Source organism: Pseudonaja textilis, chromosome 1, assembly GCF_049901715.1.
Source record: "Pseudonaja textilis isolate UNSWEBS1 chromosome 1, rPseTex1.2, whole genome shotgun sequence".
Taxonomy (NCBI): Eukaryota; Metazoa; Chordata; class Lepidosauria; order Squamata; family Elapidae; genus Pseudonaja; species Pseudonaja textilis.
Window position 1 is genome coordinate 299,674,398 of NC_141990.1, and position 144,179 is coordinate 299,818,576.

At 37.9% G+C, this 144,179-nt stretch overlaps 1 protein-coding gene across 4 annotated transcripts; it reads left to right on the forward strand.

Moving 5' to 3' along the window:
* Window positions 1-686: 686 nt before the first annotated feature.
* On the forward strand, window positions 687-62,305 carry LBHD2 (LBH domain containing 2). 4 transcript variants are annotated; one of them, XM_087922224.1, is made up of 5 exons: window positions 687-903; window positions 48,163-48,268; window positions 50,941-51,028; window positions 56,538-56,733; window positions 57,233-62,305. In XM_087922224.1, the coding sequence occupies exons 3-5, from the start codon at window positions 50,942-50,944 to the stop codon at window positions 57,298-57,300; spliced, it is 351 nt and encodes a 116-aa protein (XP_087778350.1). In that variant the 5' UTR covers window positions 687-903; window positions 48,163-48,268; window position 50,941; the 3' UTR covers window positions 57,301-62,305. The 4 variants fall into 4 exon arrangements, with proteins under 4 accessions (XP_087778350.1, XP_087778349.1, XP_026554333.1 ...); XM_087922223.1 differs by lacking the exon at window positions 687-903 and adding an exon at window positions 14,689-15,117; XM_026698548.2 differs by lacking the exon at window positions 687-903 and adding an exon at window positions 14,689-15,113.
* Window positions 62,306-144,179: the final 81,874 nt, after the last annotated feature.

The window sequence follows — 144,179 nt, forward strand, 5'->3', positions numbered from 1 at the left end:
TTGCTTCCAGCTACCCTTTAGGTGGATCAAAAATGTTAATGAAGTTGATTTGTTGATGTCACCCAAATCTGTTAATTATATTTACACAGGACTAATAAACAGATGCATTTATAAAGCAGCTTGATTTGTGATTAGGATTAACACTGATAAGGTTACTTTGCTTGGGTAATGAAAGGTCTGCAAGAAAACAACCAAGCTCACAGAGTAGCACCAGGGACCCTTCATTTTAACCCTGAACTACAAATATTCTCCTTTATTGGTGACTTATGATTAAACCTAGTGTGTTGGCTGAAAATAAAAGAAAGCAGGGAGCCTTGTGACACTTAGGGGCTGATGGGCATATTGTGAAGTGGGCTTTCAACAACCTCCTTCATCATATGCAAGGCCAGATTCATGACAGCCTCTGGTTGTTGAAATGAAATGTATGAACCTTGTCCCTGGATCATACTTGTGGCATTTTTATTCTTTCTGTATAAATGTTCCAGGCAGACCCGCTTGGATTGCCTCCTTCCGAGCTAACCACAGATAAGCAAATTATGGGAACCCAGTCAATTTTTCTTTGAGTTCCGTTAAAGAAAATAAAGAGAAAAAAAATCCCAGCAAGCTTGAGATTCAGTGAATCATACCTCTCCTAAGGCTTTATTTTGCTTAAGACTGCAGGGAAAAAAATTACATTTCAGCCTTGATAAAACACATCGACAGCACTTGTTGCTGATGTAAAACACATTATTAACTTAAATGAAGTATCTTTCACCCTTTAGGTCTACATAATGTATATATTCATGACTTTTGTATTCTGACACGGTTATTTTTTTTGTCTTGGAATTCAGGTGTGGATCTGAGACAAAAAAATGGCTCAAGCAAACACTTGTCTAAAGAAGCCCATCAACTGCCTTCTGACAGGTTAATACCCCCACTTATTTCAGAATGCTCATTAATAAGTAACTCGGTATCTTTGGTTTCCTTCAACCATATGATTTGAGCTTCCCAGAAATGGATGCATTTTAATGGTAGGGCGGTTTTGCTAGAATGTTTTCCTGCCACAGGAAGCTAAGCAACAGCAGGAAGTTGACCCATTAAAGTCACTCCAGTCAGTCAGTTAAAAATACCAGAGCATTCGGTCCTCATTCACCATCAATATGTATAACTGTAAGATTGAGAAAGAATCCTTTTTTTTTTTAACCACAGCTTGTTGCCCTATATTGACTGAATATTGTGGCAGCTTAAATACAGTAAATCTATTTGCAAGTTTACTGGGAAGCAAATTATCCCGATTGTTCTCTTGGACCTGCCTAGTATGCCTAAAGCAATTTAAAGTCTCCAATGGTAGCCCTTCTTGATGTGGTTAAAGGCTTGCAGCACAGTTAGTACATAAAGGACATGGGATTAAGAGAGATCAACAGAAGGCACATTGCAAGATATACAGCAGCGTTTATTACTTGATCCCGCTGATATTGGTAGAGATCTGTAAGATCAGATAATGTCATAAAATATGTGGTACTTCCAGGTTCTACTTTGCTATCTAGAAATAGAAAGGGCTCTCGAAGTATATAATGTATAATTTACATTCAAATCACCCAACTGAAGGTACTCTACAACCCTGTGATGATCAGAAATCTAAAACTAAACCACAGTGGTTAGAATCACACATGTTAAGCCATAATTCAGATAAACCATGTTATGGTTTACTGTAGGCTCACTGGATCCAGCCAGCATCTTCTATATCACCTAGGCTATATTCACCCAATAGTCACATTTTAGGCTAGTATATTATGCAAATCCACTTTGTATGGTGAGTTTATGATTCAATCTCTTATATAAATGAATGCTGAGTAAACCAAGGTTACTCTAACAATAATATTTATTATTTATTAATTTGTTACATTTATCTTAATATGGTTAAATAATATGGTTAAGCTAACATGGTTGCCATGTCAGGCAGACATAGTCCAGACTCTTAACTCTGGCTGTAAAATAGAAATAGGAGTGTGAACTTTGTGTGTGTGTATGAGAGAGAGTATATCATGACAGTATTGGCAGGGGCCATCTCTTTTTGTATTACTCCTCTTTTTCTTCCTTTCATAATTTTATTTTCTCTCTTTCTGCTTTCCTGCAGTGGAGTACTAGGAGAGGGGCAAATAATTCTTTCCAGAAATCTGAAATGGTAGTCTGTAAAAATTTTGGAATTAGGTTTCGAATGGGTTTACTCATTATGCTAAGCCTTAGTTGGGTTTCTACATAAACTATTCCACCCATGGGACTGAGGCCAATCCAAGATTGGTGTTTCTCCTCCCTTCCCTCTTTCATGATAATTTGTAGCTCCCATGGGATTGAGAAACCAACCCAATCCACTAACACGCCAGCTCTGCTCCAAAGGAAATACTGCAAAGATGGTTTTAAAGTGTGTTTCTGGAGCAGAAGGCAATTTCTGATTAGCTGGAATACCCATCTTGTTTAACCTTTTAACCTTGAGATTGCTTCCTGCACTTTTGCTAGTATCCCACCAAATTTTGCTGCTTCATTAGAATACCAACTGATTGCTGCTTTAAAACAGTTATTTTTATTCACCATGAAAAAAGCTGGAAGCAACCCTGGCTTGGCTCAAGGAGGGAAAAGTAATAATAACTGCCAGGTGCAGCATCATAGCGTGAAAATATTGCTTTTAGTTGCAAGGGAGTGGGGAATAAAGCCAGCAGCTCTGTGGATGGGGTTTTTGCATTATATGAAAACTGACATGTGATTCATTCAACAAACCATGCTTAAACATACCATGGCTAACCAAAATGTATGATCCCAAATGAATACTTAAAAGAGTTTTCTTTTTTCAGGATGTATTTGGACAGGCATCTCTGAAGTTGCCTTTTTTGCAAAGAGACATGGCTCCGAAGAAGATTTTTTGTTAACATAATTAAGGTAATAATTAAGATTTTTTCCCAACATAAATTATGGTAAAGGTCCAACTCTAGGGCAGGGTGCTCATCTCAATTTCTTAGCTGAGGAAGCCAGTGTTATCCAAAGACATTTCTATGGTCATGTAGCCAAAGCTCATGGAACATTGTTAATTTCCCACTGAAGTAGTATTTATTCATCTACTCAATTTGCATGCATTCAAACTGCTAGGTAGATGGGACCTAGAGCAAGTAATAGGAGCTCAACCAGTCATGCAGCGCGCGGGCCTCAAACCCAGATTGTCAGTTTTCCAGCTGAGATGTTCAGCATCTTTTCTCACCTCTTTTTTTCCAACCTATTTTGCTAATAATTATTTATTGAACTCACTAAAGCTTTCAGCTGGTAATTCTTGCAAGTTTTAATGTCGCCTTGTACTTTGTGAAAGTGACTTCTTCCATGCTTGCATCTAGATAGAAGGTGTGGGATATTGCTTCACAATAATAGGATTGTTTTGCTGCCTTTGAAATATACAAATGTTATAATTCTCTGAAAGAAAGTGGGTAGACAGAAAAGATCTTTTGCATGCAAATCTTCTATAGATGTTAATTAAGGTGGTAGTGAAGTGTCAGCCAATAACATTTGGATAAAATGTCATGGTTGTCTAACAAAATCAATTAGATCCTTCTGAGTCTCTTAAAAACCCTCCAAGTGTCTTAATACCTAACATCTCTTGGATGTTTCTTTTTCAAAGATATATTGTATTATTCTAACACTTTATTTCTAAAGTTCTATATAAACATGTAGAAATCTGACCACAGATTGTACAATCACATTGGCCACTTGTTCTCAATTTGATGAGAGCTATTTTAACTCTGCATCCATACTTATCTATATGTATTATTAAGTATGAATATTTTATGAAACTGAGAATTGGATATGTCAGGAGGAACATAAAAATGGTATACTGTGGGAGTGGATTATATAAGAAGTGTGTGTGTGTGATAAACTGAGAAGGATCAAGATTCTGGCAAAAGATCATTTGTTACTGTATCTGTTTGCACAATTACTTGTCCAAACAGAAGATAACCATAAAACTGTATATTCTTTCTTATATTGGTTCCCTTAGCCAGCTGTCATGCTGATGAATGGTAAAATTTTTATACGGCTTAATTTCTCCTGAATTTTCTTTTTCCAAATTAAATAGTGAGGAAAGTTGAAGTATATACTGCAATATATACTATACCATAGAATTTATTGGCAATTTAATATTTTTTTAAAGATTATACTAGATTTTTTTTTTTAGTTTAATACAAAATGCCAAGGGTCTTGTTTTGTCTAATTCTGTTTTAAAAAATTCCTGGGTGTCTTCCTCTGGAAACTTTGTGAATCTTGAAATGGGGGATGGGAGAGATTATGGTAACCTACAAGGGAAAGAAATCAGAACATCAACAGAGACATTATATTGTTTATTTTCAGTATCAGAATACTAGGGTTAGAACAAAACTTTATTTATAATGCAATCATCAGCATGTTTCCTGGGAAGGAAATCCCAGTGTGTTCACAATAAATATTTTTTGAGTAGAGTTGAAGAGATATAGACTGGACTGTTTGTGTGTGTGAGAGATTTCTGTCCAAGTTACTTTGGTGTAAGAGAGACCATAGGATTGGTTCCCTTATCATGAGCAGCCCTGGACTCAGGGGGTTTGCAGAGGTTTGGGAGATCCCCTAGCTAAGATTCTGCACAGTTTGGAGAACCCCTAAATCCCACTCCTGGCTGACCCTACCCCACCCACCCCGCTCCTCCCAGGAGTCCCCACATGGCCCATTTTGGATGTAGGTAAGTGCAGGGTGCATGTGGAGGCTCAAGGAGGGCGAAAAATGGGCCTCCTGGAAGTTCAGGAAGGCCGGAAACAGGCATGTTTTCGGCTTCCAGAGAGCTTGAGGAAAGCCTCCAGAGCCCAGGGAGGTGGGCGTGGCCTGCTGTGGTGCAGGAGGCTGACTAGGCCACACCCACCATGGCCACATCCACCAGCAACTAGGCAGAGAACCTCTTGCTAAAATTTTTGAAGTCCACCCCTGCCTGGACTAGAGAAGGCTAGTCTATTTGCTCAGATTCACCTCAAGGGATCTTTTGTACAGCATGATTCTCATTGGGAGGAAAAGGAGTGATTTTTATGTGTTCCCTTCTGTTCAGAAATCAGAAGGAGAGCTAAACTTCACAGACGATATTTCTGACTAAACATGCTAGGAATCATCCAGAATTCAAAAAGAATTCTGTTACTTTAAGTCTGACTCTAATCTAACAGAATAAATAGAAGTATTAGTAATAGTTACCTATAACTATTGCTATAGGTAACTATTACTAATACTTCTATTTATTCTGTTTACAAAATACTTTTTGATTAATATATTTCTTAAAACAACAATTCTATGTCTATCCTTGATATAGACTTTAAAATACGCTTCTACATTGAAGCCATAGTAGATTTCACTGTAAGGAGTCCAAGGCTAGGGAATGATTTCAGTGCTGAGATTCAACGTTGCTCTCCTTTTCTGACTTTCCTTCAGATCGTGCACAACTGAACAGCTCCCATAAATGTTAAATATTTTGCAGATTTGGGAAGGAAGAAGAAAATAGTTAATCTTTAGTTGTTGCTGTAAGCAAACTTTATTTACTTTCTAGAAAATGGAAGGTAAATTAAAAAAACAAACAAACAGAAAGCGGCCTGATGGGATTTGAACCAGGTATCTTACTTATTGAAAGAATGCTGTAAAATGAAATAGACAAAGTACTACTGTGTGTCCAATATACTAAATCATTTATTGAGCTGACTGCTCTAAGAAATGTTATTTTTTTTCCCTTCCTAATATTTTCTCACAAGTGCATGCTTTGGGGGGAGGGGCATCAACCCATTGTTGATCCAGTAGTTGCAACAGAAATTGACTAACTGAGTTTTTAAATGACTTAAATTGCAGTTTAACACTGCTTTTTGCATTTTAAGTCTGCCCATATTAACAATTTCTTCCTTCCTTAGGAAAGTCATGGTACCAATTCCCACCCAACTTGGTTTTTTAGATGTGCGGTGAAACATGTAAATTGCTGTGGTTTTTCTCCTGCTGCCTGATTATATTTTATCTGTGATAAAATGTTCTGCTTTTATTGGTTAGTTGATTTTCTGTGATTGGCAGCCATTTTCGACCAGATCTCCTTTCGCATAGCATCTGTAGCCATAACAGTCTGAGCAAAGCAGAATGATTAGGAGAAAAAATATGTTGCTGTTGTCTTTTTTTTTTTTTTTTTAAATAGAAATGAATTCTTAATCCAATGTTTTACAAATATTGAATACAGAAGAATTTAGGGGAGATGGGAGGAGCTTGCGCCGTGGCGATACGGTCTGCAATCGAGCTCCTCGATTGCAGCCGATATCTCCGCCACTGGCCGGTCCAACGGACCTACGCTGTCCCGTAGGGACAGCCATCGTGAAGAGCATATCCTGAGGATTCCGGGGATACCGCAAAATCCCTGGAGAGCCCGGGTGAAGCTCTTCTTGCCAGCGGCGGAGAGGCAGCCCCATGCTGCTGAGGCCGGGCGACTCCAGACGGAAAGAGTTTGAGAAAGAGTTTGTCGGTTGGGTGAGAACTTCTTTTTTTATTTAATTTTTGAATTTGGAAAGTTTACTCTAATTATCTGAAGAAACCTGTGTGATTTTTGTTTTGTTTTTGACAAAATTGATTTAGCGGCGTTTTTTAGGGAAACGTCAAAGAGAGAATCCATTTTTTTCTTTTCTTTGCTTTCGGACTCTATTGTTACTTATTGGATAACTGGACTGTTTTCTTTTTCTATATATTCATATGTTTTATTCTTTTTCTGGACTTTTTATTTTTATTTTTTCTGGGCTAGAGGCTTCTCTTGATTTTGTTTGATTTTTCGGTGTTTGTTTTGTGTATTGCAAGACGGCTTTCCCTTAAGAGAGGAGGGGGAAAGTGAGAACTATGATACTTTGTAACACTGCCACCTAGAGGCTCGGAAATATTTAAAAAAAGAAAATAGACTCTTCTTCTCAAGGACATCCCCTGATAAGATAGAGGAAAGCACTTTGTGGAATATTATTACAGGTGTCTTTCTGGATATACATGGCTCAGCTTTGAAGCTTGTGGGAAAGAGAAGGGAGTTATAATTAGAGCCTTGGATAATTAAATAGAGTGCAGTGTTGTTGTTTTTTTTTTTGAGTTCTGCCAACCCCTTCACTAACATCAAGGTCTTGACTTTTAAGCTTGATTTATTTGCAAAGGAAGCCTCTGAATTTCTTTTTCTACTTATATTTTATTTTGATTTAACTGATTTTATTTTTCTTTTGTCTATTTGGATCCTGTTTTCTCTTTTTTCCTTTTTTTTTTTTTAATGTACATTAGCGGACTATTTCTTTTTCCTTTTTTTAATTGAGGTTTTTTCTTTTTTCTTTTTTTTTCTGGCTGGACTAAGGTGTGGAATCTGAAGAAACTTATTTTTCTTGGTTTTTGTTTTGTTTTTTGTTTTTTCTCTTTTTCTTTTTCCCTTCTTCCTTTTTGGCTTTGTCTTGTTTATTATTATTATTGGGTTTTTATTTTTACTGTTACTTTTTTTCTTTTTTTTTTATGGTTTTTTTTTTTTTCTCATTCTTTTTTTATTGAACTAAGGTCAGGAAGAATTTGAAGAATTTTCTTTTTCTTTTTTTCTTTTTCTCTCTCACTTTTGGCTTTTTTATTGTTGGCCTTCTTACCTTGGATTAAAATTTCATATTTCTTTCTCTTTTTTTTTGTGGACTAAAATTTGAAAAAACTTGAAGAGTTGGAACCACTTAAAATGAGTAAGAAATTTATATCTTCGGGTGCCTCTATGTCTGCTTCTGCCTCCCACCATCTGGACAGCGTTCAATTCAGACACTGTTAAAGCAAGATAAGGAGAAAGAAAAGAACAAGAAAGAGTATCCTTCCAGATGATTATGCAAGGAATTCAAGATCTTAAGGTAAAAATGGATACTATTGAACAAAGAACAGGTAGGATGGAACAGATGATGGAAAAATATGAAGAGAGACTCCAAAATGTTGAAGAGGGAGGCAAACAAAGAGAGGAGAAAATTGGAAATATCGACAATAGATTAATAGCGATTGAACAAGAAAAAGTGAGATGTTGAAGTGGGAGTTGGATAGATCAGAATTTTATCTTAGATTCCAAAATATAGAAGAAGAAAAAGGACAAGATTTGGTTGCGATAATGGTAGGAATCTTGGCGGAGGCACTCGAGATAACAGAAGAGAAGATGATGGATGGAATTGATGAGATATATCGAGTTTTTACAAGATATGCGATGAGAAATAACCTACCCAGAGAAGTTCATATTAGATTTATTAAAAATCTTTGAAGACACAAATATTGCAAGTAGCAAGAGAGAAGCCACTGAAATACAAAAGTAAAGAAATTTTGGTTTTAAAACAAATACCTAGAAGAGTGAGAGAGATGAGAAGAGAATACCGATTCCTGACTAAAAGGTTATTGGAAAAAGAGGTGTCTTACAGGTGGTTGATTCCAGAAGGATTGATGTTTACGTGGCAGGAACAGAGACATAGAATTGATTCAATTGAGAAAGCAGAACTGTTTTGCGCAGAGGTTTTTGGAGGCAGAGAAGGAGGAGCAGGAAAGGAGGTCCCATCAATTGAATCTCAAGAGGAACAAATGGAGGTTGGAAAAGAAGAAGGTGCAGTAGGTGGACAAGTTGATATTAAAGATCAACGTGAGGCAAGACCCACGAGAGTGGTTAAATCTAAATATAAAACATAATTATGGAAGAAAAAAAATTGATTACAATGAATATAAATGGACTGAACTTAGCTGCTAAGAGAAGGAAGATTTTCCATAAATTAATGAAATTAAGGTTCGACATAATTTGTTTACAAGAAGTTCATATTAAAAAGCAACATGAACAATTGTTATTACAACCAAAATTAGGGAAATTGTATACCTCTTTGACACAATCCAAGAAAAGAGGGGTGGTTTTATATATTAAAGAGGCCATTCCAGCAAAAATGATTTATACAGATGATGATGGGAGAATATTAATGGTAGAAATAATGGACAATAATAGAAAGATACTTTTGATTGCAATTTATGCACCGAATGATAAACAGGAAGAATTCTATAGAAAATTACATACTAAGACTGCCGAACTTGACTATGCTAATGTAATTATGATGGGAGACTTTAATGGAATTGTGGATAATAGACTTGACTATATTGCAACAACAGTAAAGCATAACAGGAAAACTCTTCCTAAATCCTTTTTAAAATGATAGATGAATTAACTTTAAAGGACATATGGAGAGAAAGAAATGATAAATCTAAGCAATTTACGTTCTATTCAAATAGGCATTTATCATGGTCCAGACTGGATATGATTTGGATCTCAACAGATTTAATGTCTAGTATTCAAGAAGTAAATATTGAAACAAGTACTTGGGCTGACCATAACCCATTGACAATTGAATGGAAGGGACAAAGGAAAAGATCGAGATGGACATTAAATAATTCTATTTTAAAGGATAAGGAATTTATACAATGGATGGAGAAAGAATTGGCCTTCTTCTTTAAAGAGAACAGAAAAGAAGACACCTCAATACAGAATGTTTGGGACACAATGAAGGCCTATGTTAGAGGCTTGATAATAGACTATACAAGAAAAAGAACAACAGGAAAAAGGCGAACTCTTAAAGCCTTGGATGATGAATATAAGGGACTTGAAAAAGAATTACAGAAAATGCCACACAGAAAAGATGTTAAAATGAAACTGGATATAACTAAACATAAAATGGATTTAATAGAGAAAGAAGAACTGGCACAGAAAATTAGGAATGCTAAACAGAATTATTTTGAGGATGCAAATAAGCCAGGTAGATGGCTAGCATACAAATTGAGAAAGGAGAAAGAGTCGAGGAAAATACCGCAGTTAATAGGCGACCAAGGTAAAATTTGTTATGGCAGCAAAGAAAAAAAAGAGATTATTTATGATTTTTATAAGCATTTGTATAAGAAAGAAGACATTGACGAGGAGAAAGTTAAACAATACCTACAGAATGCAAATCTACCTAAGATACCCAAAGAGATTGAAGAAATGCTAGAAAGTAATATAACAATGATGGAGTTAAGTCAAGCACTTAAGAAACAAAATAATGGAAAGGCACCAGGTCCAGACGGGTTTCCTGTAGAATTTTATAAAATCTTTCAAGAATCACTGTGTATTCCACTGTTAGAAGTTATGAATGAAGTTATGTTAAAAAAGATGATACCTAAAACATGGTCAGAGGCTTACATTACACTTATTCCAAAAGAGGAGGCGGACCTACTGCAAATCAAGAATTATAGACCGATTTCTTTACTAAATGCAGATTATAAAATTTTTGCTTCAATATTAGCAGAAAGACTTAAAAAGTACTTGAATAACTTTATCCACTCAGACCAAAATGGGTTTTTGCCAAAGCGACAAATCAGAGACAATATGAGAGTAATTCTGGACACCCTGGAATACTATGAGGCACATCCTGAAAAGCAAATGGCCTTGATATTTTTAGATGCTCAAAAGGCATTTGATAACGTGAATTGGAGATTTATGTTACTTTTAATGGAACAGATGGGCTTTGCTAGAAGATTTATTCAGGCAATAGAAGCAATTTATAATGAACAAACAGCTAAGGTAATGATGGAGGAGAACTTACAGATCCTATTAATATAAGAAAAGGCACAAGACAAGGTTGTCCTCTTTCTCCCTTGATATTTGTATTGACTTTGGAAGTGTTGAATAGAAATATCAGAGAAGATAAAACTATAAAAGGAATGAAAATTAAAAAGGAAGAATTTAAACTACAAGCCTTTGCAGATGACCTAGTCTTTATCTTGGAAGACCCTATAGAAACAGCCTTGAAACTGTTGGAAAAGATAGAGGTCTATGGGGAGGTGGCTGGTTTGAAAATAAATAGAGATAAAACAAAAGATTTTGTCAAAGAATATGTTGCTGAAACAAAGGGAAGAGTTGTCAGAACTGTTAAAAATTCAAGTTATAAACAAGGTTAAGTATCTGGGGATATATTTGACATCAAGATGTAGTACATTGAAGGAGAATAATTATATTAAACTTAAACAACAGATAGCTCAAGACTTGAAAAAATGGGAGAACTTACAATTGTCATTAATAGGAAGGATTTCAACAATTAAGATGAACATTTTACCCAGAGTCTTATTTTTGTTTCAAACAATACCAATTAGGCTTGGAAAAGAATATTTTGAGGATTTAAATAAAATTGTTTTGAAGTATATATGGCAAGGTAAGAAAGCAAGAATAAAGTTAAAGCTTTTTACAGGATGCTAGATTTAGAGGAGGGTTTGGACTGCCTAATTGGGAGTTGTACTACCAAGCTGCAAACTTGACGTGGATTAAAGAATGGATAACATTAAGGAAAACCAGATTGTTGACATTAGAAGGTCATGATTTGTTGTTGGGCTGGCATGCTTTTTATGGTACAAGGGAACTAAAACACAGGGGTATTTTAGAAGGCATTATATACGGGAGTCTCTGTGGTTGAATTGGGAGAAGATAAAAAAACAGTGTTATTTGAAAATTCCAGTTTGGTTATCGGCGATAGAAGCGTTTTCTTATCCTATAATCTATAAAAAGGAACAAACAGTTAACTATGGGGAATTATTAGATGAAAAGGGTGAACTTAAATCGATGCAAAAATTGGAAGAACAAGGTATACGGATGAATTGGTTTTCATATTTGCAAATATATTCAAAGTACCATGAGGATTCCAAAGCAGAGGGATTTTATGATAAGCAAACTGACTTGGATAAGATTTTGATGGGTACTGATGAAAAGGTGATTAAAAAATTGTATGGTTATTTATTGCAAATTAAGCTTGAGGAAGAACAAGTTAAAGAAACTATGATTGCGTGGGGAGGAATTTTGGATATGGGATTGATTTAGAGAAATGGCAGAAATTATGGTCGCAAATTATAAAATGACAATGTCTACAGCCTATAAAGAAAACTTGTATAAGATGTTTTACAGGTGGCATTTTCCCCCGACAAGGATAGCAAGAATGTTTAAGAACAAATCGAAAAATGCTGGAAATGTCATCAGAAACCTGGTTCATACTATCACATGTGGTGGACTTGTGAGGATGCTAGAAAATATTGGACTAAAATCCACATGTGGCTGGAAAAAATGACAAAGAAGCATATAGACTTGAAACCGGAGTTTTTCTATTGGGAATACTACCAGATACTTATAGTAAAGAGTTGAAATATTTGATTGTAAATGTATTGACTGCTGCTAGGATTGTATTTGCAAAAATTGGAAAAATGAGAAAATTCCATTGCAAGAAGAAGTTGTAAAGAAAATTTTGGAATGTGCTGAGATGAGTAGATTGACTTTTGAAATTAGAGAGCAAGAAGATAAACAATTTTATTTAGTTTGGGATCTTTTCTATCAATGGTTGAATGATGAAATATTAAAATATAAAGTTAGATAATAAGGAATAATAATGACTTTATTTTCCCTTTCCTTTTATTGGTTTTTGATACTATATTTATATAATAGCTTTCTTTGTTTCTTTCTTTTTCATATTTGGGATAGAATTGGTATGATTATAAGATTTGTTTTAGAATAAAATATTTAAAATATAGTTATCTCATAAAGGCATGACCGAATAAAAGTTTAGTCAAATTTTTTCTTTTTTTTCTTTAATAGAGATACTAGGATTTATAAATTTGTATTGATAAGAGTATTATATAAAGTAACTGTAATTGTGACTATGAGGTGAATGCACAAAACCGATGGACCAACCGACTTACGGTGTGTACAAAAATATGGGGGAGCTGATACTTTTATGCTTTGTTGTTGTGTTTTTTATGTTAAAAAAATAATAAAAATTTATATATAAAAAAAAGAAATTGACTAACTGGCTTGCCGCCTGCACCTAACTTTGTATCATGGTGCACAAGTTACAAAGCTGCCTGGTACAAAGTTATCCAATCAGCTTTCATGTGTAAGGCAGGACTAGAACTCACCGTCTCTTGGTTTCTATCATATACTTCCAAGAAAAGGTATCGCTTTTTTTTAAAGAAGTGTAGAGAAGTATAGCTTTGCAAGTAACCATTGTTCATCCAGAGATTAGAATGGCCCTCTCTCTAATACTCTTCTGGAAGGCACTGAAGACCTGGTTCCGCCAGAGGGCATGGCGACCCCAGAGTGGGATTGGAGCCCATGTGATCTTTTGCCATCGAGGTGTGGGGTGGGAGTTGGGGGTGATGTTTTATTTATTTTTTTCCAGATTTTGTTCTATTGTACTTTATTAATTTATTTGATTCTTTTTATTAGTTTTTATTGTTTGTTTTTAAATATGGTTTTACATTCTGTAAGCCGCCTCAAGTTGCCACGGGTGAATAGGTGGCAATATAAATTCAATAAGTAAATTAAATTAATTAATTAACATGAAAGTCTGTGTCTACTCCAAGCATCTTTTCAGCTTTGAGTCTGAAGCACTATAACAACTATACCATAGAAGTGATTCGCCACTGTAGAATATTTCTTTGGATTTCCAATCTAACATATAAGCCTGCAATTTCCAGGCAATTTCATTTTCAGATACAGGTACTCTTTAGCTTACAACCACAATTAAGCTCAAAATTTCTGTTGCTAAGTGAAACAGTTGTTAAACGAATTTGGCCAAACTTTATGACTTTTCTTGCCACTGTTGTTAAGTGAATCACTGCAGATGTTAAATAATTCACATGGTTGTTAAGTAAATCTGGCTTCTCCCATTGGCTCTGCTTGTCAGAAGCTTGCAAAAGAGGATCACATGATCCCAGGATGCTGCAACCATCATAAATATGAGTCGGTTGCCAAGCGTGTGAAACACTTGGTTTACGGGTTTCAGAGTTAAACAGAATAGCCTTCAGGTCACATCAGCAGCAAGTGGTAGCATTTAGATGACTAGGGCTGATCTTAGTGGGTCTTGTGCAGAAGCCACCAGGTTAGCATAAAGACTTCTACAATGCGGGTAGCCCTCGACTTACAACCACAACGGAGCCCAACATTTATGTTGCTAAGTGAGAAATGTGTTAAAGTGTGTTTTGCCCCATTCTACTACTTCTCTTGCCACGTTTGTTAAGTGAAACACTGCAAGTTGATAAATTACTTGTTAAGTGAATCTGGCTTCCCCATTGCGTGTTTGCTTGTCAGAAGGTTTTTCAAGGGGGGAATCCCATGATCTCAGTATAATGCAACCGTCATAAATATGAACCCGTTGTCAAGCATCTGAATTCTGATCGTGTGACCAGCATGGGGATGCTGCAACAGTCATCAATGTGAAAAATGGTCATAAGTCACTTTCTTCAGTGTCGTTATAACTCTGGTCACTAAACGAAGTGTTGTAAGTCGAGGACCACCTGCATATTAAGAAGTCAAAAAAGAAAAGCCGTTGCAAACCACTTCCATATATAATTGTTTAGATTAGAAAATCTACCCAGGAATGCTTTACTTACTCCAAGCCAGAGAGGCTCACTCCACATTCTGGGAGACATCTAGCTGAAGAAAGTGTTTTGTGGGCGTGTCTATGGAGTTTCCAAACTTGGCAAGCCCCACCCAGCTCCCAAAGCGCGGGGCAAAATTTAAAGCACCCCCCACATCGGGGGTGGGGTGGGGGTGGGGACAAAGCCAGGGGCAAGCCAAGGGAATCAAAGGGTGCCTGCGACCTGAACTCCTTCAAGGAGGCGCATCCCAAGCATCCGAGGCAGGGCAGCGCTCCCTGCTGAAGACGGGGTGGGACTTGCCATTTCGTCGCCTCTTCCCCCTCCCCGCCGCCGCCTCCTCCTCCTCCTCCTCCTCCTTTCCTCCTCCTCTCCTTTTGCCTGAAAGTCGCCGAGCTGCTTTGCATGTCAACGAAGGACCGAGGCGGCAAAAGCAGGAACGGCGATGTCAGTAGCAACCCCTGCTTGACGCGCGGTGCCGCCGCCGCCGCCGCCGCTGCCGCTGCTGCTGCTGCTGCTCAGGCTCCCTTTGGCGAGCGGCTCGGCTCGGTGCATGGGCACGCGAGCGCTCGGTGCCTGCCCGGATCGCTCTCCGAGCCCTTAAGCCAGCCCGCGCTTCGACTCGGCGGGCAGAGAAGAAGCGCCGCCGCGGCTCCTGGCGCCGGCAGGTCAGTAAGTGCCGAGGCGCCGCCCGCCCGCCTTTTCCAGGGGAATTTTGCAGGGCGCCGGTCCGCAGTAGGCGAGCCGGTCGGATATACTAAGGGACCCATCGAGGGGACGTCCGAAGGAAGGGGAGCCGGGAATGCCACTAGCAGCCAGCCAGTGCAGGAGGAGGAGGAGGAAAGACGTTCGTCGCATTTAGGTGCTGGGAAGTGAAGAAAGGGAGGAAGTCCGGAGAATGGCCGAGCAAGCGTCGGGCGGGATGGGAGAGCCAAAGGATGGGCTCGGAGGCAGAAAGAGAGGAGCATAGAGGGGACGCGGGGCAGCCGGGCGCTTCTTAGGCTGGCGTCGGGGAGAAAGACTCGAGAGGGAACGAGTTGAGAGACGGGGGAGAAACGCTGCAGGGACCAAAGAAGGTGGGAAGAGTCGAGTAATGTTTCGCTTGGGGGTTCAAGAGGAGTCCCCCCCCACTCCAAGAGTACCTCTAGGGCCCTCAGAGGTCACAGGGCGTGGTGGGAGAGGGAGAGGGAAAAGGGAGAGGGGCGGGAGAGAGAGAGAGAGGGAAGGAGGGAGGGAGAGAGAGGGAAAGGGAGGGAGCGAGGAGAGGGAGGGAGAGGGAGGGAGAGTGGGGGGAGAGAGAGAGAGGCAGAGAGAGAGGGAGAGGGAGGGAGCGAGGGAGAGAGTGGGAGAGGGAGGGAGGGAGAGAGTGGGAGAGGGAGGGAGGGAGAAAGAGAGGGAGTGAGCCAGGGGAGACAGGGAGAGAGAGAGAGGGAGGGAGCAAGGGAGGGAGTGGGAGAGGGAGGGAGCGAGGGAGAAAGAGAGGGAGGGAGCGAGGGAGAGAGAGGGAGAGAGGCAGAGAGAGAGGGAGAGGGAGGGAGGGGGGAGAGAGAGGAAGGGAGGGAGAGAGAGAGAGAGACAGAACAGATAGACAGACAGACAGTCTTCTTATACAACTCTTCCAGCTCAGTGGCTAGCGGGAGACCAAATCCTCTCCGACCAGGCGCTTTTACCGTCCAGTTCTCTCGCTCTCTCTTTCCCCTCAACGGGAGAAGGAGAGAAAACACCAAGCACGGGACCCCGCTTGATTCAGAATTTAGGGACGGGAAGGAAAAGGCAGCTGTGGAAGGACAATCTTGCCTGCGCTAAAACATTTCAGTCCAAGGAGCCACACTGGGCGTGCACAGACTGGTGGCAGAAAGGAGGGTGGGACAGAGGAGAAGCCTGGAAAGAGCGCAGAGAGGAGACCGGTTGTTAATTCTTCGTCTTGCTCTTGTCCGTTTGTGAGCTGAGCCTCCTTTATAGCCAGCTCTTCCCAATCAAAAGGACAGACGTCCTTTCTGGAGTAAAAAAATAACTTGTAGGATCCGCTTATTTCACTTTTCCCGTTAGCTTATTCCCCCCCAAAGAAAAATAAAATGAAAGCAGCAGGTGGCTGGTTAAGCAAAGTGTTTTCTAGCTGGTAATAATTTATCTTATGAAATGGGGTGGAACGGAAGGTTTAGCAAAGTTAAAGTGGGTGCTAATGATGAAGATGAAAATTGCAATAGCACTTAGGCTTATATACCCCTTCACAGTGCTTTACGCCCGGCTCTAAGCAGTTTACAGAGTCAGCATATTGCCCCCCAACAATCTGGGTCCTCGTTTTACTGACTTCGGAGGGATGGAAGGCTAAGTCAACCAATCAAGATGATAATTGGTGATGATGATGATGATGATGATGATGATGATGATGATATAAATCTACTAGCATATTACCTTTTCAGACAGAAACCAGAACTGCCATCCTGCAATGCATACAGGGCAATAAAATGAACTTAGCGTGTCAATCTTCTAATATGCATTAGATTGCCCTGGGAGACAAGGCAGTTGAAACAAACAGGATAGAAGCCATTATGCGGGGGAGAAAGAGGAAGAAAGCAGGATACAGGTTTTCTTACACAAAGCATATAGTATTGTATTGATAAGGAGCTGTTCATATGAATATCTTTAAAATAAATGCATGTCTGTACATTGCCATTGTTTATATTTCATCTACTGTATAGATGAATTACTGTCACTAGCTTTTATTTCATATGCCCTAGCTCTAGAGCCCAGTCAGAAAGTGACTGTCCCCATTTTATAGAAGAGGATCAGAGGTCAAAGAAAACAATTTTCACACACTGCATAGTTGCAAACCTAAATCTAGTAATAATTGTGCACCCCAAAACAATTGTCAGGTAGTTCTGATTAAAAAAAAATATGAATGGGTTTTGTTTGGGGTTGGGGAATTGCATATAGTATGTTTTAATGGCCACATTCAGATGAACAAAATCTAATTTAGGAATTCAAAAAAATGTCCCAGCTCCTCATTTTCTTTCGCTTTGTACAAGCACAGAAAACCACAGAAGCCACAGCTAATGTAGCTTTACTTTACATTTGTATTGAGTAACTATGTTTATGAATTTCCAGAGAAAATAAAAAAGGATATGAGCCCATGAGGAGCTGCTAAGATAAAAAGCCACAAGTTAAGTCTTATATTTGGTCTCAGACCCTAAACTGTTGCTTCTTTTACAAGTCAGACTCCGTAACAAATGATACATTATTATTCCTAGAGAAGAGAGACAAGCTAGAATGTTCAGCTTCCATTTTTATCAGCAAATTTGCTTGTCAACCTAGAACTTTGCTGTGGCATTCTATGCAAATGGGATATGTATGCATATTTAAAAACATGAGATCTGATTTGGCTGATCTTCATTTCATATCTTCAGGGTTTAGAACTGCATACTACTTACTGGAAGAGTTAGAATGGAAGTCAGGAAACTGAAGGAGTTGTGGACATTCATCTGCTTGGAGGCACTGCTTTGCACTGATATTGTAAATAGTGTATCTGCCTGTCCTTTAGCCTTGCAAAGACAAGAAGAGTGGGTGTGCATATCTCTGTGTAATGATTGCTTGTAAAGTGTGCTTTTCTTTTAGATTTTATATTCGTAATATATGAAAGAAGAAAGATGCAAATTATACTTGCCATATTCTTTAAGCTACAGAGCCAATAATAAGTAGAGGGAATGCCACAAAGGCCAATATATATTGAGCAAAGAGATTGGCATTAATAATCCTTGGTGAGAAACAAATAATTCAGAATTCATATGATCTCAGGTGCCACAGCAGGATTTAAAAGAGGACTTCTGAATGCTTTTAAAAGCTAGAGATTTGCAAAACCCATTTCTTTATTTTTCTTTTGTCTGCTTTGTCTTTTTTGGCTCTTGTTTAGCTGCCTCAGAAAGTCTATGTCTTTAATGTCCTTGCTTTTCTGACCAAGTCTCTTGTCTCTCCCAGAACGTGGGGGAACTGTTGGCCATTATTGAGGGTCAATGGATTTATGTTGACTAGTTTATGCAGTGTTGTTTCATCCTCTTGAAAGTACGTGACATGGAAAAACAACTGTACACACAGTAATTATGCACATGTATTTTACTCTCTGCAGTCTTCCTTCACTTCCGCATACTATGCATGCATATCAGTTGACGCATCTTTTTCCCACTCTCAAATAAGAGTTACATTGGAGATAACTTGGCATATCCAATGGTTTGAGCTAATGTTCTATCGTAGAACATTAAGAGAATCTATTACCCATAGCATACATATGGGGGATTCATTCCCCCCCACCCATTCTTCAGAGTTGCCACTTCAGCACAGCAATATTTTCTTTGCAGTTAACTTGTTAGTGTGAAAAGGACAGCTTCTTTTTTTTTTTTACATTTTCCAATCAGGTTGACAATGTCACACCTACATTTACATTTATAGAAATAACTAATCCTCTGTGCCCTGGAAAACTGACAATGTACATATTGAATTTAAGGTGTAAATACTTTCCTGTGAAACCTTGGAGATTGATAGTCAGCAAAGGCACCATAATAATGTTCACAATGAGTATATTTTTGTATCTTCCTGTCAGGGAAAAAAGTCAGCATTTCCCTTTGTGGTCACAAACTTAGGGTTGTGGGTTTAAAAAGTAAGGGTTTCTTTTTCTCCTCTGCTGACAGCCAGAATCTCTTTTTCTTGTTTCTTAGACTGGTAGCAGATGATTTCGTTTTTCATGTAGCTGTAGGTGGTATCAGTGAGCCATGCTGGCTAAGTTATTTCTTTTTGTCCCACTGTTTTTAGACATTTGAAACAGCATATGAACATTTGAAAAGATAGCTAAGCTTGAAATTATAAAGGTGTGATTTAAATAATAATGCCATGATTTACAAGAAAATATCATTCTCAGACCACAGGTCTAGCTTTAGTGGCTTTCCTGAACTTCAAAGAAACCTTCCAAATGCAAACCCCCATCACTGAAACAGGTTTGCGTACAACAAATGCATTATTTTCACTGTCGTCTATCTTATCATTTATTGATTATTATACTCAGAGTTTCGAAGTCCTTACTGCAGGCACAGATGGATTCTTCTTAATTTGCCAGCAATAAAGGCCACTTATTGATAACTGATTTTCCCCATCCTTGAAAAAAAAGGAGGCATAGGAATGATTAAAATTAATATTATAATTTAGAAAATTTAATTGGATTATTGGGTGGGAAGGAATTTTAAAAGTCTTCTGGTACAATCCCCTGGTCCTCCGACAAGAATCCTCCAAGCATCCCAGAAATGGCCTTAAGTAGGTTAAGCTGCCCAATTGGATTTGGTTCTCCCATCTTCCTTCTTATATATACAGTGAGAAAATTAAAGCTACATCCAACAGTTTATTTTTTACATAAACTTTGAAAGTTTTATCTATATGCGTTAGCCATATTTTATATGATTATAGACTTCTGCCTTGTTTAATCCTGCAGTAACTATTTTGACACTCAGTATCACACCAAAGTCTTTTGCTTGAGATACGCAGGGAATTATGCTATGAATATGATAGTACTTATATTTATGAAATGAATTAAAAATATGTCCTTATTTAACTGAGAATGATATATATTTGATGATATGATTTATGAAATTTACATCCTGCCTTCTTCCAGGAGCTCAACTTATATAACACATTGTACCCCCACATACCCCTACAAAATAACCTTCTAGGACAGTTTGGGTTGAGAGAGAGTGATTGGGCTATGATCACAATATGAGTTTCAATGGTTGGGGAAGGACTTGAACTGAAGACTCCCTGGTTCTAAATCTAACATCCTAACCATTATAACAAGGGTATCAAACTCATGACCCGCAGGCTGGATGCATCACACGCTGGCCATGTCCACCCCCATTCTAGCAAAAGGGGGGGGGACTTGTGATACATTATGTGATGACAATGTGACACGTTTGACACCCCTGCATTATACCATACTATTGCTAATCAGATTGATCCATAATTTCAATGTAAGAAGGATGAGCCAAGAAAATATTTTTAAATTTGTTTGCACTTAGTAGGGCTAAAATCACATGAGTACAGCACCTCTAATTAAAGCAGGTTCTTTTTTCCCTCAACTTCCACATGTAAAAAGGTATAGCTGCCTTAAGAATTACATTATGGAGAGAGGCGAATAATTGAAATCATTTCAGAAGCCTGCACTCAGAATTAATCTCCCTCCATCCCTTGAAGAACAGTAATTACCTTGGCTTCTGATACTTTGCATGATTTATTTTACCTTTTTACTGGTTTGTATATTTCACAGCAAGGAGCTGTTCAGCACTGAAAACTCATCTCTGATTATTAGAAAACTTTTTTAACAACCGTTTGGCTTACCTGGGCATTGTCCCTAACCTGAATTACAAGAAGTCAGCTTTGACCACAAATTCTTTCTATCCGGAGAACTACGAGCCAATCTTTTGCCACAACCTTCTAGGGCAAGGCTGAGTCATGAACTGGGGAAAGTGACAGTTGACGAAGGGTGTGGACAAAAACAATTGGACTCAGTCTCCAGGCAGAAAGGCATGCGTCAACCCATCCATGGATTCTCCAATTGTCATGCTGGAGAAACAGGTAGTTCTCAACCCTCAACAATTCATGTAGTGACTGTTCGAAATGACAACATCCCTGAAAATACATCCCTGTCTTATGATCCTTTTTCACACTTACGATCATTTCAGCATCCCCTTGGTCACTTGGCAAAATTCCAATGCTTTGTGTTTATAACAGTTGCAATGTCCTGGGGTCATGTGATCGCCCTTTGTGACCTTCTGACAAGCAAAGTCAACAGGGAAGCCAGATTCACTTAACAACCGTGTTATTGACTTAACTGTGGCAAGAAAAGATCGTAAAGTGGGGCAAAATTCACATAACGAATGTTTCACTTAGCAACCAAAATTTTGGGCTCAATTGCATTCGTAAGGCAAAGACTACCCTGTATACAATATGTGCACAATGAAAACTGGATTTTTGTCTCCTTCCCTACCATAAAAGAAGACCTGACCTGGGGTGCTCACATTGCAGCACTGGTCAAAAGGGCCCAGCAGAGATTATACTACCTGAGACTTCTCAGAAAATAACAACTGAATGAAAAACTGCTGGTGACCTTCTACCACTGCACTATAGAGAGTATCTTAACTTACTGCACCTCTGCAATGTTTGCCAATTGCACAATGGCAGATAGGAAAGCACTCCAGAGGGTCAACGTCATTGCCCAGAAGATCATTGGTTGCCCTCTCTCCTCTTTGGAAGAGCTTTATACAAAACATTCTCAAAGATCCATCTCATCCTGGGCACCTTTTTTTTTGAACTATTACCATCTGGCAGATGGTACAGAATAATAAAAACAAGCACAAATAGGCTGAAAAACAGCTTCTATCCCAGGACAGATAGTGTATAGTGCAGTGTTGGTATGGTGTTGGGAGTTTTCGGCTCAATGTGTGAAGGGTGAAGTATGTGTGTCTGTTTATTTTCACGGTCATGATGGGCACTCTAAATGGTGTTTGATTTCGTTGTACGAGGTGCAATGACAATAAAGTAAATTAAACTAAACTTTTTGTCAGTGGAGATTCTCAGTGATCCAGGTAGAATTGTTTGGAAGTTGAGTTAAGAAACTACTTGGATAAGCAGCAAAACATTTCAAAGCAAGAAGAAAAAGCAGTCCAGTTGCCATGAATCAACTTCCAGACTTCTCTGTTTTTTGTTTTGCCATCACAAAATTATAACTTTATGTTTGTAAACTGCTTAGACCAGGGCTGTCAAACTTGCAACCAGAAGCGTCACGTGCTGGCCACGCCCACGTCCGGTTTAGCAAAGGGGCGGGAAGTCGCAATACGTCATATAACACTGCCGTAATGACATGAATTTGACACCGCTGACTTAGAGTCACTTAGACAGTGAGATAGGTGGTGTATGAATGTGATAAATACATTACACCTGCATAGCAGGGTGGGATGCTACTGGTTCTGCCTGGCTCTATAGAACTGGTAGCTCTGAAGAGCAGCAGACACTGAACCGGTTCTGTGTCTGCTGCTGCTTGGCCCACCCGCCATCCCGGGCTCTTACCTGTCCTTTATTTCCTGCTTTTTCAACCTCAGCTGCTATGCGTGGCAAAGCTGATGTTGAAAAAGCAGGAAAAAACAGGTTTTTCAAATGCTGCGCACCTGCGCACAGCGCTTTTCAGCTGTCCGGGCAGCGCAGCTTAAGTTTTTTTTATGCAAAGCATGCATGCGCACGCAAAACATAGTCACTGAACCGATAGTAACACCGGTTGAATCCCACCACTGCTGCATGGCTTTATTTACTGCAACTCTTGACATCTGAATGTCACAATTCAAAATTTACAAAATTTACAATTCAAAAAGAACATGGAAGATTCAACGCATATTATTGTTTAGTCCCATGGCTAGGTGGTCATCAGAGGTCATTTGAATACAGTAGCTCCTATGGTTATAGTTAATAGTATAGTTATAGTTAATGAACTTGATTTTGTCATATCGCTTTATGGTATTTTTTTTTATTAAACTATTATAAATGAAGTAAACCATTGGGTTCACAAGCAAACAAACATCATTCTCCTTTCCTTGTACTAAGAAAAAAGGATGAGAAATAGTAGCCTCTTGGGGTCTTTGAACCAGGCTAACGTATAGAGCTTTTTGGAATCCTTTAGAACAGGGGTCTCCAACCTTGGCAACTCTAAGCGTGGCAGACTTCAACTCCCAGAATTCCCCAGCCAGGCTTAAAGTTGCCAAGGTTGGGGACCCCTGCTTTAGAATGATCAGGCTCATTGGATAACCTTAAATCAATTTTCAGTTCAAGCATTTTTAAAAAAATTTATTTATTACACATTTCCCAACATTTACACCTCATTTCCAATGTTTACAGCGCTTCAGTATTGGTATCATTCATAATTACATACTTGTATTTTCATTTTTCTTCCTTTCCTCTCATATAATATTCTTATAATAATATCTTACATATATATTTTGCCCTTTCACAAATATCTATATACATATATTTCCTGTCGCTCTTAAGTAAGCTTTATATATAGTCTTTACACCTGTTCTCTAACCACTCATACCATGTATCCCAAATCGTGTAATATTCCATTTCTCTCTTATTTTTTAATTCCATCGTTAGTCTGTCCACCTCCACAGATTCAAGCACCTTTTTTATCACCATACCTTCTGTGAGAGTATTGTCCTGTTTCCAATTTTGTGCAAAGATGATTCTAGCCGCTGTTGTTATGTGGAGTATCATATACTGTGTTTTTTTAAACTTAAATTGCCTTTTATTATATCTAAAAAAAATAGTTCTTGTCTCAACTCGATTTTTTGTTTTGTAATTTCTTCAAGCCATTTCTTTATTTTAATCCAATATTTCCTGGTTTCTGTGCATGTCCAGCAAATGTGAAAAAATGTTCCTTGTTTATGCTTATATCTCCAGCATTCCGCCGATCTACTTGGGTACATTTTTGCTAGTCTTGCTAGAGGTTAAAACATTTTATATAAGTTTTCTTTGTATGTTGCTGACAATGTTTCAGTTCAAGCATTTTATCAACTTAGGGAGAGTACTATTTTAGGCTCAGCATGAAAGAAATCTTTATTATTTTTGTTAAAGATGGAAAAAGTAGCATGAGATGTATTTTGCAATTGAAAAAAAAAACATATTTTGATCTAGCCACAGTGACCCAAACCTCTTGTATAAGATCTGAGTCACATTATTGGAATATTCTATATAGTGCTGTGCCTGAAGCCTCCTGAGAAGCTGCAGTTGATCCAAAATCCAATTACTAGGGCCCTGACTAGCATTACCATTCTTACTCCAGAAAGATATTAATTTGATTTCTGTACAATTCAAAGTACAGATTATGATTTAAAACCTAAGATCAGAATACCTAATGTACCACCTACTCAAATATGAATCTGCCAGACTGATAATAAGAGCTTCTGACTGCCCCCACCCCACCCCTCAGGAGCCACAGGGAAGTGAGCTTTGTTCTTAACCATTGTTTTACTGACTGAAATCCCCCTGTTTCTAAACTTATTATTTTTAAGTGTAAAAATAAAAACTGTCCTTTATAATTTTCATTTGTTGGAATCTAATGGATTTGGGGTATTTTCATTTATTGCAGTTAGCCACTTTATTTCTTCTGACAGAAAGGTAGTGTGCAGAGGTGGTATTCAGCAGATTCTGACCAATTCTGGAGAACCGGTAGTGGACATTTTGAGTAATTCAGAGAGCTGGCAAATACCACCTCTGACTGGCCCCATCCCCATCTATTCTCTGCCTCCCGAGTCCCAGCTGATTGGTCAGGTTTTCTTTTGTTGCCCTGCACAGGAGAACGTAGATGGAAAGCAGGTTAGAGGGAATGGAGATTTTACAGTATCCTTCCCCTGCCACGCCCACCAAGCCATGCCACGCCCACCAAGCCTTGCCCACAGAACTGGTAGTAAAAAATGTTGAATCCCACCACTGGTAGTGTGTATGTGAGAAGAGGAGATAATTTGAGTACATCACACATACAGTGATGCAGCCCATGTGAATGAGTGTAATTCTGCATTTTTTCCCCTATAGTAGCCAACTTGCTGTCTATGAGATGTTAATGGTAAGATCATGAATACAAATTCAGTCTACTACACTAGTAGTTTCTTGGCTACTGATATTCTGAGGTATGTTGCCTTTGACACTGAAGAATCTCTGCAAATGAAAACACACAGTAAGACTGCCATAACTGTCCCTACTTCAGCATTTATTTATTCTGTAACCTATATATGAAATCTCTTCCCATGATCTGCCCAGTGTTTGCTTATGTTCTTCCTGCAGGTTCACTTTTAGGTTAATTTCCCTTAGGAAATTGGCACGATGAGATCTAGAATGAGAGAAACAGAATTTAACCAATAAAACCATTTTGTATAAGTATAGCTTATAGCTTTCTCACCTTTTGCTTCTTCCTGTTGAAAGCCCAGCTCATAGTTTACTGTTCTAAAGTTAGCTTTGGATTGAGGATGCTGGGTCAAATCCTGTACTGGACAATTACAGATTTGCCTGAGGTCATGCAGGTGATTTCTCTGCAGAAATCACTCCCAGAATTCCCCAGCCAGCTTTGCTGCTCTAAAGGCTATGTGTTTATTTATTTATTTATAAAATTTATTTGCTGCTCATCTCGTATAGAAATAACTCTGGGCACCTTACAGCATTAAAATATTGAAACCCTATAACACATAAGCAAATTATTACCTTGTTTCCAAAAGACACTTGTCATGGAAACCTAAGAGGATAAATGGGACTTAGGTTTAAATAAAAGCCTATAGGATTGCAATCTTAACAGACCCAATTTGTGTTGCCTCCTCCTGACTTTTAAAGCTCAACACAATGCAAACCTTAGGATCTGTGATGGCACCGTGGTTAGAATGCAGCATTGCAGGCTAATTCTGCTAACTGCCAATTGCCAGCAGTTTGGCAGTTGGATCCTGACCTGCTCAGGATTGACTCACCCTTTCATCCTTCAGAGGTTTGTAAATTGAAGTTCCAGATTGTTTGGGGCAATATGCTGACTCTGTAAACCGCTTAGAGAGGGCTATGAAGCGGTTTATAAGTCTAAGTGCTATTGCTATTAGGATGCACTTACCTCCAGGAGGCTTAACTGCAAAATCAATTTATTGGGTTTTAAAATCTCATGCTCACAGATATTGCCTTTTCCAGCTATCTGTGCCTCCATCAGGGATAAAGTGGCCTTTGAGAAGAGAAGCTGAGATATTTTCAGTTTTTAAACACTGGCATATTGATTTTTCCCTATACAGATTTGACCTTGTTTCGGAACTTTGACTTTTTAGCAATTTCAATTGTTGTTTTTCTTACCTAGGCAATTTGATTGAAACCTACCTTAGGATATGAAATAAGGGTCACATTTGATTTTTATCATTTATTGGGTTGTTATTGTGTTTTCCCTGTATTGTTTTATGCTTTTACTTTTACCATGAATTCTGATGCTGACAAAATGTAAATAGGAGGAATATATTTGTATGTATGTATGTATGTATGTGTGTGTATATATATATATATTTTCTTAAGTTTTCGCGGGTACTTACATGTATGGCATTCAGCTTTGTTTGGGTATTTTCCCACGTCATTGTAGTTGTGCTTTTAAAGTTGTAGCAATGCTTCTGTATAGCCTGATGATGGCAGATGAGATTCTGCCGAAACGTTGCTACAACTTTAAAAGCACAACTATAATGACGTGGGAAAATACCCGAACAAAGCTGAATACCATACATGTAAGTACCCATGAAAACTTAAGAAGCTACAACTTTAAAAGCACAAACTATAGTCATTATAGTTGTGGTTTTAAAGTTGTAGCAACGTTTCGGCAGAATCTCATCTGCTGTCATCAGGCTTCTATATTGTGTTTGTCTGTATATGTGTGTGTGTGTGTGTGTGTGTGTGTGTGTGTGTGGTTTCTTCTTAGATTTCTTGTTTTTCTTTTTCAATGGTATTGTGTTGGACTGGGCTTTTTTGATATTTTTCAGAGTTTCTCATGCTCCTTGAGTTGTTTTCCCCTGTAGGATTTTATCCATGAAATTTTGCTTAGGCCCTCTCTGAGTTTGTTAAAATCAGCTCTTTTAAAGGTTAAACACTGGTTGGATTATATTCTATTGCTTGTGTTTGCATTATGTTGAATTCCAGTATGACGTGGTCACTCTCGCCCAAGGTTCTGGCAACTTCAACTCCCTCTATCACTTCTTCTCTATTAGTAAGAATTAGGTCAAGTACAGCTTTTCCTCTGGCCTGGGCAATTACACATGGTATAATTGCAAAAAAAGAAGAAGCAACAATGGACAATCAACAGAACTTAAAAATTATTCCGATCATTATCTATAATGAGATGATACATAAATGAAGACTTCATTATTTCCACTGATTAGCATTATAATATGATTATTTTTAACAGGTGTGGGAGATGGCTGTAAACAGGAAACAATTAAGCATCCTGTGTTATCTGTGGCCCTAACGGACATCAGCTGTTCTGTATTTCTTCTAAAGTAAAAATAAAAGACCATCCTTACAGTTATCAGTGTTTCTTGCCCTATTCCAGGATTTTTCCAGTATTTCCCATGCCAAATGAAAAGCAGGATATGTTTCTGTCTTATCATTAATACTGTACATCAAGCTGTAAACGTTTAATGACAGTTTCTCTTTCTTAGTGACAGTGCTCTCTTTCTTAGTTTCTTAAAATAAAAATGTGTTTGCATATTTTCTTCCTGTAACAATTTCCTTCCCTTTCCCAGCTCTAAATGTGTTGCATTGCATTTCCTATGGTTTCAGGTTCTTGCAACTCTTAATTGCCCTAGAAATTCAGCTTTCATTCCTCCTTGGTAGGATTTTATATTTCTTCCTTTAAGACACGAGCTGTAACAGGTCCTCTCCCTATACACTGTTCATGGTACTAATTCTACAATCTGAAATACACATACTTTGAAGTAAGCTATACAAATCAGAGAATGAATATTAAAATTGTACCTATGGGTTATATCCAGTAGGTCCCTTTGTTGATGAAAAGTGCTTTGATCCGGCAAGAAATTTCCACCTGTTGAACTAGACGGAAAGTGTATTTTGCTGTTTCCTACTCCTCTTCACATCTGGAATATACTTATAGGAAGATAAGGCAGGCTACTATAAGAGAGAAGCAAAATGAATAAAAAATAATGTCCCTTCTATTGTGCTGGCAAAAAATCTCCTGGAACACAGCCTTTGGGGAATTTAAAGAGACCATCAGCTCTAATTTTGTGAACACAATTCACAACAAATTGTACTGTTTAAGAAATGTGCCATTCATTGCAGTGGATTGTTCTGTAATCCATCTGTCTCCCTCACTACATTTTAATCCTGAATTAATAGTGCTCTTCCTATTCACTTTTCTTTTTGTCAGTGTTAAAAGCATCATTTCACTTTGGGCATTATTTGTCAAGTTACTCAAAATGTTTTTTTTTTTCATATTGAATTGCATTTCAAGCTACACATGTATCAATAGCGTCACCATGATGTGAAGTAAAAAAAAAATTAAAAAGTGACAGCTCCTTGGGTCAGTGTGGCATGATATATAAATACAGACTTGACTCAAATGCAGAATGACTTTTAGTAAGGAGGGCAGCCTAGTCAACGAACTGTCTTTTCAGGTGTTTTTTTTTTCAGCCCTCAAAATTGACGTAGCTAGTTTACTTAGGTTATGAGCTTGAGAATATTGGCAGAATCCTATTGGATCAGGGCCATCATTCACAACATTTTTCTACCAATGATGCAAATGATGACATAAATGTAGTGACTTCTTGCCTGCATTTCTCAACAATAGATAAAAAGAGGGCAGCTACTTGTGATATTGGAAGTAATCAGTAGTCAGTGGTATTATAGAAACTGAAAGGAAAGTGCAAACTCTTATATTTCCCGGAACATGTCAGTTCAGACATTCTGAAATATGGTATGGTATGAACAGCAGCAGACAGTATATAGAATACCCCCAAACAACTTTCTGAAGTCTAATATCTGGAAAGAGACAAAACACCCTCACATCTCAAGTGGTAGAAGACAGAGTTTTGAATACAAACATTCAAACTATTTATAAGATGTGTCACATCCTTTTAAAGGAATTCAGGTTAGTGGTCCAACTACAACTGGTGGTAGCCAATTCAATACTACTTTTTTTTCCATCTAGATTGTTCCCATTCAAATTCATTAATTGACTCTAGGTTTTTAATATTGTGAGAGGACTAGAAAAACTATTCCTTACCTACTTTCTCCATATGCAGCAGATTTTATATACTCTGTTATATATTCCATTATTTGTTTAAAGGTAAAATTCCCCAAAGCTGTCTAACATTTTCTGACAAGGGAGTTGTTATAATCCTTTGATTATTGCAGCTATCATTTGCTGTACCGTTCCAGTTCTATCTATGGAACCCTCTAATGCAGTCAATAGGATAGGACACAGTCTTCCGAGTGTGATTGTTGCTTCCTTGACTTATTTAAGGATTTAATGCTGTTAACTTTATTTTTTATTCATTTGATAATGATAATTTAGCTTTTGCCTTTTTTCAGTAACCGCATAATAGCTTGCCATTTTTGTTGAACCTTTCACTTCACTCATTCATTCATCCATTCATCCAATTTGTATTATCACCAAAATTAACCACCACTCATAGTGGTTAAAACATATACAGTAAAAATAACCAGATACTGATAAAGAACCACTATGACCAGCTCTGTGTTTTTGGTCTGTGTTTGTTTTGTTTTTGCCTTCAGGTCAGCCTTGACTCCTGGCAGTTATGAAGAAAATTCTTGCAAGTTTCTTGGCAAGTTTTTCAAAAGCGGTTTGCCATTTCCTTCTTCCTAGAGTTGAGAGAGAGTGACTGACTGAAAGTCATCCTGCTGACTTCTATGCTTGAAGGAGTGCTGGAACCAGAGGTGGTATTCAGAAGGTTCTGACCAGTTCTGGAGAACTGGTGGCAGAAATTTTGAGTAGTTCGGAGAACCAGCAAATACCACCTCTGACTGGCCCTACCCCCATCTATTTTCTGCCTTCCGAGTCCCACCTGATTGGATGGGCCTTCTTTGGTTGCCCTGCACAGGGGAACGGAGCTGGAAAGCAGGTTAGTGGGGTGGGGAGAGAATGGGGATTTTGCAGTATCCTTCCTCTGCCACGCCCACGAAGCCACACCACACCTACCAAGCCACGCCCATAGACCTGGTAGTAAAAAAAAATTGTATCCCACCACTGGCTGGAACCCAGGTTTTCCCAGCCCTAATTAACAACTATATAACAATTATATTAGACCCTATTAGTTTATCTGTGATGGTAGGGCTATCCTCTCCTACTTCTCTCCCAAGTAGGCTTCAGTTCAACCCTAGCAAAATGGGTGGCTTGGGGGTTTGGGGCCTTCAGGTTCTTTGAGTTTACCATCTTTGGTGCTAGATGTGGTGGCTCTGCTACCAACAGACCCTATGCACAACCGGGGGGTCCTGTTGGGTGCATGACTTCTGCTTGAGGCACAGATAGGAGGTCCTTTGCACAAGTTCAGATTGTGTGCCAGTCGCACCCATTCCTCTTTTGAAAGGCTCTACTCTCAGCATTTCATGCTTTGATGATCTCTTACCTAGATTACTTTAATGGGCTGTACATGGGGCTAACTTTGAAGAGCATGTGGAAATTGCACCTGGCAAAAAATATAACAACACAGGCAGTTATATGCACTTCTGGATAAGTGCACTTTTGCTTCCAAGTTCAATTCAAAGTGCTGGATGATGATATATAGGGCTCTACATGGCATGAGACACAGTTATTTGAGGGACCGCCTCTTCCTACCCATTCCATCATGTCAGGCAGAAGAGGCTTATTATGAGTCCTATTACTTAGTAAACACAACCAGGGCTACCAGACCTGCTATCACCAAATGATGTGATTTATCTAACAATCAGTTTGCTTAGCGATGAAAATTCCAGCCATAATTAAGGCAATTAAGTGAGAACTAGCTGTATAGTTTTAAACAGGTTTTAATTGGATTTTAACCATTTTGTTTTTGGTTGTTTATCTGTATTTGTATACTGGGGTGTTTTTTTTTTTTGGTTATTTTAATTGTGTGGACCACCCAGAGTTAACAAGTAGCTATATAAGTTATTTAGATAAATAAATATTTTGATACTTCTCTTGTATCACTCTCTCATAAAGAGATATATGTCTCTTGTATCACTCTCTCATAAAGAGACATATGTCTCTTTAATGCCTATTTTCCCAGTTTAGTGATCAAACTTAGAAACTTTGTTGTTCTTTTTTGTTATAACAGCCTTAATAATTCAGTATGTAAGAACATTAGGCTGTCATTGTGCTCACTGGTCACTAGGCTCCTATGGGACAGCAAACAATATAAATCTAACAACAGTAAAAGTAAACTTCCTCATCCCCTCCATTGTTACTTTGGGTCAAAGATATACAAGTTAAAGAGCACGCTGAAGAATAGATAGTAGAAATTTAAAGATGGGTAGTAGAGAATCAGGTCGATATAATGGTTAAGGCACAAGACTAGAAGCCAGGAGTCAATGGGTTCTAGTTCCACCTTACGTACAATGCCAGTAGAGTGTTCTTCAATGGAAAACCACTTTTGAGATTGTGCTAGGAAAACTACAGGAACTTGTCCACACAGTCACCAGGAATCAATACTGTCTCAAAGGCATACATAAAAAGGAGGGAGGGGAGAATAATATTTTGTGTCTTCCATATCGCATATTTGAAATTAAATCCAAAGCATTATACCATTATACTATTTATTCATCATACTCTCTGTTTCTTAGTTTTTATTACCAAAATGAAAAATACCTTTTCTATTATCCCACAAATGTTCTGTATTCCTAAGCATTTTAAAAAAGTGACAGTGTAAATGGGCTTTGAAAGTCTCTGTAAAATTATTTCTAAAGGAGGGTGCATGTGCTTTTTTTTAACAATACATGGATTAATGAGGCAGGACTTCATTTGCAAAAGGCAACTTAATTATCCATCAGAAAAAAATGAGAACATTTAGAAACATATATCACCAGTTTATCTGGAACAAAGATAAAACTAACTTACTTTTAATTTGCTAAACCTGTTTTAAGAAATTGCCATTGGCAGCAAGTATGGATTGTTAAGTCAACTCATCATTTTTGCCTAGTTTAAAAAAACATCACTGCAAATCAAATACATCAGAGGCTTCCTTGCGTTTCTTTGGAGATCCCTTGCTGTAAGACTTTGGTTTGTAGTCCCATATTCCATTATCTGAAATAAAGCTGCAGTAGAAACAACAAAGTTTACTTCAGAACAGATACATAAGATTGCCTTAGCAATCTATAACAGCAATAGCACTTTGACTTATATACTGCTTCACACTGTGCTTTACAGCCCCCTCTAAGTGGTATACAAAGTCAGTATATTGCCCCCAACAGTCTCAGTCCTCATTTTACAACTTTGAAATGATGGAAGGCTAAGTCAACCTTGATCTGGTCAGGACTGAATTGCTGGCAATCCATAGAATGAGCTGCAATTCTGCATTCTAACCAAAGCACCACCAAGGCTCTTGTGTATACTTTCTTAGGAGTAATACATTCAGGGGTGGAATTCTACCGGTTCAGCCCGGTTCTATAGAATCAGTTATTATGGTTCCCAGTAGTTCGGAGTACCGGTAAAATGGGCCCCTGGTTGGCCCGGCCCCTCTCCTTGCCTGCTAGGAGTGGGGAGGGAGAGACCAGGGAGCACAATGCTATACTGCCCGGGCCTGCATCACCCAGGTGACATAGGGAAGGTAAGCCAGGGCTGAGAGCTGCTGGGCTCCCCACCAGCCCGCACCTCCACTCTGGCACTGAGGCAATGAGGCAATGAGGTGCACCCTGGTGCAAAGTACAGGGTGGTGAGTCCCAGCTGCTGCTTTGCCAGCCAGAACCGAGCCGGTAGTCCATACACCATCTCCTCGCAGAAGGTCCCGGCCTCAAGTGTGCACATGTCAGGTCCTGGGCCTGGGTGAGGCCAGGACCTTCTATGAGGATATGGCGCATGGGTGAGTCCCTGTGGCACTGTGAGATGCATTGCTCTGCGTATGCCCAAGAAGGAGTAAAAGACTTGGGTGTACTTTTCTGCCTCCCTTCACTTCGCTCTGCTACTGCCCCTTTAAGATACTTCGATGTGGAGGGAGGGACCAAAAAGGGACAGGCAGGGTGCAGGAGCTGCCTTCCAAGTCTCACTGTGTCCCCATCCCCCACCAAGAAGCCTCCCTCTTTGCTGGTAGGAGAATCCTTTAGCCACCGCCCCCCCGGCTCAGTTCCGGTCAGCAAAGAAATGGCAAAAAGACACGGCATCTGGAGGCTTCTTGCAGTGAAAATTACTGACCTCTGGCTTTCCTTGCTCTGCTTCTCCAATGCACCACTGCTGCTTGGCCGAAGTCCTGTCCCTGGGAGTCAAAGCGCTGAAGCGTGAGTGGTGCAGGAAACTTTGGCTGGGCTCTCAAGAGATGAGAGTGACTCCAGCTGCTTTTCTCCCCTAACAGGCGGCCAAGCTATCTGCAAACTGTCAAGTGCTCCTCAAGAGAGATAATTTTGCAGATAGCTTGGCTGAACTCCTGTGCAAAGGGGAGCACAACATTGTTGCACCACGCTAACACGGGGGGGGGGGGCTCACACCTGAATCAGCAGCATTGTTCCAGTGGTGCTGCCCTGAGGACACTACCTATGCCTGCACCCATCACCAAAGTGCGGCGGCCAGAGAAGTGCTCCATCCAGTGCTCTATCCAGAAGCATTGAACTTCTGATCAACGCTGGAGGCAGCGCTGGAAGGGAAGAGGCAGCACCCAAAGGGGCTTTCACAAAGGGGGAACCCTGCTGGCTCCCAGATGTCCTGTTTGCAGCCCTGCCCAAGGATGTGCTCCCTGCCCCCCATTACATATCTATCGGGAGTGCCCAAGCCTGGCTTCTGGAGTCCTTTGGGGCATCGGGTGTAAAACTGCATCCATCCGGCCGCTCCTTTGTCTGAAGGGGAGATTCCTGGTTCCTTGTGTTGCCATGTTTTTTCTCTCTCCTGAGGATGGTGGAGGAATCGAGAGTTTCACGTATTTGTGGTGCGGGTCCCTGTCAAAAAATTGGAGCCTTTTGGCAATGCTTCTTATGTTTTATGTTACCAGCGCATTGCAGGCTGATAAATATAATAGTTAGGGTAGAGAGGCTGTTAAGAGAAAGAGAAATTGTAATATAATGGCAAAATAGTTCTGTTTTATTATACTGGTTGGAAAGTGGCTTCTGATCATCATGAAATGCAAAACAATCAAGGTGACAGTATTTAATACCTGAGATAATAAACAGTTGAAATTCAACAATACAGAATGAACCATTTTATGTGACACCTCAATGTTGATACTTAGGAAGAGACAATTTTGCAGATATCTTGGCCACCTCTTAGTGGAGAGAAGCAGCCAGAGTCATTCTCAACTCTTGAGAGCCCGGCCAAAGTTTCCTGTGCCACTGTCAGTCAAAATTCAAATTAGTGGTCCCCGAGATTTAAAATTATGAGTTTGGTGGTCCCTGAGGTCAAAATGGCTGGTGGACCCTGGGTTAGGGAAGGGAGGGAGAGAGAGAGAGAGAGGGAAAGAGAAAGAAAGAGGGAGGGAGGAGAAAGTGAATGGGATATGGAGGGAGGGAGGGGGAGGGAGAGAAAGAGAGAGAAGGAAGAGACAAGAAAGAAAAGAAAAAGGGAAAGAAAGAAAAATGGAGAGAGAAAGGAAGAGAAAGGAAGAAAAGGATAGACAAAGAAAGGGGGGATGGAAGGAAGGGACAGAAAGAGAGAGAGAGTGTGTGAGAGAGAGAAAGGAAGGAAGGGAGGGAGGGAGGGAGGAGAAAGTGAGTTAGATATATAAATGGATAAATAGATACATGGAAGGAGGGAAGGAGAGAGAGAAAAAAGGAAGGAAGGACACAAATCCTGGCTTCAGAAGACCCTTTGAAACAGCACAGCAATCTAGGGCTAGCCTGCAAGGTCATCATCTAGTCCAACCCACTGCTCCAGCAGGATTAGAAGGAGATGTGTGTGTATGTGTGTGTGTGTGTGTGTGTGCATGGCTGTCAAAACTCCAAAAACAGGTCAAGTAGCTCTGGGGAGGTCAGTCATAAATTAGAACACTTGCTAAGCAACCGGCCATTAAGTGAGGACCACTTGTATTTGATTTGCCAGTCACATGGCCACCAGGCCACACTCACCCAGTCATATGACCACCAAGCCACCCAGCCAGTCACATGACCACCAAGCCATGCCCACCCAGTCACATGACCACCAAGCCACACCCACAAATTAAGCTTCGCTCACAGAACCGGTTGTTAAAAAATTTGAATTCCACCCCTGGATACATTAATGTAATTTCCAGCACCAACATGCATACACACTTCAGGATAAACACACACACACACACACACACACACACACATACACACAGAAAGAGAGAGAGAGAGAGAGAGATTAAGGGGTAAGTAATGCATTTAATATTCTGTACAAAGCTGCACCTCTTTTACCAGCCTTTTAGTATTAATTTTAATCTCTATTTTTAACCTTTTTATATTCAGATTTTGTTTTTCAAGTTTTGTTAAGTGTCTTAAAAGGCACAGTATAAATTGGATAAATTATTTGTGCTGTAAATTATTTCTGTCACTGTACCAGGTGAAATTAATATTCTTTGTGGAAATTTTTTCTGAGAGGGAGACAGACAGACATGTTAGAATCTCTCACATATTCTGTTCTCCATTCTTGATCATTGTCTGGTCTTGTTCGTGTTCTGAAAGATTTGCCCACACATCCTTCTGTTAGGAGAAACCATGTACAGACATTTGGTCGTAGTTGCTCAATAAAGAACAGTTAGCATGCTTTCCTGCTTGGTGGATTGGGAACATTCAAAACTGAAGCTCTGTCCAAAACGGGGAAGAAGAAGGAGGATTTAACCTGTCATCAGCTCCCATAGCACTTGATAAATACAGCACAACCTGAGCATAGAGAAAGATTTATGAGAGGACAGGCTACCATAGACTTTATAATGACACTGAAGAGAGTACTGTAGAATAATGTAAGACTAGTTCCTCTGAAAATAAATAATATGTGGAAGAAAGCTTTATAATGTTCATGAAAAACAAGCATCTAGCCAGGCAGTTGGGTTCAATGATTTAACTCTATTATGCCAAGGAAACCAGCCTCAAATTTCCTCTTTTCCATAACTGTAGAGATACAAGAGCTTTGTCATTTTGCAGCTGACCATCCTATCATGCCCTGTTCCAAGACACTGAATTTCATTTCCCTTATGCTAACAAGTGTTAAGTGTTCTGAGCTCATCAGGTATTATTTGTTTACTTGGAGAATCTTTTCACCTTTTTATTTCATCTTTATCCCAGTTCATTGGATATACAATATTGTACTATTTAAGCTATATAAGGATGGCACTCAGTGGCTGCATTCATACAACAAACACAATTAATACTGGTACTGACATTGTTAGCACAACCCAGAAACATAGCAAAACATGCTTGATTTGCATAAAAATCTAATGCACTCTATGCCAAGCATAACATATCCCAATTTAGCCACTATGTTGGTAAAAATTAAGCATGTGAGGACACAACCAATGAATGCATTGCTCTTAAAATACAGAAAATGTAATGCAACTTCAAACAAATTATGTTCCTCTTTCTTTTTCATATGAGAAGCTGCCTTAGACAAATCAGAATTTCAGAAAACAATTCTACACTCAAAGCAACACAAATAATGTAGGTTTATGATGGTACAAGGATTGGAGGTGTGCATATTAACATAGCCATAAGGAAGAGCCTAGAAAAGTCATGTCCAGTTGTTACAACATTTAACCAGGCAAACAGTAGGACAGAGGCTTATTCATCCTCAATTTGCCAGTCCTCTAAAAAAGATTGCAGCCAATGTACTTCTTCTCAGTTCCTTTTACATTTTTATCCTCAACTAATATTAGACATCTTGCACCCAATTTAAATATAATATTTGTTTTGGAGGAATTTGTATAACTGAGTAGTTTTCAGCTTTGGGGCCCTTGGCTGATTTTGGACTAGAGATCCCATTAACATTAGTTAACTTACAGGTCACATTAATAGTAGTCAACTTAGGCCTCTAGTTTTACATTTGGAATTTAGTAATTAATCCTTTTCCAAACTATAAGATTAGGAAGCAGATGCTAGCTCAGGTGAATCAATAATTCTGCATTTAAGTTATTATATTCTCTTTATTTTGTTCTGCTTTTATTTCAGATAACCAGTTCAATAGTGCCATATCCATTATATTTTCATGAGGTCAGTAGTAGAGTTGCAAAACTTCCTTCAACTTTTCTTTATTTGAACCATATACTGATGGATGAGTCCTTCTTTTAGAGAGTTAGTTGTCTAGTCCCATTTTATGAAAGCTGGTTGAGTGATTTTGAGTCAGACATTCTCTCTCATCCCAATCTACCTCATAGGTTGTTGTGGAGAAAATAGGAGGAGGAAGGAATATTAGGTATGTTCGCTATCTTGAGTTATTAATAAAAAATAATAAAGTGGGATTTTTTTTAAAAAAAGTGTTCTATAGACATCTCAATATGAAAAACAGATCAGTGTGAAAAATGTGAACTGAAAATAATTTTTGCATTATATTTGTTCTATAAAATAGATAATAGTTTGTAAACTAAGCAAGGTGGACAGAAATGTGAATGCTATCTTACTGTTTACATCAGAGGTATTAAGTGAAATATAGACATTCTTACTTTAGTATTTGGAATGTGATCAATCTGTAAGAATCTTGAGAAAAATGCTGTGATTACTAAAAGTTTACCATTAAATTATCAAGAACAAGTTTCACTATACTAATCATATTTCATCTTTTTTTTGGTTTGGGTAATGGCCTTAGTAAATTGGAGGAATGCTATCTGTCTGATATATTTTAACTGCAGCAAAGCATTTGTCAAAATTTCCTATGGCAATCTAATCAGCAAGTTATTTAAGGAAGAATTAGATAAAAATCTATTGGATGTATCCACAAATGGTTCCAAAAACTGTATTCATCAAATGTTCCTTGTCAAATTGGACAGAGGTGTCAAGTGGACTTGTATAGGTTTTAATTCTGGACCCAGTCCTCTTTAACGTTTTTGCTTAGTCAGAGAAAGAGATGGAGGGGAATGCTTGTCAAAACTACAGATGATCTAAAACTAGATATGATAGATGCTCTAATATACTAAAAGAAGAAAATGTTAAGAATGATTTTGAGAGAAGTGGTTTGAAAAAAACAAAAATAAAAATTATAATAAAGACAAAAGTAAATTTTCATGTTAGGAATCAGAAATTAAGAGCACAAATATAACATGGAAGATGTATCATTTGAAAGTAGTACAAAAGAGATATACCTTGAAGTTATAGTTGATTACAAACTGAATACAAGTTGAGTCTTATTTGGCTACTAAAAGGTAACTATGGTATTAGATCACATAGGTAGAAGTACAGTTTTCAAAACATGTGAAATAACAGTTCCAGTAGATTCTTCATGGATCAAGTACACTGTATTCTTTTGGATATGGTTATAGTCTAATATAAGAAAGGATGTAGAATAGAAGAAATTTAAGACAGGTTCTTTACTGCTCCAACATACACTGAATATTAATGTTCTAAATATAAGTGTTTCTTATATGAGCTAGAAAATATTCTTCAGCTTTCCCAGACCTCTTTATGTCCAGATTTGTTGGGCTTTTCAAATTTTTAGCTGCTATAGTCTGAAAATTATGAGTATAGTATCAACACATTTGGATAAGTAGGGAATTGGGAATTTGGGGGTCTGTTATAAGTCTCCCAAACATCCAGAAAAGTTTCCGATAGGATGTAAGATGTTACATAGGAAACAAGAAATCTCTAGAAAATTTTCTTCCTCTCTTCTGCTTATGGTAGACTTCTATTCACTGAGTTCTAATCCAGCCTGATGAATCAATTCTAGAATTAATTATATTTCTTGACTGCATGTCCCTTTTCTGTTAATGGTTGACCTAAAAGTCAGAAGCTATCTGGCACTTTGATATCTCTAATGCCAATTTTAAGCCTTGTTCTACCTGTTGTCATTAGTTTGGTCTTCTTTAGATTTAATTCTATTCCCATTTTTTCACTTTGCTCTCACAATGAAAGCTTTCATTTTTATTACTAGAGCTTCCAGGTCCTTTGTGTTTTCAGCTATCAGAGCAGCAGCATCTGCATCGCACAGGCTGTTGATATTTCTTCCTCCAGTCTTAAAACCACTCACATCTTCCAATCCAACTTCACTTAATATGTATTCAGCATATAAATTGAATAAATAACAGGCGGGTATATACCTTGTTGCACTCCTTTGCCAATCTGGAGTCAGTTACTTTCATGATATTCTCTCCAAACTGGGGGCTTCCTGACCTGTACATAGGTGTCTCATTAAGACAATGAGATGTTCCAGGTTTCCCATTTTTCTGAGCACATTCCACAGCTTGGCATAAATCAACAAAAAAAGGGCTTTTCTATGATGATGAAGCACACAATGACCTCTTTTTGGTACTTTTTTCTTAATTGTCCAGCATACATTAACAGCAATGTCTTCTGTTCCTTAGCCTCCTCTAAAACTGGCTTGAATGTTTGGCATCTCTTTTTCCATGTAGGGGAAATCTGAATTCTAATTTGTGTTGGATGATTCTAAGCATTGTTTTGTTAACTTTGTGAAATTAAGGTTATTGTACAACAGTTTGCACAAGTCTGTAGAGATTTTCTGTCATCCCAGGTCATGGTTGTCCCAAAGATGCTTTTTCAGGAGGCAACTACATTTTCTTGCTTTTTCTTTGAAGATGTTTCGCTTCTCATCCAAGAAGCTTCTTCTGCTCTGACAGGATAGTGGGGAATGGAAGGATTAATACTCCTTGCAGACAGCTGGTCATTTGCATCCTTTCAACATCTTCAAAGAAAAAACAAGAAAGTCCAGTTGCCTCCTGAAAAGGCACCTTTGGGGCAACCATGACCTGGACTGAGAATCTCTACAGACTTTTAGCTATACAATTTTGGATGAACTCCCTTTGAATGGTGTGGGAGTAGGAATGGATTTCCAGAGGAAAAATGGCAGACTACAGGAACTATATTGCACCACAGGAGCACCACTCAGATGACCTGAAGACACAGATAACCCTCCAAGTGCTTCAAAGACCACTTTGGATGCAAGGATGCAAATGATCAGCTGTCTGCAAGGAATATACATCCTCCCATTCCCCACTATCCTATCAGAGCTGAAGAAGCTTTTTGGATGAGAAGCGAAACGTCTTCAAAGAAAAAACAAGAAAGTCCAGTTGCCTCCTGAAAAAGCACCTTTGGGACAACAGTTTGCACAATCTACACATTCTCAATCTGAATCTTGCCTGCAGAAGTTATGGGTACTCCAACACTGGAGGTTTTTAAGGAGACATTGGACAACCATTTGTCTGAAATGGTATGGCTAACCTTTTCAGCACCAAGGGCCCAAAGCGCATGCACACATCACCAAAATGCAATGTGTGTGCATCCCTGCATATGTGCGCATGTGTCCCCTGTGCATGTGCCCCACCCTCACACATGCACACACCTGCACATCCCCATGCATGCAACCTGCCCCCTGCATGTGCCCACCCCAGCACATGCACCCCACCACCATGCATGCACACTGCCTTCTCCCACACATGTGTGACAGAGACCCGAAGACCAGCTGGCAGGTGGGAGGTGCGCATGCATGCGTGACGGAGCTGAGCTGGGGCAATGACTTGCGTGCCAAGAGAGAGGGCTCTCCATGCCACTTCTGGCATACATGCCATAGGTTCACCATCATGGGTATAGGATCTCCTGCTTGAGCAGGAGTTGGACTAGAAGACCTCCAAGGTCCCTTCCAATTTGATTAGACTGGAGTATAAATTACAGTAGACTGTTCATCTGCAATAAGAATCAGCTGGACAAATTCTTTTAGATATATCTAGGTTGAATTTTGGAGCAGTATTCATCATGCTTTTTAATATTGAATCAATATTATAATAAATAAGGTTAATTTTAAAAAGTGAAAAAACAATAAATTCAATACTTAATAATTTTACATCATATTTAAATAATCTTTTATACTATTCTATTTTAAAATCCAATTAAATTGTTATAGTATTTAATTAGAATCCTGTAATTTGCTTATACTTTATTTTTTTGTTCATAATAAAATCTACAGCCAAATGGAATTTTGTACATATTGTAATATATCGTAAATAAATTGCACCATTCAGTAAAATATGTTCTGTGGTCTCCCTTCTCCAACTGTTCCACAATATTGGATCTTTTCAACCAAATCAAAACCAAGCAACCCAGTGATTATATTACAGCACCTATAATTCCATCTCTTAAATATTATTGTACTTTAGATGTAAAATTGTTAAGTATTGAATTTATTGTTTTTTTCCACTCATTTGCTCACAAACATAGCTACATTAAAGAATTTTAAACAATATTAAAATTAAAATATTAGACTTGACAAAGTATTCATTTAAACAAATTCTAGAGTAGATTCTTATTCTGAAGACCTGTCCCAGTTTTGTAGAGTGGAAGATTGAAGAATGAATTGTTAATTCTGCTGATTCAGACATATTTAAATCAGATTGTATGTTCAATTACATACTTGGAATTTCCAAAACAATGCATTTTTATAATATAAGTTGGTTTACTTTTCAAATGGAAAGTGTAACTTTTGAAAAGAATGCAGTAAAAAAATGCTGTTAAAGATTATTCGACATATGTAAGATTTGTGTTTCTTGCAAGCGACATGGAAAGGAAATTAGGTACTGGTATGAAGTGTATAGTTTCTAGATTTGTATTTATGAAGTATAAAAAAGAAAGCCTCTCCTGTTTTTCTCTGCAGCTGAAAATATGATATTGCCTGGAGGTATTTTCAGACTGCAGAATAGTTGAAGATCAGTGTAGAAATGGTTTTATTAAAAAAAAAAAATCTTTCCATACCCTTTTTTCCTCTTGAATCACCTTTCAGACAGAACATGTCTGAATCTTCTGGACTCAGTTTAGTTTGTTGCCTTTGAGAAGAAAAGACCCTCCTCATAACTAATCTGTACATCTGTGTAAAAGAAAGCAGCTCTAACCCTGTGGAGCAGCCAAAGAGCTCAAGTAGTGCGTGGGTGGGAAGAGGGAACTATGGCTCCTGTAAAGAAAGAACAGGATGGAATTGTCTGATTTGTAGTCTCTGACATATCTTGCTTTCCTCAGTTGCTTAGGAGAAGGCGGGGTGGAGAGCGAGAGAGGAAGAAAAAAGAAAATACTTAAATCCAAAAAGCAGTAGGTGGCTTTCAGAAACATCTGCGTAGATGAGTGCATTTCTCTTTGGTGGATCATGTAATATGACAAAACCACTAATGTTTTCCTTGATGCCACTGTGGATTTCGAAAGTATCATCATTAAACAGAAATAAGTTTTGTGCACTGACCTTTTCTTTCTCTCCTATCTCCTTCTCTTTTTTCTTCTCCCTTTGGCCATTCTATCTTTCTCTCTGTGTGACTCTCTATACCATCAACTCTTCATGTCTTCCTAGCATGGCTACTAGGAAGGAGAGACAACTCTTTTGCCAAAACCATAAAGAACTGAGAGTGCAACCGCACAAGATGTTTGGAGTCAACAATACATAAGAACTGCCATACTATTAGATGCAATGTAAGATTAAAGTTGTTGTGCCTTAAGAACCATTCCATTAGAGAGGAAAGGGTATTCCAATGGGATGGAGAAGATCAAGGTTAGGATTAAGAAGCCTAAATGTTCTTGTTCTGTCAGGACATGGAATGATGAAGCTACAGGAAGGCAGATTTTGATTGTTTGGAAAAAGAATTCCTAACAGCAAGAACAGTTGTTAAAATATTTGAAGAACGGTTTCAGGAACTGGGTATAGAAAAAAAAGGGGAGACATGATAGCAGTATTCCAGTATTTGATGGGGCTGCCACAAAGAAGAGGGAGTCAACTTATTTTCCAAAGCATCAGATGGCAAGACAAGAAACAGTGGATGGAAACTAATCAAGAAGAGAAGCAACCTGGAATTAAGAGGAAACTTCCTAACGATCAGGACAATTAACCAGTGGAACAGCTTGCCTCCAGAAGTTGTGTGTTCATCACTGGAGGTTTTTAAGAAGAGACTGGACAGCTACTTATCTCAAATTGTATAGGATCTCCTGTTTGAGCAGGGGGTTGGATTCAAAGACCTCCAAGGTCCCATCAAGGACCATTTTGATTGAGTTCAACAGTGGAATTAATTCCCCAGAAATTTCCTTTCCTGGATGTACCAAAGGTGCTTTTTCAAGAGGCAACTAGACTTTTTGGTTTTTCTTTGAAGTCGTTTCACTTCTCATCCAAGAAGAAGCTTCTTCATCTCTGACTAGATGGTGGAGAATGGAAAGATTTATACTCCTTGCAGACAGCTGCTCATTTGCATTTTTTTAGTGAGTTGTTAAGGTCACCTGGAGGTTTATCTGTGTCATCAGGGTCACCTGAGTGGTGCAAATGGGTGTGGAGCCTTCTTGGAACTGTTGAAAGGACTGTGTTGTAGATTGGAGGTAGATATCTCTCTCCCTCTGTGAACTTTATGACACTGTAAAAGAATGCAAATGACCAGCTATCTGCAAGGAGTATAACTCCTTCCATTTCCCACCATCCAGTCAGAGCCGAAGTAGCTTCTTGGATAAGAGGTCAAACATCTTCAAAGAAAAACCAGAAAGTCCAGTTGCCTCTTGAAAAAGCACCTTAGGGCTACCATGACCTGGATGACTGAGAACCTCCACAGACATTTCCTGGATGTAATGAAATGGAAAGTAGAGAGAGCCAGTTATCTGGGTTTAAAAAAAACAAACCCTTGGATTTCTATTCACCCCATGAGATTGCAGATGATGGTTTAAATACTTTCTTCCAACCCTATTATTCTATGAAATCATATTCCACCATTAAGATGGCAGGGATGTCTTGAATTATTTTACCTAACCTAAATATGTGGTATAGGAAGAAATTGTGGTAACATTGCTCTCTCTTGTTTTGAGTTCCTTGGCAGTAAGGTTGAATATGCTGTTATATATGACTGTTGTCCACATTCAGAAAGTCATAAAAATTCCAGATATGTGGCTGTTTTGCTCCTAGAGTTGCCTTTTTTCCTCCCAAATCAGAAAATCTTTGATGATCAAAATTTAGCCAATTTCAAGGTCCAGCTTTTTTTATTCAGATTGGACAAAATGAAGAACGTTGATTAATTGAAGTTTTTCTATTGGTGCAAATCTTAGTTTAGTTTTAATATATTAAAAGCTGTTTAAAGTAAACATTAAATTGCTTATTGTTTAAATTCACTCTATCATCTGTCTGTCTGTCTGTCTGTCTGTCTATCTATCTATCTATCTATCTATCTATCTATCTATCTATCCATCTATCTATCTATCATCTAAGACAATGGAATTTGTAATAGGGATAAAATGTCTCCTCCTGTCTATCATAATCCACTGAACAAGACACTGGAATAGCTTTCCATTTATTTAGAGTAAAATAGATCACACAAAGTCACTGGGAGTCAGGCAACATAAAAATTATTATTAGAAAGCAGAAAAGTGAAGAAACCAAGTTATAGAGGCACATACCATAATTGTATGTGTTTGAAGTTTTTTGCATTTCCCTCCACCCTGAGATTCTTCAAATATTTACATGGGAGCCTTTTCTAATCTTATCTGGATACTGTATGTCAAGGATAAGAGCTGCAGTGGCACAGTGGTTGGAATGCAGTACTGCAGACTACCTGCTGACTGCCAACTGACTGCAATGTGGCAGTTCGAATCACACCAGGCTCAAGATTAACTCAGCCTTCCACCCTTCCAAGGTGGGTAAAATGAGGACCCAGATTGTTGGGGGCAATATGCTGACTCTGTAAACCACTTAGGACTGTAAAGCACTGTGAAGTGGTATATAAGTCTAAGTGCTATTGCTATTAATCTTTTGACTGGCTCTGAACTACATTCCTGTTTTTAAAAAAACATTCTACAAAACAGGAACTGTCCAAGGCATAAGACAAGTGGAAACATAAGCACCAGGCAAGTGTTGTATGAAATAGAGTTGCTGTTGTTGGTTTTCCTTATTGGTTCTGGGATAATCTGACCAATAATTAATATTTACTAGTATCAGTGTGCAAGTTTCAATTATTGCTCCAAAGTTACAAACTCTCAGCGGGATATACTACAAGTCACCCCCCCCCCCCCTTCAGTAAAGCAATTGGTAGGATATTATACAAAGCTATATACACATTATATAGAGAGGGATTATTAGCTTGAGGCATCTAAGCTGTGAGTCAGGCTAGTGATGATTTGTCACAGATACCGAAGGATCAAATGTTCCTGGAATTGAGAACAGCACTTCAAGTGATATTATGAATGACTAACTTGTGGCAAGCAAGGTAATGCTGAAGGTAATCATATATTTTATTCTCCATTAAAAAGCCACTGTATACAGTTAGCTGAATCTATTGTTAAAGCTTTTCTGGAATAGATCTTTCTATCCTGATAGCAGGAATGACTTCATAGTTGCAAAGCATGAAATAAACAAATACAATGTCACGTGATGTGATGATAGCTATTGTTTTAGGAATTAATTCATGGGGCTATAAAACTGCTGTAGCACTATGGCACTAAAAATGGGGGGAAACAACAGAATGACACTGTCTTTTTCGTTATGCTTGTGGTAGAACCTCAATGGACCACGTTTGTATCCAGCACAATTTTCTTCTGTTCATATAGCAAAAGAAGAATTGTTTCTACAGGATATGTTTCTACAGGAACTATAAAATGCAGGAGTTACTGTAGATGAACAGTTGGTTATAACTATAAGAATATAAACTCCAGGACAGCTCCATATTTTTGCTTAGTTTTGCATTGGTTCCACTGTACAAATATTATATTGGAGAAATATTGTATCTGGAAAAAGGGTTTGGGTGATTACAGGAAGTCTTCAAAATGTTCTGATTAATTTGGAATCCAAGCTGTTGTCTTGAAATTTGGGAATTCAAATGCTGTTTTTCAGCCAGCCTGTTCACTCATCTGGACCCATGGTTCAGTCAGGGGAAAATGTTGCAAACGAGTTCTCTAATTCCAATTAGCATTATCATTGGTAAATTACAAGATCTCAGAAATACACATAACACAATAGAAAAGAACAATCTAAATATAGCTTGAAAAACTAAACATACAAATTAAAACAAAAACAAAAACAGAATAATATGTTGGCAAGTGAACCATATCACTTATATGAATTACATATTACAGTATCTGGGTAAAATGCTAGATTATACATTTGCTCCAGTTAAGTAGGCATCTATGGGAGACAAATCCCAAGCAAAGAGTCTTAATTAATAGGTCTAACTTTGATTAAGCCAGCTTCCTATATTTAAAACTATTTTATCTCAATAAAACCAGTGTCATATTTTTTGTTGTTATGGATCTGTATAAAACTTGGCTTTTAAGCTTATATAAGAAGAGAAGTTGGAGAGGAGAAGGGAGAGAAGGAGGAAGGATGGAAGGATGGAAGGACATCCATACATTAAATCCTCTAGGCTATACAGTTTTATCTGGATAGTTTGGTCTATATTATAATAATTGTTTTTGCAATGGCTAAATTTTTGCATCAAGAACAATGTAAGAGTTGTTTGGTTCAAGCATTTAAATGGATGTTAGTATCATGAACAGTGATTTAGAGTACAAAGAGATTTGCTATTCTTTTTAAACAATATATTTTATGATTCATCATTTGGACATTATATCTCAGCCTATTTTTATCATAAATAAAAGCAAATTGGACAGAGGAGGAAGAAGAAAAGGATAAAATTGCCTAGAGATTTCTGATGACTCCTGGAACAGAATAAAAGCCAATTTTTATACAGATGCATAACAACAATTAATAGGATACTGCTTATGATTCTATGCTCTATAGTCTATGAAAACAGAGTTGGCTTGTTATTACAGAGGTAGTTGTGGAGCATTAGAATCTCTTTAATTGTAATGACCCAGGATCTTTTCAGAAAATTAGTATTGAAAGATAAGGGACATATTTTCTCTAATTGTTATTTTTGAATGAAATCATTGCCTGATTAATCTACTATTCTGCATTATGACTGAAATGATTCCTAACTAAGAAGGTTTGTTAAACCTCTGTGGCTATGATCCAAGTTATGAAAGGCATACCACTTGCACACTACTGCTATTCATTTCAGTAAAGACACCTTTTTCGATTCTAGAGAAATGGCTGTGGCTGGCATAAAATATTTTTGTTAGAGATTCCTTGAGTTGGGAAGGAGAGACTGTACCCTGTGTTGGACCCTGATGTTTGCTGTCTTTCATAACTTTTTAAGTCCTTTTACCAGTACAAACATTCCAGTGTGTGTATGTGTGTGTGTCTACAGCAACTTGTTTATTGGCCATTAATAAGCAACATGATAGCCAGAGGGTAACTGTGGTCAAATGGGCAGAGTGTTTCATCAAAATCTATTTGCCTGTCACTTTTCTCTTCAACAAACTTCAAGTCCCCTATTATAAAAACATCAGTGGGAGTCTGTAACCATGTTCCACTGCAAAAAAAGAAAGACACATTTGCCATTTTTGCAGCAAATCTAAGATGACCCCTGCATACTAAATAAAAAATATTTGACAAAGCAATAAGTCTTTCTTTCAGATAAATCTAGTAAACCTTCTGGGTCTCATATTATCCATAGTTATTGATCCTGAGTTGAAATAACAGTGAAAGTTACATAGGTTCAAGCTTTAGTCTTTTTTTCCCCACAAAGTGGGTTGAATATTACATTTTGGGTAAGATTCCTCAGAAAAGAAACAGTGGCAGATTTCATGGTTATAGAAGGAAAGCCAAGCATCTTTGTAATCCTAGCAACTGCATAGGTCTATCTACTATATATACAAATTTCCCCTAAACTTTCTCTTGGAATTTTGTAGAATTTTCAGTGTGGAACTGCCTGCTTCCTCTCGTTCTCTTTTTTATCTCAAGTTCATTATGCCCATTCTTTAAGCTTTGTCACTTCCACTGCATCCTCTGATTCATTCCAATATTGTCTTTTTCAGATGCTCTACGTGATTGACGCAATTGGCACAACACTTCCTTCCCACAGCGAACATTGGCAACAAGCATAGATTTTTCAGGGGACAAATCCATTCATGTCCTTAGAAGGTAAATGTAATTTGCATTTATGTCATTTTCTTCCCCTTATTTACCCCAGCTCAGATGCTTAGTTCTTAATGATGTACTCATCTGCCAATTCCCGCTTTTTGTCAAGAGGATGAAAGAAGCTTGCTCCTTAGATTTAGATCTAGGTTTTTGCCCTCTTTAGGCTGCACTACATGCTGAGTGCATTACAAATGTAGTTTGTAGGAAAGAAAGGAACCTATTGACATAACACTTGTGCTAGTCTTTGTCAGTATGCAAGCAGGTTCAGGAAAAAACGAAAGCATCCCAATCAATTCCTAAAATGAGTTCTAGATATTGCTGGCATCTGGGTTGAACAAGCCAGTACATATTACTGAATGAAAGATACTTCAGCAGGTTAGATTCCTTGGGCAAGTCCTGGTAGTTCATTCTGAATTGTCATATTGTGACATGCTTTTGAATGGAAAACTTAATGTACATTCAAGGCAGTTTATATCATACATTGCTTCCATATTTTTGGAGGGGGAACTTGATGCCTGTCTTTGATAGTCATTTGTGCAACAATAATTTGGCATGTCTGTTTTTTTTATGGAAAATTGTACTGAACCTTCAGTGAATAACTATAGTCAGTGGTTTCTGTGAAAGTAAAAGGCAAGGCTCCAAGCTGATAGCAATCTAGTTTCTATTATCCTTAAGACTGCATATATTGTCTTAAATCTCCCAATATATCTCCTAATTAAGAGGCTATGGAATAGCTATTTATGCCTTGCATCAACAAGCTGGCAGCAGCTCTAACTTTTCAAATCACTGGTTCTAAAAAAAGGAAGAGAAGCAGTCATAGTCCTGCAGTGAATAAAGAAAAAAGTTCACTCTGAAAATAGGGACTACATTGTCTTCCTTCATCATCACAGCTTCATTGTTATGGTTACAAAATCTTTTCCAAGCTGGAATACAACTCCGGAGCAACAATAGCAGTAAATGGGCCAGAACAGCAAAAGTCATGATAGACATTTCTACGGACTGTCAAAACTGTGGCTTGATGTCATGCCAGGCCTATGGCTCAGACTTTGGGAGATGGGCCAATGATCCGAAGTGTCTTCAAACCAAAGCCCTTCTTGAGGAAGAAACAATTTGATGATGCCATCCTATAATGATCTGTATAACATTACATACTAGGTTTCCTATTTCCTCCTGTTGCTTCGCAACACAGATCCCTCAAATTCTAATGGAATTGATATTGAACAAGGACATCAGAATAGTTTCAATTCTCATTCTGTCCCGGTGACTGGCTGTTAACTGTTAAAAAAGAACAACCTAGTAACACGCTCTTAAAGCATTTAATATTGTTCAGCTGCATGGAAGCGCATCTGTGCATTTTTATACTTATTTTATTTCTGCGCTATTAAGCTTCATGGTTAAGCTTCACTGTTTCTGCAAATGTCATCTGCTCTTGCTCTCTACTCTTTCCTTGAGAAAGCACTGCAGTGTGGAATCAGAGTGGATATTTCATCCATCCATTTCAATTGATTCTTGCTACCATACTTTCTGGTTTTTAGTTCATGCAAACGTCCAATTTCCCCTGTCACCTGGTGCCACAAAATCCATTCCCCTTAGAAGCAATTTACGGGGGAGCGGGTTAATGAACTAATTTCATCAGCCACAAAGGTGAGGCATTTCAACATATGTTATGTCATTTTATACATTTTCTCAGGCAGAGGATGTTAACTTTCTAATTATAGTGGTTATTTTCTTTAGGGACTTGTCTCGGTGCAAATGATTGAAGCAGGCAGCGTTTCATTGTAGGCTGCAATTTTGATTTGTTCTGGTTTGAAGTTTGTCCTTGGAAGTTTCAAAAGATCATTTAAAGCAGAAGAACGCAGAATACAGAAGTATAGGAATGGAAGAGACCTCAAAAGTCTTCCAGTCCAATCCCCAGCTCAAGGCAGGAGACTGTGTGCCATTCCAGTCAAATGGTTGTCCAGTCTATTTTTTAAAACCTCCAGTAATGGAGCACTCACAACTCCAGGGGGACAAGCTATTTCATTGAATAATTTTTCTCACTGTCAGAAACTTTCTCCTTCCTTCTAAGTTGGATCTCTCTTTAACAATCTTCCATTCTTTACTTCTTGTCCTGCCCACTGGTGCTTTGGAGAATAAATCAGTCCTCTGTGACAGCCCCTCAAATACTGAAAGACAGCTATAATGTCCCCCCTAATCCCTCTGTTTAATAAGCTAGAACAGCCATTCATCCATTCATCATCATAATTTCACTTTCGTATCAGTTCTGTCAGCCTCATTTCTGCAACCTCAGAAAAAAAAACAAAATATGTATTGAGACATAGGGAATTGCCATCCATTTTTTTCTGAGTTGTCTTTGGTTTAATGTCTCACTAATTTTTCTGACTTGATTTGAAGTAAGGAAGAGAGAAGAATCACTATTGATATGGAAAGATTTAACTTGAAAGTTGTGGTGCAAATAGTGCTGTTTTTTCTGCAAATTCATGAACACGGTTAAAAGAATCCAACTAATATGAATTATGCTGTTAATCGATGTACAGGTATAGTAGCTTGATTAATTAATACCTAAGCCATGTTGTGCTTTCACTGGCTTGTGGATAAGAAAATTAAAATACATTATGAAACATTTGTCCTTTCTTAAATCTTTCATTTTAAATAGCCTGTTCTGATTTTTGCAGCATGACAGAGGTAATGAATACACGTGAACCTGTGATGGAAGAATTTACTTTGAGCCAACCTGAGGAAGAAGGAGGCACTTCCACTCAGGTAAGTGTATGTATGCAAATTGAATACAAAGCTACAAGTCAGACAAAACCACATCTTCAAACTGTCAGAACAATTTAGCTTCTTAGAATGAGACAGCACAAGATCATAGTATATAAAAATTGAAAACTGTATATTTTAATCTGAAGTGCAAGAAGGATTATAAGCTAGGTTTTGTTAATGACTATCATTTTAGTGAAGCTGGGAACTAAATTCCTTTTGAATATAATGGAAGGTGACAGTGTTTCACAAAACACAGTACTATCAAAGTTGCTTACTGAAACCCATTAGGTTTTACATCAGTGAATCAAGTGACATATTTTAAAAAGTAGATTCAAGATCAAGGTACTAGACAGACAACATCTAGAATGTAGAAACCCATGAACAGCTACATGATTTGGAGTACCACTGGAAAATGGCGATACATACTAATCAAACAAGATTGCCTTTTTGATAATTTATCTCTATCTCTCTATGTAAGGGATGGGTAACCTTACAGTAAATTGTACTTCATTTTTGGGAAAACTATAGATGAGAAGTTGGGTGGGATTATGTAATACATGTGGGCAGATCAGGATGTTCTAATTTTCCCTATCTAGGAGGCGATGTTCATGTGCTTCCAACTTTAATAGGGCCAAAGATTTAAATGCAACTTTTGACAATTAAAGAATTTTCTTATTTACATTCAATGCAATGCTCAGTATGGAAATACTGATCTCCTTTTGACTAAATGCCATTCTCTTTTATGTAACTTGGAACACAAAGTCCCCATAGATTCAAGATCCATTCTAAGGTTCTATAACATATTTTCCAGCAGAATATAGTTATGAATGAAGAAATTAGACCCACTACATCATATACCATACTTAAAACAAGTAAAGCAATAATGAGGGAAATGGTAGTCTATAATGAACATAACAGTGTTATTTTTCCAACTTGGCTCAGAGGTTGCTGGGGTGACATCCTGTTTTTGCTCAGTCTAATGAAAATAAGGCAATCCACTTTGCACTGTATTTTCCTAATATGTTTATATGTGACCCTTCAAAACCAAATTTTCACAGAGTAGCTTACAATGCACTGAAATAAAAAAATAAAATTGTGAACAATAATTAGAATATTGTACATAAGAGTAAATATATTTAAAATAAACACTAATATGCATTGTGTCAATTGTGTATCAATCTGAGATTTTATATTTGCAATGATTTATAACAACATGACTTTGCCACAATTACTGTATTTCAGAGTAATATTTTTGCACAGTGTATTTTTGGAGAAGTGGCTTTTCGTTATAAATATGTATCTTTAGGGATGGCCTTGGGCAGAATCAGTTGTTATGTAAATCTAGCCTACTTCAGGCTACAATTCTAAAATACCCACTCAGGACATTTGAAATTGGATAGCTTATATAACAAATTTACCTCTTCCTCTTTGTGGGATGTTTATGATTTAATGGAAAAAGTGTGTGGAGATATTGAAAATTGACAAATAAAATAGACATCTGGATTTCTCCCTGCATAATTACACAAATGTGATAAGTTGACTGTATAAGAAAAGTACAGTCTAGAAGTACCCATAATTTGGGAATCTCCCTAAGTTTTGTGAATTTTCTTTGCAAGTTCTAGTGTATGTCTGATGTATTATCTATTCTTCAGTCACATACAATGTATAAGATTAAATAAAGATGAAATAATCTAAGGATTTGATAAAAGGCAAAAAATAAGTTAAAATAAGGATATGGCAGGGAATCAGTTTGGCCATTTTTATTGGAAAATTGGGAGATCTGCCTTGGGCAACTATTACTGATAAGAAAAATATTAATTAATGTATATCATAGCATTGATAACAATTCCACGTCTCCGTACATGTTACATGAATTCTTTTTTACTTTTTTTCTATGTTCACATTTGTTAAAATAAATGTTAGAAATAAGAGTATTGTTGATATTTACTGGTAATTCCATGAAGACCTACTAACTAGGAGATCTCAGGAGGCTTACAGCAAACATTTATTCTTCCATTGCATGCTAAACATCCTATAGTAGTAAGAGATAGTAAGGAAGATGTATTTGATGAAAACAATCAGAAGGCTTTGAGATTTACATTACAGTTTTCTGACATTTCCTTAAGCTTTTTTTAACTCAGTAATTACCAGTAAATCTAAATATCTACAAAATGTCTTCTAATACTTCCAACAATGGGACTTATATATCAACAGATGTATTATCTTTACAACTGTTCTCATTAAAGTATATGAGGTTATAAAGGTGTCATGCAACCCTTAAAAATAACAACAGGCTAATCTGAATAGTTCTCTCAAAATTTCTCATTTTCCCCATCCTAAATTATTTTCTACATTAGTTGGTAAATTTGGCAAAAAAAAAATCATGGAAACCCATACCCATTTCTTAGTACGTTTTCCTAATATACATATTTTTGTCTAAGGTTTTTCCTTCCATATACCTTTTTGAAAGGTATATTTCATCCTTAAAATACTTCGTTTCTGTTCATTCTTCCTCAATATATACATTTTTACACGCATTCCTATTAAGAATAATTCTTGTTATGATGTGGTATATTAAGTTTTCTATAGTCATTTTATACCTGGGTGACTGAGAATTTTAGTCACAGCTTTAAATCTGGTGGTTAGACCGACCACATGTTTACACTGGCATGAATTTTAAAAATGCTTGATAAGTTTTCAAATGCAGCAAATGAGGCACCCTCTGTGGATTAATGTGCACTCTCCAGATTGACCAATGAAGATGACAACAAGAAACAGAAAAAAAAGTAGACAGTGAAGTTCAGTGATTGAACAATTTTAAGACCCCATGCCAGAGACCAAACGCCTGTTTGGCCATTTGTGCTTCCATTTGTAGTTACTTCAAGGGCTCATATATGCCTCATTCCTATCTATGTATTATAATTTCTGCTACTTCCCATTCAAAATGAAAAAGGTCTTCAGCAGTCTTGACATAAGTCTCAGATTAAAAATCAGGCTTGTCAGATTCTACATCTTTTCTATCCTGCTCTATGGAGTGGTGAGTTGGTCTCTGACAAAAAGCCACTTGAAAGGACTAGAAGTAATGTGAAATGTGGATTTATAGGCAGCTGTTATGTATAAATTGGATTGACAAAATCAGAAATGAGGAGGTGATATGCCACCCGGGAAAGCCAAGGGAAGTCATCAAAACCTTGAAAAAGTGAAAGTATTTTGGACATGTGATGCGACACCCAGAAAAACACGGCATACTTCACTTAATCCTCCAAGGAAAGAGGGAAGGCAAATGAGGTCAAGGCAGAAGAGCATCATGGCTTCAAAATCTAAGGGACTGGTTTGGACAAAACTCAGCAGCACTTTTTCGTGCAGCTGCTGATAAAAAATAGGATTACTGACATGATCGCCAATGCCCGATGATGGATATGGCACAAGAAGAAGAAGAAGCCACTTCCCAGTAGTACAAACCATGGTGGTGCAGTGGTTAGAATGCACTATTGCAAGCTAATTCTGCATGTTAAAACAAAATGCCTGTCAGTCCTGCCTTGATTTGAACCTTAGGCAAGAATGATCCATGACTCCATTTTTGAGAGAAAGGTATCATTTTACTACAGTCAGGTGAAATATAGTAAAACAAAGCCAGGCCTGAGATTCCCATGCCAATTCCCTAGTGAAAATCCCTTGTTTCCCACATCTGCCTTCCATTGGTCTCCTTGTGTCCTATCGTATTCAAACCAGAGGTGGTATTCAGCAGGTTTTGACCAGTTCTGGAGAACTGGTAGCAGAATTTTTGAGTAGTTCGGAAAACCAGCAAATACCACCTCTGACTGGTGACTTTACAGTATCCTTCCCTTGCCACACCCACCAAGCCACGCCCACAGAAACAGTAGTAAAAAAATTTGAATCCCACCACTGACTCAAGCCGTAAGTTTTCAGAATGGTTGTCCTTGGAATTCAGCTGCATTCTTCTTTTTGGCCAAGTGTATCTCTGGCCAGCACACAGCAGTTTGGAGAGTCTCCCCCTTCCCTCCCCCCCCAAACTCCCCACTCCAGAGTTTATGGCAGGTTATCACTGAGCAAGATGAAAGCAGGAGAGAAGTGGCAGATGCCTCATCATAGACATTTATTTTATTTTTAAGTAAACTATTTTTTAAATATTTTTTAAAATATATTTAAAAACCTCCATCCATGCTAAGGAACTGACAACTTGCCCTTATTAGGGACGTTAGCTAATCATTTCCTTGGGCTTTTTGAAATTAATTGAAAACCCATAAATATGTAGAAAATGTGCTCCCCTATTGCAAGTATTGGTAGAGTCTGTGCTGACTGGCAGTTGGTTCTGTATCTTTCTCTATCTGACATCTAGCCTTTGAAATCCTCCATGTAAGGAGACTGAAACCAGATCTGGAGTCATTTATATGGAGATTGATCTGATGATACCTGTATTAAAAACCATCTTGTTCTCAAGTAACCATGCTCGTTAATATTTGCAGTATAACTGCTCTCGTGGTTTCATAACCATTGTAATTGGTTTGAGTTGAGGCTGTCAGCTGCACTCATGCCAGATGATTAAATATTGGATATTTGATATTTGTATTAAACAAATATTAACCATCAGAATGATAAGAGTGCAAATAGCAATATGTCACAATATTGTCCATTGTTTATAGCTGTGTCAATAAAGTACCAAAGGTGGGAGGTAAAGCTTCTTGGTTTGCCAGGACATATGCTGCACTATTTCTTATTTCTATTGCCCAATGACATTGTATCAGACTGGCAAATGTTTGAGCTAAGAGGCCACAGCAGGAGGCAATGCGTATTGAAAGCCTAACTTCTTGTTTTTGGGGGGTGATACCAAGGAACCCATCTGTATGTTGCCTTCCTATTCGGTCAGTTTCAAATATTCCATCATGTTCTTCCCTAGGCTAAAGGGAAGAAGTGTCTCTTGGTTTGACAGAAAACAATCTTTTAGTTGAATTCACCTTCAAAATGTTGCTTACCTTTAATTGGTTTTAATGTTCAGAATAGTTAAGATAACGAGTTTAAGGTGAAGTTTAAAGATAAATTGAGATAAATTGCATGATAAGAATTATTTCGGTAGCATTCCTTTCTGTCTTCCGGTGCATAAAATGGAAAATGCAAGTTCACAAGAAGCCCGAAGCAGATTATGAAGAGCACAGCAACTACCACCACCATTGCCCCATTATTTCCAGTGGAGAATTAATAATCAACAGGATGCCACTAAAAACAAAATTACTAGTTTGTAATATGGACGTGTCCATTTCCTCTAGAACTTTAGTTTAGCTTTCCTGGTTTATGAAAGTTATGTGTTGCAAGATTGTTCAAATTATTGCTATGGCATTTGATAGTTTTTCCTTTTTATAATCTTTAATGGCATTTTAAAACATTGAAACAGAGAACATCCATTTGCTCCTATAGATATTTTTTTTTATACATGTCATTACAACCTGATCATCGTGATGAAAACAGTCAAATTCTTCATTGTACTTCATAGGCTTTTCCAGATGCCCATGAAAAGTATCCAAAACTGTCAAAGAGATTACCATCCATTGTGGTAGAGCCATCTGAGATGGGGGATGTTGAAAGTGGAGAGCTTCGTTGGCCGCCAGAGGATCTGAAATCAATGGAAGACAAGAAGGCTCTTGCTGCACAGAGATCCTGTGCTCAGCAACACCAGATGGATCTTGAAAGTATGAACATTTTAATTAACTTTTACTGGGGAAACATGTTAAAAAGAGTGTGACATTGCTTGTACTGGCACACCATAATAATAATAAAAAATGTTGAACTAGTGTATTCTTATTCAAGAATACACCAGTTCAAGCATAGGGAGACCTGGTCTTCAAATCCCGTTAGATCAGCCTAGTTCATGTTAAATGACAAGGAATAAGTGTAAGCTAAACATCTGGCCACCAAGCTACCTGTTTTTTTTTGACAGAGCACCGTGATAGTCTCCTGGTCTCCTCCAAGACCGTGCACCCTTTCTGGTCTCCTCCAAGACCGTGCACCCTTTCCTCCTCCAGTTTAACCTTTCAGAAATTTCAGCTTCCATTTACAATTATTCCAACCAATTGTGTCATCTAGTATAATTATTTGAGATAAAGTAACTTCATATATCATGTGGCTTTAACAAACTGTGGTTAGGTTAATCATAATTTCTCTAACACAGGAACAATTGTTTCTCTCCAGGTGCTGCACCACACCAAGACATAGGAGATAGTACAAAATCCAGTGAAAGCAGAACTGAGGATGACTAAGGAACTTCATTCAACAAACTGAAGCTGTGGTGGGACCCTCATTGGAAAGCTGGCACATTCTGAAGGCTTGTCAACATGCTCTATTTTAAAACCATAGAAGGTTTTAATTTTAGTTCTATTATTAGGTTAGTACACGGCAAGAAATTTAGGGGCTTTAGAACTGCTTCTTTTCAGGCTGGAATTCATATAATTTCAATTTCCTTTGAGGAAAAACAGAGCACATTAGGTAGTTCTTCCTGGTTCCTTTTATTAATGCCACAAAGGAAAAAATAGAAGCAAAACTATTCATATCAAACACCAAAATTTTTTTTTAATCAATTGCAATTAGCACTTGTAAGTGAAATTGCCTCTTAAAGATAAAAGAGCTATCTGGTATTGATACCAAGACACAGGGTTTGTTTGCCATAGAATATATTAAATCAATTAAACCTCTCTTGTTTTAGCCATTTAAAACTAGCACTGTGATATTATGGATAATAGATGTAATATAATGTCACCTTCTAACTTTGTACCTTTTTTTGTATAGAAATGCAAGTTTCACTTTTAAATCTGGATTAAATGGAGAATTTAGGACTGCCTTTTTGTGATGCACAGCAAGGATCTTTACTTATCCCTTATCTCTTTTTCTGTGCAAATTCCAGTGAACCAGCCTTTTATTAGCACTGTATTTGAGAGAAAATGAGTTAACATTTAAGGAATTCTTTACCAGTGTACAAATAGCTGTTCATTTTTTGTGAACCGTGTTAGTTTTGTGTAACTTCAGCCGCCTTTTCTATTGTTTTTGCAAACAATTTGTGACCCAAATGCTAACCTGGTTTAACTGGGCTTGTTTCGAAAGGGAAAAAGAGAACGCTGCTTATGTCATGGCTGTTTTAGGACATTTCCAATGCATTTGTATATAGACTCTGCTGAAATGTTTATCTATAATTTTGGATCAAAGACTAGACAGAAATGGCCAGGACAGATGTAAGATGCATTTTCTATGTAATTAATGATGCCCCTCAGCCCATCTGCTTTATATGGTTTATTTAATCTATTGTAGGCTTTTGCACAGGGAGAGTCTTTAGTGGAACCTCACAGTAGCAGTGAATAGGGTAAATTGATATAGCAGTTATTCCCAAGAAAGCTTTCCAATGCTTTAACTTCGATGTGGTCACCAAAATACAGCCTCCAGAACTGGATAGAAGTCATGACAAAGTGATATGATAAAGCAAAGAGATATTTGTATGGTGTTAATTTCAAGATTAACTCTACTTGACTTGATTTTTGAATTTTGATGTCTTAGGGTGAGTTTTCACTATTTTAGCACAAAGAAAGTTTTCTTTCTGTAAGTAGTTACATTGAAATAAAGCTCACCAGGGAGATAAGATACTAAAGTACATTTTATGTGTATGTGGTAATAATCAAAGCTCAACCTATTAAAACAATATTGGAATGGGTGGGAATGATACATTTTCACTCATGACTGATATAAATAATCATTATTATTATGAGCATCAGCCTTAATGTGTTTGTACACCAGCTAAGGAAATTTGTAGAAGTATTCAATTTTTTAAATTTTGTTTTCTTAATATAGGAGCCCATGCTTTATTTTAAAAGTGTCTACCAATCTTAGATTAACAGATTGAAGTCTGTGTGGGCATAAAAAGTTCTAATAATTTCCCAAATTCTATTTGTTACTTTCAAACAAGATTTGTTATTTATTGAAACTAGCAAAACAGCAGCTATCCATATGCCATGCTTAACATTAGGAAAAAGCTAAAATCCTAAGCGGGAGAAAAATGTTCTCCATACAAAAATTACAAGGATACCTATAGGAAGGGAGTCAAAAAAAAAAGTCAAGATGGCAGCCGCAAACATGGAATTGAAGTGTCACCTGTGACACACATAAAAAAGAAGCAGGCTTTGATTGCAAGATTGTGGCAGCCATTTTGACTCTTTTGTTTATTTTATTTATTGGCCAAATTTATATGGCTGCCTATCTCAGAAGTGGCTCTGACATACAACAGTCAAACAAAACAATGATATAAAATTATAATAATAAAACTATAAACAACCATTATTAAAATATGATTAAAAATTAAAATATGTAGATCACAAAGTACAGAGAGAGTCTAAATATAAACCACAATAGGGGAGCCATCTTAGAATGTCACTGGTTTCCTGGAACCCCACACCTGGTGAGACAACTTCTGGAATATCAACATGATGGAAGACATGCAAAACAGATGCTCTACATTTTTTTTTTTAGATATGGAATCCTTATTGGTGAACCTTCTATCAGAGCTCACTGTGATCTCCTCATAGAAATCCTCCCCTTCCTCTATGTTGCTGCAATGAGTACTATATTATTCCAAAGAGCTTCACTCATAAATGCTAGGTAGTGGTGATTAAAGGAATAGAGTGTGTATGCCTGTGTGGTGTATTTGTGTGGGTGTGAATCACGTTATGAAAAGAAGGAGCTTTTTATACAAAATTAAGGATTGGTCTAGAAATATGTGTTTGTAGGAAATTACAGAGGTGGCCACAGAGAAGGAATGTGGCATTTAGCAAAACATGAATTTAGTCCCAGAAAGGAATAAAATGTTAGAAAGAAATGTAAACTAATTCTGCCTTAACTCTCTTTAGTATAAGAAAGGAAGGGAAAAACAATTTCAGCCTTTCAGGATTGATAGGTCAGGTCAGGAAACCGATACCACAAGAAATACTAGAATACTACTTGACTGGTATAGACTATAGTACAGTAGCCAGATCTTGAAAGCTTCTTCCTTTTCTGGACTTCATTCATGTTAACTAATTGAGATGTTCCTTTTCCAAAGTCATCTCTGCAGCTCTCACCAGCATAACAGGAAAGATTTTATAATAGCCTGTTCTTTAGAGGGATAAAGTAGCCTTTTGCTAAGTTAAAACCTGTGAAATTTTATAAGGGGAGCTCTATGTTTATGGAGTAAAACTGAAGCTTTATCTTCAGTTACTCTTCTCCACTTATTCACTCACCCTACTTCTATGTCTCCCCACTTACAATGCTTGAAAAATAAAAATGAAAACAGGTACATATTCTCTCTTGTTCCATAAAACTGTCCTAAATGTATATCTACTATTTTTAAAAAGAGATAATTTAAATTTATTATAAACTTCCACTGTTATGATTGCTATTCACATCATATACCAGTCTCACTTCTAAAATGAGTAACAATTCCAAATTCTATTATAATGAATGAAACTGGTTGGGTTTGGTCCCAAAATGGGATTCGTAACCTTGAAATTTTCTTTTTAGGATCCTTTTCATTACATGAGAATCACTACCAGTATAATGAAAAATATTTTAATAAGATTGTTCTATATATATTATTAGTAATCAAATTTTAATAAATTTATTTAAAAACTTGAGCAATAGTCACAGTAAGGTGGAAGTATACAACTTTTTCTTAGACAAAGTAAGCAGTTTATGTAGAAAAGGTAATTCATTATTTTGGGCACCAGGTGGCTGGTACTGGTTCCATCATATAGGGTTAGAGAGGTTATGTCTCCAATATAGGACAAGGGAGTTAACCTGGTTTAATGATTAATACATTAAAGTAGAAACCAAGAGTTCCACCTTAGGCACAAAGCCACCATAGGCCAGTCACTCTCTCTCAGCCTTACCACTTCCAAAAAATCTTGCCAAGAAAACTGCAGGGATTTATCCGGGCAGTTACCAAGAACCAACATTGACTAGAAGGCATATAAATAAAATAAAATAATTAAAATGGATAGAATGTGTCCTGTTATGATGAACTTTATTTTTTTAAAAAAAAATGAAGTCATAACCTTGTCACCAAGTGAACTTTTTGTTGACTGACTTAAAGTTAGCCCACCTCAGCTCTAGTGAAAAATAAAATCAAACTTAGAAGACATAAACCCCATTCAGGTATCTAGCAATTCTCTCTTACAGCCTGCCAGGTGCCTTGAATACAAATTGTGCAAAATATGGTAACCAACGTCAGAAGGATGGAAGGCTGAATCAACTTTGAGCCTGACAAGATCAAACTGCTGGCAGTCAGCAGAATTAGCCTGCAATACTGCATTCTAACCACTACGCCACCTGCTCCTATCTGATCCTTAGCTCAAATTAGGTTGTGAGCATGGTATTTCCAAGAAAATCCAGCAAGGTTTCACTCAAACACTCTAATATATGTAGGAATATAACTTAATTCCAGTGGTTCTCAACAGGACTTAATGTAGTCTTGATAAAGAGCTGAATATATATTTCAGGATACTTTTCTTAAAAGCTGGATGACAATCCTCCAGCATTTTTCATCTGCCTCCTTTTATCTCCAAAGCCACCAGCATCATTTAGAGCCCACATTCAGGCTTTTGTGTATAGGCTCAGATTGCACTGTGCAGCTCTAAATGTCTTCAAGGTGACACAATTTATACGGAATGCTAGGATATAGGCTGATACAATTAAATTGAATGGTGAGACATTTGGCACAGCAGAAGGAAGCATTTCTTTGTACAGTGCATAGTTAAGCTGCAGACTGCATGACTCAAAAGATCTGGAAATGATGTTTAAAAAAGATTTTAAAAAGGAATTAGACAAATTCATGGAGAACAGGGTAATGAATGTTGACTAATCATGATGGCTATATAATCATCAGAATCCGAGGCAGAGCATTTTTCAATACCAGTTGCTTAAGAGCATATATGAGAGGGTAGTATTTTGTTCATGCCTTGATTGTGGATTAATCATAAACACCTCCATGGTTACTGTAGGAACATGCTTCTGATCAAGATAGACTGTTGGTTTGCTCCAGCTTTGCTTTTCTGATTGTATGCTAAATGTAAATGTTTTAATTACATTTTCTTAAGTAACATTTAATTTCAAGAGAGGTAAATTTTATAAATTAATGAGAAAGGAAAGTGAGAAAATGTATTCAATGGTGCATAGCCCCATATATGACATTATTTTATCTGTGTATAACAGTATTGTCCTGCCTACTAAACTTAATTGATTGTTTCTGTATTTCCTTTGTTTTGGATGAAATGCTTTGTAGGAAGAGGGAAACACTCAGAATAGTTGGTCATATTTTTGTAGACTATTAAAAACAAGATATGGATAAAGGTTTTATGGAATATAATATATTGTTGGATTCTGCACCTTTGAAACTTTGAGTTTTTTTTGTAAATGGCCATCTATGTATAAATTCCAATAATGCTATGTCTTGCAGATGTAATTAAATCAATTAAAAGCCTACATGGACCTAATTTGGTAAGCTATTATATCAAATATTTATTTTAAATTGTGTTTTCCAATTTAACAAGCAAAGCTTCCTCTACCCTCAAAAGTTATATTGGTGAAAATAAAAGAAACCTATAGCATTCCTGTAATAAAGGTCAGGGATGGAAAGCAGGTAGTTTAAATATATAGCCATATGCTATTTTCATTCAGTTCTGCCAGCAGATACTCTCCTAAAACATTTTTGACTGATGAGGAAAATATTTACAGCCCAACATGGATTATTTTTATAAAATAATACAGCTATAACAGTGAAAAACAAATGTTCTTGAAGATTAGACCATGGGAGATAAGAGAAGGTCATTACTTTTCAATTTGGAATGGCTCTTGTTACATGCAAATTTTATTTATTTATTGTTTGTTTGTTTGTTTTAAATTGATATGCTGTCCATTCCACTATCCAAAGCAACTTTGGTTAGACTAGATAAATTGGCAGACTAGATAAAATGTTGTTGAGTTCTACGTGCTTTCTTTTATTCCTGTAGAGTTTTTAAATGAAAGAACACAGCAGAAGTTTTAGAAAACCAGAGGAAGATTACAAGTGGAAATTATATTGTTTGCCCTTCCCCCACATTATTCTTCTTGAATGAGGCAGGGCAGTTTGAAACAAACATTTGATCTGGACTCCATCACAGAAACAGAAGGCCCACATAAATAATATGATTAATACAGAATTAGTGTTATTTTACTTGTTATTTCCAGGATTCAGGTAATGTATATGGCTGTATAGCATAAAAAATGACACTTTCTAGGCACAAGAAGGCAGTTTGGTGGAATCTCAGAAAGGAAGGAAAGAAGGAAGGGAGGGAAGGAGGGAGGGAGGGAGGGAGGGAGGAAGGAAGGAAGTTTTAAAAGATGGCAGATTCCAAATTATACTAATATGCTTTAAGACCACAGATGGACTATGTGAGGAGTAAAGAAGGAATCCAAAATACTGAAGTTGACAGAACTTACTTCAACGTTGGAAGAGTGGGAGGAACATTATCTTGTAAAGCCACTGATGAGGAATTCTGAGAATTGGGATTCAGCAGCAACTAGCCTCAAGGTCTTTATTCTTATATTAGGGTATAAATCTTCTCATAAAGTTCAAGTGATTGAGAAAGCTACTGTAAAATTAATTTAAGAAATAATAAGTGCCAGTGAATCCTAAAATAATATTGACAATCAACCTCAAAAATATTGAAATCCTTGGCAGTCCCACAAAAAAAGCCTGGGGTGTGTGGAATGGTTAAGGTTATGGGAAAAGAATTGGTGTTGCTCAGTGGCTTAACAGATGCTGGAGAAGATCTGTGCTCTGGTGATTTGTGACAGAGTGAGCTCTTATCACTTGTCTCAGCTCCTGCCAACCTAGCAATTGGAAAGCATGCAAAATACAAGTAGATTAATAGGTACCGCTTTGGTGAGAAGATAACAGCATTCCATGTTTCACTGTACTCTTTGTGCCACGGAGTGATGTTATGCTGACCACGTGACTGCTGAAACATCTTTGGACAGCACTGGGTCAATGGCTTAAAGAAACAGAGATGAAACACCATCACCTAAAGTCGGCTACAAATAACGGAGTAAAAGTTGTAGGGATTCTTTTATCTTTTAGGGTTAGGGTAAAAGGTCCACCCTGTGAAAAAGATCCACACTGATTTTAAAATGCAGCAGGGGCATCACAGGGATGTCAAATAAGTAAAGATGGCCATTGTGATTGCACAAAGCCTGGCCCTTTTTCCAAAAGCCATGTCAACTAACCTGTCAATACACATGAAAAAAGGATGGGATATTGGATAGTCACTGGCACTATTTTAACCCTTTTGCCAGCCTCCCCTTGTCCTGGAGTACAAACAACTGGAAGAAAAAGATTTCAGCCATCTTCTCAATCTGCTTAGCACTGGCCCTGGAGACTCTGAAGAATTTTTGCTCTATATCTACTTTTGAAAGTTAAAAGGTACAAATGAATGTTTTCAAAAAATAATTTGAAAGGCAAAAGCCTAATCTTTGAATTATCTCAGATATATCAAAATATTCTGTCCCTTTCCATTATACAGGACATATGTCTATTTTTAAAGCTTTCAGAATTAGCACAGTAATTTCTGAGTTCGTACCAATATATCATGAAATCTATTAATTTTGACAGCCTATGAAAGGAAGCCACATTTTAACTTTCTCTTTAAAAAATGAATTGCAGCAGCCTCGTTTTTTTTTCTTTGAATAAATGAACTGGTAATTTAATTTATGAATTATGTAAAATATCAACCAGCTATTTCTGTATTGTTTGACATATGCAGTGCATTGGGATGTTATTCATGAATACGTTAAACTTTTAATATTAACTACTGACATGGAAGGGAAAAGATTGGACTAAAGAAAAGGAAATACTGTACTTTTTGTAAATCCAAGCATTACTTTACAGCCAACTTGGAAACATAGTGGAGTTCCAGTTGATTGTGCTCGCTGTTCTCATTTAAGCTTCTATAAAGTGGAATTAAAGGAAAGTAGAAAATAAAAACAAGATTGCTGAAAATAGAATGGCTTCAGTATAGTGACTAGTTATCCCTCTGGAATTTCAAGCAGAAATCTTTCTCAGCCCTTCTTGTAGGTGCCAAGGGTTGAAACTGGGATCTTCTGTGTGCAAATCATCTCTTCAGCCATTGACCTATTTTTAAGCAGAGATTTTTTTAAAGCAAAGAAAAATCAGAATCCCTCAAATTAAACTCAACTCCAATAGTACAGAGCAATAGTATAGAGCTGGTTCTCTCTGCCTTTTTCTAACTTTCTGATGAAGTCTATAGCTCTAGGATTTTCTACCATCCCAAGACAAATCAGGGCAGACACTGCTTAGCTTTTTTCATCATTGGTTGTGATTGGCTTGGTGTTACACACTTATTATTTGAATTGGATGAATCATTTATCAAGAGAATTATCTAAATCTGCATGCTAATTATCTGCATATTAACACTCTACTGATGGCATTTAACTCTCTGTATATGATTTAAACATTAAGCAGTCTGGAAAAATATACCCCCTGTGCTACTGACCTATATATTGTATTTTTCGGACTATAAGAGCGCTTCCCTCCCCAAAATGGGTAGAAATGTCTGTGTGTCTTATAGAGTGAAGTAATGTTGCTGAAACCTCGCCATCTGCTGGCCACCACCCTTCAGCCTCTGCCTCCCAGCAATTTGCCTCCTTGCAGCAAATAACCTAGTCAGCTTCAGCACAGCCTGATTTAACACGAGCAGTTGCATCTGTCTCCCAGAATACCAAAAATCAGCTGTCCCAGGCTGCGGGGATTGCCGCCTCTGTGCACCCCATCTTCGGCCTCCACACATCCTGTTTTCAGCCCATTCCAGATGGCGAGGATCGCCACCGCCGCCTATCCCCACCACTTAAAATGGGCTGAAAATGGGATGCATGGAGGCCAAAAATGGGGCACACCAAAAATGGGATGCACAGAGGCCGAAAATGGGGCACGCGGAAGCTGAAAATGGGATGTGCAGAGGCCGAAAATGGGGTGCAGGGAGGCAGCAATACGTGGCAGCGCCAATGGGCAGTGCCGATCCCTGCAGCCTAGAACAGGTGATCATTGGTATTCCGAGAGGCTGATCCAACTGCCAATCAGCTGCTTGTGCTAAATCAGGCTATGCTGAAGCTGACCAGGCTGTTTGCTGTTTGCTGCAAGGAGACAAATTGCTGGGAGGCAGAGGCAGGTTTTTTTTTCTTGTTTTCCTCCCCAAAAACTAGGTGTGTCTTATAGTCCGGAGCATCTTATAGTCCAAAAAACACGGTATGTTTCACTCTAGCAAAAAAACCAAAAACATTTTTATTATCTCCAATTTTCATCAGTTGCATACTCTGTGAGTTGTCAATCTCTAGGATGTCATGGAAGTAAATGTTCCCAGAGTGGTTTTCCTACCTTCCAGTACCAATGTAATGCCTAAATAATTGTTTGAGTGGATGTCCAGTTCTTATGTGCTTTATTCCTGTTCAAAGCAGGCAACCTACTGGGAAAGCAGCCTTTTGAAAGAGCATTTGGTTTACTATCCAGTACTTTTATCAGATAGATTAGCAACATGAAAGAAACAATAGATTATGGAGCAAGGTGAGTGAGTTAAACTTTGTACTTCAACTCTTTTTTCCAAATATGGAAAGGCAAACCAATGAGGGCAATCCAATCCTATTTTCTTTTTAGTTTTCTCCACCTGGGGCACTGCTACATGAAATTGGTGCATCCATTCAGAATCAAGCCTAGTTTTGCCTAGTTGTAAAGTTACCAAGGTTGGAGATCCCTGGTCTATAACAGCAAACCCTCTCATCGTCTGTCAATAATGATATCATCAGATCAGAGATTTTCTGTTTCCAGTTACGAGAGCCCTTAAATTGGGAAGGATAAGAAAGCAGTTACATCAATAAAAACCGTTCAAGAAGGTCTTGCTTAACCTTTTGCATTCAAAAGTTCTTTAGAATTGTAAAAACACATTCCCTGAATGTTTTGATGAGCATTAAAGGGGATACTATGGGATAGCACACAGTACACGGAAGCCAGTGGTAAGGTACAAAAATGTCAGCAATATGTCAAATTACTGTAATAAATGAATGTGCAAAACTCTGCTTATTGTTTTGTCAGGTAAAGGCATATTTTATACGGCACTTGAGAGCAGAAAATTTCTCCTCTTCTTGATTGAGAGATCAGCACACTTTACTTGTGCACATAAATAAACAGTACTTTTTTTTACTTCACCTTTCTGGCTCAAAGTCTATGCCAAGCCTGAATTTGGTTTACTGGTGGATTGGATTATATCTGGGTGATGAATTCAGTTTGACACTTAGAAACTGAAAGCAGGGAGAGCTGAGGTGGATGGAGTTCCAGCCAAAAGAACATAGCTGGACAATGAGTCAGCTGAGTTCCAACATCTGCCTGGCCAGAGGAAAGAGGAGCGAAGTTGCCAGGCAACCGTTCCACATCCCGGTTGGACAATGTGACATATTGTTTTGGAAAATTGAGAAAAGTCTAGTTACAGTGACGTGGAAAGCTGGGAAACTTTCAGTGCTGGCTTTTCACTAGTTAGTGCCAAGTTGGTGCAATTCAATAAACTTGTTCTTTGAGGAATCAAAATGCCTAGGAGTTCATTTTACAATGGTTACATTTCTTGGAACCTGACTGTCTATTTGGGCGAAGACACACTGGGCCCAAAAAATTGTTGGTCTGCCCAACCAACAATAGCAATACTTGTCAAGTCATAAAATATTTCTATGGTCTTTTTAGAGTTGCCAACAGAAAGGGAGGGGGTAAAGGGGTTTGAAAGAGCAGTGTGTCAGCTTGGAAATCAAAAGTGCATTCCATACATAGTTTTTCAGAGATAGTAACTAGGTGACTAATGTTTCTGCTGCATAAAAATCTAACTGGAGAACATGATTGATGACTCTTGACTATGGATGTGTCTCATTGGAGAATATGAATTATGATACACCCAGGGGTGGGTGAAAACAAGGTCAAGGGTAACAATGAATTATATGTGCCAGAGTTGGCTATACCCAGGCAGTGCCAGAGATGTTAACTCCCAATAAATCCTTTGAAATTTTGGAAGTTTGTCTTGAGACTCATGATTTAATTGGGGTAACTGCCAGAATCCTGACTGTACCAATAAATGCTTATAATTGTAGAGTTCTTTTTCAATATTATTATTTTATGATTTGTTTTTATTATATGCCACTCAGAGTCACAGTTTCATATGGGCTCAACCAGATATCAACTGGAATCCAAACGCGCTTTTTCAAAAGATAACTGGACTTTTCCTTGAAGACGTTTCGCTTCTCATCCAAGTATCTTCAGAACTCCAGGTGCCTTCTGAAAAAGCACCTTTGCTTTCCAGTAGGACAACTTTGACCTGGATGACTGAGAGCCAGTCCACTAAATGGAACCAAACCTGGAGGAAGAAGGAGAACCAGCACAAAACTGTGTGCCCAGATCTTGAGCCCTAAAGCTGGTTTAAAAGGATAACCATGATGAATGATATCAAAAGGCTGCATAGGCAAAATCAAATCCAAAGATCACTCTCATTCAAATGGCAACCAAACATTTACCAGTTACAGGAACTTTGTGATTCATCTTCTCTTTCCTACAAAGATTCTAGCAGTTGGTATCTTGCTTTGAAGACCAAGAAAGGTCAAGAAAAGCTCTTATCTGCATGGAATTTAAGAAGGTATCCTAATTTGCTCAAGTGACATACTTCTCCCCACCCTACTTCTGTCTCAGCTAAAGAAAATGACAGAGCAGAAGTTTCTGTGCTTGGCATTTGAAAGGTGTGAAATTAATAGACTGCAGAGTAATCCTTGTAATGACTAGATAATGTAACAAGGAACCTTATCATTTGCAAATTAGGGAGAGTCATTAAAGGTTATGTAAGAATAAATTCATAATGGCAGTCTTATTACCTGTGATTCCAGCCTGAATAATAAAAACAGTGTGTTCATACTTTTGTTGGCCCCTTTCAACAGAGGTGGTATTCAGCAGGTTCCGACCAGTTCTGGAGAACCGGTAGTGGACATTTTGAGTAGTTCAGAGAACCGGCAAAAATCACCTCTGACTGGAGATTTTACAGTATCCTTCTCCTGCCATGCCCACCAAGCCACGCCCACCAAGTAAAAAAAATTTGAATCCCACCACTGCCTTTCAACATTATGAATTTTCTGAAACAAATTAGAGTTGGCTAGGTTCACAGAAATCCCTACCAATAAATCACAATAGTTTGTCTTCCCATGATATACTTAAGCCAAAGTTTTTTAACCGTGGCAACTTTACGATGTGTGAATTTTAGTTCCCAGAATTCCCTAGTCATCATGCACATTACAGTTGGGAACAATATTGTGAGTTCCAATGGTTCTGTGCCTTCCCCTCCAAAATGTCATTTGGGGAGGAAGCCTAATGCTGGGGGATTCCATTTTGTGCATGCTATTCAAACTAGTGCTGTATAGGTATGCAGATTTAAAGAGCAAATTCCGAGTATGTGTGGCATCAATATAGCACTTAAAAGAGCTGCATCTTTCCTGGACTCATGCAGCCATCCTTTGCAGTTGGCATAGGTTCACGACACGCAAATTCCTTGTAAGTCACACAAATTCCAATCACACTTGTATAATAACTGTATTCTGTTATTCTATTCCATTCTGCTCCGCTCCTCTCCGCTCTACTCCACTTCACTCCACTCCATTCCATTCCATTCTATTCTATTTTCTATTCCATTCCATTCTATAGAAAAGACACATTTGCTGCACATGTGTACTCCAGTCTGCATTTTCTCTATCAAATCTGAATTTCTGCACAGCTCTAATAACAATCTCAGTTTCCAATGACCTAATACCAAAGAAACCAAATACAATGTTCACACTTCTGGAATGATCACTCCTTGAAGAATGAAAATGACAGAGGGTGGCAAACCTCATTAGAGAATGATGACTGGGTGATTTCTTGATAAGTACATCTCTACTGTATTTCTTTTAAAATTATACTAATATTTAACATCCGTTTCATACTATTTTACAAGGTAACAGCTCATCACTAATATACACCAAAGCTTCTTTTTAAAAAAACATTGTCATTGTATATACTATTGTTTGATATAAACAAGTTTTCTGCATTTTCTGCACAAAATACAGGTGGTCCTCATTTAATCAACACTTATTTAGTGACCATTCAAACTTGCCCCAGGGTTGAATGAGCGGTCACTGTAACCAGTCTTGAAGTTCAGGCTGACTCATGGGTGCTCAGCAAATGACCCAGATTCCTGAATGTCTCAGTCCCACAGTCACATGAATACAATTTGCAACCTTCCCTGTTGCCTTCCCACAAAACAAAGTAAATGGAGAAGCCAGCAGGAAGTTGGAAGTTCACATGAAGTCCTTGCTTAACAATCCTTGCTTCAATGACTGGAGACTGGTGGAACTGCTGTCACTAAATGGAGCAGTCATGCGCAGTTGCACTTTATAATTGTGTTGCTTGGTGATGAGTCTAGTCCCATTTACTGTCATTAATTGAGCACTATTTTTAAAACAGAAAACAATAAACAAATTTTAACTTCATATGAAAAGCAGGATGAAATGCCAACAGCGAAATAATACAATTCCCCCCATAATAATGGAGCTGAATTTAAAACAAACAAATTTTCTTTAAAAAACTCTGATATATGTGCTGAACCAGAGGAATTCACTACAAGCAAGACTGTAAACTCGTAAATCATTCCTATGCCTTTTTCCAAGTTTACATAAGAAGGAGGGGGGAAAGGCCTGATGGAGCAGTATGGCAGATGAAGGCCAGAAGCACATTCCACACTTATCTTGTGGAGATTGTAGCCTAGGCTACTGGATCTTCTGCCTGCAAAAATCCTTCATTAGAGAGTGTGATTGATGACACCTAGCCTGTGAACATGTTTTGTTGGAGAATCTGATTTATGACACACCCAGGGGGGTGGGGAAACAGGGTCATAGGTGATAGTAAATTATGTGTCTCAGAGTTGCCGGACATGTTGCTCCTAATAAATCTTTTGGATTCTTTTGAAGCATGGCACGAGGCTCATGATTTAATTAGGGCAATTGTCACAAAGGCCTGCTGATTACAACTTTTCAGGGCTCTTGTTAAAATGACCTCACTCAAGTCCCCTCCCAGCATCAATCATTATCCCTTCCATTCCTTTCTTCATCTGGTCTCAGTCTACTCCATTTGCTCAAAAGGAATGGATGAATCTCACGTGTCCCTTGTCCTTTACCCCAGGTGGCAACATTAGCTTTTTCCCACATTGTTTCCAGACTGTAAAATTCCCTCTGGGCATGTCCACATCACATATTATTGTTGAAAGAAAAAATAGGGAGCAGACTTCATGCAAACTGGTACAAAACAGAAAGGGTGCCATTGGTGGATAGAAAATTGAACGGGGCATGACCTTCTAGGACTGTTATGGCAAACCTATGGCATGTATGCCAGAAGTGGCACTCAGAGCCATTTCTGCAGGCACGCAAGCCATCACCCCAGATCAGGTTTACTGCATATGTGCATGCACCTCCTGCCTACCAGCTGATTGTCAGGTATCCGCTGCGCATGCACCGGGCAGGTTGCATGTGGGAGACACGTGCACGTGCACAGAGGTGTAGGGCACACACGGGGTGTTGCACACACATGGGGAGTCATATGTGCATGTGCAGGGGGCATGGGAGCATGGGGGGGGTCATGCGTGCATGCACAGGGATATGGGAGGTCATGCACACATTGCATTATGGGTGCAGGCATGTGTGTGCACACATACACACGCACACACTTTTGGCATGTGACAATGAAAAGATTAGCCATCACTGCTCTAGGATGAAGATGGTTTGCTGACTTAATAGATTATCATTGGATCAACCACAATTTTATGTGGCCACCCAGCAGAGAACAGAACAGTCTGACAGCCAAGTATGAAATGGCTTCATATGGCAGTGACCAGCTGTTGAAAGGAAGGGATATGCAGGCACTTCTGTCAACTGAAGGTGAGGCTGCTAATACAGAACCCAATGACAGAGAGCATCTGTTCTGAAGAGCTTAAGATAGCTTAGGTCACATAGAAGCAGTTTTGAATCAAAGCTGGCAAAAATAAATGTAAAATGTATTTGTAATTGGCCAGAAATAGTGGGGAGGGAAAGATAACATCATGTCAGCACTTAGGAAGTGGTGAATGGTCTTACAGGCCAAACAAAAAAGTGTGGCTCCTCCCTCTCTGAAAAAATATATTGCCTTCCCCTGACTATTCATTATTAGGAGAGCAACGAAATAAATACATAAATACCTTTGATTAGCCTACAGTCACCATTGTAAATTACTAGTTATGAGAAATTGAGACTATGACATCATCTGAAGGCAACTGCAGCTTTATGAAATGGCAGGATGCCCACAGGCCCAGCTGTGCGCCCAAGCAACAGAGAGAAAGCTATGAACATGACAGAAACGCAAATATGGGAGTGAGGAAAGAGAGAGAATGTTGGATGTCCAAGTGGTGAATGCCATGAAGGGCAAAGGCAATAGTTTGATATGGTATTTTCTAACCTTGGCAATTTTAAAATGTGGGGACTTCGGCTTTCAAAATTCCTATGCTGGCTCTGGAATTCGGGGAGTTGACTTCCACACATCTTAAAGTTGCCAAGTATGAAAAATACTGGTTTAATAGTTGGCATAATAAAGTTAAAACTGATAGAGATAAATTCCTTTTTATATCAAGTTGCTGTCAGGAAAACCTAGCTGACCCCAGCTAATCTTGAAAAGGTAAGCATTGTCTTTTCTGATTAGTACTCAGAAGGCGGCACAATTAGAAAGTCAAAAACAACCCAGGAAGAAGCTATGGCAAATGATTCCTATCTTGTTGCCAAATATGTATGTGAATATCTACATATGGACACCAGGAATTAAGGTTTATTCTATACAGATACAATTATAACTCTGGGACTTATTTAGCTCTCAGGTATAGAGATGTTGAACTAATTCTAAGAATTGTCCAGTTAGCTTATCACACTATTTTTTTCTGAAACTACCAGTATCATTTTTATGGTTCCCTGACCTGTTTTCTCCTCTTTTTTTCCTCACTCTTCTCCCTGTAGTTTTCAAAACCTATCAAGGCGTAGCGTATTAGTTTTTTCTCATGAAAAATCAATGGGAAATTGCATCACCCTTGTTTAACATTGCTGTCAAATTTTGGTGTGACCTTGAAGGCTCTGAAAACCATCTGAAGGTCTAGGGGAGAATGCAGTTTTTGCACTGCTCTGCAGATTGCCCCTTCATGTAGACCATGTAGGTCAAACTCGATTTCATTGAGGGTTGTGTTTGACCTCGGAGGGCCAGGGGTGTGTGGCTGGGGGGGGCATGACCATGGTAGACATGGCTGGAGTGGGCAATGGTCATGGTGCACGTAACACGGGACATGTCAGGGACACCTGTAGTGGCCAAATGCTAAGGCAGGACTTCCTTAAGACCCTCCCTCTCTCTCATTATAATCTTTCTTCCTTCCTTTTCTTTTTTTTCCTTCCCTCTTGATTCTCCTTTCTTCTTCCTTTCCCTCTTTCCTTATTGTTCCTTCCTTGCTCTTTTCCCATCTTTCCTTCTTTTTCTTTTCTCCTTTCCTGTCATTTCTTGCATGCTCAAATGCAAAAGAGGAAACATTTCTCCTTTTGTTTTGTTTTTAGTTCATTTTGCTAGCCCTCTGCAAGTGAAAATGGAGCACAGCCCCCCACCCCACCCCAAGCTCTATTTTTACTGGCAGAGGCACCGTGGGCCTGGCCTTTGCTATTTCCAGGCCAGCCCCACAGACAGGTCTAAGAACCCCAAGGGCCGGATTTGGACCGCAGGCCTTGAGTTTGACACCTGGTATAGACTGTAGGCTTCAACACTAATGTGGATTGTAATCTACAGATTTGGAGGTGCCGAGTTGGGGAAGGTTATTCTGAAATATGTTTCATGAAGGACACTATTGAGCACAAGTAGTCCTCGGCTTACAAGGGTTGGTTTAGTGACCATTCAAAGTTACAACGGCACTGAAAAAGTAACATGACTATTTCCCACACTTATGATGCCTGTAGAATCCCCATGGTCACATGATTTACATTTGGATGCTTGACAACCGACTCACGGTTACAATGGTTGCAGTGTCCTGAGGTCATGTGATGGCCACCTTTTGTGACCTTCTGACAAGCAAAGTCAATGGAGAAGCCGGAATCACTTAACCACCATGTTATTAACTTAACAATTGTAGTAATTCACTTAACAAATGTGGCAAAAAGAATTGTAAAATGGGGCATAACTCTCTCAACAATTTCTTACTTAACAACATACATTCTGGGCTCAATTGTGGTTGTAAGTTGAGGACTATCTGTATTACACAGGAGTGAGGAAATTGATGGACATTATTGTTCTAGATCAGAGGTCTCCAAACTTGGCAACTTTAAGACTTGTGGACTTCAACTTTAAGACTTGTAGAGCTACGCTGGCTGGAGAATTCTGAGAGTTGAAGTCCACAAGTCTTAAAGTTGTCAAGTTTGGACCCCCCTGTTCTAGATGCTAGAAACAGCTGCCTCATGAATCTGACTTCTTTCTATATCTCTTCTGGAGATATATAAACTATTAAAAAAGAAAAGGCCCTACTTTTTCATGTGGTGCTTATAAATATCATTTCCCATTTTGTTGTGGGCATTTTCACAGGAGTTTTGGTATCAGTTTTTCCTCCTTTTTCACAGTTTGGATAATTATACCGTACATTGAGCAAAGTCATCCGATATGTGATGATGGTACAGAAATAGCTGCTTGTTTCTAATGGGAAATTTGCCTAGAGAAGGCATATTTGGGGGGGAGGCGGGGGGATAGAAGAAAAAAGGAAATAAATGCCAGTAATACCGGTAGCTGTAGGCTGGCTTCAAGTGGTGCTGACCTTTCAGTCAGATTTAGTGGCAATCATTAATATAAATACATTTCTGTATAAGTGACACATGCTACAGTTTCTAGTACAGTAATGTTTACATAGCATTGTCTCCTTATCTTTTGCACTAAGAGTACAGTGTCTTTTCCAAATCTTGACAAAGCTTCCTGCAAGACCTAATAATTCTTGTTTGGCCAGTTTTTTTTTAAAAAAAAATCTCAAGATGGTCTAAAAATTCTGCTAAATATATTCTGTACATCTGAAACATCAGAGAAATCCAGGGGTGGGATTCTACCAGTTCACACCTATTCACTAGAACCATTGTTAGTCTTCTAAGCAGTTCGGAGAATCGGTTGTTAGAAGAAATTACTGGCCTAATCTTGTAAGGAAGGCAAGAAGGAAACATTCTGATGTTGCTTACAGAAACTGCCTCTCTGTTAACCCTTATTACATTCTTGGCAGGACTAGACTTCCTGTCTCAGGAACGTCTCTGGAGTTTCCCCCCACCACGTCCTTTGCTGGTACTTTGCTTGTGTGGATGACCATTCAAAGTTACAAAAGCGCTGAAAAAAGTGACTTATGACCATTTTTCACACTTACAACTGTTGCAGCATCCCCACAGTCATGAGAGGCCAGGCAAGGAGATGCGTGCCTCAATGTGAGTGATGTTGAGTTGCCCACGCCCAGCCAGTCACATGACCACCAAGCCATGCCCACCAACTTAGCCATGCCCACAGAACCGATTGTTAAAAAATTTGAATCCCACCCCTGGAGAAATCACATTAAAATAATCAGATATTAGATCTACCTTTATTTTCAAAACTATAGTTTGGGACAAAAAAAGCCAAAATGCCACTCATATCTTTCATCCTATTCCATGGCAGTCCACTTGAGATCCCACAAGGCTCCCCAGCCCCATCAAGGAATTCCCAGACAATCAAACAAAACACTGCTTAAGCTTTTAACGCTATATTAAAATGTAGGGTGAAATTTACAAAACGTGTCTGCCATTAAGGAATCAGTAAATTCTGACTAATTTAATCATAATTAAAGAAAATCCCCTCAAGGTAAGAAAATTCTCTGACTACACAGGCAACTCCTAGAGCCAGACCCTCTCACCCAAAATTGTAACAACCCAACACACAAAGAATCAAGAATTAACATGTTAACAGAGGGAAAACAATTTGCATAAATATTACTGTTTCCTCCCATTCAATTCATGGTCACCTTTGAGAGGTGTACAATCCACTATGCCATCAAATAAACCAAATTTCCCCTCAAACAAATTGCCTAGTGTGTTTATTTTCATGACCTGGCTTGGAAAATTGACCAAATGAATTTTCTTCTAACAATAGTGCAAAGGGATAATGTTCCAAAGAAGCGCAAGAATAATTGACATATGATATGCATCCCAGTTTTGGCTGTGTTCACACAGTACATATACAAGTCTCCGCACCCCACCCCCAGATTTTCACAATATCTCTCAGGTCATATTTGTTTCTCCAAGTCTGAATGTTTAATTCCTTCTCTTTGTTGCTTAAATATGCTTATTGATTGGTACACAAACACTGGGGATATTACTACTTACTACTTTCTATTTGAAGGATTTTTTGTATGCATTTTGATGCCTTATTCAGTTTTCATATGCAGCCATCTTCAAATCATTATCATTATCCCATCCTTCACTCACTCAGTACCAAGTTGTGTAAAGAAATTTAAAGGCTATCCTGAAAACCATTAAAGAGGGATTTGGTGAAAAGATTACAATCTAGAGGTTGAGCAAGTATAAGGAATAACCCATGTTGTGTTTTTTTTAGGAACTGAGAGAAACCTGACAGGCTTTCCATTACTATAGAAATTGATTTTTTATATTTCTTTCATACCCAGTGGATTCCAGGAACAGTAGGATTCATGGACTCTACTAGGCTAAAGAAAAGTAATCAAAGGTAAGGAGAGCAGTAGAGAGAGTAAGTTACCTGGACTGAAAATTTACTAATGAATACTAGTCTTCTCCAATCTGGTACCTTCCAGCAGAGTTGGATTTCAGTTCCCATAACTCCCAATCAATACAATTTTCAAAGATTGCATTGGTGGCTGGTTGGTACTCTGAACAGGATTTTATTAAGGCAGAATAAACCAGATGTTTTTTATAGGTATCATTTGTCTCTTTAATTAAGCATAGAAGCTTCTGATAATTGATTAAATTCATATATCGTGTAAGTCAAACTGAAAAAAATGAGTTTATATGAAGCCAGTTATTAGTAGGATACATTCACACAATTGAATAAATCATGGTTTGTTTTACCAATAGTTTGATTTACATATAACACAGGCATAAATCATAGTTTATTGCAATAATTGGATTCATATACAGTAATATGAGACAACATAGGCTTTTACAATATGCTAGGCGGAAATGCAGATCAATGCCCTTAAGCAAATTCAGGCAATGTGGCTAGTTTATAATTCCACATGCTGTGCAGTGAATTATGGTTCAAATCATCCATATTTAGTGCTTGTACAATATCAGTCTCTGTATATCTGACAATGTGATTGAGTAGAAAAAAAGCAAATGAGAACAAGTATTATTTGTCATAAGCATACATTCTTTTAATGAAATATAATTAGCAGTTTCATTATGTTTGAGCCTTCCCATGGTTGACTAAGCCTTCCATCCTTCCGAGGTCAGTAAAATAAGGACCCAGATTGTTGGGGGCAATATGCTGACTCTGTAAACCACTTAGAAAGGACTGTAAAGCACAGTGTAGCAGTATATAAGTCTAAGTGCTATTGCTATACATTCTCTGAAATAATTTCAAATGATAATATAGGACTATAGCATCAATGGCAATTTTAAGAAAGTCGGATTTAGGAAAGGATGATGTTCAATTCTGCTTCTTTATTGACTGCATCCCATCCTCATTTTAACCTTTCATTTTTTGCCAGTCTTATCTTTTCCATGAGGCTAGATAATTTTGGATAGAAATTGCGGAAGTTCAAAACTAAGCCTTTTGGAACACAGGCAAACTGCCACTGCAATATGCTGATAGTTAAGCTGAAAGCACAAAGGAAAATTGACAAGGTTGTGTCACTGTGGCAACCACTTCTTATGATTAACCCAATCAAATGCTAAGGGTGCGATATGAAAACGTGTACCTTATCAAGACACATCTCTTCACTATCTTATTTCCCCAATTATATCTGCACTTCTCAGAATTGAGGAAGGGTTTGCATGTCTGTGAACCCACAAACATTTCAAAGAAAATTACAGGATAAGCATATTTGATCAGCAGAGGGGGGGAAATCTTCTCCCATAATTCATTTTCAAATAGAGATGTCACAAGGGCGTAACAGCTGCAAGAAGCTTTCTTTGTTGCATGGAATGAGGATGGGAAACAGAAAATATGAATGACTCATGCTTCTGATTTGTCAACATGTTCTAAACTGAAGAGTTTGATCTCTCAGTGATAGTCATGTTGGACTCTAAAGTCCAAAGCCTTTCACAGAGTTTATTTTTGACATCGAACAGCAAGCAAATGAGAACCAAACAGCAGATCTAACAAATTCCAAGGGACAGAGGCAGGAATCACAGATGGATTGGCAAGACATGACTTGTGTTGTCACTCAGATAAAATGACTTCTTTAGAAAGAAGGCAAATATATACTGTAAATAACATTAGTATTTACATTAATAATTTCTCAGGCAGCCCACAAGAAAATGTTTGATGTAATTATAGAATCTATGAGTTATTAATTATCTAGTCTAATTCCCTGTCCAAGGAATAACCAACCTTCAGTAAGACAGTAAACCAAATTTACAGATCTTTAAAAAAAGCAAGATGTGGTATATGGACCAAGGACTTTAATTATCCAGACACTTGTCGCAGAAAAATTCTGCCTGCCAGATAATCTGAGACTCATCTTGCTGATAATTTTCTCACTCAGAATATGGAGGAAACTACAAGAGGATTCTTGAACATTGCCTCGATACAGACTTTTTGGCTTTTCAGATATTAACCAACAAAATATGGGCAAGTGGAAGTAGCACAGGACTTCTTGATTTTAAGATAAACTAAATATGAGTATGATTGAACATGTATTTTTAACTCATGATAAGTAGAATTCCAATATGGGGAAAACTAGGACAACAACCAAAGAAGCTAATATGGCTAAGGAAAAACAATGAAAATTTGAACACAGAAAAGTAATCATACTATATGCACACATACATACCCATCATACTATTCTCTTTTAGGGTAATCAACATTATGCAGAATGCAATAAAGAAATTAGAAATAGTAAGCCAAATAAATGAAGGGCACAAGATAAGAAAAAGGAATATACCTCAATTATTTTTAATAAAATAGTAAAAACCTGGTATGAACTACATTACATACACACATCCCTTAGACTTACACATGCCACATGCAGCATTCCTGGCCAATGGTAAAGAAAGTGCTGGACAATTTTGGCACATTTTCATCAATATGTCATAAGTACAATCAAATCCATGTTTTACCCCATGTATCCTCAAAATAGAAAGTACATATAGGATATTGACTTATACTCAGGATTTATTTTTATTTATTTATTCATCATATTCCGTTTAGAAAGTATTACACTAATGGGACTGCCTGACTGTATTTTTTCTCCATGGATAGTTCAGCAGCAACTTTCAATGGGTGAGAGGATGGATCAATAAAACTAGTATGTATGTATTAGGATTCCTAAACAGATTTAAGTGGAAAAGAACATTTTTGCAAAATAGGTACTCCAGTGAAAAGAATACATAGGTCACAGTTCAAACAAATCCTTTTACACATTTGCTAACTAACTGGATGAATATAAACAATTGTTTGTCTTTGACTGTTGACAAAGCTGCTGTCTTTTATGCTGTGGCATTTGCAATGGCAGTTTAAATATGAAAATAATATTTTTATTTTCCCTTTTAATATTTAAACTTTTCTTCAGCTTTATTTAATAAATAATAGTGTTAGTAAGCAGTAAGCCAAGGATCTGGTATAATCCATCATCTAGTAATTCAATCTTTGGAAGAAGTTACAGATAACTATTGGCTATATTTGTACTACCTCAGATACTAGGCAATCCATGACCCAGTGAGTCTTCCTTTCGGATATATTTTGTTACCTAAACAGAAAAACAGAATGAGTGGGGAAAAAGACAGAGGGAATGGAAGTGAGTTCCAATTTCCTGTTGGCTTCCCCATTGACTTGTGGAAACCTGGGAAGGAGTGCTGAAAAGCACAGTCACTTTGACTGCAACAGTGCTGTAGCAGCCACAATTTTGCAAATATAATTGATATACAAATTCTTGAAATTTCAATTACAAAGGGTTAATGGATCCCAGATTATGCAATGTTTAAGTTAATGGATTTGAGTACCTTTATTCAAAATATTTTATGCTATGGTTCACTGTTTGGACTAATTGAAGGTTACAAACAGACAAGAGAACTTTACTAGTGTATAGATTGTTTCTAGTCCAGCAAATCTGCAGTCACTTCTAACCTAAATGTTCTATCGGTAGAAACTAAATAAAATTTAAGATCAAAGTCAGTGGTTTGGTAATACAGTCAAAAATGTGTGCCCCTTCCCTCCCACACTTCTGCTTTAGTTGATGGAGTGCCTGTCTCTCTTGCAAAGCCATTTGGTCTATGTCTGTCTGTCTAATTTTAAAGCCACCCACAGAGGTATTTTTTGCAATTTGCATTGCAAATTCCCTTCCCTGGATCTTCCCATTTTTTTCTGTTCTCCTATGTTAGCAGTGGAACATCTAAAGTTTCCTGCCCACGTGGATTGATTTTCTGTAGTGTTAGCAAAAGAAAGATATATTGAACTTAATGCAGAGCATCTAAATAATACCCCTAATGCTGGCTATTTTTAAAATATGACTAGGAGATAATTGAGAAACTGCACCTGCGGACCTGTCAGACTCAGCTAGAACAGGCATAAATCGAGGTCTATGAGATGCACCTATAAAGAAGGAGAGGGGCTTTTTGCAACGTTTTCCTTTAAATTTCAACAGATTATTATATATATGCTCAACAATCTGACCATACCCCGAACTAGTCAACATTAATAAATGTTCTCTAGCTTTCAAAAGAATATATTCACTATGGCTAAATATATTCTATTACATTTTTATTCCAGAAACATGCTTCCAAGGTTGCCCAAACGTAAACATAGCACCTCTCTGCAACTTGTGTATAATCATGGGAAAAGATGAAGGTTATCATACCTGCATGTATGTTCCAAAGCATCCTTTTGGAACTGAATTCAAAAACTAATTCAGGAAAATTGCCCAGAAACAAACATAAAACCTATTCAGCATTGTCATAGCAGCTATAGTAGGTAAACACTTGAAGAGTGAATAACAGAATAACAGAGTTGGAATGGAATTTCAAGGTCTTCTAGTTCAAACCACTTCTCAGGCAAGAAACCCTATACCATTTCAGACAAATGGTTGTCCAGTCTCTTCTTAAAAACTTCCAGTGTTGGAGCACTCACAATTTCTGGAGTAAAGTCATTCTACTGATTAATTTGTTCTATCGGGAATTTTCTCCTTAGTTCTAGTTTGCCTCTCTCTTTGATTAGTTTCCACCCATTGCTCCTTGTTCTGCCTCCTGGTGCTTTGGAGAAGAGATTGACTCCCTGTTCTTTATGGCAACCACTCAGATATTGGAATATTGTTATCATGTCACCTCTAGTTCTGTTCACACAACATACTTAACCTGACTACTAAAGTAACCAGTTTTCTGGATTCATTCAATAATTGAGATTTATGTTGAACAAATATACTAATCCCTAAAACTGAATGATGATTACAACTAAGCTTTGTCTAGGATATAAATGCAGCCTCTAGGCCTTTAACTGATCAATGACAAAACACCAATGTAGCCAAAAAAAAAAAAAAACCCCAACAGTTTTCTCCCTGCCATCTTTTCTCGTCAAACCCTGCACTCTCTATGATCCCCATTTATCTTCACCCTGAATAGTTTCTAAATTTTCAAATGAATCTCTCAACTGTAACTATCCAGAGGATTCTAGAGGCATTCCATGAAAGAAAACCCATGCTGGAAGCTAGAGATGTGCTTTCTGTTAATTAAAATAAACTGAAAAAATTGAGGCAGGTTGAATGGGTGTATATATAGGTAGTCCTTGACTTACGATCACAATTGAGCCCAAAATTTCTGTCATTAAATGGGACATTTGTTAAGTGAGTTTTGCCCCATTTTATAACTTTTCTTGCCATAGTTGGTAGGTGAATCACTGCAGTTGATTTGTTAGTAACACGATTGTTAAGTAAATCTGGTTTTCCCGTTGATTTTGCTTGTCCCAAGGTGATCATATGACCTTGGACTCTGCAACCGTCATAAACGAGTCAGTTGCCAAGCACTTGAATTTTGATTGAATGATCATAGAGTGGGGTTCCTATGAAGGAACCTACATAAATGGTGGGAAATGATCATAAATCACTTTTTTCATGGCCATTGTAACTTTGAACGGCCATTAAGCAAACTATTGTTAAGTCGAGGTCTACCTCTTTGGGGGAGGGAATGGCAAAACATTGGATATAATACAAACTACATGACTTCTGTGGGTCAAAGTACAACATTGGGGGATATGATTTGACCATCACGATGGACATCTTGTCATTTTTCATCACAGCAATTTGTTCCAAATGTTTTGGAGCCCCATGTTCCTGAGCATCAGAAAAATAACAGAATCGAGCTGATTCATTCGAGCTCACAGAAATCTTTGACACCATCTGACGTAAACTGAAAAAAGTTTTTTGTGTCCTGGGCTCCCTGTCCGACCTCTTCTTTAAGAAGCAGAGTAAAGAGTTTGACGGTGACTGTATAAATAGCTCAACACAAACAAGAAAAGCATTGAGAAGAACATCTTAGCAACTGAATAGAACGATCCACCTCTGAGGAATAGAGAGGTTTTCTGAAATTCGGCCTTGGGAAAGATAAATGTCCCCTAGACTGTACACTGTATACTTTTCATTTGATTTTCATCACTATTTAGAAGCAACACAAGTGCTGCATTTAAAAAGTATTCCTGGGGTAGAGTCAGCAGTCTAGCAGCAGAAAAAGATCATACTGGATTATTATTAATTATTTGTAAAGGGCAAATATGAAGGTAAAAAAACCCAAAAATCTCCATGGTTTATATTGTACCAAGTCATGTGAGAGGCAAGAATGTGAATGGGGGTGGGTGGGTTAGGGAAGGTACATGATACTTTTATAAGAGCCCACTGGACCTGCAAGGTGTGTGTGTATGTGTGTGTGTGTGTAGTAACAGCCATCAAATGCTAAAGGCATCCCTTGGAAATATGCCAGTTTCCTCTTAATTAAAAACAGGAGAAAGACAAACTTGGGAGGAAGGGTACGAGAGCTTTCTTCCTCCACCCGCAAGCCTAATTATAGCTCTCTGTTTCAGCAGGTCCTCTTGTTCTTTATTCTCATCATCAAAAGCTGTTATGAATCGCCACATATGAAACAAGCTGTTTTAAACATTTTCCCTTCTGAGCATGCTAGATAAAAGCTGATCCATTCTGGGATTCCCACCTTTTAATTGCTGAGTCTGAATGAGCTGCAATTTATACCAATATCATGCTGACAAATCATGGCAACATCACTGAAATAGAGCCACTGTTGTCCTTTACAATGATTGTTACTGTAGGGCTGTTTTTCATAAGCTCAGCAAGTTTAAGAAGTATGGACTTTAATCCCAAAATTCCTGAACCATCATCTGCCCCCTCAAAAAAAAAAAATCCCACCCCCAGAGTTCTGTGTGGTTCTCACCCTAATGTTCTTCCAAACATTTTTTTTTAAAAACTAATAGTTCTGCCCGGTCTTGAAATAGAATGGCTACTGAATCTGTGTAGGTTGATTTTTATTGTTGATTTGGTTTTTGTGCTGCTCTGAAATCTATGATCTGTTTCTTAATTGTTATTATGCTTGCTTTTAAAATATGGAATCAGGCTGCCTCTAAAATAATGAATGAATGAATGAATTCTAAATAAGTTTTCACATAGTTACATGAACAAAACCACTCAAGGTCCTACACTTAGGCAGGAAAAACTAAATGAACAGCTATAGAATAAGCAGCACCTAGCTCAACAATAGTACCTGTGACAGGGATCACACCTGTGCAGTCCTGGGCTCATCAACAGAGGGATAGCATCATAATCAAAGAAGTGATAGAATGACTTTATACCACCCTAGTTAACTCAATATTGGAATACTACATCCAGTTCTGGTCAGTTCAATAAAAGAAAGGTGCTGAGGCTCTAGAAAATGTGAGAGAAGAGCAACAAAGATGATAAAAGGTCTGGTGGCTAAACTGTATCAGGAATGGTTAAGAGAACTAGATATGTCTAGCCTAATGAAGTGAAGTATTAGGGGTAACACAATCACCGTTTTCCAATATTTGAAGGGCTATCATAGGGAAGAGGAAGTTTACTTATTCTCCATAGCACCTGAGGGCAGGACAAGAAGCAATGGATGGAAAAGAGATCCAATCTGGAACTAAGGAGAAATTTCCAGACTGTAAGAACAATCAATCAGTGGAACAGCTTACTTCCTAGAGTTTTGGGAGCTTTTAAGAAAAGATTGGAAAACCATTGGACTGGGGTGAATAAGGTCTCTTGCCTTGGTCCGGGAGCTGAATAGAAGACCTCCAAGATCCCTTCCAGCCCTATGAGTCAATGGTTCTAACACCTAAACCCAATCTTTAGCACTGAAGGCTAAGAGGCCTCTTCTTTTCCTCTGTGCAGAGTGTATTTCTAGTGACTAGTTCAGCAACTCACCAAGAAAGCTTGGATTATGGGAAATCCCTCAGGATCATAGAGTATAACTGAGCTAAGCCACAAAGTCTCCCATCAAGCAAGTTAAATACTGTTTCCTATGCGGTTTAAGATATCTTATGGATTTAGCAATACAAAAGGCACAAAAGCTATCACATATAACTGCCTTTAGGCACCAAAATGGTAAGAGGCTTATCTGTAGGCTCCCGTGGCGATATATTCTGTATGATCGTAGGCTAAATATCCATTTTCATCACTTCCCTAAATGTCACCCTCATCAGTGCCCTATTAAACTAGCTCAGCAGAGCATGCCATTATTTTTTAATGCATCCAATTACCTTGGTCCTGATCCTGGCACAACGTAGCCATGCCAGTGGCCTTTCATTAAACTCAATAGGTCTTTCTGATAAGTCATTCTATTCTATTCACATGAATACTGTGACCAAAGTATATTATGTTCATTTTGCTTCCGTTCAGAGAAACAACTGCTTTCACAGCTGCCATTCAACAAACATTTGCTCTGTGGTAGGTAGCTTAGCTTGCAACTATTTTTAGCATAAAGTGATTACAGCTGATACCCTTAAGGTTCACTCGAAAGTGTGGTTGTGTCTGATGGGAAGCTGCAATTTACGCAGACCTCCTTCTATATAAATGATAATGTACATTTGATGAAAAGAAGGACTAGGGGTGACATGATAGCAGGGTTCCAATATCTAAGGGGCAGCCACAAAGAAGAGGGAGTCAAATGCTTGAGGGCAGGACAAAAAGGGATGGATGGAATCTAATCAAGGAGAGAAGCAACCTAAAACTAAGGAGAAATTTCCTGACAGAAAAAATTAACCAGTGGAACAACTTGCCTCCAAAAGTTGTGGATTCTCCAACACCTAAGGCTAATAAGAAGAGATTGGACAACCATTTGTCTGACATAGTACAGGATTTCCTGCCTGATCAGGGGGTTGAACTACAACACCTCCAAGATCACTTCCAAATCTGTATTTCTGTATGTTCTAATCAATGTTGATCATTCAGTTTGTGAGATTTGACCATGGCAGGAACCATTTTCTATTTTAAATGGATTAATTTTCATTTCATTTGAGATGTGGATTTGATCGCTTGGACATGATTTAGGGGAGCAACAGATGGATTGATCCCTGCATGGAGCCATGTTGCTGACTCCTCTTTAAAAAAAATTTAGCACTAGCTTTCGGAGGAGGAGAGTCTCATTTGGTGGTCTTCTTCAGGCATCACAAAGACTGGCCTTCTGATTCTTAAGGGCCTAAGTTTGTTTCCTCCTAGAGATGGACTAGTTCCCAATTTCATTAACAGAGAGAAAACAAATGAGGATGGGACAATTTTATATAATACTTGAAAGTATTTTTAACTTTCTCTGCAGAAGTATTTCTTTTTCCCTCATGGCAATTTGATCTGATTTTTCCATGAGGGTGACCATGCTTCATCCCAAACTATTGTTTATCCCTGGAGTTTACCCATATTCAATATGGATGCTTGGACCTTGACCATTTACAAGTAAACTGAAACAAGTTAGGGAGAAAAGGGCAGAGAGAAAAATGTAAAACTTCTTTTCTACACACAGAGCTAAAATAATATTTCAAAAACAAATGTAGGCAGCAATGTAAAATCCCCTTTCACATCTGGAGCCCGCATTTCTCCTTTTCCAAAGTGTATTTTGACAAGATTACACTAGTAGAACAAAAATGGGTCCTGAAGTGTTATTTTAAGTTGCCAACATTCTTTTCCTCTATTCTCAGCTGAGCAGCATGGTGGTGGTTATGTAATGTGCCCTTGTCTTTGGCCACTGAAACTCTGAAACTATAAACACTCCTCCTGCCTTTATAGCTAAAATGTCAGTTTTAAAAGAAATGACATTACACACACTTTCTCAAGTCTATAGTCCTTTCAGATGTTATTCTTTTCATCTTTCTAAAATGGGATTTGCAATTTGATAATACAAATATCCTTAGGGAAGATCCAAACTGTATTTTTACTTGATATCTTTAGAGGTTTTTGAGGCAACAATGGTAAAACTGTATATATTCTGAGCCTTCAAAGAACGGAATGTTGAAGTTAAGAAAAAAAATCTTACAGTAATAAAGGGTATAAGCACCACATCCAGACTTAATTCAAGCATTGTTAACAGACACTCTACATCCAATGAGAGAATTCAGCAAAAGTTAGTGAGTCAACCATGTGGGTTTTTTGAACAGAAAAGGTTATTTTTAAATTACAGACACTTTTAAACTATTGGATTTGATATTCTTGGCCAGCACACTAAAATCTACAGTTGGTACTGGGTGCAAAATTTTGACTCAGGCAGATGGATGTATACCAAGAATGAAGGAACCTGATGATGCATCTGAGCACAGACTAAGCTATTTTATATTAAATCTGCATCTAGTTTTCCCCAAGTATGATTCTTAGTAACCTAATCCCATGGTAATAGTAAGCTCTTTAATTAACCAATCTTTCAGTCTTCCCAGCAGTCAATCAACATTTCCCTAATTGGGTCATGACCACAGTAAAGTTTAAAATGAACAGATTCCAGTCTACTTTTTTAAAAAATCTGGATTTGAATTTAGTATAAGGACTGCTTCATGCACAAACACACACAAACTGCACAAGCTTCTGGTTGGCTATTTTTCCCATGATGCCTGAACAATATTCCATATTCAGGACTTTATTTGTCCCAGGTTGTATTGGGAAACTGCCAATCAAGCAAGGAGGAGGTATCTAGTGGGGAATTAGCCATTGTGCACTCACAAAATACCTAGTGCTGCCCCCCACTAAAACCATGGGACCTTATCTGTTTGTTCCCAAGAGAAGGCAAGCAGACTAGGGAGATTCCTGTATTTTAGGCAGAATACAATAAAGTAATTAGCTTGACAGACTGGGTGTGAGAGCATTTAGAGTTTTCCAATACTACATCTCATTTGGTTTGGAATATACATTCTCATTGATAGTCTTAGCTAGTAGTCAAAGAGTACTCAATCTATATTGTGCAGGCCATTAGATGTTAATACAATAAATATTATTCAAATATACTTTATTAGAAAAAGCGTGTGGCAGGATGTATGTGCCATTGGGCTAGAAAATGATAAGGAACATATTTGTGTTTCATAGGAAATTCAATTTCATCCACTGGCTAGAAACTTACAGTTTTGCTGAAAGTCCAAGATTTCAATACCAGAATGTAGTTGTACTATCACTATATTTTGGAACAGGCACAATCCATTTACAGAGCTTATCCAGATAAGCTGTTTAATTCTCCCATACCCATTCTTGAACAGAAATCTATTAAAATATGATAGATAGGCACTAGGGAAGCAGAGTGCAAATACCATGTTTTCAATATTCCGTCCTTTTGCTAACTTCACAGTATCCAAGTCACACAGAACTGAAAAAGTAGGAACCAGAAGTTTTATGTGGGGAAAAAGGATATATTTCTATGCATTGAATTTCTAAGGTAGCAATACAACTTGGAATATTATACTATTTCCTTGACAACTGAGGGGTTTTTTTTTTAAGACAAACAGTATCTGAAAATTGTATTCAAGCTGGATGGCAGATAGAGAGATGGAAACCACTCAATTTAATACATTTAGTGCATGGTCAGTCACCCCTCTATCCTGTTTCTTCTACTACTATTACTCTTAACTAGGCATGAGATATTAGTTAACATGGAACTCTTCTAATTCATTGCTCAGTTTGTTTTTTTATCTCACAGCTGAGATGTAGGGATCTCAAGACCCAGGGACTTTGTTGCATTTGCAAAGCAAAAGGAAATAAACATTTGTGGAAAGTTGGGATGGGCACATTTAATAGTTTAATTTTCTCCCACAGTATTTTTAAATCTCAAATTCTTCCCATTTGGTTTATAAAGATCATTGGTATTTCCAGCCTCAAAACTAAGCCAAATAAATGTTCACCCATTTGTACCAGTCAAAATCTGTAGGAATTGCTTATTCTTTCCCAGAATAAGTTTACTGAAACTTCTAGGGCTAATGATGATATAGAAGAGCAGCATGGTTAATAAGTGCATAATTGCAAATACATTTCATTTGCAGAATTTATGCAGCTTGCATAATTCATCTTTTCTTGTTCACTCGATAGGCTTAGAGTGATACAGAATTCTGATTTATTTTTTGAAAGAAATGCTTCAAACTGTTGCATCATCGGGCTCTATCAATCCAATGAGACTGCGGGGGAGGCCATTGCTTTGACTTTCTAGCATACAAAATAATCCATGGAGAAAATGACCCTCAATTGTAGAGCAAAGGCATCAACTGTGAATGTAATCCAATAGGATAAAGAAAGAAGCCCAAGCCCCCTGTCAGCTCTGTCCCACCATGGGTGTTTAGAAAAGAAAGATTTTCGACTCCGTTTGTAGCAAAAGGTATACTTTTACTAAACCGTAGTGGTTACAGTGTAAACAAAGCCAGATCTGAATATTCTTGCATAAAGCCAACCGTTTTCCCTTCTCCTGGGCCCTCCCCCCATTGGTCATTTCACTAGTGTCCAACAGAGTTCAAATTAGTTGTTTTGGTAACAGACCTAAGTTTGGCGCCTCTTTGGTGGGCGTTTGCATTCAGTTTCCCATGCCTGTGTCCTTGGATCATTCAACTGTAGTCTCTGGTTGGCACTTCTGGTTCCTGAAATCCCCGCTCCTCATACCCTTTTTTCCCCTCCCCACATTTATGGCAGGCTGCCATCAAAGCCAAGCAGGGCCAAAGCAGTGTGATGGCAGTTCTGACATTCCCTTTCAAATATAGTATACTATTTTTCTGCTTTACTCATAGATATAGGAAAGAAGGAAGGAAAAAGAACATGCAATTTGTGTGGGTTTTATTTCTTAGGGGAAATTGCTATATTTCAGGGGGAGAGGGAAGGAATTATTAAAATAAAAAGGTATTTCCTTTCTTTCTTTCTTTCTTTCTTTCTTTCTTTCTTTCTTTCTTTCTTTCTTTCTTTCTTTCTTCCTTCCTTCCTTCCTTCCTTCCTTCCTTCCTTCTTTCTTTCTTTCTTTCTTTCTTTCTTTCTTTCTTTCTTTCTTTCTTTCTTTCTCTTTCCTCCTTTCTTTTTTCTTTGCTTTTGTACAAACCAGGTCTTGCAATGCAAGGAAAAAGTTTAATTTTTCTATGATTCATCTCATTAATGGTGCCTCCTCCTGCCAGTTCTGAATGGTGCGTATTTAATTCTATTTAACTCTCAGGACTTGGTGTGTCATTAGAGGACTAAAAGGCACGATGCGCCAGCCAGATGGTGATTCAAAGAGATTATGTAGGAGGCAAACAAAAGCGCACTTGCCTTTTTCTCAGCTTAATGATTATTCTATTCCAAAGTGCGAGGGACTAGACCCCCCGCCCCCCAGGAACACGGGCAAGGCCACCTTCCCACTGGGCCATCAATGCAATGAAAGCAATGAAGTTTCAAGGATACCAAGGAAAGGGGGGGTCCTTGGGTATTCTGATTGCAGAGATTGGCCAAGAATGTTAATTGCATTGCCAATAAAAGCACACAGATAGATAAAATGTATGTGTGTGCATGTTTGTATATGGATTAGCCTTTAATACTACTTCAAGCAGGAAAAGTGGAGGAGGATTACAAAAGAAGGAACTATCTCATCAGGATTTTTTTTCATTACTGGTATCTCTATCCATAAAGTACCTAGATTAAAAGTAAAAGAGCATGAATACACCGCTAGTTTTTGTAAATGTGAATCAAACTGAAGGTTGCAGAAAGCATCCTGTTCTTTCACATATCACATGCCATTCTTCTTTCCCCAACTTTCCATTGCAAAACTATGTCACTGACTGTGTTTAGAGCTCCCACCATACCTTGTTTTGTTAATTTACAATTCTTGGAACTTCTTCGAGGTTGCTAATGCTATCTCTTATTCATGGTTTCTACCATTCTGGCAACATAAATTCCTAGTTGAAGAAAGGGTTCATTGTTATTAGAGAGAATTAGGCAATGATGATTTCTCCCACTTGTCTTCATAGGAGTATTTGCCCAGCCTGGGTGTATTTTCCAAGTAAAAAGGAGAAGACCAACAGGTGAAAGAGTAGCAAAGAATAGCATAGTGATAAGAACACGTGGTAGGACCCATAAGAAGGGCCTTCTTTGTGGTGGCTCCCTCTCTTTCATTCCCCCAGAGATTAGAGTAGCCCCCCTTTCCGGAAGGCGCTGAAGACTTGGTTCTGCCTGTGGGCCTGGGGAACCCAGAGCTGGATGGCTCATGTTATCTGCTGTCACTGGGATGGGGGAATAGAGGATAGGAGTGATTTTATTTTATTATATTATATTAATTTACTTGATTCTTTTTTATTAGTTTTATTGTTTTAAATGAGGTTTTAAATTCTGTAAGCCTCCTTGAGTCGCCATTTGAGAATAGGCAGCAATATAAATTCAACAAATAAATAAAAAATAAATACATAAACTGTGACTGTTACATGTACAGGAATGCAATTGTACCTATTCTAACCTATTCTTTCCTTGTTTTCGGACAAGACTTGAATTCAAATGGAGAATTTCTGGGACAGCTGAGTCCCAGAAGTTCTCCATTTTATCAAGATTCCATTACGTCTACTATATCCTGTATCTCCTTAAACCATTCATCCAACAGACCAGACAATTTACTTACACTAGCAGAGAAACACTTATAGTAAGAGTATATGTGGTTGAGATTACTATTTGAGGTTAAAATTAACTGACTTAAAATATATTCAATTTTGGGACTTTGACATTGTGATTGCCAATCAAGGCAAATCATGGAAGGCCAAATCAGCCCCATAATTGCACAAGATTCTTTTTTACTGCCTTGTAAGGCAGATGTTTTTGCCTTTTGTTTTCAAGGAATAAAACAGTGTAATCAAAACCGAAAGGAGGAAGGGAAAGAGAAGATGGCTTATCATACAGAAGTGACTGAATTATTATTAGGAATAGTATTTATTTGCTTTAAAAAGGCTCCCTTGTCTTCTCATTTACTTGTAAACCTTATTCTTTATTTTATACTGTCTTTCAAAGAATGATCATTGGAACAGCTTGTCTATCAGTGGAATGTTGGGGTACTGGAACACTGGACAATTTTAAGAAGAGATTGGACAACCATTTGTTTGAAATGGTGCTTGGGTTGGACTAGAAAATCTCCAACCATGGTCACCTGCCTTTTGCATGATCATGTGGTTTATTTTTTGCAAGGAAATAATGAAGGCCATGGAGATCTACAACATTGTGAATCTTCATAGGACTTTCCTAACGAAAGAAATGATGATCATGATGATGACTAGTACTACTAGCAAGGAAAATAAAATGGGGGTTCTATTGTCTCTAATATTATCTTGCAAATAGTGATCAAGTAGAATTAATGCTTTGAAATGAAGTATAAAATAAAGGGCTGTTTGTTGACCATGTTATGTGGGGTCAGGAGGACAATCAAGAATTCTCACATTAGTGCAGAGTTTGCACAGACTATTTTAAATTTAAAATGGGAAGAAATAAAGTTAAAGAATGTAAAGCATGAATTATGGAAGGAATCTGCACGTACACATACACCTTACACACACCACGTTCTGTTTGCTCTTTTTAATGTATGATTGCCTTTCCCAACCTTTATAGGTGTGGTGAATTAAACAGAAGTCAACCATTTAGAACAGTACTAATCAAAACCCACATTATACACACTAATAATTTAGCGAGATGAAGTTACCATGCCAACTCACTACCTTTATGGAGTAATTAAGTGTGTCTGTGTGTGAATACAGAGGCATAGGGGATGGGAGAAGCAGCTTTCTTTCAAGGAAAAGGGGGAGAGGAACCACACATGTTAGTTACCTTCATTTTTAAAGGGCCTTTTTGAGAGAAGACCTTGTTTACAGCACCTAGCATTCCTCGGTTTTCAGAGAATATTGCATACAAAATTACCTTTTTCTGGATTAGTTTTTTGCCTGTTTAGTGAAGCGTTGTCTATTCGACCAGTGGATAATCTGTGCCATATGCCCCTATTTCTCTTGGGGCACTTCAGTGGGGTTGCTAGTAAATGCCCTCTTCCTTTGTCAAATTATCCAGCAAATTGCATTCCCCAAAGCATGAGAAGCAGGAGTGCACATTGTATATTTATTTATTTATTTAATAATCATACAAGCCAATCCACATTGGGAGGCTTCCAGCTCTACTCAAGGCACCAAACTCATACTGGGCAACCCCATCTTACCTTCTGTATCCTTATCCTTTTCTAACCTTTTTTTGTCCCTATATCCTGTAAGGTTACTGAACATTTGGTGGTTCTCAGGTTGAATGTGGTGCTTAGCCCAGATTCAAGTGTACAATTGCAAATGATTTCAGTGAAAATTGTAGAGCAGAAGAAGCCAGAATGGTTATACAAAGAGCTTAGTAAAGATGCATAATGGCAGATGGATCAGTGACAAGCCATGATGATGGCAAATGTATCATGACATCATGATGCAGAGGATGGGATGATGTCTGATGCGACTACATACATTCTATCATTTGTGTGACATCATGACATACAGATAATTTGCTCTTCCACTCCCATGTTCCTGATAAAAAAGATCAAGATCACTAAGGAAGAGTACAAAACTAGTAGTTCAGAGCAATACAAGTAATGTCAGGAATGAGAAAGGCTCTGAATGAACTGAGATTAGATATCAATGCTAAGAACAGCACCGATTAAGATATATTTCAAATAAAAGGAAGAAAAAAGAAATCTGATTAACTGCTGCTCACAAATACCAGGTAACAAAGGAAAGATTAAAATACTCAGTTGATATTGTGGTTGAGTCTTTACCAATGCATGGAAATATATGCCGCAAGGCAGTTGTAAACCACAGGATAAAAAGCTCAGATGGAAAATGAGAATGAGTGAGAATGAAAGTGAGAGTGAACGTAGAGTGATAGATGTGGTCAAGACATACTTTTTTCTTTGAATGAGTTTAAAACTCCATGGCTACATGAATTGTACCCTAGAATACTAAGCTTACTGATATGTTATGATGACTAAAGGACAAAAAAGTATTCTCAAAAAGAGAAAAGGGAAACTACAAGAAAATTCAGACCATTTGTTAATCTGATATTGATACCCAGAAAGGTCTTGGAGATTATCATAATTAATTAGGTCTGCAAATCAGCAAGTCTTGCCAGACTATTGTATTTAATTTCTTTATAAGGTAACTTCCTCAGTAGATAGCAATAATGCTATAGACATAATACATCTTGATTTCAGGAAAGCATTTGGCAAAATATCCCATAAAATTCATATTTGTAAACAAGACAAATATGACATGGCAATTTAATGAATGCACTGTTGGCTCAAAAATAACAGTCAAATAATGTTCATTCAGAATTGACCACTGAAGTATCAAGTAGAATGTCTGATATTGAGAAATAGAGAATAAAAAGAGGCTGAGAAAACATCAACATTCTTCATTGAAGAAACAAGAAATCAAGTCCATATGTGTCATGTAGGGAATACATAGATTGACAATAGAACCTGTAAAAGAAATACTGGACCAGCAATTGATTAAAACTGAATATATGGCAGCAGTGGCATGTAACTGTAGAGAATGTCAATTTATTTATTTATGAAATTTATTTGCTATTCATGTCATCTCCAACTATTCTGTGTGGCTTACAAAATAAAATCAATGAAAGTGAGAATGTCAATACAATCTTAGATTGGATTAATGGATGTATAGTTTTCAAATCATGGTAAGCAATGATCCCACTTTATTCTGCATTGATCAGGTGCTAACTCAATTATTATATTCAGTTCTGGGTATTATACTTCAAGAAGCATTCAGAAAAACTAAAACGCAGGCAGAAAAATTGCAACAGGAAAGGTCATAAAAGGAAGCTTTGTAAAGGCATAGAAAAATAAGTTAATCCTTAAGAAGAGGGTCAATGGAAATATGATAACAATTTGATTTCTTGTATTGTAAATGCATTTAATTGGATGCAGGATGAGTCTACTTTTTTGAGCTTTCTAGTGGCATGGCTTAGATACATTCCTTTAAAAAATGAGATAATCTACTATCTGATAAGAGAAGAAAAATGTGGATTAGACAGCATCATCATCAGGTAGATTCGTAATTGGCTGACCAACTGCACTCAATATGTGGTTCTCAATGGAACTGCACCTACATGGAGGGAAGTATGCTGTGGTGTATCCCAAGGCTCTGTTTTAGGCCCAGTACTCTTCAACATCTTTATCAATGATTTGGACAAAGGGATAGATGGGGAACTCTCTAAAGAAGCAGTGAGATACCAAGACACCTAGTGAACAATTGCTTATATTCTTTTTTCTATAACCTTTCATCCCAACAATCCTAGAAGCCCCCCTTTAATTTCTGTGCTGTCTGAGAGTATGGAAATTGTAGCTCAACACCTCTGGATGCATCAAATTGGAGAAGGCCATTCTACAGCATTTTTAGTTTTGGGCAAGTTTTCTTCATGACATTTAGATACTATAAATAAGTTATGGTCCGGGGATGATGGGGGAAAATCTTGGTCCTTGGGTTGAGCTCCCTCTCCCCATGTAACTTCCTGGTAACAGTCTACAGAAGAGAAGGCTTCTTTGGGGAAAACTTGGCATGGACTCTCTGTGGGCACGACCCTGAAGGTCTTGGCAGTCCCTGGAGTCTGAATGTTGCAAGGCTAGCAGCTGCTTGTAAGTTAGACAGAAAATACTGTCAGTATTGCTTTTTATTTATAAATGAATACTTAAATGGAACTGCAAGTTCTGTTCTGCCATTCAGAAGTGGAAAAGAGGCTTTTATTAATTCACAGGAGGGAGCTGGGAGTTGAATGGAACAATTTACCTTGCACTAGCAGTTGGCCCTTCTCTGTGCAATCATTGGCAGCTTGTTCCATGGTTTGGAAAGAAAAACAGAAACAAAGGGTTGAGATTTGGTATTTCAGAAAAAAATGGGCAGCAAAAGAATCTCAGAATGTCCCTTGGCTTTCAAAAAGCAAACTTCTAGTCCTTATGGCTAGGAAAGACTTGGGAGAATGGAGGCAAACTTTCTCTGTGAAATTATCAGGATTATACAAACCAGAGGATGGGGCTGCACACCGCTCTGTGTACATAAATGTGTGTGTTTGTATATATAAATTAGGCATGCAGAGCTACATTTGTTTGAAGATATTTTTAATGGTGAAAACTCACACAGTGAGAAAAGCATCAACACATACAAGCAATTTAAAGACAAAGAAACCAGATGATAAATATAATACTAAAGTCTTTATTTTGGCTCTGCTTTGATGGAAATAGCACCGCCTGCCAACTCTAAAATTACTAGATTACCCACAGAAATCTCTTAGAAAGGATTTCCTCCTAGTAGGTGAATTTTGACTAAGGAGAAGCATGCGCGGTTGTCTGAGTCTGCAATTCAACCAGACTCCAACAACCAGGGTCACATATTGTGATAAATCATGGCTTGTTTAACCATGATTATATTGAGTTGGCTATAATTTCTTGGGTTTATATATCTTATTGTGCCACAAACTAGAATTGGCCTTCTTGAACCTTTAAGTCAAGTATTCCAAGCTCTCTAAAATTTTCATTTTCATGTGACAGAAGAAGAAAATTATTAAATTCAGGAGTATGTGAGTTTTGTCTTGGCCTCATTCATACCATTTGTATAACAAGGACCACCTGCAGTTCAGAAAGACATAGTCAGCCTGGATTATGCGGCATAACATAAGCCAAACCATACTAGCCACATTTTGACTCAAGGCAATGTGTGAACCCAGCCACCAGAGATTGCTTATTGGATTTCTGAACCTTTTGATGCACCTCTGATTATGAATTTAATTCTTGCATCTGCTGAACCTGCAGACTTTCCCAATAGAATTGGGAGCTGATTAATAATTATTCATTTGTTCTAGGCTTTGACTTGCACGATGGATAGAAGAAGTTGAATTACCTATTCATTTTATATTGCTGCAGGTTTTAATTTTTTATAAGAAAAAGAAAACACCTCCAGGCTGTATATTTTTAAAGTGGGGGGGGGAGGATATTTATTGTGATTTTCCTTCCCCGTTTATAAGACTTTGCTGGCTCAGAATAATGGAAATGCAAATGGAGGAGCTCTGGCTGGGGAATGATGATTTAACATATCAGGCGAGAAGAGATGTTTAGGCATTTCAAAACTGACCACCACACTACAGTACTTCTCAGGGAAACAAAAGCTTTACCTGTTTATGATCTAGCACTTGTGAGATTAATGTGTCACAGTGATAGGCCCAATCATTTTAAATTTTGATAGTGCCTAGCAATCCATGATAAGGATGTAAAAGATTTAGAGAAAACATCCCCCATGCAGTTTCATTATTCAGAAAGTCAGTCCTGAAGTATGAAAAATGGAAATATTGTTGTGCCCCTAGAGCAGGGAGATGCAACCTTTTTAGATACAGTTTTTTTGCTGGATTATCAGTATTTTAATTGTTATCTTCCTTTCAGAAGCAGACTCCCATAAAAGATGGTAGATTTCTCAGGGTCAGGTTAGATTTTGCAAGGGACTTGATAATTTTATGGATGTTCAAGAAAAATTCCTATTAGCATACTCTGCTCATTTCTAACTTGTTTGCAAGAAAATTATTAAGCATGCTTTGGCAATCCTGTTCATATTAATGACAATGATTCACAAATTGTTTTGTAATATGTTAAAATTTCACTTAGTTCCATCAAAGTGCACCAATACACAAAACATCTCCAATTCATTAACTGTGATTGTGGAGTAGCATGATTTTCAAGCACTGGATGCCATTGTATGGTTTTGCATAACAGTAATAAAGGGTATTACTATTTCTTGAACCCGAATCTTGCAAGATCTCAGCAATTCTCTTTCAAAATTTCAGGAATTTGGTGGTTTTACAAGATTTCCACCATTTAATGATTGTTTCTAAAATTTTGGCAGTCTTCTAGATGCCATCTGAGGGTGATTACAACTGGTATGATATCCACAGATATGGTATTGCTGACTCTTCCATGATAAGGATGAATACATTTATTCATTTTCTCTTTCTTTCTTTACTGAACAATATAAAATGCATGAGTGCTTTCATGCTCCTTGTGCTATTTCTCCTGATCATGCAATACTCAAACCCCCAAACTAGAAATACTTTGTGAGTAGTTTAAGTCATGTTGCTATTTTGTCTTTTAACAATGCCCATTCAATGTTTTAGTTCTTTTCTTAAGATAAATGCTGAATAATTGTTTAGCCATATATAATAACTAGAACCAGCATATATGATTTCACATATAACTCCATGGTCGTTAAGAGAAGTGGAAGCCAAAAAAACTGACATACTTATTATATGTTGAGGTAAGAAGAATTTTTTTAAAAAATCATTTCCTTCTGCTTTTCTTGCCATCAAAGATGGCGTCAACTTTTTAGCTGCCATTTCTTGTCACCCCTCAAGTCTTTAAAGCACATACCCTCAGGGAACAGGACCTGCAGTACACAAGCCATGCAGTAAATGGGCAGCTTTTCCCTGTAGCAAGGAAATGAGGAAAGGGAAACGGGAAACTGGAAACAGGAAACTCCAAAGATCAATTTTGTGGGATCAGAGAATTGGCATCAAAAGAGCTGCTTGCCATCTGTACTTTTTTGGCATCCTTCCAAGTCCTGACAGCCTGAGAAGCTGCTGCCATCTCTGGCAAAGGTAGTAGAAATGATGAGGAGTTATGAGAGAGGCTGGATTCAAAGAAATTCAAAGCAGATTAGTCTGGAAAACAGAGTCCAGAGGGATGAGATGTACCCACATTAGGTTCAGTGGCCCCATAGGAGCTAGGTAGAAGCCTAATTGTTCCATCATAAGGCTTATGCCAAGAGAAGAGGGAAGATTCTACTTCTAAGACAGGGATATCCAGGGGTATTTTAAGACTTGTGGACTTCAATTCCCAGAATTTCCCATCCTGGTTGGGGAATTCTGGGAGTTGAAGTCCACAAGTCTTAAAGTTGCCAAGGATGGACACCCCTGTTCTAAATTCTACAGCTAAATTAAAATGTACCCTGCCTCTGCAATGGGTGGAGATAAAAATAAGTGAAGGACATCTTCGTGCCACTGTAGAAAGAGGGTTTTTTTTTCCCTCCCTAACATTTAATCAGAATCGTTTTTCCTGTAGCTTAGATCCATTATTCCATTTCCTGCATTCTGGAATACAAGAGAACAGGTCTCAACCTTCTTCTGTATGAAATCATTTCAATTATTTGAAGTGTGCTATTACATCCCACGCTCAGTCATCTTTTTCAAGGCTGAACCACCAGTTCCTTCAGCTGCTCTTCATAGGGTTTAGTTTCCACTTCCCTCATGATCTTCCTTTCAGTTTGGTGCTCGGAAATGTACATGGGCTCACAATCAAAACAAAATAGGTTTGAATCATTCTTTTCCTCTGAGATTTGGAAACCATATTTCTTTTGATGCAGCCAAAAACTGAATTTATCTTCTTTGCAATCACACCAGAAAACAGTTTCCAAGGACTACTCTCAAGTCCAATCTGTGTATTTGATGTTTGCTTCCTAAGTGCACTCGTCTCTGTTAAATTTCATTTGGTTACTTTCAGCCTATTACTCTAAACAACCACTACTGCTTTGAACATCATTTCATCCTGCTACAGCACCGCACCCACTTAGCATTTATTGCAAATTTGAGTATTCCCTTGACATTTCATCCAAAGCTTTAATTAAAATAGCAGAGTATTCTTGTGGTGCCTCTCTTGAAACCTCTTTCAAATTCAATGAGGAACCACTGGTGAATTTTTTCAGTGTTGTTATATTTATTTACTTATTTTTATTTTCAATCCTTTTATTACTTTTATAAATAAGTGAACATATCTAATCTGCCTCATATTTTCTGCACAACTGTGAGATGGGTTAGACTGAGAGAAAGTGACTGGCCTAAAGTCACCCAGCCAGCTCGCATGCCTAAGGTGGGACTGGAATTCAGAGGCTTCTGATTTCTAGCCTGGAGCCTGAATCACTAGACCACATTGGCTCTGACTCTGGCTCTTACTATCTCCACATAAATGTTCATGCCATCCAACTCATACTTATGGCTTATGGGTATGCTAACCATAATTTATTTTATTTATCTATTTATTCAATTTCTATAGCCTGCCATCTCAATCCAGTTGACTCTGTCAAAAGCATTTGATAAAGTATCCAAATGCTATCAGATCCTTTGCCAAATGCTTTGCTGAAGTCAAGGTATATTGGTCTACATCGTTCTCATAATTGGTTTTGTTTATTTAAAAGTTTGAAAGTGAGGATTGCTGAGAGAAAGAAAGATTGTTCAGATCTCTCCCCCTTGATTATATAGTGATAGTAACCAAATTATAGTCTAAGAAAGGGCCAGTCATGTAGGCCATTGAACCTAAATCTGATAAATGCAGGCATCCCATTAACATCAAACTACACACACACACACACACACACACACACACACACACACGTCTATCTTTTTCTTGAATATATTCAAGAAATATAAAGGACAACACTCACCATCCTCCCGGATAGCTCATTCTCCAACAGCTCTTTTCCACTAATATTTTTTTCTAATTTTCTGTCATCCTGTAATCTAATGCCATTATTAAATGAAATTTATATGTCTGTATAACTTCTTTTTTTTACAATTGATTATATAAATATGCACTTCTGTGAAAATAGAAGATAATATAATAGCCACCCCAACATTCTCTAGACATGATGGAGAACTCTCAAGCTTCCCAGTTTAGGGACCCATAATCCACATCAGGAGGCCACCATGTTGGGAATGGCAGCCATATCCTAAGACTGCAGTGTTTTTGTTTTCAAGGAAAAACTGCAGAATTTTCTATCATTATCTTATAGTAATTCTTCCATCCTAAAAACTATTTTTCCCTTAAGAGTTTTGGGCTGCTACTTTTAGAGTTGTGGAACCTCGGGCCTGAATAGTTTATCTGAGCATTAATTGAAGCTTTAAGGGTTAATTCCCATCACCTCCACAGACACACACACAGATACACACACAGACACAGACACACACACGGGTAAGGGGGAGATCGCTTTTTATAACCTATTTCATCCAGAGTTCCCTTTGAAGAATTATTATGCTGCCATCATGTGGACTGAATAGCAGCAGGCTTCCTTCAAGTACCTTTCAAACACTATCATTGCATGTAAATAACTTGATAAACTTGTATTGCTTAAATCATTAGGAAAATCACTGGACAGTTATCTCTTGTCCCATTCATTGTGGAAAGTGCTGTGCTTATCTCCAACTTAATATCTTTGGTCCATGAATTTCCCCTGTTCATGTACTCTATTCTCACAATCATTCCCTGATTGCTTTTGGAGTGAGGAGTCTTAGTTTACAAAGCATGTTAAATCTCAAGACAGATTACCAAAATACAGTATATTGTTGCGTAATATCTTTTGCCCAAATAAATAAATCCTACTAAGTCTTAATATGAAGGCCTGGTTCACATACAACAATGGCTGGGTTGTCCTGGATTTATCCAAGAAAATAGCTAAGAAATGTTTTAGCAAATATACTAAATCACAAACTTCTCCCACATTTTATGTTGTACAAATCCTTCCTTTCAATGCACATTTCTTGGGCTAGTCCAGATGTATGGTCATAAATTGTGCCAATGGGTCATTATGTAACCACGCCCAATTTTGTGACCTTTTTGTGGTAGTTATTAAATGAATGGAATGGCCATTAAGCACCACGGTTGTTAAGTGAATTCCACAGTCATTAAATAAATCCATTGTTTGTAATGGGCAGTTTTTGCCAGAAACTAGAAGTACCAGTTTTAGGCAAAAACATCATAAATCACGATCACCCAGATTTTAAAAAAAGTGATATAAGAAGGTGAGAAGAACACCCATTCTTTCAATCATACAAAAGATCTAAGAACTCTATTTTCTTTCTATATCTAAGCAAGCACTTCACCATTGAGAGCTCCACTGGGTGGGGGCGGGAGGGGCGGTAATTTAGAAATTAGTGCAATTTACCAATAATGTAATACACTATGTTTCTCATATTTTATCTTGATTACACAAATGGACTTAATTAACTGTAATTCATCTTAATTTAACTATATAATATTAGCTCAACATATATGCATGAATCATTTTATTTAATATATATGTAGCGTAAGTGGCTGATTGACTAAAATAGTTCTTTAATTTTAATTTCCAAAGAATTAGGTGCCATTGAAACCCCTCTATTTAACATTTTAATGATGAGAACAACTCTAACAAATAGACAAAGTAATCTCTAGCACCAACGTGAAATTCAGTTTGTTAGCTCAGTTAAACCAAAGCTCACTTCACTGTAACACCTGCGCCTGTTTTTTTAGACTATGCACTTTTATATTGCTTGCAAAAATATCATAGGAATAATGTGCTATACATTTCATATAATCTACTCTTTGGCATTAATTACAGCAGATGAGGAGGGGAAAAATACAGTCTGTTTGCTTTTTTCTGATGGATAAGTCTTTTCAATCAGTTGTCATTGGAGTTTTTTCAGAAGACACCAGTGGGAGTGGCAAGATCCACCCATGTGTGGGAGATTCACTATATCTCTTGTCATTGCATACAATCAAATTAAATTCCAGCAACAGATATAGTTGTAGTGGGACAATAGAACCAGTTATTGCTCCTATAATTAAGAATTTGTAATAGGCCCTACACAGAAAAAAAAATTAAATAGAACTCTGTGTATACTACCTTTTGACTAAGAATTTAGAACATATACTATCCATTTTTGAAAAAGCAAAAAATTCCAAGATGGTAAAATGAATACTATCCAAATTCAGAGTCACTAACTGAATGATAACTCAAAAAATAATATCCAGGGAGGGAAGAGGTGCTTGTGAATGTTTTAATATGGAACTATTAGCACAATGAAGTTTTTTTTCTTTAAATGGTGTGTGTGTGTGTGTGTGTGTGTGTGTGTGTGTGTGTATTTTCCATCAAACCATATTTGCAGTTAAATGTTTCAAAAAGCAGGAAAACAATTACAAATGATGAAATCATGAACCTTCATGATTGTGCTACTTTGGGGTATAGGTTGTTCTGTTTATGGAGTCATGCTGCTTTTTTGTTTGTTTGTTTGATTGGTTGATGTGCCTTTCCCTTGATTTGGCATTGCATGGCTATCAACAGTACACCTTGATGGCTAATTAGCATGTTCTTTGCTCCAAAGGGATCTTGGAAAATAAACTTGAGTATCACACCCAAGAATGAAAGATGGCTGCAACTGATTTGCCCAGTTCAGATGAAGCATTCATGCAGAGGCCTGATCTTGTTATGAAACCAGCACTGTTTGTGTCTATGCTTATTTCTGTAGGTTCCAATGGCTTCAGCCAGATGTCTGTAAACTGAGAAGATTATGACAAACAGTAAACTTTATACATTCCCAGAATGTTCTTAGTTGCACTGCTTGGACAGTCATAAAGCCACAGTTTCAACATTAGTGGCTTCCATTATTAAGCCAGAGGAAATTGCTTCAGCCTGAAAAATTCTCCATCAAATTTCACAGTAATAAAAACTTGGTATATGTTGCATATAAAACTGCAGCTGTGGTAGTTTCTATATTTTGCTTTTCCATCAAGAGTTAATTCTATTTTGGGGGGTGGGGGGAAGAAAGCAGTTGCATTGACTATTGCACAAGAATAGATGGTAAATTGGGGCCAAATACTTTCCTTATCACTATGCAGAATGGCCAGTTTATTGTGACTCTCTGCAATAGTTAGTTGCCTTCCTGGCTCTCCACTGCAAGATAATAATTATAGTTCCCTGTCATTGTGGCCATCACATAATGCGTCACACTTAAGTCTTCCTCAAAGTTGCTGCTACAGAATGGTCACTGGAGAGGAAGTGATGTTTTCCTATCTCAAATGATAATCTTCATTTCATCTCATCTCTAATCTTTTTGTGTTGGCTTTGTATCCGTAATGTCTATGAGGGTTCAGAATTGGTGAGGTCCTTGTGGTGATGGACTTGTGCGGACACTAGAAAATACTGGACTAAAATCCACATGTGGTTGGAAAAAATGACAAAAAAACATATAGATTTGAAACCAGAGATATTTTTATTGGGAATTTTACCTGATATATATAGCAAAGACTTGAAATACCTGATTGTAAATGTATTAACAGCGGCTAAGATTGTATTTGGTAAAAACTGGAAAAATGAGAAAATACCACCGCAGGAGGAAATCATTAAGAAAATATTGGAATGTGCTGAAATGAGTAGATTGACATTTGAAATTAGAGAACAAGAGGATAAACAATTTTATAAAATTTGGGACCTTTTCTATCAATGGTTAGATAATAAAATACAATAATGAAATATGTAGAACTTTAGAAAATAATAAATATATAAAGATGTGCTTTCCCTTTGTTTTCTACCCTGGGACCTTAAGGCAGCCTGAAGATCATTGTGCCATACCTATTTTCAAAGTATGAAAGGAAAATGCTGATTAGAGAAGTAGAACTAGGCGGTAGTATACGGATGAAAATTTATGTTATGGGGAAGAGCAGAAAGGAAGAATTTGCAGCTGAAGAAGTGGAATAGTCATCATCTCAAAAGGCAACTGATGGTAAAGGAGAAGCAAGCTTAGGCTTCATCAGACCAGCAGTAGACCAGCTAAAAGGAGAAGCAGAAATGCTGAGAATGCCAGATAGTAGCTGCCAAATACTTTTTCTTTCTCACCCCAGGCCAGATTGAGAAACTGCTAAGATAACACTTCAGCAACAGTTTAGAACAGCAGTTTGACAGAACAGAAGCCAACTTGAAGATGGCTACACAGTGTCTCATTATTTTGGTGTGAGCTCAAGCAGCAGAAGAGAACAGGTTGTTATAGACTATTTAGGAATAAGATACAGACATACAGGTAGATGTCGGTATAAAATAATTCTAATTCTAAATAATACTTCTAAACGGCCACCAATTGGGGAGAACAAAGGAGACTCACGGAGAATTGATAGTCTCCATATAAATCACCCAGCTCCATTTAAACAACCCAGCTGATTAGTCAGCCTGAATTTAAATTCCCACTCAGCTGATTGGACAACCTCCACTAAACCCCCACCCAAATCTCATCCTTTCCAAACTCCAAAGTAGATGATTGGTGATCTCATTCAAATCTTCTCCATTCAAATCTATCAAACAGCAACGCTTCCTCTTTAAAACAAAAACAAAGCAAAACAAAAACCAACAAAAGTGGCTTTAAGGAAAAACAAAGGAACTTTACACAACAAACCTCCAATACTTTACTACCTCCACTATTTCAGTACCTCAAGACCAAATATTTATAGATAATGCTTTGTCTATACTAATTGATTTATCATATAATAGTATAATAATTAGTTGTTAAATGACCACTAATTTACTGATGTATTGAACTGATAGAGATTTAATACTAATCATTGATTATCTAGTCTATGGATGGATTGATTGATTCTTAGTAATAAGCTGATTGATTGATTTTTAGTAATAAGTAACCTTACTTTTGATTTGTTTTCTAACTGATCAATTAACATTTATTAATTACCAACATTCATTAAGTAACTGTCTACCTCTCACATTAATTAGCTATTGTAATTGTTTAGTGTACTATTGTCATTGGCCATGCCAGCCAGAAACTCCAGAAACTCCAAATCCTCCACTACCAAACAACAACAAAAAATATCTCTACCAATGACCTCCCAGACTCCTGTATATGCTTCAGATGTCTTAAAACCATCAATGAAAGTGAAAATAACATCAAATGCTACCTATGTGACAATCAAGCCCACCTTGCCTGCTTAAACATAAACAAAGATGTAGCTGATCTCCTAAAAGCTACATTCCCTTGTCTATGTCCATCATGTTTTCCTAAACTAAACAAACCAAGTACCCTGCCTGACAGAGTTGATAGCATAGAATCACTCATGCACTCAATAGAAACACACTTAGCAACATGTTTTGAAACAATTATACAAGAAAGCCGAATTTCTCTTGAAAAAAAAAAATACAGCACTGATAAGTGACTACGTATCAGCTCAAAATCAAATCCCAACCCAACAACCACTACCACAACTACTACCTCAACTACAATCACAACTACAACCAAAAATAACTACCAAACCACAACCACAAATAATTACTATCCCATCAAATAATTCCACAAATGATATCTCCTTACTCATCAGAGACACCATGGAATGTGATCAGAAACGTCCAAATGCCATCTTATTTGGTCCTGAAGACACCAACGAATCAGATGACATCACCAAAGTTCGTAATATCATAAGCAACTCAACTACAACAAAAATCTCTCCTGAAAATATCATTGAAATAACCAGTGATGGCCCTGGGTACAAATACAATGATGGCTCTGTGGCCCCAAGATTTTGTAGAGTTGTTTGCAAAAATGAGTCCAGCAAACGCATATTCATTCATACAATAAAGACCATTGCAAAAACCAATCCCAACCACAAAATACTTCCCTCAAGACCACACTTATCCATACTGCAAAGAATCCGCTCCTGTGAACTCCGCAATGAACTCAAAAGACATCTAGACAATGGAGAGAAAGATCTCTACATTGACTACCACGCAGATTGCATTAAAAGTAAGTCACACAACCCACAACTCCATATCCAACCCTACCTCATCCAACCCACCATCACTCAAAACTAGGCACGCACACCCCTAACTACCTCAATTACAACTACAACTAGCCTTAAATGCAAGCTACTCAATGCAACAAGCCTTGTGAATAAAATACCTGAATTTCTCCTCTTACAAAATATGGCTAAATTCGATATCATATTTGTCTGTGAAACATGGCATCTCTCCCTGACTCCATTACCACAGTAAGAGACTGTCATGTTTACTGATCAGATCATGAAATCCATAGAGGAGGTAGTGTTGCTATCTTCTATAAAAAGTCCTTACATCGAAAAAACATCCAAGTTACCCAAGAGCCTGCTCTTCCTGAGACCATCATCTTTGAACTGTCCTTAAACATCACATTTTGATTCTTACTATGTTACAGAGCCCCTGAACACGTAAACAAGCTAAATTCACTACTAATATGGGCAACATCCTGCCCACACACTTTTATCTTTCTTGGTGACTTCAATCTAACTCACATTAACTGGACCCTAAACAAATGTAAAATTGAACCCATACATGCAACCTTCTACAATGCTGTAACAAACCTGGGACTGGAACAACAAGTAACCAACAATACTAGACTTAACAACTGCCTCGATCTCATCTTCTGCAATAGTTTGAATTCAATTTATGGAATACAAATTAAAGAACCCTTTTCCAACAGTGACCACAGCATGATTGACTTTTGTCTCAACATACGTCCACACAAAAATCAACACAACGATGTGATCCCCAATTATAACTTCAAAAAGGCAACTATGATCTTATAGACAATGATCTCTCATCCCTTGATTAGCAATTTCTATTCACTGGATGCAATATTGTTGAAGACTATTACAACATATTTTTACTTGAAGTCAAAAGAGTCATCAAACTATATGTGCCAATAACAACTCCAAAAACCAGAAAAAACAGATTACCCATAACAATAAATAAGCTTCAATCCAAAAAGAGATCACTTTGGCAGAAAAACAAATCTGGTCATGTTGCCAACTTCAAAAGCCGATACAAAAATTTATGCCACCAGATAAAGACTGAATGCACCAACTATCACATTAAACAATAGGAAAACCTTCCATGCACCAATTCCACCCACGCTTTCTACAATTTTGTAAACAACAAACTAAAAGACTCAAGGTCCATCCCACCCCTGAAAGAACCTAATGGTAAAGACTGCAATGACAACACTATTAAAGCCAACCTCTTTAACACATTCTTTGGCTCAGTAGTTGTAAACAGCAATGGATCATGCCCAGTATTTCCTAGTTGAACCACAGACAACTACAATGATCTAATACATATCGATTTTACAGAAGTCAATGTTGAAAAAGCACAACGCAGTCTAAAACCATCTCTATCTATTGGACCAGACAGAATATGTGCCTCCTTCTTAAAAAAGCTACCCACTGCCATAGCCAAACCTCTAAGCATAATCTTTGAAAAATCTTTCAGGACCAGCTCCTTGCCAAAACTATGGTCACAAGCCATGGTCATCCCCATCTTCAAAAAGGGAGACCCCAGCCTAGTTGAAAATTACAGACCAATCTTCTTATGCTGCGTCACCTGTAAAGTCATGGAATCAATTATTAACCAATCCATTATCCTCCACTTAGAGACAAACACCCTACTCTCTACTAAACAATTTAGTTTCAGAAAAAAAATTATCTTGGAATCTGCAACTCTTACATTGCAAAAACATGTGGACTACACAACTCAATCAGGGCAAAGCAATAAATGCAATCTACATAGACTTCTGTAAAGCCTTTGATTCAGTGGTACATGACAAACTACTCCTAAAACTGAAATCTTACGATATCTCTGGACAACTGCATAACTGGATAGAAGCATTCCTGTCAAACAGACAACAAATGGTCAAAATTGGGAGTGTCCTATCAAATTCTGTACCTGTCAACAGTGGTGTCTCCCAAGGCAGTGTTCTAGGACCAACTCTTTTCATACTCTACATAAATGACCTCTGTGATCATATTAAGAGCAACTGCGTTCTCTTCGCTGATGATATAAAGCTATTCAATACTGCTATTCAATACACAGACAATACTGCTACCCTTCAAAAAACCTCGACTATGCATCAGAATGATCAAACAAGTGGCAACTTCAAATCTCAACAAATAAATGCTCTGTCTTACATATTGGCAAAAAAATCAGAAAATAAAATACAGGCTGAATAGTCAAGAATTTGTTGATGATTCAAACTCTGTCAAGGAACTTGGAGTACTCATCTCAAATGACCTAAGTGCTAAAGCCCACTGTAACTACATAGCCAAAAAGGTGTTAAGAGTTGTTAACCTAATCTTATGTAGCTTTTTCTCTGGTAATATTACACTAATAACTAGAGCATACAAAACATTTGCTAGACCAATACTCGAATATAGCTCATCAGTCTGGAACCCACATTATGTATCTGATATTAACACAGCTGAGAAAGTCCAGAAATATTTCACAAGAAGACTTCTCCACTCTTCTACTTGTTGCAGAATACCTTATGCCACCAGACTTGAAATTCTAGACCTAGAAAAAATAGAACTATGCCCCCTTCGGTCCAATCTAAGTATAGTATATAAGATCATACATTGCAATGTCTTACCTGTCAATGAATACTTCAGTTTCAACCATAACAATACAAGAGCGAACAATAGATACAAACTCAAGGTTAATTGCACCAAACTTGATTGCAGGAAATACGACTTCAGCAACAGAGTGATCAATGTCTGGAATATTCTACCTGACTCTGTGGTTTTTTTCCCCCAAACCCCAAAAACTTTAACCTTAGACTGTCTACTATTGACCTCACCCCTTTCCTAAGAGGTCTGTAGGGGGTGTGCATAAGCGCACCAACGTGTCTAACCATCCCTGTCCTATTGTTTCTTTTTATTTTTCTTATATGTATCCATTTCATGTATTCATAACTATGTTTATACTTGTTATCTTATAATTGCTTGACAAATAAATAAATAAATAAATAAATCAGCTGAGACTCAGGAGGCAGAGAATAGATGGGGGCAGGGCCAGTCAGAGGTGGTATTTGCCAGTTCTCCAAACTACTCAAAATTTCCACTACCGGTTCTCCAGAACTGGTCACAACCTGCTGAATACCACCTCTGGTGAGGCCCTAGCACTAGCCTAGCCCAGCTCATGGTAAGTTTGAACAGGAGAACTTTAAATTGAATCTTGATAGAGGCTAAAAACAAAAACTCTGAAGTAAGGACCTTACTGAAATTAAAAGCGTAAGGTCTTTAGGAACAGTACCGATTTAAGGGACTTCTTCATCCCTCAGTAAAATACTAAGAATAATCTTGATTACATTCAATGAAGATCTAATGGGATGATTCCTATATTTGGAATACACTGAACAGAGAATATAGTCAGTTTAAAAAGAACAAAATAAATCAAAATAACAATTCAAGTTATTATCAGTTCAGCCAGTTCAATTTCAGCAACTTTAAGCTTTAAGCCAACATGCTGGGGAATTCTGGGAATTAAAATCCACACAGTTTAAAATTGCTGAGGTTGAGAAACATTGGCCTAGCTATAGTCATTAAGAATTAGGTTACTATTTTTTTCTTACCAGTTGTATGGGAGTTCAATGTCTATATTCAGACTGTACATTTAAGATAGGTATGGTGTTTATGTTTTTCTTGTTCTCTGTTTCTAATAATTACTTTTTATGGCAGTATTCTTTGTAAGGTGGAATGTTAAAGGGTTGGAATTGACTTCTAAGTGTGGGATAGCGTTATCTCCCTTTTTAAAAAATGGGAAGAGAAATTGCTTTTTGACAGATGACTCATTCTTCCAAATGGTTCTTACTGTTAAATTAAGTTCAAAGGGGAAAAAAATAAAAGAAATTTTTTTAAAATAAAAGAATTGTTCTCTATGCAATCCAATCCTGAGTGATTGATGTATCTTGATTCTACCTGATATGAAATTAACAAGTTCTGTTTTGCCAGAATTGTTTTAATTTTAATTGGTTTATGCCAGTCAATGATTCTGGCAAAGAAGAAAGAAATGTAGAAAGCATATAGATGTTTAAAAATTCATCATCATCATATTGTATTTTTCATCCATAGGAAAGTATATGCAGAGTCTAAATTAATTAACCAAACTCTTTTAAAAAAGATTTCAATTTAAATTTCATAGTTCTAAATTCACATCAACATTGAGATAATCTTTACTAGAAAATATAAGATTATCACGTTATGTTACTAACTATATTTTATCTTTTTCTCTTCAAGAAATGAAGTTCCTTCCTCAGATAGTTTTCAATTAATGGAAAAGATATGTTTTGTCTTATTTTACTATAAGTATATCAAAGGCGTTTTTTTAAAAAAATAAATTCCTACATTGTTTCAGTGAGACAAAAAAGCAACCTATAAAGAACTAATTATTGTAAGAGTGCAATGAGCAAAGAAACACTAAATCTTGGTTAGATTCCTATAATCCCTTATGTTTACACCATGTGCAATATATTAGTCAGATCTATATATTTTGGCTTTACCGATGTGCTCCCCTGCTGTCAATTCTGCATTATTTATTTATTTTTCTCCATTTTTTTTGTTCCTGATGTTGCCTTTTTTGGAAGAATATTACCCCCAAAATAAAAAATAAATTAAAACACTGGATGCATAAAAGTATCCAGTATACATTTAGAGAAAATTTGTTTGAAAATGAGTACTTTTGATCTGGGTTTAAGAACAGTCTCTATGGAAACCATAGAAAACCACTTCTGCGAAGAAAAATGAAAGGAGGCTTAGAACGTGAAAAATCCTGCAAAAGAAATACAAATGATAGAAGAAGTGCAGGTTAAGCCATTTCAGGAACAGAGAAATATGCGCAGCATCCCATTAAAAGCAGTTTGGGCTTTTTTTTTCCCCCTGCGTCAGCTTCTTCTTACTTTTAAAAAAAGGAAAAGAAAAAAAAAGATATACTAATGAATAAAAAGAATTATTTTCCTTTGACAAGAGAGTTGCATTATTCTATGGAACTGCTGCTCATTAAAATTTGTGTCCTTTAATAAAATAGATTTGTTGGGAAAGGTGCTACCAGATACCGTCTGATTTTTTTTTCTTTGGACTGTTGTGGACATACCAAGTCTCATCACCTACATTATCCATACCAGTAGTTCTGTTTCAATCAGCATCTGCATATGCCATACCATGGGATAAGGTATTGGCTCAAGCCAAACTAGCCTATCTGAAACAATCATGCGGGCATTCTCAAAACAGACATAGTGAGCTTCCCTCAATCAAGAAGAATCTTGTTTGGCCTTTTATTAAACTTAACTCCAATGCCATATTTATGGAAATTAAAAATGGATTGTGATATAACTGAATCTCAAAATGATGCACAGTGCAGGGGAAAAAATCCTCATAAGAAGCTGATTTTGTACAATTACTATCATTTTCGTCGTCATCATCATCAAAATTATTTAGCCCTCAAAAATGATATTTACTTGGGACTCATCAATGTGCCTACTGGGTTCTCAAATCGTATTAATTTATTTGGGGTGGTAAAACTCAAAAGTAATAATTAAGATTTTCAAAATTCTTTAAATTTGGTGAGAGAATTGTGTCTTATGACAGACACAATTCAAATAAGTGTACAGGGATACATACTAAAACCAAAACACACAGATAGATAGATAGATAGATAGATAGATAGATAGATAGATAGATAGATAGATAGATAGATAAATAGATATAGGTATAGGTATAGGTATAGGTATAGATAGATAGATAGATAGATAGATATAGATATAGATATAGATATAGATATAGATATAGATATAGATATAGATATATAGTTGCGCTTTTAAAGTTGTAGCAACGTTTCAGCAGAATCTCATCTGCCATCATCAGCCTTCTGTATTGTGTTCGTCTGTGAGTCAGACTTTTACTGTTGTTTCAGTTTTAAATTTGGGGCTAGCCTACTGCAGTGCCAGAATGGTTTTTTCTTCATCCTGATTGGTTGGGAGTCTTGGTCTGTGTTTATTGGTCTTGGAGTTTGCTGTGTTCTGCTTGATTGGTGTTTCTAATATCTTCTGTCTGTTTTGTGGCTTTTTTGTGTGTGTCTTGATTGGCTGGCAACATTGTGTTCCTATATTGGAGGCTTTTTGTGCAGCTTGGCTCTGAGTAAATGGACGGCTATCATTTGTTAGGAAGCTAGGTTTCAACTGGGTGCCTGGTTGGGGTGTGTTTGAGCTGGAGGTATCAGGGGAGTTCTGTTTGTGCCCAGGTGTTTGCCTGGCTTGTGGTGTGGAGATTTTTTTGTTTGTGAGTACAGGCTTCCAAATAATTGACAGTCTGGTGGAATCATCTCTTCTATTCATGCGTTCAGGTCTTTTTTCAATCTCTGTGGCTTCTCTGATAATTCTGTGGCTGGGGTTTTCTATAGTGGCTAGGGTTTTGCTGCCATTGAAGTTGATGCTATGACCTGTGGCTTTCATGTGTTGGAGTAGTGAGGAAATGTGTTCCAGCTTTTTTACTGCATTTTTGTGTTCATCCAGGCGGGTACTTATTCTTCTATTGGTCTGTCCAATGTATGTGGCTGGGCATGATGCACAGGGGACTTCATATATGCCTTGGTTTTCCAGGTCAATTTTATCTTTGGGGTTTCTAAGGATGGCTGCTATTTTTCTGTCTGTTTTGAAGGCAGTCTTGATGTGATGCCTGTGTAGTATCTTACTGATTTTGTCTGTAGTACCTCTTATGTAGGTCAGGACAGCTGTTCATCTTCTAGGTCTCCATTATGTCTCAGTGTGTTTTTGTGGATCAAGCCAGTGATTTTGCTTTTGTGGAAGCCGTTGGCTGTCAGTATTTTAGTCAGGGTGCATAGTTCAGTCTTTATGTGTGTCTTGTCTGCCAGGCGTTTGGTTCTAGCAATTAGTGTTTTGGCCACGGAGTTTATCTGTGCTGGGTGGTGGTGGGATTGGGCATTGAGGTAGCGGTTGGTGTGTGCTTTCTTCTGGTATATGGTGTGTCCTAGTGTGCCATCTGTTTTTTTGTAGATTAGTACATCTAGGAATGGTAGTTGTTTGTTTCCGTTTCCATGGTGAACTTGATTTATATATATGTTTTCTTAAGTTTTCACGGGTACTTACATGTATGGTATTCAGCTTTATTCGGGTATTTTCCCATGTCATTATAGTTGTGCTTTTAAAGTTGTAGCAACGTTTTGGCAGAATCTCATCTGCCACCATCAGGCTTCTGTATTGTGTGTGTGTGTGTGTATATATGTGTGTGTGTGTGTGTGTGTGTGCTGCATTTCTTCTGCAGGTAAGAATGGAGCTATAAAACTCCATGTTTCTCTCAGGCATGTCCCAAACTAGTAAGATACCTAAAATCACTCTTAAGTTGAAAATATTGGAAAATATTCAACAAGGATTGTTGAAAATAATGGAAACAACAAATCAATAACTCATCTCAAGAGAAGGCAATTAGCTAATGCCATATACAAAGGTGTCTTGGATTTTGCTATCCACTTTCAATGAATGAGATGAAAAGAAGTTGTTTCTTGACATTCCTTTCAAAAGAGAAGTTAGTGAAATGTTCATGTGGGAAGGGTTTAGTGTTGCGCATTTATTTATCTAAGAGGCAGCCAAGGGTTTCATCTGACTCTCCCAGCATTTGTTCTACCATCATTTTTTCAGCCATCTGGCTTCCCACACTTCAATTAAATTGCAAGAGAAGACATCTTGAGGGTAGTCTCATTGGGCTTGTTCACCTGAAGAATGAAGTCAAGGAAGCTTCAGAGTGATGAAAAAGTATATAATTGAAAGCAACACCAACAGCTGCATCTTCAACCACTTTCAACAATACTCAATATCACCCCAAGCTCCAAAAAAAAAAAAAAATCTCAAGCACTGAGAATTTTGCAAAGGAAGGAATTGCAAATGGATTTACAGAAACTCCAGAACAGATTGTATGCAAAGATGTAGTTTCTTATTAGTATTCTCTAACTGGACTTTCCCCACAAGGTTCTTCAAATTAATTCTCTGGCTCTTCATGTTATTTAGAAAATAGGCTATAATTGCAAGAGATTTAGCAGAATTTTTAATATTGGCACTGATAGAAGCACATTTAATTTATTTACATATGATTAGTCCAATATATTCTATAAGCAAATTTCTTAGTAAATAAGTTGGTTCTTTCTGTTATAAAAAAATAAATATAGACAAATATTAAATGATAAAAATAATTATCAAATGAATGCTCTTTGGTCAATTCAGTTGGATTGAAAGATGATTACAATTCCAAGCGATAAAAATAATTTAGTGAGTTATTTTGCAGTTACTGAAGTATAATCTCAATAATCTATACAGCACTGCCAAATTATTCTGGATATAATTTATAACCATTATTTGGAAGAATCTAAACCATTTTGCCTAATTTGACAACTTCCTAATAGATGCACTTCCAAAATTTTCAGAAAACAATCCCAGTCTTTACCCTGCTATCCAGAGAAACATGGGAGTTTCAATTCCAACACATCAAGAAACTATCAGCTCACAGAAAACTGGTCGAGTGTCTGTGTGTATTCATTTGTATATACTTAAATTTTATTACAGTTCTAGACTGGTATCTTGTAATATATAGCAAATTTTCACATTCAAGCAATGTAATTTGTAACAAAAGATCGCATGTTCAGAAATTTAACTAGCTGAATGTGCCCTCTTCCAAGACAGTGTCCTCCATGTGTTCTCCTGGTTTTTATTAAGAATTTTGATTATAATAGTAAAATCTAATACTATACAAATAAAACTGAAACAGAGAATAAAAAGGGCTAAAAAGTGCAGGGGGAGGGAGAAAGAAAATAACACTATAATAAAGAGGAGAAAATAAATATATAAAGAAGTTACTTCCATCCTTCATCACAATAAGTATAAACAAATGTAGAGACTCTTTATCACCTCTAATGTTATGACATTCATCTCATCATCCCATGTCCCTTATCTATAAACAGATCCAAAAACAAAAAAACTCATATTTTCAGTCTTGATATCAAGAAAAAAAGAATCTATTTTCCACAAGAAACTGTTCCTTCTTTATAATTAATTCCAAAATAGCAATACCAATAGCACTTAGACTTATATACCGCTCCATAATGCTTTGCAGCACTCTCTGAATGGTTTACAAAGTCAACATATTGCCCCCAACAATTTGGGTCATCATTTTATTGACCTCAGAAGGACGAAGGCTGAGACAACCTTGAACCGCTCAGGATTGATTTCTAGGCTGTGGGCAGAGAAAGCCTGCAATATTTCATTCTAACTACTGCACCACCACGGCTCCTCTCTTATAGTAAGTTTCAATATTCTAATTTTAATTGGACCATTATTATATTTATAGTTTTCTAATTATCAATGTCTTATTTAACTTTTTGCTATTTATTTCAAATTCTTTACATCAGGGTTCTGCAGTCCCTTGTTGTGGCCAGCAAGCGGCCAGCAGAACTGGTGGGAAGACTTGGACATTGAGGAGGTTGGGGAGGAACATGGGCCACTCCTGGAGTCTGGGGAAGGCTCTGACAAGTACTCTGCATCAGAGGCAGAGATGGGGCCAGGGCTGTCCGACAGTTATCAGCTGCCTTCAGAGTTGGAGATCAGTGGGGCAGAAGAACAGCTGGAGCCTGTTCCCGATGTGCACATACACAGAGCTGCCAGGAGAAGGGAACAGTTAAGTAACAAGGGTCGACTCTGGAGTAAAGGCACAGGTGGTCAGTGAATGGCTCCTCCCATAGGGAATAAAGAGGAGTGAAGGGGGAGTGGTATTTGTAGGAAACAATTAGTTCATTTAATTAGGATGAAGATTTGGTCGAGACTCCTTGCCAAGTATTTTCTGGTACAGTGTTGTGCTTGGAAGCTATCAGCCTGGCAATTCTCCAAAACTGATAAGGTCTGTGGCTGTAAATCACTCTTGAAAGACTGTTTGCCAGGACTTTGATGGATGTGAATGATAGGAATTCACATTAGTCTAAATAATTTTTAGGTTTTGTTAGGACGAGGAGTCTGCTTCATGATTTTTGTGAAATCTAGGTCAGAACAACCCTAGGTAATGGCCCACTAGTGGGCCGTAGCCTATTCGAAATTGGGCCATGTGAATGGTTGGCCGAAGCATGCATGGGCATGCAGCTCAACTTGTATGCACCAGCAGCCTGCCCAGTTCCCCTTGTCCTGTCCTGCCAGGCTGTCACGTCACAAAGATTGGAAATCTCTGCTTTACATTCTTAAACTTATGGTTGCAATTTTCTTTCATTCAGGATTGAAAGCAGGCTTTGTCAGACTGAAGGTCTCTATAGCTTCAGTAGTTAATGAGTAATTTTGTGAAAGTGATTAGAAAGTAAGGTGTCCTTTAAAAGTCTCTGCCATGGTTGTGAGCAAGTTGAACTAATCTAATTGTCTCCTGCACACCAATCTGCAGAAAACTATTGTCCTGCAGTCTTCTCACAAGGAGAAAATGTTTGTGCGACTCTCCATGGCTACTATTTAAGTAAGGTGCACAACATTACTTAAGGGCAGTTTCATGGTTTGGCATAATAGGGTTGCATTATAAACATTTAACATGTTTATAATGTTTAAATGTTGCATAACATTTAACAAAGATATAACATGGATGGAGTGTAAAAAGTAAATTAAAATAGTTACTTTTAATTCATTTAGAATGGATTAATTTTTAATACATCCACTAAATTTTAACTACATTTTAACTGAACCGCATTACTTGGCCTAAGTTAGCCACAGGAAGGTTTCGATGCAGTTGTTGCTGTCTTCAATTTCCCATCTGAAATGAAGCCAAAGAAAACTGGCAGAATAGAACACATTTCCAGAAGGCAAATGTTTTTGTTTTTGCCTTTGTTTTTTAGGGAAAAATTAGAAGGCCATAATCGTGATCCAACTATAATTGAGAACCAACTGTGACCTCTGTAGGACAGCAGAACAAAGTTGGATAGTCTGTCCCAGGCACCTAATAGTTCTTATTGATTTCCAGGTGACACCTAGGGAGTTTCTTAGCTTTCTGATAGGCAATAGGGTTCAGTGCCTTGGCTAAAAGACTCAATCACCTCCATGTGACTTTGGGGAGCCCATTCAAATTGGCCCTTTGGTCCATTAGGGCTCTCTACAATAAGAAGCACCAGAAATATATGGCACACCAGTGCAGAAGAATGAAAAGTGAATCTGACCAAGAATGTTCAAGCCTACATCATGGCAATAAGGAGGATGAAGTATGTTCACTTCTCTTCTTTTATTGCATCAGTGGGAATGTCATTCCATGGCTTTGATTAATTCCCTTTTAAGAATTATAGTAGATATTTTTAAAAGCATAGTGTGGCCATTGTGATTAATTTATAGAGTACATTCATCAAAGTCTTGACTTCTCAGGACTGAAGTAGTGACTGCCATACTATCTTCTTCTAGTACATGAATTCTAAGGATCATGCTGTCTAGCTTGTCCTAAACTGTTGTTAACCACTTTCAAGATCCATTCCAATTCTTCATCCTTTCTAGTAAAGATGTATTTTATAAAACTTACAATATTTTAGAAATATTTCATAGCCAAACAAGAAGCAAATTATAATCCCATTTAAATATTCATTTGTGATGTAGTTTGTAAAACAAATATGTACTAAAACATCATCAATAGGAAACAGTAAATGCACACAAAAGAGAGATCCCAAATTGAAGTAAAACTACACATTGGTTTAACTATATGATCACCTTACATGTCCTTTTCGAAAGATAGAAATGTTGCTACATATTAAAAGCTTATTTCCTTCTATCTCAACAGGTATTTTATTTTAATTCTTAATTAGCCTGGAATCATTATAGGGGAGGAAATGGTGGAAAGTAGACTCTCCCTAAACCTTGGTGTGTTTATCTAGTTGCTCAACTCCCAGTGTTGTTCAGGTTCCTTGTGCCTGATGGGTCCAATGCTTTTGATGGATCTTTTGAGTTTGAGTCAGTCAAATTGGGTATAGTTTAAAAAGAACAAGGATGAACAGATAATTGCATTCTTCCCAAAGGAGGCTGGAATTCCTAATGAGTATAACCCATTTATAATCATGGATGAAGTTTTGTGACTTTATTACATTGACTGAATCTTTGATCAAAGAACAAATTGTTTTGGTCATTAGAAAAAGTGAGTTCGAGAGTATTTTATTATAAATATACATGTTTTCCCTAGAAAACATTCATGGTATCTGTAGTGAAAGAGAAATAAGAGATAATAATATTCTAGTAAGGAAACAACATAGAATGAATAGATTATGGATATCATTTATGAGAAAGATGGAAGACTGAGAATTTGCCTGAACACCAAAGATTAAACAGATTGTATTCAGAAAGAGCATTATCATATATATAAGTGAACTCTTAGCAGAATTGTAACAGCCAATTTTTGGTTCATACCACTAAATCAGGGCTGTCAAACTCCCCGCCAGGATGCATCACATGCTAGCCACGCCCCCACCCAGTTTCGCAAAGGGGGGAAGTCTCAATATGTCATGTGATGCCACCGTGATGACGTGAGTTTGACAAAGAAATCACATGCTTATTGTCAATTTATTATAACAAATACTAGCAGATCTTTAAAAGTAATGCCCTCTGGTTATTTCCAACTTCTGCAGTATTTTTCATACTGTTAAACAAAAGACAGAAGGCATTCCAGGAATCCTGGTGTGGTGGATGCCATAAAATGCCATAGAAGAACACAATTACTTATGAAAACTGCTGTTAGAAAAAGTTGTGTTATCAAGTACTATACTGAATGAAAACAAATTATTTAAATTCCAAGAAATACAGTATTTGAAGAAATATGAAGGACAACATTAAACCAAACTAGGCTAAAGTAAAGATAGCTAAAGATACATTAAAGCTAACATACAAGAAAGAGTTTATGAAGATCTTGGAAATCATGAATCATATCTTAAAATTCATTTCAGTCCTGGGTGTGCCCAAACCACAAATCTGAGCATATTACTCTGCAATGATGCCAACTGGCACTGGACTTCAACAAAGGACAAGAATATTCAGATGCTATTCTAGGAACAACTTGGCATGACTGTGCCATCAGAACAGAATAATAATAATTTGTAAAAAAAATGTTGTTTTGTTATGAAGGAGAAAAAGGTGAGGAACTTGCTATGATGTTTATTAAAATTTGAAACTATCAGCAATATGGTACTGTAATGTTGCATTTAGAGAATTTCCTGTTAATTTTGCCTTAGGCAGTCCAGATATTTGTTCCCACTTCCTGTGTAAATAGTACCTTAAGACGTCAAGCACTTCCTGTGTAAATAGTACCTTAAGACATCAAGCAATCTTGACAGTTATGACCTAATTGGATATCTAGGAGTGTCCTAACTTCTTTCCCCACAATGATGTCCCCTTTCTTTTCTTTTTTTAAATACAAAATTATTACATATATTCATGCTGTAACATTATATACAGGCTGGCCTTCCTATTAAGATTCTCATACCAAATTCTTATAATAATGCCTGGATTATGCTGCTTAAAATGGTTCTGTGGATGTAGGGATGTTATGCCTGAAATTCCTTTTCAAAATAACCTGTCAGAGAAAAGGCTGACCAAGAATGTTTCTCTCTGATCTTTCCTTCCTTCCTTCCTTCCTTCCTTCCTTCCTTCCTTCCTTCCTTCCTTCCTTCCTTCCTTCCTTCCTTCCTTCCTTCTTTCCATCTTTCCTTCCTTCCTTCCTTCCTTCCTTTCCTTCCTGTACTACATACCAGTTCACAATCTGCTAATCTTTCCACTGTTATCCTAGTGCACAAAAAGGAAACGACATAAAACCATAAAGTGGCCTTTAGGTTTAAGATAATATTTTTGATGTAACAGATGGACTAAAGTAGAAAACAATGAATTGTCTATTCTTAAAAAACAATTCGCTGGGCATTATCCAACTGGTGCCATCTCACTCTGAAATTAGAGCAATTATAAGTTATATGTTTATAAGTTTATAAGCACCATTGCTTCTATTCCCTAAACCCTCAAAAGTTGTTTAAATTTAATCTGCAATTGTCTTTGCTTCTAAGTCTTGGAAATGGTAAAAACAAAGAACAGTAGTTACTTGAGTTACTACAGGTCAGAGAATAACACTCCTCTATACTCTTCACTTCTGCTCTATGCAAAATTAAAATAAAATAAATTACCTCCATCCCACCTTCCCCATAGTTGTTTCATGTTGCCTGCATAAAATGAATGGCTCCTTTTGCCCAATCAAGATGACAGTATCATCTCACAAAAATGCAGAGGTGATCCTGTTCCTAAGGTATCACCAACAAGGGGAAGACTCTGGAGGTCTGTCAATGGAGAGACCATTGGAAAGAACTTATTGGTGCTTGCTTTCCCAACATAGATGGGATGGCTAAAAAAGTAGGGAAATTCATAAAAATACCAAATCATCCTCAAGATCAAACTGGATCAAGGCATTGAAATCAAATAGAAGTTTTAAGCTAGTTTCATTTCCAGGAGCTATATACACAAAGGAGAGGCTATCATGCAGCAAAATATATTGTGACAGACCTAATAACTTCCCTAGGAAGATATTTTGGGAGAAAGCCAAACAGGATGGTGGTCATCCCAGAAGTCTCAATATCTGTCTTCAAGCAGGCACTGAGTGCTACTGCTATAGCAAGATGCTGCACAGCTTCTACATAAAAAATTAAAACCAGTAATTAAAAAGCAGTCACTACAGGACATGCAGGAGAAGCTCATGTTGTTCATCATCTTATAATAACTTCCACAAGGGTAGTTGCGTTAAACTTTTATAACAATAAAAGAGACAGTAAAGAGACTTGTGACACCTGGAACATTCATCAATTTTCAGATATTACAATCTACTTATCAATTGGTCTTTGACATAACCAAAGTCAATCTACCACATTGAACAACCGATATTGTGAAACTGCAATTGAAGGATGAACAAATACAGTTGCATATGTATATACATGCAAATAAAAAAACCTAGATCTCCCTTCATTGTATTATTTCAGAAGTTTTCTTTGTATTTAGATTATGTTTTGGGGAGTTTTACTAAACCTCATCTTAGAAGAACAATGTTTCCTATATAGGAAAGCAAACAAGAGGTCTCTTTTAAAGTAATATGATATTTAATTTTTAAAAATAATATAAAATGATTTTTAAAAGCCTCCCCAATTATTGGGGGCCATTAAAAAACAAAATAATGTTTAAACTATTAATTTAACTATTAAGTAAACATGCAGGTATTTAGTATAAGTAATACAGCCTTGATTTTCTCTGTTAAAAAGTGCGGTGCTTTGAGCCATGACACATGTGATATCCATTCCTACATATTATTTCTGCATGTTTAGCATTCAAAAGGGAAACAATCAGCTGTTATCTTAGTTAAATCCTAAAACATGGCTGGGTATTAGTTGTCTGCCAATGTTTGGACATGGCATGCAAGCAACATACCTCATTTTGAAAATACTCCATTCCTCTATCCTAAAGCTACATGCCTCACTCCTCATATCTTCACTCCACATCTCTCAAGGCTCCACATTCTCCCACCTCCTCAATCCCAGTAACTCTAAACCAGGTTAAGAAAAGAGGGAGTGGCAGAAGATTTCCCCTTCCTTCCAGGAATGGTTCTTCAAATTCCCTCTGCCCTGTTCTAAAAATACAATACAGGATAGGAATATTCTCCAAGCATCAGTAGTTCATCTTCAGAAAAAATGTTTTCCTGAGGTAACAGAAGCCAACTATTAATGTATGCCACCATTACTGGGTCTGACTGGAAATATTAAATTTTGTTAATATCATTATAGCCTCCATAAAATGTACACCTATGGGTTATTTTAAACATGTTTCATTGTAGAAGCCATAGTTGTGTTCTTGTTCACATATAACCATAAAGCATAGTTTGCAAACCACAATTTTTTATTTTATTTATTAAATGTATATGATGTCCATCTGACTATTGAGTGACTCTGGGCAGCTTACAACATTATAAAAACAAGTATGTAAAACAATAAACTTTAAGCAATGCTATTCTAATGAAATAATTTCATTCAATGATATTATTTTTACAATACAGACAGTCCTTGAGTTATGACCATTTATTCAGCACCTGTTTGGACTTACAACAGTGCTAAAAAAAGGAACATATGACTGGTCCTTGAAGTGTGATAAGACTTTCTGATATGTTGCTTTGGGTAATGAAGGAAAAAAGTTTGGGAAGCACTAATATATAGTATTTCATTTCTTGCTAAATTGTTTTCCTTTCGCTTTAATTTCAAAAAAGAATATCATCATCACTTAGCATCTTATCCTCATCACTAACTTGATGCTACCACTAGGTGGTATACTACCCCTACAAGTATCAAAATACAAACAATACCATAAGGGGGAAAACTACTGTACATCCTTTTTCCTGAGAAAAAATCCACTATTTAGTTATTTTTCAATTTTAAAACATCTGTTTTAAAGTTCAGTGCTGATAATAAGCATGAGGAATGTCCCTTTATCCTATTATTCCAGTTCAATTTGGTTATTTGCACTTTTGGGATGCTCCACATTTGGGATTACAAGAGCTTTTTGGGGAACTTAGAATATAACTGGAATGCAGCAGAGCAGAATTCACATTAATACTTGTCTGTATTGAAGTTATATATCTGTGATACAAAAACCAGATGACTGTTAAATGGCAGGAAAAGCCATCTTGTACTAATCTAAATTTTTTGCACCCACATCTGGCAGTACTAATATTTTATCCATTGGTTAAATAATTCAGCCAGACAATAAAAAAGAAATTGGACCAAATCATGCTAACACAGAAAAGGATGTAATTACCTCTAGTGGTTTGTTCCAATCACAAGAACCTTCATTTTATGACCATTTGTTCAGCAACTATTTGAAGTTACAATAACACTGAATGGTGTTAATTTACCAGTTTTGAGAGTTCTCACATGATTACAATTTGCAACCTTTCCTGCCAGCTTCCTCAGAAAGGCAGTGGGGAAACCAGCAGAAAAGGTCACAAGTTATTGCGATAAGTATCACTCAACTGCACACCTTTCCTCAATCATTTGTGCCCCACCATTCTCTTATGCACCCCTCACACTTGTGCACATCCTCTCTGACCTTGGCCATTCATGCATCTTCCCAAGCTCTCCCACACCTCTCTCAAGCACTGTTGCACCCCCCGTGCACCCCTTCTGACCCTTGTCATATTCCTCTTATACCCTCACACACCCCTTTGCACCCTTGCACACCCTTCCTGACCCTCAACATACCTCCCTAGCTCATCTTCTGGCACCCTCCCTCACACAGCAGGAGCCATTTACCTGCCTGCCATCCTACCCACAAACTACCTGGGATTTGCAACTTCCTGCCAACTTCCCCATTCAGTTGGTTGTGGGGAACCAGCAGGAAGTTGCCTTGCCTAACCACTGTAGCATTCAGTTAGCAATGTCAACCAGGACTTACATTTGCAACTCAGGGTTGCAGGGAAATTGGGTGCAAGGTAGAAAAGGCTGTAAGCTAAATAGCTACATTGCAGGATGCTAAACAGGTACAGATTGGGGAGAGATAGCAAACTCATTTCAGACTTGCTGACTCCAGGTTGTAGTTTAACTAAGTTCAACCATAAAAGACAGGCAATGAGAGGGGGGATGGGATGGAGAAAAGGTAACCAATGGATGAGAAACATAAAGAGGGAGCTAGCCCAGAAACATATAAAACTACAATTTTTGGAATGGCAGGGGAAAAGATGAGAAACAAAGGAAGAGCATTTGAAGCTACAATAGCAGAAGAGGGAGTCATCCTCCTTCCACTTTCCAAACTATTACTTGTAACAAGAGATGAAGGAAAGAGGTCATGAGGTACCAGACCAATTCTTGGAATTCACTCAGTGTGTTGCGAAAAGCTAGAAATTTCTTATGTAAGGAGAAGTTGAGAAGCACTTTAGAGAGGACCAAGTTGCTGGGATGGGGGAAGGAAGACAGATTGACCTCATAAAGACAGCAACAAGCAGCCAGCTAAGGAGACTGGCAAAAACAGACTGAGCCCACTTGGGAAACCCACTTGGGGTTGAAGAAGAGAGTTGGGCTTTGGGTTTGAGGTGGGGAAAAAATGAAACTTTGATTTTGGGTTTTATTGATTAGATTGATGGGTTGTAGAAATGGCTACTTTATATTATTACGGAAAAGTAAAAAGTTGAGGTTCAATCTTAATGCTTTATTCTACTGCAACAGATGGAGTCAGGAGTCAACACTTTTTTTTTTCCCCTTCCCTCCTCACTTTTCTTTCCCCTTCTCCTTCCCACTGTGTCCTACTATTTGTTTTTGCATTTTTGTATTCTATAATCTAACCAAAAAAAAAAAAAAACTTTAAAGCACCCTTTGCATCTCACATTTGCCACAGCCCATTGACCTGCTCTCCTATTTCACTAAGCTTCCCTTATTTACATTTACATTTGTTTTTGTTTCTATAATACCATTGGCAGCTGGTGAAAAGGGTTTCTATTTGTACAGAGGGGGAGGGAAATTGGGGATTCAAAGAATTCAGAATATAGGTAGGTACTTTTCTAGTCATTCAAATCTCTACGTTAAGCAAGCATAAACTTGTAAATGCATGCATGAACAGAGATTTGTACTATTGCCTTGGTATCTGTCTATGGAAATTCTCCATCATCCAAGTCATAATTGTACCAAAGGGGAACAAAAACGCTGCTTGGATGAGAAGTGAAATGTTTTCAAGGAAAAAAAGCCAAGAAAGTCCAATTGCCTTTTGGAAAAGCACTTTTGGAATATTGCAGTTAGCAAAATGTGGCAAGCATAGGACAAATTACATTCTTAAAAATAATGTAATGCCCTTTTATGCCATTAAATAATTAAATAATATATCAATTATATCAATTAACATAAACCACCACAATAATATATAAAACATAAAGCAGTTTTTTGGAGAACATATTGTACCCACTCTCAGAACATGATGGGGAGGCCTTCCCACTAACAATAATGATAATTATCTATCATTATTGTATGTACACTGAGAGCTTATGCACCAGAGACAGATTCCTTGTGTTTCCAATCATGCTTGGCCAATAAAGAATTCTATTCTATTCTATTCTATTCTATTCTATTCTATTCTATTCTATCTTATCCTACTCTACTCTACTCTACTCTATCCTATCCTACCCTATCCTACCCTACCGTACTCTATTCTATTCACTGTTTGGGGGCATAAATTGATTGCTTATTGTACCCTATGACTATTATTAAGTGTTGTACCTGATGATTCTTGACTCTTGATGAATGTATCTTTTCTTTTATGTATACTGAGAGTATTTGTACCAACACAAATTCCTTGTGTGTCCAATCACACTTGGCCAATAAAGAATTCTATTCTATTCTAAAAAGGCATAAATTTCTCTGAATGCTATTGCTGCACCTCTTCAGCTATGCCCCCCCCCCCTTGTGCTCTATAATATCTTGGTCTTTTTTCAGGATATGATTTTAAAGAAAAGATTTTAAAGTAAAAAGTAGCTTTATAATTTACCCTTTTTACATTGGCTCTTTTTTTTTCAATAGTTTTAAAGTTTAACTCTTTATATTTATCTTTTTATGAACTGTAAGCTGCTGCAGGATTGCCTTATCAGGGAGATAGTGGCATATAAATTTAGTAAATGAATTTTTTTTATTTATAAATAGACATCCACATCTGCCTATCCCAGATCTGAACATCTGGCTGACTGTGTGACGAACCATAATAGATGATTTATTAGTGTTAACTTCTAATCCTAGTGCATGAAATGTATTAAATTCCAGTTTCAGGAGAAATATCTTTTTTCTTGAATTCCTGGGAAGAATAAGCATGCAATCTGCAAACAGATTAATTACATTATACTCCTTTTTTGTGATAAGACTTGAATAATTGCTGGAAGAAGGAAAAATAATCTTAAGAAAGAAGGAGAGTTCTTAAGACATTGTTTCTCATCCTTAACGAGTTTAAGATGTGTGGACTTCAACTCCTAGGATTCTTTAACCAGCCATTCCACACATCTTAAAGTTGCCAAGGTTGAGAAACATTATTTTAAGATGACAGGATTTAAAACGCTCATACAGAGCCAAGATGATTATTGGAGCAAATTTACTAATTGTTACTGAAATATTATACAGTGATGGAAGAAACTAAAAATTGCATGTTAAGTGGAACAATGGGAATCGATATGGAACAAGATGGTATAAAATATTTTATAGATGGTATGTAATTCCAACCATGATTGAAAACTGGACAAATAATATAATCAATGTTGAAAATTCCATAATAAATTATACTTAATCACATGTAGCAATCATGAAAAACACATAACCTTAAAAGTATTGAAAGGAAATACATCAAAATATTTAGAAAAAATTAAAAATAAAATTTGAACTGAAACCACAATGTTGTTAGATTGAGAAGTGAAAAAGGTTAATATGCAGCAATGGCAAAACTGATTGTGTACATTCGTATCAGAAGTTTAACAAAATGTAAGCAGGAATGGCTCCCTTATATAGATAGCAAGGCAGACAGAAACATTTTGTGTATAGCTTCCAAGAAAAGAATAAAGAGTTTACTCAAACGACAGATGAAATTATTTACACACGTATAAGAAAAAATATCTCATGTTAAATATTAAAAATGTAGGATAAATAATTCAGTAGTGGGTATGGTTGAAGGAAAATTATGGAAGGGAAGGGAAAATGTATCATGAAAATTCCTCTTCACAATTTTTACTTAAGTTCTATTTTTTCATTTTGCCTTTTGTATCTTTACTCTTTGTTCTTTTTAAGCTTATGCGCTCTCTCTCTCCCTCCCTCCCTCCCTTCCACCCTCTCTCTCTCTCTCTCTCTCTCTCTTCCCCCTAGGTTAGGGGGAGGGTGTAACTGGGTGAAACTGCCCAGAAAGAAGCAGCAAAGGAAACAACTTCACAGTCTGTTATAGTGTGAAGGTTGATTTCCTTCTGAAAAACATTGTGGGATGTATTCCTATTCTGAGTGGAAATTTTGAAAAATTCTATTATTGAAATCATATCCTTCCTTTGGAACAGTAAAATATGACCTTTAATTTAACCTTAATAAAGTAATTATCCTATTGTAAAACATTTTATTGAAAACTACTTCTCTTCAGACACTCCACTCATTTATTCTTTTCTCAAATTTCCATCTACTATTTCCTACAAATTCCAGGGCATCCCCAAGTCAGCTAATTATCTAGTGTTGGGCTATCACACTTTACCACCACCCACACCACCCTAAAAAATGTGCACCATTACCATGAGAATTATGTGGAGGAGAATATTATGGGCAATTGTGGGCAAACTTAAAAATTGAAGTCTTACATGTGTTTCTGAGCTAGCTTTTTCTCTATCCCTTCCCAAGACAACTTCCTTTCTTCAGTTCCGTTTCCTCTTCCAATGCCTGACCTGTAGAACTGGAACTATACCCTGGCATCAGCCTGCTTTGCAGGAAAATCTTTCTGATCCTGTTTTCTCCATCCTTCAGCGTAGCTATTTAAATTACAAATTTAGTTCTTTTCTACTTGAACTCAATTTTCTTGGAAACCATTGGATATAATTAGAGAAGATTCACCAAAGGGCAAGGTATTGAAGGATCAGATGAGGGAATGTATGTACGGATGAGGCCCTGGAGATCAGAGGAAGGGTCATATTTGGAGATAGGATCCAGGCATAGATGGAATGGACATGAGAGTGAGGAATATGAATTCTGATAAAACATTTTCTCTTATCTTCATTTCTTTGGCTTAAGCAGCCTTGCTCCTTCCTGTCTTCTCTCTCTCTCTCTACAGAAGGCGGGGGGTCACGGGGGTGGGGGTGGGGTGCTGCCTCAGACAAAGATTTAAAACTGCATTTCCTTTTCTTTGCGGAACGAGGGTGGTCATGGGGGGTGCTGCTTTGAGCTGCTCTGCAATAGGAGAGAGGTTGGAATGGCACATTCTTAGCAAGGCAGAAGTTAGCACCTTAACCTACTAGCCAGAAATTGGGAACAAGAATAGCTTGCTTATAAGAAAAAAACCCAAAACCACATAGCTGGCACATGAAACTAGGACACTTTGCAAGATACCCGTGATTTGGGATGAAACACAGGTGATGCGACATTTACAGTAGCTATGTAGGGGGCTGAGATCCAAATAACCAATCAATGTTATCTGTTATGCATGCATTATTAGGAAAAGGGCAGAGGCTGTATGCGACCACCCCTTGATTATAAAAACAGCTGTAAGATTGTAATTGGGGCCCTTGGTTAGCTTTTGAAGCAGGGTCCTTATATCTTGGTACCAAAATAAAATATATTGTATCACACCTTGTGTCCGGTGACTTATCGGCTTCGATACCAAACAAGAGCCCAGTTTTGGGAGCAACAGTATCCAAGGTTCCTTGAACCTTCAGTAGCTTCTGAAGTTCCTCAAGAACTAACATTTGTGGGCCAATGAACTATCAGAATGAGGGGATTTTTCTCAAAGAATATGCAATATTCCATTTTAAAGCTGTACCTTTTCTTGATCAGTTTTAGAATGAGTGCAGCAAATGCTTTAACAAATTAGTACATTGGTTATTCACTTGCCTGTCCTGAATCCCCAAGTATGAATCTGAATTAGACAGTTCCTTGATCTGATCCAGCAAGGCTTTGCTTATATTCTTATTAGGTCTTCCCCTGGTTGGGTATCCTTGGATTAAATCAGGGGTGTTCATAGCATGTGGTTTAAAAAAAAAAAAGCACAATAGTGTGGTTGAACCTCCAGCTTTTGTTCTCTCCCTCCCTCCCTCCCTCCCCCCCCCTTTTACACACACACACACACACACACAAACACACACATGCAGATAAAACCAGGCAAAGCTTTAATCACACCATTGTGGCCACCATCTTAGCCACCTGTGGACACCTATGAATTAAATAATTCTGAGAAAGGGAAATGATTGCATATACCTGTTGTATTCATATTTTTTTTTCAAATAAAAAAAAACATTATCAAAGCATACTTTTTCAATATACTATCCGTATCTGAACTTACTTTCTTCACATTTTCTCAAAACTTTGTTTATTGTGGGTTTTTCTTAGTTATTCCAACAGAAAGAGGAAGAAATAATGGGTGAGGTTAAATATAATAGTTTCGTGTGATGCATATGACTGGGTCAGCAAGTGACTTGGAGGAAGAAGGAGTTATCATGCGATCAGAGACTAAGATTAAATTGAAGAAAACAAATAAGATGGCTATTGCAACACAAAAATAAAAACTGTTGGATAGCAAAAGAATGATGTACTACATCAGCTGGGACTTGGGAGGCAGGGAGTAGATGCGGGCGTGACCAGTCAGAGGTGGTATTCTGAACTACTCAGAATTTCCGCTACCGGTTCTCCATAACTGGTCAGAACCTGCTGAATACCACCTCTGATGTAAAGTATAGAACAGGATTCTTTCTCCAGATATTGTCATCAAAACAAAAATACTGGCAAAGAAGCTTTCATTAGGATGGCCATATGTTTTAATTTTAATTTGAAAGCCAGTGTTCTTAGTGGTAAGGCATCAGACCAGAAGCTGGAAGTCCAGGAGGTCTATTCTCTTCTTTGGCTGGATGATCTTGGGGCAGTCATGGTCTCTCAGTCCTAGGAAGGAAGCAATGGCAAACCATTTCCAAAACCTTGTCAAGAAAACTGTAGGCATTTGTCCAGACACTCTACCTGAAGTCAAGACTGACTCAAAGGCATCAAGGAAAAAAGTTTTAATTTTACAGAGAATAGTCCCTTATTTTAAAAACTGTCCAATCTAAATCCACTTCAAGCAGGTCTAGAGTTGCCTATCAACAGTTTGTATCAGGACAAAAATATTCAAGAAACCTCAGTATGCAGTGATCTGCTGTATCTCAAATTATTTCTATATTTAGTAGCGTGTGCCATTTCTATGCAAAACTGTGCTTTATTTTTTCCTCTTTCTATTGATGCATCTCTCTTTGGCCATGAAAAGAGCCACACATCCTGAGCACTAAACATGCCGATGGAGAATTCACACTAAACTATGACCTGACTTGTTTAGTTGGTTTTGACTTAGTATTCAATGTAACCCCAACCAAGTGTGACTTCTAAACCTTGGTTGATGGCTTAATGTTAAATGTGAACCCTGTCCTTTGGCTTATTCATTCATACACAATGATTCAAACAAGCCAAAGTTTAGAACAGGGATGTCAAACTGGATTTCTTTGAGGGCCAGATCAGCATTGTAGTCCTTCTCCACGGCACTTTGCTGGCCAAAACATAGCTGACAAAGTCCTTCAGGAGGCTGTCCAGGCCAGAAATGGGCTGTGCAGGGGCTACCCGTGTCCCCCCATGCAGGGGTGGGATTTTACAGGTTCGCACCTATTCGCTAGAACTGGTTGTTAATATTCTAAGCAGTTCAGAGAACCGGTTGTTAGAAGAAATTACTGGCCTAATCCTGTAAGGAAGGCAGGAAAGAAACATTCTGGTGTTGCTTACAGAAACTGCCTCTCCGTTAACCCTTATTACAATCTTGGCAGGACTAGACTTCCTGTCTCAGGAACGTCTCTGGAGTTTTTTCCCCCCTCCTTTGCTGGTACTTTGCTTGTGTGGAGTGACCATTTAAAGTTACAATGGCATTGAAAAAAAGTGACTTATGACCATTTTTCACACTTACGACTGTTGCAGCATTCCCCACATTCATGAGAGGCCAGGCGAGGAGATGTGTGCCTCAATGTGAGTGATATTGAGTTGGCCACACCCAGCCAATAACATGACCACCAAGCTATGCCCACCCAGTCACATGACCACCAAGCCGCCACCACCACTACCTAAGCCACACCCACAGAACCGGTTGTTAAAAATTTGAATCCCACCCCTGCCCCCATGCCCCATTTTAGCTGCTAGAGGCACCATGGCCAGTCCTTTGCTATTTCCAGCCCAGCCCTGCGTACCAGATTTAAGCACCCCATGCACCAGATCCAGCCCACGGGCTTTGAGTTTGACATCCCTGGTTTAGAAAAACACAATATATCAAATAGGGCAGAAAATTTCCCTCCCTTTCTTTCCATTAGTAGTTCAAGGCTCTGCAACAGTAGAACAAACCAGGAAATAAAGGTAAGCAAATATTTTTTCTGGGAAACACAGCACTCCTTACCTTAATATTTCAAGTTACTTTTTAAGATATGGGCTATGTTTTGGGGTTTTTTTTAAAAAAAGGCTACTGTTTTTCAGTGTATTTCCCTGAGCCAACTAAATAAAACTACAGTTAGCTGCTTTTCTATCAGGAAATGATTTAGTACAGCACAATGTTTCCTTTGTGTTAAAACTTAAAAAAAGAAGTATAACCTTTTGGTTGACATCCTACATTCTTCCTTCTTCGTGCTCAAGTTATGGTGATTTCCAAATGTGATTCAATGAGTTGCACAAGGTCAGAGAAAGAAAGAAAAAGCTGTTTGTTAGGGGATTCCTTTAGTTCTTAAAGAACAATTGAGGAAAATACAGCAACGCTAGAGGCCTCTCTATTGAGTGGTCAGGATTTTCCAGCATTTTTGTAAGGAAATAATCTGGATCAGATCACTGCAGCAAGTGAATATATTGGTAGGGAGGAAGAGGTCTTAGTGCCTTTGCCAGATAATTTTTTCCTTTGTATTGTGTTATTATCAATCTTGTATATAGTTATTTCAATACAATGATCTTTATATAGTGTAATTCAGGTACTGATGTTTCATTGTTTATATACCTTAGAGATACCTTACATACATTTAGTGCTCAAGTTACAAGTTACTCATTGGTATCAGGATTACTATCACTAGGTGATGCAGCTGTAGAATGACCACATTGCTTAGGGACAGCAATCCCAGAAGCCACAATTTGTTTATTTTTTTCAATTTCCACAGCCACCCATCTAAATCAATCACTCAGGGCAGCTTATAATTTAAAAAATATATATTACAATTTAAACACCAAAACATTTGAAAACAATAAAAATACAGCGATAGCCCGAGGACTGTATGGGTTGTTAAGTGGAAAGTTGCAGGAATGGAGTTGACACATAGCCAGTTGCTAGAGAGTGTGAGTGGGCCAGCAGAAGCAATGGGCCAGAGTCTCTCTCTCTCTGTGTGTGTGTGTGTGCTGTAGGTAAGTGTTCACTATGGAGTGCAGACGGGCAGGGTGTGCTACAAAGTATGAGAATCCCTTCCCTTGTACTCTGTAGTACAGCTTCTCAGGAGGAAACTTGCAAGAGTTACTTGCAACCTTTCCTGCCAGCTTCCTCACTGATTTTTCTTGTGAGAAGCTGACAGGAAAAGTTACCAAAAACTGTCATGTGGTTGCAGGATGTAAGAGTCAGTTGCCAAGCACCCAAACTTCAATCATGTGAGGTAGCGTGACAGTCAGAATTTTGGAACTACCATAGTTATAAATACCACTCCTTCAGCATTGTTGAAACTTTGAACAGTCATTGAACAAGTGGGCTTACTTTGAGAACTACCTGCAAAGAGGAAGAAAAAGAAAAATATATATTCTACCGATATTAATTACATTTTAGAATATTCATGTTCTATGCATTATGATTATTTGTTTTTTTTCCAGTCAGGATTAAATATAACATTGGAAAGGGAGATATGAAAGAGGCACACATCGCAATGTACATCAATTTGTTTATTACATTATAAATAACTCAAGTTAATTACATGATATTGAGCCAAGGAAGATCAAGCAAAGGTAGTTCAACTTTTCTCACCCCTTCCTTGGCCAGATGCAGCCAAATACATTTAAGAGTCTTTTGTTTTGTTCTAGGAATTACTCTGTGAAGAAAAAGCAAACTGCATGACAGGTGCTGCCTATATTTTATAGTCCCATAGCAAAGGTAACAGAGATACGTTGTGAGTCCTGTACTTGATTGTTCCTACATACTACCTAATAAACAATAAACAAACTAACTTTCTTTTTGCCATATTAAACCAGAGCTAATACTGTATAGCAAAAATCTACACAAATGCCAGACATTGTTCTGACATTTTCTCATTCCTTAATCACCTTTTGCCACATTTTTCTGATTCAGGTTTTCAAGAGCACTTTTTGTATTTTATACTGAACCCATGTTTACTTTTCAAGGATGGTAATTACTAAAAAGATAAGCCAAGGTTAGAACATTTGGACATCTTGAATGTGCAAATACTAATGTTATCATATATAATAATGAATTCATTACATAAAACACCATAGTTCCAGAAATATTCATCTGAAGGAAATGCTCCTTCTTCAAGCAGATAAAAGCAGCATGACACAGTATATAATTTGAATTTCTGTTTTCTCCTGTCACTCTCGCCTGGATGTTCATATTATGAGTATAGGTGCATTTAAAAAAAGGAAAGGTTTCCTCTGTCCAGTTGTGTCCAACTCTAGGGGGGATTGCTCATCTCCATTTCCTAGCTGATGGAGACAGCATTGTCCAAAGACATTATCCCACCAAAGTGGTACCTACTTATCTATTCATATTTCCATACTTTCAAGCTGCTAGGTTGGCAGGAGCTAAGGCAAGAATGGGAAATCACCCTATCATGTGGTGACTGGGTTTCAAACTGCCATCCTTCTGGTCCACAAGTCCAGCATTTTAACCACTAGGCCACTGCACATACATATTTATAAAGCTCAGAGAGAAGTGGAATTGAGACACAAAGTATTAATTTTCTTAGACTGTATCATGAAGATATCTGACAATCTGCCTGCTCTATCTGAAATAGTGCAATTTTAAAAGGATTTATATAACATAATTCAGATGTTTTAAAATACAGAGATAAACTTCAATATATGTAATGAACACAGGATTGTTTTACTATTTTGCTTGCTTGTTTTTAGGACTGATTATTATTTGTGTTTTGCTGTATTAGCTAGCTGAATCAAATTTTGTGGAAAGGCAGCATACAATTTTAACAATTAATTAAGAATTGATACTTTATTCCAGGTAATTAAATACTTCCTATACTAAATTAATTTTATATCATCAAGGATGAAATATAAGGAGACAAATCTGTTAAAAGCACATTGTACAGAAGTTAACCTCACTTGAAAATAATTTTCAAAGCCAAAAGATATTATTTAGTTAAAAAAGCTTCTGGTATGATAAATTATTGAAAAAGCCAAAATTGATAAAAATGGCCACACATTTCATTGTAGCAATTCTAGGTGGCAACCAACATAAAAAAACTACAATCCAAAGTAATCTCAAAGCAGCATTAGAAATCAATAAAGACAACTAAAGTTATATATTGAATGTATATAGTTGTGTTAACTGTGCTAAAGTGAAACTAACCTTTAGATGATCCTAACTGTTAGCTCCAACTGTTTTGGAGGGAAATTTAGACATTTACATTTGGGCAGGCTTTTTCTAGTTTTATGACTAGTTAAGGCCTTCTGGGCCTAGAGTATAAATCACAGGCATTTCCCTGCAGTTCCTCAGTTCTAGTTTTGAGTCAATAAATGCTGTTGCAGCTATGTTGGTCTAGTTCTTGCCTACTGAAGCCCACTATACAATAACTAAAATAAAAATTAATCTACGATACACTCAGAACTGCAGCCATTTGGTTTTCCAACAAACTGCCTAACCCCATTGCTCAGGAATATAGTTACATAGAAGCCCTTGCCACAAGTAGGTAGAGTTTAGTTTTCCGGAGCTGTTCAAGGCATGATCAGATTCTCAATGTGACCCTTAGATTAGATTAACAGAGTTGAAAGGGACCTTCTAGGCCATCTAGTCCAGTGGTCAGCAACTGGTGGTCCATGGACCACTGGTGGTCCGCGAGAAAATGTTGGTGGTCTGCAGAAAAATAATTTTCATTTTTTACATTGTACTAAATCAGGGGTCCTCAAACTATGGCCCCTGGGCCGGATAGGTGCAATGAATGTTTGTGTTGTTGCAGAGTCTCTCCCTTCAGGGTCTTTTTGTGCAGGTCGGAGGGGGGCAGAAATTCTGACTTGGAGTCTGCTTCAGCCTCCTGGTGTGGGGCTTTGGGTGAAGGTTGGAGGAAAGTGCCACTGGTGGCGAAGAGCCGGAGGGCCTCATTCCAATAGGACTGCATCATGGCCCAGAACTGGCTGACCATCTCAGCCCACTGAACCTCCAGGCGCCGACACCTGGCCTTGCACTTCCGCAGGTCTTCCCTCTGCTTGGAAAACCTAGGCTCGTACTCCTCAATGAGATGCTTCTGCTGAGACTTCTTCTTGGTCAGATCCAATTTGAAATGAGCCAGCTGTTTTGCCGACTCTTCCGTGGTGGCTGCTTAGCTCCAACAACTGCTTCCTGTTGGGGCCCTAAGGAGCCCAGGTGGGCAGGTGAGGAGTGGCTGTGAAGAGAGGGGTGAGTAGAGCCAGCGAGACGCCCCTCAATGTGAGTGACATCATGCTGACCAAGCCCATCCAGTCACATGACCACCTAGCCAGTCATTAAGCAGATCATATTAGTGGTCCACAGGATTTAAAATTATGAATTTAGTGGTCCCTGAATTCCAAAAGATTGATGATCCCTAATCTAGTCCATCCCCTTCAAATACTCTCTGACTTGAACTACTGTCGTGATAGATGTTTATGAAGTTTATTATGTGAATTATAAACCTAATACAATTAGACTTCTGGATGTCCTGTTCTTATTAGGAGCTTCCTTCTGCTGCTTGTAATAAAGTTAGTATGGGTTGAATTCATTTTTGTCAGAAATGGTAATGCAATTATCACCTATGAGGAAGAGGCAGATCAAGGGACATTTGTCTTAACACAAAAACAGAGAACAATACAGCTCCTGCACTTTCTTGCCACCTTTCCTGTTCACATGCTAGGATGAAGGTGACTTCCTCCCTATGGTGGCTAGCATCTGTTTTGCCAGTTTTGATCATTATTTGATTAACCATTTGCATTCTCCACTTGGGTAGTTATTTTTGTACAGGACAACTGGATAAATAATTAAACCTTTCTTTTTCATACTAGCTAAATGCCTGAGTTAAGGATGTTGTTCATGGAATTTCTGCCTTACTTGTTTCCTTTGCTAGTGTTGCCAGCTAATCCCTTCCAAGAAGCTGAAATGTGTTGTTGCTACAGTCAAACCAGTTGCTAGAATGTCAAGGTCTTCACTTGTTTTCTTGTTAAACCCCATAGTAGTGGATAAGATAAAAGAAACAAGAGGTATCTGTATCACTAGACTTGGGCAAGTACAGAGTACAAAGTGAGTACAAAGGAATTCCCCATCTATAATGAGGTCATTAAGGTAACATCTACTCTCCCTTCTACTCCTTTCCCAGATTCCACAATCTCTCACAACTCTCCTGCCTCTCAAGCTGGTATGATGGTAAACATTATACTATAGGTCAAATGATCACTTTTGGAAAAAAAAAAGTATACTGTATTCTTTTTAGAGATATGTACTAAAAATAATAACCTCCCCCACCAGCATGCATTCAGTCTTTCAAACTGTAAATTAATAGCTACAGAAATACTGAAAGCCAGCGTGGTCATTTTCAATTAATTAAATATATGTGTTTTCTTTTTATTTATTCATCAAGGTCAAAGACTCTCTGCTTTTGCTTTCTCCAGGCTTCCTCCAAACACAATATAGATATAAATTGAGGCATGAGCCCATACTAAACCAGGTTTTCTGTAATTTTTTTTTCTCCAGAAGAGACTGGTGTCTATTTGTCTGTAATAACTGGGCTAAAAAGTCTGCTTGAGCTATTATTTCAATCAGCAGAGATACAAGTGGACACCAGCATAAATGCATCTGAGCTCTGGCAGAGAAATGCATTAACAATGGAGTGAGAAATTTCTCAGAGTGGAGAAATTTAGATTGGACCGCTTTTAATAAATAGGTATCCTTGTAAGTTGAACACATGCACTGTACAACAAAAAACATATGACATCATGGCTTCAAAAATGTATAAGTATGATATAGCTGTCAAGGTATTAGATTGGCCTTAGAAGATGCAGGTTTAAGTCCATCCTCAGTCACAGCAACTCACAGCAACTCACTGTTGGGCTACAGTAGTCACTTTCTCTCAGGCCACCTGTCTCGTAATAATGTTATTGTGGAAAGTTAAGAGAAAAGGGCGCTATTTACCTTGCCTTGTGCTCCTGAAGAAAATGCAAGCTACAAATTTAATAAACAAATAACAGAAGCAAAAGAGGTTAATAACTGGATTGAAACAATGGTTGGTGCTGAGGAAGCCATCTTCTCCTAAGGCCAAATCAGAAAATACTACCTGTCCATCACTATCTGGGGATGAAGTAACATTTGGCACTTAGAATCGTTATATAATTATATAAATTGGATGAATAAATTCCTCCCTTCCTTATATAAAATAATATTACAAATCAGATGGTTCTGACGTTCAATTTGAATTAAATAATTTTAGGGAGTCATGGAATTGACATGATGAAACTATTGAGACACTTAGGAAAACAAAATTGTCTTGAGCCCAGAAAAAAAAAAAAACAGAAAAAAAGATTAGGAAGAAACTCAGACTCCCTTATTTCCAAAACTCTAGAGCAGGGGTGTCCAACCTTGGCAACTTTAAGACTTGGACTTCAACTCCCAGAATTCCTCAGCCAGCTTTGCTTGGAGTTGAAGTCCACAAGTCTTAAAGTTGCCAAGGTTGGACACCCCTGCTCTAGACTATAAGAGGAAGGGAAGGGAAAACAGTCTTCCAACATACTATTATACTGTAGCCTAATAAAAAACATGGATTTAATCTTTTTATGATCTGGATACCATCAGAAGGCTAATAATTATGCCACTAGATATGCTATTAAGTTGGTTTCGACCAATTTGTCCTCTGAATTTACAAACCCATCCAAATAGACAAATAATTGTATATTTAACATTTAGGTAATGAGTAAAAAAATCAAGAATTTATTTCATGAATTAAGAATGTGTTTACTTATTTATTTCACAGTACTTAGAAGCAACTCTAGCAGCTGCCATTCAATATAAACCAATCCCAAACCATACCATAAAGGAATCAGCATAAACCCTAAAAGAGAACACAGATTCTATTCATGTTGGGAGGGGATGATCTTGATTTCTTTTCTAAAAAATAACAGAGAGAAACCCACCCTGATTATGGGGGAAAGAGAATTCCGTGAAGTTGGGTGGACTGGTCTTGGAGAATTCTCACAAGTAAACAGATATATGTACATGAGAAAGAAATATATATTTTCTGAAGTATCAGCTCTGCCTCAAATAGCAATAGCACTTAGACTTATATACCACTTCACAGTGCTTTGTAGCACTCTCTAAGTGGTTTACAGAGTCAATATATTGCCCCCAACAATTTGCGTTCCCATTTTATCGACAACCTCAGAAGGATGGAAGGCTGAGTCAACCTTGAGCCAGTGAGAATCAAACTGCCAAACTGCTGGCAGCCAGCAGTCAGCAGAATTAACCTGCAATACTGGATTTTCAACATTCAAGCATTAAATGAATGCAATGCATATCTGTCATAGTTAAAAATATGAATGCATGAAAAGTTTTTACCAGCTACCATTAATTATTGCTGAATTCCATATAGTCCAATAGAATTAGTGTTTGTAGACAGTTATCACATAATGAAAATACAAGGGAGTTTAAGGAAATTACAAACATATGGATCAATGTCAGATTTGTACCAAACTGGCAACCTTTGTGAATGTCTTGTAAATTCCAAAGGATAAAGTCAGTATGTTGTAATTTCTACTTTTGTGGCATACTGCAAAACATTAACTAACCTTCAAATAGAAATTTATACAGACTGAAAGACTTCTTCTCTTTTTCAAATGAGGAAATTCCACAAGCATGAGAGAAGTAGGTAAGAAAATCAAAGATTTTGGCCAAGGTTCCTCCAAAGGTCGATTGTATATTCCTCCTATTTCTTCTTAATTTGATTGATAAATTTTGTGGTAGTTCCAGGTTCCTAAATGCTAAAAAGAATGGGACTCGGCCCTGGGGACCACTAACTGAATATTGCTGTGGGTGGAGATATAGGGAAAGAAGAACCAAAGTTATGGGACTAATGAGTCCCATGACTTTGATCTGTGTTATTACTGCTAACAGCAGTCTATGTGCAGGAAATAGTTAAAGTCAAAGAAAGAAAGTCAAAGTTTATTAGTTACTCATTTGAAATTAATTTTTACTTTTCTTTCAACATTTAATTAAACATTAAGTGAAATGTTGTATATATTAACAATATAACAAAATTGCCATTTACTTTTATATGCAAAAGGGACAGACCTTCAGTTGCATGGTTACAGCTGCCATCTTGCTTTTTTTTTTACACTCCCTCAAGGAGACACTCCTTCTAACCTTGCATTTAACATGCATGATAATCAGGGGTGGGATTCAAAAATTTTAACAACCAATTCTGTGGGCGTGGCTTAGGTGGTGGGTGTGATTTGGAGGTCATGTGACTGGATGGACATGGCTTGGTGGTCATGTTATTGGCTGAGTGTGGCCAACTCAATATCACCCACATTGAGTGATATTGTGGGTGTGGCCAACTCAATATCACCCACATCGAGGCATGCATCTCCTCCCCTGGCCTTTCATGACTGTGGGGATGCTGCAACAGTCATAAGTGTGAAAAATGGTCATAAGTCACTTTTTTCAGTGCCATTGTAACTTTAAATGGTCACTCCACACAGGCAAAGTACCAGCAAAGGAGGGAGAAAAACCTCCAGAGAAGTTCCTGAGACAGGAAGTCTAGTCCTGCCAAGAATGCAATAAGGGTTAACGGAGAGGCAGTTTCTGTAAACAACATCAGAATGTTTCCTTCCTGCCTTCCTTACAGGATTAGGCCAGTAATTTCTTCTAACAACCGGTTCTCTGAACTGCTTAGAATATTAACAACCAGTTCTAGCGAATAGGTGTGAACTGGTAGAATCCCACCCCTGATGATAATCAGGGGTGGTATTCAGCGTGTTCTGACCAGGTCTGGAGAACCGGAAGTAGAAATTTTGAGTAGTTTGAAGAACTGGCAAATACCACCTCTGACTGGCCCCGCCCCCAGCTATTCTCTCCCTACCAAGTCCCAGCTGACCAGCTGGGTCTTCTTTTATTGCCCTGCACAGGAGAATGGAGCTGGAAAGCAGGTTAGTGGGATGGGGAAGTAATGGGATTTTGCAGAAGCCTTCCTCTGGAGTGGGGAGGGAATGGAGATTTTACAGTATCCTTTCCCTGCCACGCCCACCAAGCCACGCGCACAGAACCGGTAGTAAAAAAAAATTGAATCCCACCATTGATGATAATCCTCCTGCTTTTTACTTCAGTATAGTCCTCTATAACAGGGGTCCCTAACCCCCAGTCAATGGACAGGCACCGGTCTGCAGCATGCCAGCAATTGAGCTGCACAAACAAGAAAAGCCCCATTCGTGAGATGCAGGCAGCATGCAAAATCACATCCGCAGAAAAACCTCTCTCCATGGAATCGGTTCCTGGTACCCAGAAGGCTGGGGACCACTGTTCTACAAAAGAGGTAATTGGTTTAAAAATGACACACACAAAATATTTTCAAGTCATAAACAAAGTTGCATTATGAACAAACATTGAAAAAGTCCATTGTCTTTTGAAAAGTCATTGATTTTTCAAGAAACAACTAAGGAGAGAGGAGGTATTTAAAATCTTTAAAATTACAACCTAAAGGAAGATCTAATTTCAGTTATGAATAGGCCAAAATAGCCTGTTGGAGTATTTGGAGGCTATTCAAAAGCAATCAACAAGAAAGGCTAGTATGACTTTCTATTCCACCAGATAGACTGATGGGGCTATTCATGGTCATTCCTGCTTTCTTGGGCCAGCACACAAATAACAGAAAATTGTTCCTTCTATTGTTATGGATTTGGTAAGTGGCTGGTCTAGTCATTTTCTTCCACTATATCAATAAGGTGACATTGTTGCAATGAAGACCAACATCCTTCCCTCACATTGGCTTCAACTGCCGATATGTTTCTCTTTGTTATCCCAGTGAGGATACTATAGTGCCGTGATGGCGAACCTATGGCACACGGGCCGGAAGTGGCACACAGAGCTATTTCTCTGTGTACGTGGAGTCATTGTCCGTTGCTCTTCCAGGTTCCAGCACACCGGCCAGCTGGACTTCACATGTGCATGCGCACCAAAAACCAGAATAGCAGCCATCTGGTATGCACGTGCACGCCAGGAAGATGATCTTGTTTCCAACATGCACATGTGTGTCAGACACTTGGTCTTCTGGTTTCTGGTGCGCATGTGGGTGCAAAGACCAGCAATGGGAAGAGTATTGGGTGTGCATGCCAAAAGACCCAGAGAGGGGCAGAGCTGTGGACCAGAATGGGCGGGCCAGCGCTTCCCTCTTTGTCCACCTGAGCAGGGCTCTTGCACAACTCCAGCCCATGCAGCATCCATGCTCTGGAGTGCCTGGCCGGCCACAGCAACCACTCCCACGCGGGTGAGCCAGGCCCTCTGCATCATCGCCATTTGGGCAGCTTGCCTCCCCACTGGCAGCTCCTCCTCCAGCATCCTGCATGGAAGTGGCAGCGCAACAGCCATTACCACTAGAGGCAAGGGAGCATCAGGGATGAGGATAGGAGGGCCAGGCTTCCCTCCCTTCTTGTATGGCCTCAGCCGTCCTGGCCATCAGCTCTGCTCCCCTTGCTCTTCTGGGTTCCAGTGCGCTGGCCAGCTCAGGGGCATGAGGCAGCCATCCACCCAACCAGAAAAGACTGCCCCATGCATCTGAGCCAGCCAGGTGCTCTGGAACACAGATGTGCATCAGTGCCACAGGCTGGAGGGTTGGGGCCACACAAGAAGCCCGCTTGGGGGGGAGGTAGGGAAGCCCTAGACTGCCCATCCATGCCTCCACTGCCCCCACTGGGGACTAGAGGGCAGGGGTGGTTCACATGAGCAGCCCCATCTCCCCAAAAGAGCAGCAGTGGCAGGCATAACGGGCGAGATAAAGGAGTGAGAACCGCTTTTGCCCCTTTGGCCCTGGTGGCAGGAGCAGCGGGCGGGGTAGTTGACCATCCAGCCAGCAAGGAGGAAGGCTGGGGTAAGAGGCGCGCTGGCCAGGAAATAGTCACACTCCCTTGGCAGAAGTGGGGAGGGTTTTTTCTGGCTTGTTCTCGGTGGCGGACTGAAAAGGTGCGCTTCATCCTGGCCAGAATTGGGGTGAAGCTCTCCCACCTGCTGGCTCCCCAACCCAAGCCCCAGGAACACCAACACTCCTTCCCTTCCAGGCCAGGAAGGGGCTCCAACTTTCCAGCAGAAAGAGGCGGCAACTTTCTTTCCCTGTCCAGGGCTGTGGAACCGGGTCATTGGTGGGGATGTCCAGCCATCCCGACGGGGACCAGGGGATGGGCAGGGAGGTGCAAGGACCCCCAAAAGGCCGGCCGGAGCCAGCACATGCACACTGGTCAGCAGGTCTGCAAATGTGTACCAGAAGCCGGAAGACCAGGCACACCAGAAACTGGAAGATCTTCCGTTTTGTTTTGGTTTTGGTTTCTGGCACGTGGTGCCAAAATGGTTAGCCATCACTGCTATAGTGATATAGTCCCTTTAGTTGCTTTCATAAGTCTGCCTGTAAAGGGAAAGAATAGCCAATATGTGAAGTCAATGTGATGAGAACTTCTTTCTCCTGCAGACACCAGATAGCTATCTTTCATCGACAATGAACCTCCCCCCAACCTGCGGGATGTGGGTGCAAGATAACTCTGGAGCCCTGGTGGCCCAGTAGTTTGAATGCAGCATTGCAGGCTAACTCTGCCCACAGCCTTGAGTTAGATTGTGACTGGCTCAAGGTTGACTCAGTCTTCCATCCATCCAGTAACATGAGGACCCAGGTTATTGGGGGCAATATGTTGACTCTGTAAACCACTTAAGAGAGGGCTGTAAAGCACTGTGAAGTGGTATATAGTCAAAGTTCTATTGCTATGGCTATCTCCATCTTCATACCAGCTGTATCTATTGAATTCCAACATCATGAAAGCACATATTTGGTTCTAGGCAGTCATAACCATGGAATTTTACTACTGAATTTAAAACCAGCTCAGTGTTACAGCATTTATAGCCTATTTCTTGATCCATTAAACCTTACTGCTGCTTAATAATTAAGCACAAGTTAGCTTTGCAATATCATAGGTGATCCTATGAAGTATCATGCAGAAATAGGAAGGTAGCAACGTTGCAGAAATAATGTTTGGAGGAGGGCTTATGCTTGAAGGTGAATTAGGTATGAGTAAGGCCAGAGGCAAGACAGGATGTTGTACATTTCCCGACAGCCTTTTATCACACTCCTGGAATTTACATGATGGGAAACAGACTGTGTTTATTTTTTATGGATATTCAGACACTTCTGAGAAATCTGTGCTTTTGTTTATGGATTCTGCTGTGACAAGGACTTCTCTATGATTGAATGATTTTCCTGCTTTTAGTTGAAACAACTTTCATTCATAGAATGCTTAGAATTTAGCTTTATTCAGACATATTTTACTAACATATTTTATCCGTCATATTAATCCAAGTTGGTTCCAATAAATATCAAATGAGGAAATATACCACATATAGCTGTGGACAAACCCCATTGAAACAATGTGGCTTACTTCTAAATAAATATGCATCATTTTTCCAGTCACTGGAGGTAAGAGTGC

Bases quoted from the DNA above. Each gene is read 5' to 3' on its own strand.
- LBHD2 (XM_087922224.1), top strand. From the start codon at position 50,942: ATGACAGAGGTAATGAATACACGTGAACCTGTGATGGAAGAATTTACT. The intron at 51,029-56,537 runs GTAAGTGTATGT...TGTACTTCATAG, and splicing joins AAGGAGGCACTTCCACTCAG to GCTTTTCCAGATGCCCATGA. The intron at 56,734-57,232 runs GTATGAACATTT...GTTTCTCTCCAG, and splicing joins ACACCAGATGGATCTTGAAA to GTGCTGCACCACACCAAGAC.